The 144,179-nt window shown below is 36.5% G+C and overlaps 8 protein-coding genes across 9 annotated transcripts; 6 read left to right on the forward strand and 2 right to left on the reverse strand.

Annotated features, from left to right (window-relative positions):
• The first annotated feature begins 7,430 nt into the window (after window positions 1-7,430).
• LOC110704306 (F-box protein PP2-A15-like) lies at window positions 7,431-15,440 on the forward strand. Its single transcript, XM_021882093.1, has 3 exons — window positions 7,431-8,114; window positions 8,629-8,747; window positions 14,622-15,440. The coding sequence occupies exons 1-3, from the start codon at window positions 7,797-7,799 to the stop codon at window positions 15,082-15,084; spliced, it is 900 nt and encodes a 299-aa protein (XP_021737785.1). The 5' UTR covers window positions 7,431-7,796; the 3' UTR covers window positions 15,085-15,440.
• Window positions 15,441-18,998: 3,558 nt separating this feature from the next.
• Window positions 18,999-21,196, forward strand: LOC110704297 (homeobox-leucine zipper protein ATHB-22-like). Its single transcript, XM_021882086.1, has 3 exons — window positions 18,999-19,132; window positions 19,871-20,226; window positions 20,819-21,196. The coding sequence occupies exons 1-3, from the start codon at window positions 19,039-19,041 to the stop codon at window positions 21,041-21,043; spliced, it is 675 nt and encodes a 224-aa protein (XP_021737778.1). The 5' UTR covers window positions 18,999-19,038; the 3' UTR covers window positions 21,044-21,196.
• A 2,936-nt stretch (window positions 21,197-24,132) lies between these two features.
• On the forward strand, window positions 24,133-36,407 carry LOC110704307 (serine/threonine-protein kinase SRPK-like). Its single transcript, XM_021882094.1, has 6 exons — window positions 24,133-24,608; window positions 25,360-25,942; window positions 26,034-26,344; window positions 35,311-35,358; window positions 35,456-35,886; window positions 36,034-36,407. The coding sequence occupies exons 1-6, from the start codon at window positions 24,333-24,335 to the stop codon at window positions 36,086-36,088; spliced, it is 1,704 nt and encodes a 567-aa protein (XP_021737786.1). The 5' UTR covers window positions 24,133-24,332; the 3' UTR covers window positions 36,089-36,407.
• Window positions 36,408-37,278: 871 nt separating this feature from the next.
• LOC110704308 (probable 6-phosphogluconolactonase 4, chloroplastic) lies at window positions 37,279-39,110 on the reverse strand. The gene is made up of 3 exons (XM_021882095.1): window positions 38,689-39,110; window positions 38,468-38,603; window positions 37,279-37,928 (listed from the first exon to the last, which is right to left on the reverse strand). The coding sequence occupies exons 1-3, from the start codon at window positions 38,850-38,852 to the stop codon at window positions 37,464-37,466; spliced, it is 765 nt and encodes a 254-aa protein (XP_021737787.1). The 5' UTR covers window positions 38,853-39,110; the 3' UTR covers window positions 37,279-37,463.
• A 954-nt stretch (window positions 39,111-40,064) lies between these two features.
• On the reverse strand, window positions 40,065-43,505 carry LOC110704309 (serine/threonine-protein phosphatase 7 long form homolog). The gene is made up of 7 exons (XM_021882096.1): window positions 43,231-43,505; window positions 42,538-42,635; window positions 41,803-42,459; window positions 41,573-41,712; window positions 41,410-41,497; window positions 40,878-41,312; window positions 40,065-40,796 (listed from the first exon to the last, which is right to left on the reverse strand). Exons 2-7 carry the CDS (start codon window positions 42,628-42,630, stop codon window positions 40,392-40,394), a joined length of 1,818 nt encoding a protein of 605 aa, XP_021737788.1. The 5' UTR covers window positions 42,631-42,635; window positions 43,231-43,505; the 3' UTR covers window positions 40,065-40,391.
• Window positions 43,506-43,870: 365 nt separating this feature from the next.
• Window positions 43,871-65,540, forward strand: LOC110704310 (urease accessory protein D-like). 2 transcript variants are annotated; one of them, XM_021882097.1, is made up of 8 exons: window positions 43,871-44,470; window positions 44,554-44,631; window positions 44,749-44,823; window positions 45,626-45,670; window positions 46,956-47,189; window positions 49,521-49,603; window positions 62,273-62,441; window positions 65,160-65,540. In XM_021882097.1, exons 1-8 carry the CDS (start codon window positions 44,372-44,374, stop codon window positions 65,271-65,273), a joined length of 897 nt encoding a protein of 298 aa, XP_021737789.1. In that variant the 5' UTR covers window positions 43,871-44,371; the 3' UTR covers window positions 65,274-65,540. The 2 variants fall into 2 exon arrangements, with proteins under 2 accessions (XP_021737789.1, XP_021737790.1); XM_021882098.1 differs by having other exon boundaries at window positions 44,566-44,631.
• A 2,804-nt stretch (window positions 65,541-68,344) lies between these two features.
• LOC110704311 (CDP-diacylglycerol--inositol 3-phosphatidyltransferase 1-like) lies at window positions 68,345-74,665 on the forward strand. The gene is made up of 11 exons (XM_021882099.1): window positions 68,345-68,696; window positions 68,853-68,932; window positions 69,027-69,111; window positions 69,221-69,270; window positions 69,504-69,543; window positions 70,772-70,816; window positions 70,899-70,964; window positions 71,052-71,166; window positions 71,249-71,305; window positions 71,455-71,553; window positions 74,231-74,665. The coding sequence occupies exons 2-11, from the start codon at window positions 68,872-68,874 to the stop codon at window positions 74,288-74,290; spliced, it is 678 nt and encodes a 225-aa protein (XP_021737791.1). The 5' UTR covers window positions 68,345-68,696; window positions 68,853-68,871; the 3' UTR covers window positions 74,291-74,665.
• A 24,719-nt stretch (window positions 74,666-99,384) lies between these two features.
• On the forward strand, window positions 99,385-102,175 carry LOC110704312. The gene is made up of 4 exons (XM_021882100.1): window positions 99,385-100,391; window positions 100,496-100,675; window positions 100,752-101,167; window positions 101,247-102,175. Exons 1-4 carry the CDS (start codon window positions 100,172-100,174, stop codon window positions 101,607-101,609), a joined length of 1,179 nt encoding a protein of 392 aa, XP_021737792.1. The 5' UTR covers window positions 99,385-100,171; the 3' UTR covers window positions 101,610-102,175.
• Window positions 102,176-144,179: the final 42,004 nt, after the last annotated feature.

Here is a 144,179-nt window from a genome sequence, read left to right on the forward strand (position 1 = left end):
GCTGAATCTAGGCTGAACAACGCTTGGATTTGCTCGATTTTGGCCTTTACTTGCTCGATTTTACTGGGGGGTTAGGGTCCAAACTTCCTAGGGTTTTTGTTCGTGTTTTTTGCTCGAAAATGCTTGGATTTGGCTCGAATTTGCTGGAGAATTTATTTGTTGCTCGGTGTTGCTATGGTCAGTGATAGGCTTGAGAGAGGAGAGGAATAATGGTGTGTAGAGGGCAAAGCGAGGCGGCGACGTGGTGGGGGCAGCGACGTCCGGCGGAGTGACGGATGCTGAGAGAGAAGAGAAAAGGAGGAGGAGGAGGAGGAGGAGGAGGAGGAGGAGGAGGAGGAGGAGAAAAGGAACGAGGCTAGAGGCGAGAGGAGAAGAGAAAGGAGAAGAAAAATGAGGAGAGAGAAAGAGAGGAGGGAGATGAGAAGAGCTGGAGGCGGAGAGAAGAGGAGAGGAGAGAGAAAAGAGAAATAAAAGGGGGTGGGGAACCGGTTTTTTTTAGGGTTAGTTTTTTTTTATCTAATTATTTTCCGACGGAATATTCCGTCGGAAATTTCCAACGGAATTTATTTCCGCCGGAAATTAAATGTTTCGACGGAATAATCCGTAGGAAATTTCCGACGGATTTTATTTCCGTCGAAACATTATATTTCCGACGGAATATTCCGCCGGAAATCCCATAAATTCCAGCGGATTTTTATTCCGTAGGAAATCCGTCGTAAATGTTCGACGGAATAAAATTCCGTCGGAATTTACTGGATTTCCAACGGAAAAACATGTCCGTCGGAAATGGTCCGTCGGAATTTGGCCTATTTCTAGTAGTGTACCATAATTCTTGCATGAACTAGCCTATAAATACCCCTTGATTCATGGCTAAACACTCACACCAAAATTCTCTAATTCTCTCTTAATTATCTTCTCTTTTTCTCACCTTTTCTTGCGCCAACCACCACCGGTCACCACCCTCGCCCCTTTTTCAGTCGTCCTTATGGCCCAGAGAACGTGTGGTAGTTCGTCTGCTCGTAGGTCGCCTGCTCGTTCAATCTTCTTTTTGATACCGTCTAAGATGATTTTATTGAAAGCTTCCACTTGGTCGTTTGCTTGTGGTCGGCCGACTGATGCAAAGAAATGGGAGATACCTTGGTCTCCCAACCAGTTTTTGAGAACAGGCGTCTCAAACTAGGGACCATTATCAAAAACCATAGACATGGGTACCCCAAATTGAGTGATGACATTCTTCCATATGAAGGAGATGACGTCCTTGGTCTTGATACCCTTAACTGTTTTTGCCTCCACCCACTTAGTGAAGTAGTCGACTGCTACCAAAATGTACCTCCTACCGCCTGTTGCAGGCGTATAGGGCCCTAGGATATCCATGCCCCACTTAGAAAACGGTATAGGACTATGGATGACCGTGAGGTCGGTGGCCGGACGATGGATTAACTTGCCAAACCTTTGGCACTTGTCACATTTTTTAACCATTTGCATGGCGTTAGCTTCCAACGTAGGCCAGAAGTAACCTTGCCGCCTTGCTCTTTGAGCAAGCGACCTGCCGCCTACGTGAGAAGCGTAGTACCTTGAATGTAGATCTTCTAAAACCTCTCGTCCTCTTTCTAGGGTGACACGTTTTAGGAGAGGTTGAAGATAGCCCTTTTTAAAGAGTTCTCCCTTGCACATTTCAAAACTGGATGCCCGTTTTTTTAGTTGGGCCGCCTGGGAGTGATCACTCGGCAGGGTGCCGGTTGTTAAATAGGCCCTGATAGGGTCTATCCAGGTTGAGCTTCTATCAAGGATTCCAACAGGTTCTTCCTCAATGCTTCGCTTCTCCATAACTTCCTAGAAAACGGTCCTTGGAGTGTCACAGGAGGCCGAGGATGCCAGTTTAGAGAGGGCGTCTGCCTGGTTGTTCTCGAACCTGGGTACTTGAGTTAAATGAAATTCCTCAAGAGACTCGACCGCCTGTCTTACCGCCTGTAAATATTTAATCATGGTCGGGTGGATGGCTTCATAATCACCATTGTATTGACTTACTATCAATTGCAAGTCTGAACAGGCGGCTATCTTCCTTGCCCCGGCCGCCTTGCACATGCGGATGCCGGCCAGCAAAGCTTCATACTCCACCTCGTTGTTCGAGGCTTGGAAGTTGAATCGTAGAGCATACTCATACCTGTCGCCTTCGGGTGACTGACATATGATGCCTGCTCCATAACCATTCACAGTGGAGCTTCAGTCCACCCTGCCCTCCTTTGCCGCTACTTCTTCTTCCTCTTTTCCTTGGTTTTCTACCTCTTCTTCTTCTCTTCTCTTATTTAATTAATTATTATTATTATGAGGGATTTATAAAAATTATTATGAGTAGTTTTAATTAAATAAAATCAGATTTTTATTCAAGTTTATGAAAAATAATTGATAAGGTTCATGTACATATAATTGGGGTTTTTATTTTAATTGTTGTGATTATTTGTTACCTTATATTAATTAAGGTTATATTTGTTTGTAGGGTGTGTTTGATCAAAGTTCTTGAAGTCCCTTTTTGTGTTGCTAGCAAGGATCAAAGGTACGTTTAGGTGGCTAGATACCTTTGAAATTGATTGGATTGAATAAGCATGTTTTGTATAATTTTTATGGTGATTGAATTAAATTGAATTGAATTATGATTTATGAAATAAAACCATGTTTAAAGAATTGATTTTGATAAATAAATTGAGGATTGATTTTTATATCATGTTTTGAATGATTAAATTATTAACATGTTTAAAAAAATAAGGTTTGATTTTGAAAGCATGTGAAATTAAATAAAAAGAAGTTTGAATTGTTATTATAAAGATTGGAATTATTAAATTAAAAAGGATTTATTGATTTATTCTTATTAACTCTTTACAAGCATGTTGATAGTAATCCCAATATGCGGATTTGGTTGATAAGACTTTGGACTTTGTATGACTGAGCCTTTCCTCAAGAATAGCCTTGCAATATAAGGAGACTAGCTTGGGGGGTGTGCACACTTGGGCGAGGTATTTGATTTAAAAAGAGGAATTGGATTTAAAAAGAGGAAATGGTTTTATTAATTAAGTATTTGAAATATTAGATTATGTGAATTGGTTTTGGAATAATGAGTTTTGAATTATTGGATTAATTATTGGAATTGGTTTTGAAAGCATGTTTGCAAATAAATTGAGTTTACTTATCTTGGACTTATCGTACTTAGCATATTTTGCTAATCCGTATTTCCTATTTGTTTTGGTTTGCCCTGTTTACCTTAATGGTAAGTAGTGTTGACTATTTTCAGGTGGAGTCAATAATTGAGCATTTGGGAGTCCCGGGATGTTCTTCACCTAGTTTAGGAATGTTGGTATTTGTCTCTATTTTTTAGTACTCATAACATTGGTTACTATTTTTATTAAGTATTAATAAAGAAAGAGTTTGAATTTTCCGCAGCGAAGTTGTAGTTTTAATTAGAAGTTTGAGCAGCCTTGCGTAATCACGCAGTGGTAATACGCCTAAGTCTATCTCTATGGTATAACTATACGTATTATACTGGTAATTTCTTAGAGGGAGATTTGGGGGTGTTACATTTATTGTAAAGCAATCTGCACAAACGGTAAAATGGACAAGAAAAAGTAGAGAGAGAGAGAGACGGTTACCTCAAGAATTTTTTTTGAAAAAGGAAGATTTGTGACAGGCGTTGAACGGTTGTATCAGGCGGTAATATTAGACGGAAATGTCAGACAGTGATCCAAGTTTATCTCTCTAAAATTCTCTCAGCTTTCTCTCTAAACGTTTTGGAAAATGTCGAAAATGAGGAGGGTAAAACCACTATTATAGTTGGGTAAATTCAGAGGCATCCCTGTAATTTCCCCATAAGGTGAACAGTAAAAACAGTTAATCGCTACCTAAGTGACAAGTGTCACAGGCACCACGTGGCACACCACGTCACCCTTTGTGAGGGGCAAATGATTTGGGTAAAAATACCCAAGGCCCGTAGCCTAATCAGAAGGCGACACGTGGCACCTTAGGAGAGGTCCCAAAGGGACCAACTAGTGGACGACACGTGGTATCTCCTAGCATCAGGGAAATGGCGGCCTTCAAAGGCCCAAATCCCGAGGCGCCGTATAAACGGCGCAGTCTAATAACCTAGGTTGATAACCTAGGACAAGGGCGCTGATTCCCAGTGCCCTATAAATAGGGACATTTACCCCATTTTGGGGGTATGTTCATTTATTACAACCAATACAATTCTCTTACAACAGAAAAATCACCTGATCTCGAGATCCAAGAAGATCTACGTTACTTTCTGCACATTTTACTCACCTACGACTCATACTAACTTGATCGTCAGAGGCGGAACTCCGCACAACCGGAGCTTTCATTTGTTTGCAGGTACATGCGAAGAGGATCCAGTCTTGGTGACGTAACTCTCCTGTAGGACACGTAAGAAACCACCGAAACACTACGCATAAGAGTATATAACAAAAGTATCATTCGACAATGTTTGTTTATTTTTCATACATTTTATCAATCTCTTTTTTTCCCAATGAACTCAAGCTTAAGTAATAATAATACACTAATAAAAACACAATAAGTTTTTTACAAAAGAAAAAAAAATAACTATACAGGATTGCAAAAGTAAATTCCTATAAATGGAAGGAAAAAAAAAGGATAAATTAGGTAAAGGGAGCAAGGTAGACACAACGGTGATGGTGATTGTTGTATGCACCGTGGTGATAGGTGATAGTGTTTTTCGGCATGGTGTTTCTCGATGATCATGGAGGAAAGTAGGTTTGATATTGTAAATTAAAGAAACCAACTTAAATACATTTTGTATCCATCTAGTGAGTAAAACTATAATAGTAGAATAGTGATTTTGTTTTATAGGTTGATTGATTTGTTAAAGTCATTGATTGAAGGATTGATGGAATTATTAAATAACTTAAGAAGTTAGTTAATTATAATAAAAAATGATGGAGTAAATTATGGCATAATCTTAATAAAAAATGGAGTAAATTACGGTATAATCTTATGAGGTCATCAATTGATTAAAGATTAAAATTTAATTGATTGAATTAATTAAATACATAATTAATTGATGATTAATAAATGAATGATTATTTTTTAAATTATAAAAATTTAACCTCTTTTTAGTACGAGTCAAAGAAGTATCATAGTCTTTTTAGGGGACATCACAGCCTCCCTCTTGGCTTATATGATAGAGATTAGTTTAGTAATGTATGGTGCATTACATGATTTAAATAGCAATTTTTTTTTAAAAAAAAAAAAATCATTATTCTTTATTTAAAAATGTATAGCTACAAATCTCACAATTCAATCTGGAACACCTAAGGTTAACATGACTAGTAAAATTTGTCCTCTCTAGGCCTAACCTACAAGGATTTATTTTTGGTGTAGGACATAAATCCTAACCAAAAGGTCTTTACTAGGCTGAGGTATCAACCACTATACAAGGATGACTTCGTTCTCCTCAACTTACGATAATGTAAGAGCGCCATAAGGATAGTGTGAACTGCAAAGGATATTTTCAAACAGATGAGAAACTATATATCCGATTTTTGAGGTTGTTGTATGGGCAAAAGGTGTTTCCTGACTGCTTGGATTAATGTTAGTGAAAGCATCTTACAAAACGAATCGGGGTGGTCGGTCATATCGATAGGTGACTTGCATGCGGTCGTGGTAAAAAGAGCAAAATAAGAGATATGTAGAATGTGATATGCAAGGACATGAGAAACAAGGCAAATTTAAACAACTTCCCTTTCCAACTCAAGGTTGAGTACTTGAGTATGAGAGAGTAATAGATGGTTGGAAGATCGCTTGTACAGATGACACTCATAACTGTTCCTTGGTTGTCTTAGTCATGTTGTGAATTAGGTGGTGCATGATATGACGCAGACATAGGTGCTCCCTCTTCATATCATGAGAACTCTTGTAAAAAAGTTTCCTGAAGATCATTCAAACATCAGGCATGTCTAAAACAACAACAATGACATCCGAATGGAGTTCTTTGAGGGAAGAGAGGTAGTTTAGCAGGTGCTTCATTTGGCTATACAGACCAAATACCTCACATGGGTTATGTCTATTGGCTAATACAAATAATGTGATACAACATGCGTTCTTGGCACACCCGATCATGACAAATTTGTTACGCACAATCCGTACATGATTGGTATGGATTCCATGTATAAAACGAATTGGTACAATATGCCTTCCTTTGAGATGGTTGGGGTTACACTGACCAATCGAAACTCTCTCGTAGCTTATGCGTTTATAAGGTTGGAGTTGGAAGAGAGTTATCGGTGGGTGGTTGAGTGCTTAAGGTTGTTGATCGGTCGAAATATAGAGCCATCGGTACTCTTTACAGATGACGAGCTTGACCTTTGTTCAACGTTGAGGAGTGTGTTTTCGAACACAAGACACATGTTGTGTTTGTGGCACATTAACAAAGATGTTGAGGCTACGATGACTTAACTTCTATGTTTGATAGAAAGAAAGAGATGGGTGCCAAGTTTAAAAATGGAAGGTGGAGGCATGTGATCAATGTTACATTTGAAGAGGCGTATTGCAAAGCCTGAGAAGATATGATAACCAAGTAGGGTAGATAGCCGAAAGTGATTGAGTACGTTAAGAAAACTTGGCTCAAACAAAAGGAGAAGTGTGTGATGTTTTAGACGAACCAAACTACACTTCAGCAATGTTAACAACTATAGGATTGAGAGCCAACATTTGACATTCAAGAGTTGGATTGAGTGTTTGACAGGGTCTTTAGACACGGTTTGGGCTCAGGTGCACTACTCGAGTGGACCCTACCTAGATCCTGCTAAATCCTTAGAGTTCGGGTAAGGGTCTTAAAGTTTTAGACTCTAAGGGTGCGAGTAGGTTATGAGCATATATGATGTATATATGATAAATTTAGGGTCAGAGTTCGAGTATTACTAGACCTTATCCATTATTATCTCTAATGGGAGGTGAATCCCTTACCTCAACCCGTAAGAGTTGAAGATTAATTAGAATCATTCTGTTTTCCTTAAAAAAAAAAAGTAAAATGGAATATTCTTACTATTTCCTTAGTTTTTATTAGGGCATCACTTATTAAAATTTTAAGTTTTAATTTATATGCATCACTTTTCTTTTTAGTTAATAAAATCTCTATATCTCTTTTATATCACATGAGACATCTTTATTTTTTCTCTTCTATCTCTATTTCAAAAACTGTTAGGAGTCCGTAAATTCAAAAGTAATGCATACAAAAAAAAAAAAAACAGAGAAATACCCTATTTTTTTTGAGCTTATAGATAGAGCAGAGCAGAGCAAATTAAGTCAGGAAAGTAAAGTAGATCAGATTTCTAATGAATAGGGCTGAAGTATATTATCCATCAAGGATACGTAGATTTATAGAACAAAACGTGGTATTCTCCCTAAAAAGCATTCTCTATTGCCATTTGACAGGCACTTCGTACAAAGAAGATATATTTTACTTTTCTTCTTTCCCAAATTCGAAGATCCCAAAAAAACCCAAAACCAACAAACAAAACAATGCAATCACCACCACCAAAATCCTCTCTCCCCTTTTCATATTCCTCTCACTCTTCTTCTTCCTCTTCTCCTCTCTCTTTTTCCTAAACCCATTTCCCCAATTTCCTCATTAATCTCCATTTTCAATCCTCCCCTTTTCCTTCAATTTCTCTCCCCTCCCCTCCCCTTCAATGGTGACCCATCAAACCTAAAACAACCCATTTCAAATCAAAAACCCATTTCCTTTGTTCTTTTGATTTATATCTTGTAATCAAATGGGAGCGTCGCTCTCGAATTCAGCCGAGGGCGGCGCTAATGTCGGAGAATATGTCCCTGGCCTTGGTGACATACCCGAGGCCTGTATAGCTTGTGTATTCATGTATCTTACTCCGCCGGAAATTTGTAACCTTGCTCGCCTTAATCGTGCCTTTCGTGGGGCTGCTTCGTCTGATAATGTTTGGGAATCGAAGCTTCCCCCTAATTATCAAGATCTGCTTGCTCTTCTTCTACCTCTTGATCGTTTCCAGGATCTCTCTAAAAAGGACATTTTTGCCCTTTTTGCAAGATCTATCCCTTTTGATGAAAACACCAAGGTAATCTGATTGTGAATTTTTTTGTTGAATTATGTCAATTTGTGGAATTTCTAGATTAGGGTTGATCAGAGTTTTCATTTGTTTTTGGTAAATTGGGTTTAATTGAGGAATTGAAAGTTTTATTTTATTTTATTTAATTCTTGAGATTCTGGGTTTTCATTTTTTTTTTCTCATTTTGAGGTTGGGAGAATTGATTTTTTTAATCATGGATTGGAATATTGTGTTTGATTATATGGGTTTATTGGGAATCGTAGCTTCTGTGATTCTGAGGATTTTGTGATCTTTGTTTAACACTTATCTGTTGGGATTTTCATGTAATTGGGGAATTTTATAAATTATAATTATGTGTGTTAATTCTATAGGTTTAAGGAATTATGGGTTTTTTATTATTATTATTATTATTATTATTATTATTTTTTATTGATAATGTTACCGTGGTGAAGAGTTGGGTTTATTTTTGAATTTGTCTGTTTTTCAATTGGATTAATTTTGTTGTTTTGTCTTCATTGAGCAGCAAACGTGGGTGGATAAAGTGACAGGGAGGGTGTGCTTATCCGTATCGGCGAGAGCAATGTCGATAACTGGGATTGAAGATAGGAGGTATTGGAGTTGGATTCCTACTGAAGAATCCAGGTAAACTAATGTAATTTGTATATCTACTGTTTTTATCTTTTTTGAACTTCTTTTGGGATTGTAAATGAACCCTTTTGGTGGAATTCTCTTGTGGAATTTTTGGTCGAAACTCTTAATAGTTAAGAACTTGGAAGAAAAACTTGTGGGAGTGGGATGAGCAATTGACATTGTTAGATGGTAGTATTGGGTTACTAGACACCATTTTATGGAAATTTGATTTTGAGGTCAGGCCTTGATTGTTTTCTGTTAAATCCGTGAGAAGGTGTTGGCTGTGCTTAGGTATTTGTGGTATGGTGAAGTTTGGTAGACTTTGTAGTGGTGACTGGTGAACAGTATATTGATTGTCTTTTGAATTAAGTAAATGATGACTTTGACTCTTTGAGTGTATAGTGCTAAGAGGGTAGTTCGATAACTGTTTTCTTGTGGAGTTTGAAGGCAAAATATGATATGGATCTCGATGATCCAAAGACGGACAGCTATGAAATAAAGGCCTTAGTGACAGATATGGATTAGAGCAATTGAATTTTGGAAGAAGGCCTGAGGAAAACCTAAATCTGGTCTGTGATATGGACTAATTTTAAGTGGATTCTAGATGAAAAATCTCTACTCCAAATCTTTAATTAATGAGAAACTAAACTCAACTCTAAATCTGATATTAATGAGAAATTAAATTCAACTATGAATTCACTTGAATTCGAAACCCAAAACTTAGTCCCCTAATATGCAACCCTAGGTCTATGTTGATAAGTGGTCTTGCTCTTTACTCCAACTACCCTAACGAATTAATTAATGAAAACATTCCAGCCTAGAATGGAAGGTTTTTTTTTTCTCCGGGAACTATATGTGCCTACAGTTCATGATTTTACTGCAATAAACCCCATTGCAGCAAAATACAGCTTTACAAGTTTTAAATTTTTTTTGAAGCTGTATTTTGATGAAATATAAAGTTGATTGATTCACATTTTGTGCTGTATTCTATAACAATTTTTTTTTTTTTTTTTCTGTAATAAATTTATTTATGATTATCAAAGTGTAAAGGAATGGAAGGAAAGGGAAAGGAGGGGGGGGGGGAATTAAAAATAACATCTAACAATTAGAAAAATAGGGAAGTAAAGCTAAAGCTCCAACAAAGCCTAATTCGGTTGACGATTTTTGTGAGGAAAGGAAAGTGATATTTTTGGGTATTGATTGGGGTAGAATCTAGAGAGTGGTAGTACTAGGTAATAGACTCATGGTGGTAATATTGAGCTAAAAGATTAGAGTCCCGAGAGAGGGGGCGGGGGGGGGGGCGGCGAAGTTTTTTTTCAATAATTTGTTTTGGAACTTTAAAACAAAGAGGGGGGGGGGGGAAGGGAAATATTTTTGTTTTTATCCGAAGATCCATCATTGAAAAGGGGGATTTTAATTAACTTTTCCTTTCTCGATTCCCCCACCCTCCCCAACCTAATTATTATTATATGAAGTATATGGATTTGCATGAGAATGAGGCATTGGATCGTAAGGGATGGAAGAGAAAAATTCTTGTTAATGACTACATTTGGTTCATGTAGCCAACCCACTTATAGGATTAAGGCTTTGATTGATTGATTGATTCTCTTCCTTAGTATGTATGTCACTTGTTTAGCTTCAAATTATTGAAGTGATAATGAATAATATCAGTATAGTTCAAGTGCTTGTTTGGTCGATACAAATAAACATAGGAAGTAGGAGTTCCTAAGATGTTGAAGAATGGAGAGTTGTTGGTTGGCAGAACATAGGAAGTTTTTCATTACAGAATTGGAGGAGTTTATTTAGGACCCTTATGTAAGTGGAGGTTTCTATGGTTAACCTAACTACATTTTGCTCTTTTTTAAAAAAAAAAAATTAAAGAAAACTTCTGGCGATATATTACTTCCTATATTCAACTTAAAGAAAACTTCTGGCGATATATTACTTCCTTAGTATGTATGTCACTTGTTTAGCTTCAAATTATTGAAGTGATAATGAATAATATCAGTATAGTTCAAGTGCTTGTTTGGTCGATACAAATAAACATAGGAAGTAGGAGTTCCTAAGATGTTGAAGAATGGAGAGTTGTTGGTTGGCAGAACATAGGAAGTTTTTCATTACAGAATTGGAGGAGTTTATTTAGGACCCTTATGTAAGTGGAGGTTTCTATGGTTAACCTAACTACATTTTGCTCTTTTTTTAAAAAAAAAAAATTAAAGAAAACTTCTGGCGATATATTACTTCCTATATTCAACCAAGGGACCACCGGACCACTAATAGTTTTAAGGGTCTCTTTATAGAATACAACTTACAATGATAGTTAATAAACTTTTAATATTTGTATGTTTGATTTCTCTGAAAAATTTAATTGTTGCAATTTCCTTTTACTCAAAATTTTTTCTGCAGTTTCCTTGGTCTACTATGTCCTCCAATTTCATCATGCAAACTGGGTTTCTCTGTTTTGTTTGGTGTTGAATTCTGTAATTATTCATTACCTTATCTTTTAGAATTCATATAGATATACTGATAAGACTTTACTATGAAATTACGCACAGGTCTTGTTCCATGAATCTTTTATTTTTATTTCTTTATCTTCTATTTTACTAACTTTTTTTTTTTTTAAAAGTAAATGGATTATAGTTCTACTTTCTATTCATTTTATGTTTAGTTAATGACTACTAATATATACTTAAGTGAGGTGCATAGTGATTTCATCAACCATATGGATAGCCTTTTCTGCTCAATGGACTGCTAGTCACTATTTAGTAAAGATTGTACTTTGGGAGCGAGTTTTTGTTATCTTTGTTGATTATACCAGCCATTGATTTTTCTGGGTAGGGCCATTTGTTCTCCCTCCGTTCTTTTTCGTTCTCACTTTCCATTTTAGTCCTTTTTTTATTTTTGTTATACTCACATTTCTTTATTCTATTTTAGGCCTACTCTCTTTACCATCTTACACTTGTTACCTACAATAATTACACCTTTCCACACACCCTCTCTTACTTTATTCATCTTTTTTCTTACATCCACCCACCTTTTCCCTTCTCTCTCTTACTTTATTTTACGCCCACTCACCCTTTTCCTCATTTTCTAAATTGCATATCTACATTAACTGAGTAGAACATAAAACAACAGAGGAAGTACCTCTTAGTATATAAAACATGTCACCCCCATCCTTACTATAACCTTGTTAAGTTGTTATTTTATCTATGCTAGTATTTTTGTTATTTTGTTAATAATTTCTTTTTCATCCATCATTCTTTTGTTCTATGAATCAATCCTATATTAATGACTTCGGCAAAATTTGGATCCATGTCATAATTATATCTTTTTGGCTTACTCTTCAGTCATTGTGTGTGTGTGTGTGTGTTGGTTTGCAAAGTTCTGATGATTCAGATTTTTGAGATTTCTTGAAACCTTGGGAACCTTTTAGTCAGTTACTTGCTAATAACAATGAAAATCTATTATATGTGGCTCCCTTCCACCATAGTGGGTCATGGGGACTGGGGAGTGTTAGATATGGATGGAGGCGTATGATATGTTTGCAATTGTAAAGGCATGCTTTCCATGAGGATTTGATTGGTAAATTGTCTCTAATGTTTATGATTTTCTCGAAATCATACCTTAATAGTGTAATAATGTCATCTCTTTATGCTGTAAAATCCTTTTCCTTCCAAGTGATCTGCAGCTGATTGAATGGGGTTTCTGCAAATCCTGTGGGAATTCCAACACTTGAGAACATGAAAAATGAGGTATGGGAACATAACAAGTGTAGTGTTCTCGTTTTATGTCTTTCTTGGGGACTTGGGATCTAATTTTTTAGTCCAATAAGGGCAGGTGTCAACATTTTGGGGGAACCAGAACTCTTGCAACATGTGGAATGCCGCTCTTGAGAACATAAAATATAAGGTATTGTAACATATGTAGCAGTTGCCCTGTTCTGTGTCTTTGTTGGGGACTTGGGGAGCTAATTTTTTAGCTGCAGGAAGGGCAGATGTCTATCATCCTGGACATCCATGAATGAATGCCAGAGAAATATTGGACATGCCCTGTCAATTCAAACGGGCTTCTATTTTCCTCAAGAAGAAACAGAGGTTAAATGATTTGCAATGTTTATGGGATGTCAGAATTTATTGTTAGCATTTTGAGATGGTGGTCTTCTGTGTACACAAAAGTCTTTTGTCTTTTAATAGGAATGCAATTGGATGTTTGAGGTAAACAGGAGTGAGACTGTGAATATAAAGGCAAATTCCATTGTTTTTGGTTAGCCAAACAATGGCTAGGATGAATATTCTGTTTGGGTTACCCAAACAATGGCTAGGATGAATATTCTGTTTTGGTTTGTTGTAGGTATACAGGGTTGGATACTTGATTGTAGGATTAATCACAAACTAAAAGATCTATGTATTCACAATTGCTTAGTAATGACTAATGAAACACCATTGTTTGTAGAATTTCTTGCAAGTGAAGTAAACAAATACTAAAACTCGCTTTTTAGTTCCCATACTGTAATTGGAGAAACCCCTAGTATTCTTTAGCTAATGAAATTCTACATCCTTAGTATTATTTAGCTATTGAAAATTCTACTTCTTACTCAGTTCAAACTCTGTTTTTCACGTCTCTTTTTTTCTGCCTACCTGACTTTAGAATGCAATCTAAGTATTTGACTCAAACAGTTTCCTTTGTTTTTCACTATGGAGTATTTTCCTATTGGTTTAAAAATCAGGAGCCATTATTGTGCTCCTGGCACCTGGGTTTGTACCTCTTTTATCATCATCTCTTCACACCATTTTTAAGCTTGACTGAACACTGAAATTATTATTAAAAAAATCAAAATGAAAAGATGTGATAGGTTTAGAAAATTTCAATACTCATCTAGATGTTTGAGACAGATGCTTTAGCTTAAAAGCTAAAGCTACTTGTTCATGAGTTGTGTTGAGTGTACAAAATCTTATCAAGGCAATAAAATATGCTGTTGCATAAAATACTTATTTTTATGGCGGGTAAGCAAATTGTAATCTCAAAGAAGAGTAAAACCTCCTGCCTTAAGTACATACTAAGTATCTAGTATCCATCAGCATCAATATTTTCATTTAGGCATTTCATTTCTTTTGATTATAGATTGGGTTTATTTGTTTCTCTGCTATCCTTTGGTTCTGGATTGCATAGGGCAAGCTATATGGTATGCATTCTACATTTCTCTATTTTACTGGTCTTAATAACGAGACTAAGGGGTCGTTTGGTTGGATCATTTGGAATGGATCAGAATGGAGTTAGAATCCATTCCATCTATTTTTTTGTTTGGTTGAATTTTTTAGTATTGGAATCTCATACCCAAGGGGTTCCAACTCTACCCCATACCTATGGAATCCATACCCACCTCTCTCCCTAAGGTTCACAATCAATTCTATTAATGAAATATATAATCCATTCCAACAAACAATTTTAGACTAGTATGGGTTTTACAATTTCTCTAGTATGAGATTCCATACCAATCCATTCTAATGTAATGAACCAAACACGGAGTATGTGTGATACTTCTTCCATTACGATAGTATTGCAATGGTTGCCTTTTAATAAGGTTTCACAAATATTGTCACACTTTTGTATAAGGTAACCTATGTGCAATGTCCTCCCCCCACCAAAACACACACACACACACACAAACACTTTGTATTATATTCCAAAAATATATCCTTTTCACTCTTCCTTGCAAAAATTGATACTGAACTTCTGATGGGGTTTTAATCAGCTCATTTTCATTTTGCCTCTTACAAACTGTCTAATGTTAATACTTTAATTAGTATTTTCTCTGTGGTCTTAAAGCAGTGACTTCTTTCTTGTCAGTAGCTTCTTTATATTAATCATCTATGGTTTCCTTTCCAGGTTCCAGGTGATAGCTTATCTACAGCAAATATGGTGGTTTGAGGTTGATGGTGTTGTACAATTCCCTTTACCTCCTGATATCTACACTCTATCCTTCAGGTTACATTTGGGGAAGTTTTCAAAGAGATTAGGACGTCGCACATCTAACTTTGAACACACCCATGGGTGGGATATAAAGCCAGTCCGGTTTGAGCTTACCACTTCGGATAATCAGCATGCTATTTCTGAGTGCTATTTGGATGATCCAGAATCGGATGAGATGAAGGAAAACCTTAAGCGTGGGTGTTGGATAGATTATAAAGTTGGTGAATTTATTGTCACAGATACAGATCCTGTACCTGAAATCAGGTTCTCCATGAAGCAGATTGATTGCACGCATTCCAAAGGTGGGCTTTGTGTAGATTCCGTATCAATCATTCCTAGTGATTTAAGAGAGAGAAGAAGAAGATTGCTTTCAAATTAGCTATATCAAACAAATCACCATGCCTATTATATAGTTAGCTGTCTGGAACTTTGCATACTGGTATCTATCATGCTCTGCTTACCTTATAATAATTTTTTTGCATGAGGAATATCGTATCTATATGGTTCTGTAATCTGCACTGAAGTAGTTCGCCTTATTTTGCTTTATTTTACACACAAAATTACAGAGGAAGAATGTAGGGAATATATACTGTTTTTGTTTGCTCATATGCTTGATGAGCTTGTGATTACCTGGGGTTTGCTCTGTTGTGCATATTGAGCATGTAAATTTTTTGTTGCATTTTTTATCACTGCATTCATTATACCGAAGTCTTGAAAGGATTGTGACTTTGGAAAGTATCTTAGCTGACCATCATTTATTTGGTTTACTTCTATAAGCTCGCCTTTCTGCACATTATTGCCAAAGTACTGGTGTGTTAATGTTATCTTGATTATCAAAACCTTGAACTCTAATTTTTACAAAGAGTTGACAGATAGGTTTCGTAGGGATGTACATTCAAGTCCAGGTTAGTGGGTAAAATGGCAACGCCCACTTTTTAGTCTGGCATGTTGGTGAACGAATGTACTTATCAAGGATGTGCCGGTAATAGTTATGGGTGCTCGACGTTCTTAGTATGTTTAAGTTTCTGCAGCATTGGTAAGCATGATTCCCTTTATTCTTGCACTAGTTTCCTGGCCTTGCATTTTAGAACCTAGAAAAAGATGGCAGTGAGCCATAATGGATTGGATTGCTGCTAGCATGAGCCCATTGGATGCAAAACCCGGCATGACGCCTCATGGTTGGCTGTGGGCTGTGCATATAGGCGGTTTTCTTTCTTACGGATCACTCTTGTATGGTAAGATTTAAAACTGTAGACAGTAACTTTTCAAGGGGAGAATGCAAGTATGTAACTAGCTGTTATCTCATTTGGTTCAAAGCAAAATTACAAGAGGGTGGCCTATCAGGATATCAGCTATCACATAGAGCAACTTCCCCCCACTACAACTGTGCTAGCGCCATCACTAGCTGCTAGCCTACTACTGATGTCATTTCCTAGTTGATATGATGCCAACAATTTGTTCGTAGTTATGTAAACTTGGCTATTTATCATAATTGAATAGTCAAAGTCCTGGAATTGTTATCTTAAAGAGAGGTGTCATCATTTAATTTCGACCCTTTGTAAGCTTTTTTTTTTTTTTATTAGACTTACTTTGAACAAATTAATTTATTATATTCAAACTAGAAGAGCGTTTTATTAATTTTATTTTTCAAACAAAATTTGCATATTTCATACATTAATTGTAGTTATAGATGAATTTAGATAAAATAAGCTGAAAAAGTTCCTTACAGAACAAATTGTCAAAGTTATACCGTACATTCGTAATTCCTCAAGGCAACCAATCAACAAATTCTCTAATGAAAGAGACTAATCTCATATAAAGAGCCCAAGCTAAGAGTTACCATAGATAGACAAATTTTTGAAACCCACAAAGAAAAAGGTTGAGGTTGAGGCAGTGGAATAGCGACATCATTCCTCAACTTATATCTTTGAGGCTTGAAGTCTAGGGATCAAATTTCATGGGATTCATTTGAGGGATTTTCCTTATCTCCTCTCAAGTGAGCCCTTTAACTTGTCATTGTATTCAAGATTAGTGTTGTAACAATTTTTCAATGTATCACGATTCACAAATAAATGGCAGTAAATTTATAGTTTCTTTAGAAATGATTTTCCTATTTTTGATTTCAACAAAAAAAAGGGAAAAAAAGAAATGATTTTCCTTTAAGAAAAGTCGTTGTAAAAATTTATTTATTTTTCTTTAGATCAATGAGTTTTTATGGGAGTCTCCTTAAACTTTATTAGTCTCCTAAAACCTTATTAGTTAAAGTATGTAAACCTGATATTCACTCACATGTCCATGAAAAATTAACTTAGAGAGAGAGAGTTAGTACAATGGTCCAATTCATATGAGTTGATGAGTAAGAAAACATCTCAATATAAGTGACACAAAGATATTTGTTATCTTAAATAGGAATACTCATACAAGAAGATTATTTGTGGACGAGAGAAAGTATAATGTATAATCAAGTCCACAGATAACACTATGACATATCACAATCACTCAAAATTATATTTATATACTACATTCTTAGTAAATACACAAGGCAGTTCTACAGCAATCTTGACTCCCTAGAAGAGTAGCAGTTATCACTCATCTGAGTGGAAAACTCAGATACCCAAGCAGATCAGAATTTCTGACACTTTTTTCATTGATTGCAATTAGCCCCAAAACTAATACCCAAATATAACCAATTCAGCAATGAAAGATTAAGAGACAATATATGTTACCCATATTTAAACTCTTCTTTTCACCTCAAGTATTTGTATCGGATTCTCAACACTCGCGCATAAAATAGAATCATCATTTTTTTTTAAATGCAAAATAGCCGAGTCTGCCACTTGGACCATACAAGTATGGCATGAATACCCGAGTCCGTGTAACATACTAGTAGAAGTCTAGGAGACAACTTTCTGTTAACACTGCAAGTGAATTAAGGGTTTACACTGTATCTAAGCAGCAAATGACTCGGGATTGATGATAACACAGAGTACAGTACTCTGCATTCTTCAACTATCTCTTTCTCAACTTTGTTTTTTCTATTAACAGTTATGAAGAAATAAATAAATTTGCAGGTAACATCTACTCATTATATGCTTCACATACTAGCAACCTTCTATTAAATTGTCTTATGCTATGTTTTTATTTCTCATTTTCTCTGTTAACTGCTAGAGCTCTGTTTGGTTGTGAAGGCGTGAGAAGAGGAATTCATAAGCTGTCTGTTTTAATTAAGACCAGAATTTGGGGACCTGATGGTGACTTTTGATGCCATCCAAACAGGTTCTCTATTTTGTAGTAATGCCCTTTCAAAATTTATCCCTCTTTCAGTTTAGTTTATGTTATGAAAAGATGACGCAACTAAAACTTTATAATTTATTTTTTAAATTTCACTAGGTTATTAATTAATTTCACAAAGATGAGAGTGATTGAAAAGATATCTTTAAAATCAAAGTAAAGCTACTGTGTATTGTTCGGACTTAGGTGTTATGGCGTTCAAGCGTTCAGCTCGGCTATTTTGGTTTTTTTTTTAATGATTTATGTCAAAAATAAATCAAAGGTTTGTAGTTTTTTTATACCTATGTTCGAGTGTCGATAATCCAACAGAAATTATTGAGAGCTATGCTATTACAAAAGTAAACTCTAGCAAAATTAAATAAAGGGTCTAATACTTAATTAAATACTTTGTAGTGGCTTTAACATTGTTTAAATAGGTGATGTAGAGAAGATCAACAATCTCTTCTATTTCAAAGAATCGTTTGTGATTAAATACATACTAATATACCATACATGATAAAACCATTCTTACTTAGCCTTGTTAAATCATCTATGCAAAGTTGCTGCTAACAGTCTCACACTATCACGCAACTTAAAAGAGACAATGCAAAAGAATAAGCCAATAGGAGAGGCATGCGCAAAAACAATCGGTAATTAAACAACATCTTACCAAAAATATGATGCATGTCATGCTTCACAAAATCACAAGCTGTAACAAAATTAATAACGTGACAATTAATTTTGAACAGCATCAATATGAGGAGAGTGCATCTAGAAAATTCTAGCACATAAAACAAAAACATGCAGAGGCATCAATCCCTAGCTAGCTAAAAGTATTAATTATTACAGTGGCAATTTTAGCCTACCACCCTCAGAGAAAGTCCTTTTTGAAAAGATAAAATTTTCACATTCTAAACTTTAAGCCAACATTTCTTGAGCTTATTAGAGTGAAGTCCCTTTCGTTATATTGTGTCCTTTTTTTTGTCAAACGATTTAAATAAACAATTGAATGATAAGTTACCCAAATGTTTTGGGATAGTTTTTAAGTCGAAAGTAACCAAATATGGATTGGAATACTAAAATCTTAAGGGGCACTCCCGAGATCTCTTCCACCAACTCACTTTACAATTCTTGTAATCAATATGATCGTTTTTCTGGTGAGTTTTCACTGTTACATTTATGTATATATTCTCATTTTGTAACATTTCTGTAGATCATATAACCTTAAGATTATTGAATAAGTCATACGTTATTTTTGCGAGTTTTTTAAGTTTTCATGTGTTTTTTTTTTTTCATCATCAAATTTAATAACACAAGTATTAGAAGTCGGTTGGTTATTATGTTAATATTCTATCGTTATCTTTGGTAATATCTTTTACGAGTTTTAAATTACCTTAGTTTGTACTACATATATGAAGTATATGTTTGTGAATATCACTACAAGATAAGCCGTTTTATTCTTCTGTTATTTAACAAGAAGTTAGATTTGAATCGGGCTTCTAATAGTCAGTTTATGAGTTATCATGTGGCCTGGAATATCTTATTATTATGAAGTACGAAGTATTAGGTTTAGAGGAGCTTGATTGCTTGCTTAAACAAACTCCTTTTGCCTTGGGTGTTATAAACATGTAATAGGTTGATTAAGCATGCATATGTCAAAAAAAAATAATATTATTATATATGAGTTTATCCAATAATATTAAGTTCGCATTACTATTTTTATTATACTCATTTAACTTTTGCAATCTTTATAACAATAAAAATAGTGACACCAAACAAACCCCAGCTTAGGTGTTCATAATCTTGTATATATACTACGAGTATAAATATTTTCATACGCTAAACATGCACCATTATAAAGCTTATAAGCTTGCTCGTTATTTATATTCCCCAAGGTTTGGAGGTGATGAAGCATCATGGTGCAGTTGAGATGATGGCAGCAAATGTTATTCCATCAAATATGGAAAGAGACATGGTTATGATGAGCTTTAGCAATCAAGAAAAGATGAAAAGGCGGCTAACGACAAATCAACTAGAGTCATTGGAGAGTAGTTTCCATGAAGAGAGGAAGCTAGACCCTGATAGAAAGATGAGGCTTGCTAGAGAGCTCGTCCTTCAACCTCGGCAAGTCGCGGTTTGGTTTCAGAATAGGAGAGCAAGGTGGAAGGCTAAGAAGCTTGAGCATTTGTATGATGCTCTTAAGCTTGAGTTTGAAGTTGTGACCAAAGAGAAGCAGAAGCTCCAAGAAGAGGTTAGCATCTATCCATCTTTCTATTAGAGACTTAGAGTTTATATCTATGTGTTATTTTAGTTTTGCATGATTTTATTTTCAAATGATAAGGATTATAAAATACCATAAACATATAACATCATTTTACTGTTAATTGTCATGTTTATAATAAGTGTCACATTGTTAATAACTAAAATAAGTTTTGGACATTGTTAATTTAATTTGAAATCACATTGTGACTTGTGACAAATTATTTGAGACAAAGGTAGCAATGATCATGATGATGAAAAATGGTACAAGTACATCAATTATCAACTGGCTAAGAGATTGGATAAGTTGATAAGGGTGTTATTCCAATTTAGGTTGGGAGAGCTTATTCCACCAATGGGGGCTTGATCCGCTCGAATTCGAATTAGTTGGAGTCTAGTTAGCTTTAGATAACCTGGTATACTTATACGAATTGGTATGCAAATTCAATTGCACGTAAAAGGTTACTTCTAAAGTCTCACGGCCGTCAATTAAATGGGGTTTTCGACATGTATATGCTATGCTATACTTGGTACAAGTTTTATAAGCCAATCAATTATTAGTTAAAAATAAAATGAATGAACAGGTACAAAAATTGAAGTCTATGCTAAAGGAACAAGCTACAAAGAAGCAAATCTACAGCAGCTATACAGAAGCCTCATGTGAAGAGACCGTTGAGAGTACGTCAGCTGCAGCTGCAAACCAAAACAAAAGTATTGGTCGTGAGCACAACAAAGAGGGTCACTTTCTCTTCAATGTTGACAATTACAACGCAATTTCATCACCTTCTTATTGGGGTTCTCTTGCATGATTGATCAACTTATGTTTTTAATTTTAATTTTTTATACCCTAACTTTTATTAGAAAAATTATTTAGCAAGATATGTTGATTAGTGGTACAACTAGTATTTTGTGTGCTTTTGTATGTATGTGCTACTGCCTACTAGTAATTGAGAGCTTCACTACTATAACATGATGATGTTTTACAATATCTACTTTGGATATTTTGCTCAATCTAAAGTATTATGAGTTAGGATTGCCTGTGTTAAATGCAAGTGTGTGAGTACTATATGTCCCATGTTGAAAAATAAAATAAAGAGTTTTTACTTTAGACCCGAGTGGGCTAATCCTCTGTTGTCAATTGGTTTTAGTATGACACCTCATTTGACTTTGTTAAACAAGATTGCAGGTGGCCTGGGTGGAACTTAAATGATCTATCAGACTATTAGTGTTGAACTAGCAAGGTTGTCATTCGTAAGTTATTTCGAGTGGTGACCATAAAACATGAGAAATTGGAGATATTAAGATGGCTTCACTAATCTTGTTATGTTAGGAATAATATGGATATTGTCTATCGCTTTTAGCAAGTCTATTAAAGAAGTTATTAGTGAGAGTTACATACACTTGAGACCGATTAGAGATTTCTTGAAATTCCTCACTATATATTTCCCTCGTTCTTCTTTAATAGCTACATTTAGAATTTAACATTATTTATACATATTTCTTTGACCATCTTTATTTTATTTATGCATAAGGAAAAATATAGTCAGGTGCAATTTTACTAATTACTTTTATCCATTACTTTTATAATATCAATTTTATATTTTTTATTAAAAAAATAAAAATATCAATGATAAAAGATGTGCATTGACAACTTCAGTGTTGCAATTCAAAAAGAATAGATTAAGCATAAGCTATGCTCTCTTTTGCCGGTGAAACATATTGACAATTTTTTATTTGTTTAATTTTTTTTTTTTTTTTTGTTTATTTGTTATATGCTAGAGTAGTTAAATATTAATTTGACTATCAGTAGAAATTTTATGGTGTAAAATTTTTTGAAATTTATGTTACCATGTCCCAAAAAACAAAAATGAAGAGTCATTTATAGTCAGCACATCATGACATACAAGACATTGGGTATCAATATATATTACTATACTAAAGTAATCACCGGTATTATCCCCTAATACACGTGTCACTTTCTCAGCAAAAATTTTCCCACCCAAACTTTGGTTTTTTTTTCACATTTTTTTTGTTATCTTCTAAAAAAAAATTTGTTACAGTATGATTGGATATTGCTTTAAATTGGTAATTATCTCTTAAATTATTAAAAAAAATAAAACACTTTTGATAATTATAAATGAAATAAAAGGTTTGTTACTATGAACTTTCGATAAGTACACGTGTCGCATTAACAACAACAAAATTTCTGGCAAATTTTTATTTTTTCTTTTTTTTCCCCTTAAAAAATAACATTATGATAAAAAGTTACAATAATTTATAAAAAAAATATATATATTTAAGAGTTTTAAGGTAGACATTAAATGAATTCAATTTTCAAAAAAAAAAAAAAAATGTTATATAACTCATTCCATTTTAACTAACTTTATTTTAATTGACTTTAATTTTATGATTTACAAGTTTTACTATTATGTAACCGTGCATGGCACGGGGCAAAAGCTAGTAGTTCACTATAGATGAACTGCCTAAAAATGATGATAAAATCTAAGTAGAATAAATAAAGAATTTCAATATAATTATTAATTTGCTTCTAATGATTATGGCAAATTCTTCTATCCAATCAATCCAATATGCATGTATAGAAACTACAATATGATATTCAAAGTAAAAATTCAGAGCATTGCTCGAGACATGCGGATTATGCTAGAGACAAAATCAATTATTAAGTAGACAATTACCTAAACCTACACAATCACTCTTCGTTTAGGCATGTACTTTATATTAGAGAATCAAGGTTGGCTTATTGGGTGGAGACCCTCTTCTCAATTTTTGATTGCGACTATAACCATAATCTAAATAAGTTTTTCCATACTCTCTCTGTGGGAAGGAACAAGGATAGACTGTAATGTTATAAGTTGTGTCACTTTTAAGCTTTATTATATTTGATTTTTTTTTTTTTTTTTATTTGGGCTTCTCATAATTTAATTGAACTACTCTTACTTTATTAGCTCAAATTAGTTTTTTTTTTTTTAAAAAAAACTTTTTTATTTTATTTTAGTGAAGAAAGCTCAAATTAGTTTAGACAAATTAACTTTATTTCAAATACAAGTTGACAAAATAATTTTTGTTTTTTAAAGCCAAATTCATAGACAAAAAGTTTTACTTCAAACCAGCCGCACACAAGATACTGAAAATTAAATAAGTTCAAATAAGATAATTTTTAACAAAAACAAGTTGAATTGAACAGAGTCTTATATTATTGGAGCAACATATGTTAAAATTATATGTAATCATTTTAGAATGTATTTTCGTACAATAGAATTTTTTTTCCTAAACTATTTGCAACTAATTTTGTCTTTGTCTAAAATAATATTACAAAAATTTCATGCCTTTTTCTCTAATAAAAATAAATTTAACGACTTTTGCTTTCTTTTTATTGAAAGATTGTTGTCCTTTATACTCTATCTATTATTATATTATTGTCATTTTTATATCTACCCGATTTTCAATGCAATATTGTAATTAAAATATCTCAAGCTACACATTATAAAAAGAAAAAAAATTTAAATTGCATTTAGAAACAAAATTATCAAGATGAATATAAAAAGATCACATGTGAGTATGTCACTGCGTTTTAAAGTATACATTCCATTAAATTACTAGATTCCAATTCTATTGATATCTCTCAAGATTACAAACGAGACAAACAAAAGAAACGAAAGAAGTATTATCAATCAATTATCATCAACAACTTATCTATTTACAAACACAAAGTTTCATATGTGGCTTTACCGTGTGATCGGGGTTATTTATTCAAGGGTTACTCGGTCGATCAAAGGATTGGCCAGGGGTTAATCGGTCGGTTAGAGGTTACCCACTCAGTATTATGATATGTGTCAACCGGCCACACGGTGTGGCCAGCCATACAAAAAACGCAACGTTTACCGTATTATATTTTTCATAAATAAATTAAATAAAATCATATGATACGATAAACAAATAAACCCGAAAGAACAAAAAAAAAACCCAATCATCAAAAGGGTCAAAAGGTTCAACAACTAATTCATTCTTTTTCCCATCCTTTCTGACATACAAAGACTATATACCTTACCTCCCTTCAGATCGGAAAACTCACCGGAAATGGACAGCCGGCGAAAATCCACGGTGGCGGTCACGGCGGAGAAAGCGGAGCTGAGAGAAAAAGAACCGGCGGTTGAAGAAGAGGAAGAAGACGAAGTGAGCGAAAGTGGAAGCGATTATACGTCGGAAGACGAAGGAAAAGATGATTATAGAAGAGGAGGTTATCATGCTGTTCGAATCGGCGATTCCTTCAAAAATGGAGCTTATGTTGTACAGAGTAAGCTTGGTTGGGGCCATTTCTCCACCGTTTGGCTTGCTTGGGATACCAAACACTCGGTATTTCTCCAATTTTTATTGTGTTGATTAATTTCTATTTTTTTATAGGAAAATTAATTTAGGTTTTTTGATCTGGATTTTTTTTGTTTGATTTTGAGTTTTTGACTTTGTTTTTGGTTTTTGATGATTAATTTTGTTTATAGAAGCTTGCATTATGTTATTGATAATGTTATGGGAGTGAGTATGTTGTATGCGTTCATTTTCTGTGAAATTTTTATTGTTTGGGAAATTATTCTAGTGAGGAGGTTTGTAATTATCCGTTTTTGGCTATCTAATCAGTAATTTCGATTTTTAATTTTTTTTTTTGTTGATTTTGAAATTGTGTAATCGTTCTAGCAAAAACTGTTGATAAATGTAATGAGGATGGAGGTTTTGCACCTGTATACAATTTTATCGATGCGGTTTGTTTGTGTAAGCTTCTGTACTTCGTGTTGTCTGTTTTGTTGTGTAGTTCATGAATGGACTATCGGTATAGGAAGGTGAGTTTGAAAAGAAGTGTGGAATATGTGCTGTCTTGATTGTTGTTGGCGGAACATTAGGCTGTGGATGTTACCATTAGGTTTTTTTTTATGAAATGTTGTCTGTAAGTTTGTTGGGATGTTTGTTATGTACTGTTTTCAATTCCTCCTGTGTACGTGATTCTTGTATGGTAACACTCAAATTTTATTGAAAATGCTGGGTAGGAGGTTTATGTTATTCTATTTTCTTCTTTACTTTGTATTCATTTTTTTTTGTTTGTCTTATGAATTAGCGATATGTAGCATTGAAAGTGCAAAAGAGTGCGCAACATTACACCGAAGCGGCAATGGATGAGATAACGATATTGAAACAGATTGCTGATGGTGATCCAGAAGATAATAAGTGTGTTGTGAAGCTTCTGGATCACTTCAAACATTCAGGTCCAAATGGACAACATGTGTGTATGGTGTTTGAGTATTTGGGGGACAATCTTTTGACACTAATTAAGTATTCGGACTATCGTGGGATGCCTCTAGCTAAGGTGAAAGAGATATGTTATCATATTCTAGTTGGTTTGGATTATTTGCATAAGCAGCTGTCTATCATACACACTGATTTAAAGCCAGAAAACATTTTGCTGTTGTCGGTGATAGACTCATCTAAGGACCCTAGAAAAACTGGTGCTCCTCTTATTCTTCCTAATACCAAGGACAAAACCATTTATGAGTCTAGTAGCACGAAGGATAGTAAGTTGTCGAATGGAGATTTGACAAAGAATCAAAAGAAAAAGATTCGGAGAAAGGCGAAACGTGCAGCTCAAGGGTGTGCTGGGAAGGAAGCTGCTGCTGAATCCGAGCAAGATCCTGATGCATCAGGTGGAGTATAGTTCTAATCATTGTAAAAGTTTCAAATAGGGATTGCATGGAAGTTCAATTGAATATTCTAACACTGTGGTTAGATCATCAGATGTCGATGGTGTGAAGAGGACAAGTGGAGGAAGTTCAGTCCATAAGAGAGGGAGCCGATCAACGAGGCGGAAACTTTTGGAGTCTGTGGACCTCAAATGCAAATTGGTCGACTTTGGAAATGCTTGCTGGACTTACAAACAGTTTACGAATGATATTCAGACCAGGCAGTACAGGTGTCCTGAAGTGATCCTTGGATCAAAATATTCTACCTTTGCTGACATGTGGTCCTTTGCTTGCATTTGTTTTGAGCTCGCAACTGGTGATGTTCTGTTTGATCCTCATAGCGGTGACAATTACGACAGAGACGAGGTATGTTTTATTTCCTAGTTTTATCATTATATCTTTGCTGCTTTATCAATTATGGCTACTAGAGAAATAATTATTTGAACTATTGAGAAATGTATTCTTAATATTATTCAGAAAATATTTAGTAACATCTAATTGTATTTGTATTTTTTAAACTCTTTCTGCATTTCCTACATTAAAGAGTGGTCGTTTCATGATTCCATTTTTGTATTGTTTAGGTCAGTAGTCTTAACAACCAATATTTACTCTGCATTCCAATCTCCGGCAGATTGATACTAGATTAAAATCATAAAGTTGATTATGTACACATGTGTTTGGTCTAGTTAATCTGATGATAATTTGTAAAAGGAAATAAGAAGGTTTGTTATCCTAAGCCATATAGCCTGTCTATCATATAGTTCCTGGCTTGTAAATACGTATTGTATGTATTATTTGGGATTGAGTTATCTCTGTATTATGCTGTCCTAATCTACCACAGTTCTCGTTTTCTAGCATCTGACTTGCACCCACCTGTAATTGCTTATGGCTAGGTCTCCCTTATATAACTTTGTTTCTGATTTCTTGTCTATCTTCTATGCCCAATTTTTGAATCTGTTCTTTGTAATTATGATTTCTAGTCATCTTTTCCTTATCCGCTTTCTTTTGCCACAAGTTCTGCCCCATGCCACATTGCTAGTAGACCACTATTCACTTCGCTTATGAAGTCTCTGGATTTTATCTTCAACTTCTTACTTGATACTGCAAGAGATAATCTGACTCTTGTTAAAACATAGGAGAGTTGTGAGAGCTTCAATGATGGTATCCTTATGTTAGTGTCATCAATCTCATCATGGTTGATCAGAGGCCTGTGAGGCTGTGAATATGTTTGAAGTGCACTTTATGTTCATTCTGTGAATGTTATCCATGGATGTTGTACTAACTCAGTAACTATGACAATAGAAAACATCTCATTTCTTTGTTTTCTATATGGTTTCCACCATAAAGATACTGCTCCCCCCCACCCCTGCCCCTGCAGTTCTTCCTTCTTTTTGAGGTAAGGTAGTTGATGGCTTCATGTAGGAACACTAGAAACACCAAAAACACAATATCTAAAATTCAATTCTGTTTTACCCACATGCTCAACAACGTTTAGAACCGTATCCAGAATCTACTAACTACACACTCTATGGGATGATTTTCTTGCACCTCTTCGAAAGAAACTTACCTTATGTTGTGTATGCAATTTCTTCTTCTCACCTCTTACACTGGGATAGCTATACATTGTAGGTTCTCTTTATTTTTTAGTTTTAATAATTAAGGTGTTTTTGCATTCTTTTGGGGCAGTTATTAGACTTGTAACATTTTAGGAAATGTGTACCCATAGTACACTATGCAGTGAGCGGGCCGAACTCTAGGAGAAGATTAGGGAAGGCAAAGAATATAGTGAAATAGAAGGCATAAAATTATTAATTTTAGTGAAGTTAAGGGATGTGAATTTAGCAAAGAATATAGTGATATAGAGGGCAGATAATTATTAGTTTTAGTGAAGTTAAGGAATGTGAATTTAAGTATATCATGTACTTCCTCCGTTTTTTTTTTCACTTGACCTATATGGCATGCAATTTAAGGAAGAAATTGGAGAAAAGATAAACAATTTTTCTAATACAAAAATGAAAATATAACCACCAATAAAAGGGATAAATTGGGGTTTATGGTATTAATTTATATCTATTTAGTGTATGTTTATTTCTTCAATCCCTTCCTTTAGCCACGCTACGTGCCAAAAGGCTATAGGTCAATTAAATAAAAACGGAGGAAGTATAAAGGAAATGTGTCGTGTTAGCATTGTTATTAAAATCTCGATTTAAATCTTAAAATCTTACGATTTTACGATTCATGTAAGTCACACGATTTGATTTACGATTCTACCCGATCTTACATTTTTCTCTTAACTAGCGAAATCCTTATAAGTTTAAAACATGCCTATATAGTTATTTATAATATATATTGTCAATTATTGGTTGCTTAATAGGTAAACAACTATTTTCTATCAATAATTAGGTTTCAAACTCATAATTTAAATAAATGTAATTAAATTTAGATATGATGTCTTTATTATGCATGTTGGTTAGATTCTACGATTTGATTATGAGAGCCCCTTCCGATTCAAAGTAGAATCCCGATTTTAATAACTTTGCATGTTAGGAAATCAGTATTCTTAAAAAGAAGACAGGAAATGCAGTTTCGATTAATTTATTGAAGTTGAATGTTGCTTAGTTAGTATTTCCGAGGCTTCTAGTTCCTATGCCTATAATACATGGGAACAATAATTTTTGAAATTTGGTTCTTGCTTGACATCTAGTATTCTAGGATCATTATGAGGCTGCATCATAGCCATATTTTGATAAGATTATAGAGTTTAACTTACCTAAGAAATCTTTTGGATATGGGGAAAGGGTAGTTTTTTTTTTTTTTCCCTAGAAACTTACTGTGAAAATTTTCTAGAAGATTCTCTATGGGTAGTGTATAAAAAAGCATGCCTGAGGTGTTAGCACCTTTTTTTTTTTTTCCCTAGGCAAGGTGCATTCAAAGAGGTGCACTGTGCACCTAAGGTGCATGAGGCGCACATAAGCAGTTTTCATTCATTGTTTTATATTGTGTGCCTCATTTCAAAGAGGCGCACTGAAGCACGCCCAAGGCGTGCCTAGGCACAGTAGGAGTGTAGGACCTTTATCGCCTCATTGTGCCTAGAGCCTTTTAATACATTGGATAAGCCAAAATTATTCACATGTGGTTGTAGTGCTTCATTAACTCCCAGTTTAGATATCTTCAATTTGTGGGTTTTTTATTTTTTATTATTATTGTTATTTTTTTTTTATTCTTTTTATTTTTTTTTTATGATTATGACAAATTTGGGGATGTTTGCTTTTTTGTTGAGAATAAGGAACAATGCAAAATCAGGTTGCTCGGTAGAGTTATGCCTTTAAATTTTGGACAGGTTTATGTTTGCTGTCAATCAGGAAGTTCTGCTTTCTTCAAGCTTTTTGTTTGTGCGTCAATTTGGGATAATTAATTTTCTTTTGGAAAAATTGTCATTATAATATCTATGTTTGGGCTGTCTTCCTATATTAATCCCTAGTTTGTATTATATCTTATGCACCAGACTACTGAAAAAGAGAATTGAACTATTATCCTTAACATTATAGTTTGTCTTCTTTTCTTGATTTTCATATTACTCTATGTAGTAATAGAAGCACACATTATATGAAATTTGCAATTCAATTATGTGTTGGATTCTGATTTTATTCAACATCCGAGGTTCAACAGATGGCAAGGGGACTTTTTAAGTGCTTCATTTTGCTAATCTCTTTGTGTTACTTATGCTAAAATATCTCTATTCGAAATCTTTCTAGTTTGGCATATTAGTCTCTCATTAGATGAAGGCTCCTATTTGAATTTCTGTACAGGGATAGTTAATACCTCATGATAGATTTAAGGTTTGATTGCCAAATAATGTTATTGACTTAAGTCATTTAACTATGCAACCTATCTGTAAGCTGCAATGTACTATTCAAGAAAACTTGATTTATTTTTATTTTTTTTAAAAAAATGAATTTCAATGTGAAGCATCCTGAATATATTGGTTCAAGGAAGGATAGGGAGTATGGAGCTTGTATGAGATAATAATTTTGGGCGATTTTATGGTGTGTTTTGATGGGTACAAATGATTATTTTTCGAAATTTTAATTATTAGAATTTTTTTTCCCTGTTCAAGTGTCCCACCCAGCAGGGATCAATGCTTCATTCCAAGGAGGGAATTGAAAGGACTCACTCTTGATTCTTGCCTAACATCTGTTTGCGAGCAGTAGTTTTCTTTGGAATAAGGGGGAATTTGAGACTTTATTATGGTTTTTTTAACCTAATATTTTCCAAAGTCTTTTGTTAAAAAAAATTTCTAGGAAAATTCTACATGGTGGCCTCCTAGAATCAAAAATTCTATATGGAAGACACTTTTTTCCAATTCTATCAAGTGGCACCCTAGTTTTGAAAAATTAAGTATGGTGACCTTTTTTAGGTTTTATGGCAAACCTTTATAATTAAAATGGTTATCCTTAGGTTTTTTAAATTAAAAAATTATTTTATAAACAATAAAAAAAAAAAATTTAAAAAAAATACCCCCAATCACCAACCCAGCCACCACCACCACCCTTATCCCAACCAACTGGCCAGCCACCCCTTCACAACCACCACTCGTCCCCCACCAGGAGCCGACGCCTACCGCCCAACCATCCCCTACGCCGGCTGTTACCCCTCCCTTTCCCGGCCCCCAACCACAACACTCCCTTCCCTTTCCTAGTCCCGATACCCGCACTCCATTTCCCAGCCCGACACCCCCACATCCCTTCCCCCCATCCTGATACGTCCCCCTCGTCTCCCATCCCGCCGGCAACCCCCCCGCTCCCCTTCCCCCACCCAAGATTGCTGCCGAAACCACCCCAAACGAATTTAGGGTTTTGTTTAGGGTGATTTCGGGGCTAGGGTTTCGGGGTAGCGTTTTTGGGTGGGAGAAGGGGAAAGGGCGGTCGCGGGGGGGGGGGGTGGGTGAGAGACAGGGGAAGGGGTCGTATCAGGGTGGGAGGAAGGGAGTTGGGGGTGTTGGGGATGGGAAATGGAGGGGGTGGGGGTGTCAAGGATGAGAAATGGAGGGGGTGGGGGTGTCGTGGGTGGAGGAAAGGGATGGGTTTGGGCCGGCGTGGGGGATTGTGTGGCGGTAGGCGTCGGCTGCTGGTGAGGGAGGGGGTGGTTGTGAAGGGGTGGTGGCAATGGTGGCTGTGAAGGGGTGGTGGGGTTGTGGTTTGGTTGTAGAGGGATGTGTTAGTCATTTAACATAAATAATAAAAGTCAGCCATCTAATTGTAAAGGTTAGCCATATATTATAAAAAAAGGCCACTATACTTAATTATGTAAATCTATATTCTTGAGTGCCACTGTAGAGAACTCTAAAAAAGTTTGTCTTCCATGTAGAATTTTCCTTTTTTTTTTTTTTTTTAAATTTATATTTATTATAAACATATACAACAATAACAATATTAGAGCCTTAATCTCAATTATGGGGTTAGCTACATGAACCAAGAATTTGTCTCTTGCTATTTGTCAACCAAGATCCTCTCCTTCCATGACCTTTATCAACTGCTTTATGCTTATAGTCCAATTTTTTCATCTTACTCCTTCGAAGTCATCTTTTTTCTCCCTGGATTTATTTTCAATCCTACTCCAACTTTCTTAAGAATACTTTTATTCCTAATTTTATCCCTTTAGGTGTCCCTGTGCATTCATCTCAACATACGTATTTCTGCCACTCCCATGAGTCCCATCTTTTTAATATGATCCCTCCTAGATGACACATACTGATCTATTGAGCATTATTTCTCCCTAAAGGTATATTACAGTTACTCAATACCTTCTCCATTTGTGCCATCTAGACCATTGTGAGTCACATCTTAGTCAATACCTCCATTCCTCCATAGAATTTAACTTGGAACATTCACTCTTGACAATTCCTTACCATCCAATGTTACTACATCCTTACATGACTTGATGTAAAATGACATTCCACATACTCAGCTTTGCTCCTACTTAATCTAAATTCTTAAGATTCCAACTTATGCCTCCATAGCTCTCATTTAGCATTAATCCCAATTCTATTCTCCTCCACTAATACATTTCATCCGCAACCAACATACACCATGGTTGTTAATTCATCTATTTCTTCTATCCTAGATTAGTTTTGACACTTATCACGACACAAAGTTGTAGGTGATAATTTTTTTGGTTATCAATTGTTGTTTATTGGAAAGGTAGACGTGAAGGAAGCTAACAGGGTATTATTTTATTGAAAATTAGATTTTATAGTAGATAGTATTTTTTTTTTTTTTTTTAATTGAATGTGAGCGAGAGTGAGGCCCTAAATTTCTTTAAGTGGAAAGAGATGTATTAAAATGATAGTGGAGCATTTTTCAAAATAAAAATGTAAAAAACTATAATTTGGAGTGAATGAAAAAGAAAGTGTAAATCTATTTTTGGAGAGAGGGAGGATACTAATATTGCTGTAAAGAAGAAGGGGCTTGTGTAGATTCTTTGATGTAGTTCAATGGTGATAGGAAACTCTTTCATAACTCCAGCTAAAGCCCTTGAATTTGTTTTCACTTCTCCAAAATTATTTACAAGAATAAGGCTTCTTAATCATTGCCCACCAGATCACGTCTCTCAGCACCTTATCATAAGCCCTCTCCTGGTCAATGAGAATCTTCTATAATTTTACATCTTCTCAATATATGCTCTATCAATCTCTCCCACAACTTCTTGGTATGGTCCATAAGCTTAATTGCTTCAATAGATTGAGTAGACCTAATCATCCCCTTTGGTTTTATAAATTGGTATTATGGTGCTCTTTCTCTAATCTTGCCTCCAGATCTTGTTGAATAAATCTGTTAGCCAATTAATTCCAACCTTCCCCAGACATCCCTCAACCTTAATAGGAATTTCATCTGGGCCAACTGCTTTCTAAAACAGTAAAAATGTGACGGACTCAACAACCCGCATCACAAACACACAAATATAAAAGAGAACAAAGAGATTCAGCCAGCAAAAGATTGTAGTTTGATTGAATGATTGAGTAACTTTAGGTTACAACTCTCCAAAGAAGTATCTTGAGGGTATAATCTCAAATACACAAGTCTAACACATGTCTCTCCTACTATCAAAACATTCCTTATATATACAAAGCAAGGCTACAAATATTAACTGACATTTAATTGTTTTTGTCTCATTCCACATTGCAATGCTGCTCCACTACTTGTGTGCACCCTTCTCTTCAGAAAATCAGAACATTAATTTGATTTGTCCTCTTGTGTCTCCACCTGTGGTGTGGCTGGTTGTTTGGCTTGCTTCCCCTTTCTTTGATATTGAAAACATATTGGTGGCTTGGGTGGTCCGATCATTGGCTCTATTACAAAAAGTTAATGTAGTTTGCTTCCTTGTGGCTGAAGTACAGGAACTTTCCATAATGTGACTAAGGATTGATTCAGGTTCCACTGTATCATTGTACTGGTGTTTCATTTTCTTTTTCACTAAAAAATGCTGGGACAAATGGTTAAGGTATAATTATATTCTCATAGTGGCCTGGAGCATAGACTTTCTGTTGTCAAGGGTGGTTTTTCAATTCTAACAAGTCATTGGGAATCCTGCTTTACTAATGTATCAGGGTCACTTCCAACCTTTGTTATTCAGAGTCTCAGACTTGGGTACCTAATGTGGGGGTTTGTCTAATTTGTACAAATGTCAGAAAAAAAGTTACATGCATTGCTCCTAAATTATGGGCAATTGAAGTGAAACGAAATGTTTGATCAACATAGGTTCCTATAGGACCCTCTTGTAAGAACAATTAAGGCTAAAGATTAGCTTTTTGTACATGGTCAACTTTCTGTTAATCTAGTTTTTGTCTTTAATAGCCTTCTTCTAGATTTTCTTCTTTTGAGGTGGATGGTTATAGAGAAATGGATGAGCTTTCTTGTTTGCGCGTAACTTTGGGCTGATAACCTTGTGGGTTTGATTTATTCACTTCGATTTGATTGAGTCGTGCGAAGTTGCAACAATTGCGCTATGAGAGTTGTCAAATGGATTCCTTTAGTTGCTTATTGACAAAATGATATTTTAAGCTGAACTATGTTGTGGGTTAAAACCTTGGCCTTAATGCCTATGCGTGCTGCGGTGCTGGTGTAGATGTCAATTACTCTTGCTACTTTTGAGTTATTGCAAAGTGGTTCGCCATTGTCCGTGTTAAGTAGTAGCATTTAACTGTTTGCTCTCTTTTATTGGCTCTTTTTCAGAATGTGTTCTCTTTAGATGTGAATCATTATTTTTCCGTGGATAGTGTTCACAGATAATTCTAAGACTAAATTTGGGTAAGATTTTTGTTTTGAAATCACCACTGTGCCTTCGTGCCATGAGTTGCCCCTGTAGTAATTTAAAAATAATTTTTAACAAGTTATTGGTTAGATGAACTTCTAGGAAGTTTTATCTCAATTGCTTTAGTTGTCTAACTGGTTAAGGTCCTTGCATATCCCCAAAGGCCCAAACCCCATTTCTCATCTTAGCTGGTTATTGTTGGACCTTAGGCTTTATTCTTCTCCGCTTATTATAGATTAGTGACACATATATGTTAAGTTGCAGGCTTTCTGTTCTTATGAATTAATCTACACACAATATATTACTACCTGTCTCTTTGTTGGTACAGATTTGTTTCACTGCTTTTACTTGATATTGTTGTGTGGTAATAGTACTCACTAACCACTGCAGTTTTTGTAGTGATAGGTTTTGATATTTTGCTGAGCATGTTCGAAAATAATAGAAAAGAGTGAGAAAGAAAATCTAGAATAATCTACCTAAGGAGCAAATAAGCTGCTCACCTCCATAAGCCTTGAAAAAGTATAGAAAGAGTCCACATTCATCTTATTGTCATCAGGTTGGCTTGTGGCTAGCTGTAGAAAAATCTAGATAGCATGTGTACAATAGGTAGACGTGTTTTTGATTAGTTGTTGGGTGTCACTACAAAGCCTTAGCTGACTTTAGCAGATTAGCACTGTGTAAGTACAGCTAAGCAAGTGTTAGTAGTTGTGATATATATGAGTGTCACTTAAGTGTAAGCTAGCAAGTGTGAGTGTGCTAGTGCGTGAGTGTTGTTTAGCACACTTGTAATTAAGAGTGTCCACAAATATCAGTGAGGTACCCCAATATTATTAGAGTGTGCATTCCCTTGTAAAATCTTGTCAACCTTATAAAATATATTTGTTGTTATTGTAAAATAATTTTTATTTATTCGTGCGCACATCTTTAACACTGGTGATGCCTGTAGTTTTTACTCTTCATATGTCTAATGAGTTGTTACATAAGTATGAGCTAGTCTTGAGTCTTGACTCATTTTTCTTCAGGATCACTTAGCTTTAATGATGGAGCTCTTGGGAATGATGCCCCGCAAGGTTAGAATATATATTAGTGTTATCAGGGAAAGTTTTAAAGTAAATTTTGCAAGGCATTTGCTTCTAAGCTGTGAATTTTATCATCAATCATTTCCAGATTGCATTAGGGGGACGTTATTCTCGGGACTTCTTCAACAGATATGGAGACTTGCGACACATACGTCGGCTTCGATTTTGGCCATTAAACAAGGTCCTTGTTGAGAAGTATGAGTTCAATGAACAAGATGCAAATGACCTTGCAGAATTTCTAGTTCCCATTCTTGATTTTGTCCCTGGCAAGCGTCCTTCTGCTGGTCAATGCCTTTCTCATCCATGGATTGCTGGAGGCATTCCTCGTATAGAGCCTTCGCCACCTGAAAGTCAGGCAGTGGATTCTACTGCTCTAGATAAAACGAAGAAAGAAAAGGATGATAGAGAAGCGATGGAGAAAGGCATGGGGAGTATTGCTATCAGTACAGACTTAAAACCGAGCAAACAACCTTTATCCTCTCCTAAACCTTCAAAAGCGGCTGTAATTGGTTCATCCAGGTAGGAAACTACTCTGTGCTGGAGCAAAACTTTCTTCCAAACCTAACCATTCTAAATTTCTTATTATACTCTACAAAATCTTGTCTGTTGCTCGATCTGATGTTGGGTGGGATGGTGTGGGATACGATGCATTCTTTTATTGTGCAGGGAAAACCTTGACCGGAACTGTAGCTCCAAAGGAAAGGCCCTCGAACGATTCTGAACTTCATTGTGAATCTTGAGGTAGATGTTGATGGGGTTCTGTTTTGTACGATCAAGTCTAACCTCTGCTACTGCTGTCCTGTTGATACCTTGTCGATTATGAAAAGAATCAATGTACCATATTGCAACCAACCTTATTGATTTGTTAATGACATTGATCTAAATTTTGTCTACTATTACTTTGCTTTTCTTTAAAAGGAATGGTTTTGGCTTAAGAGTACACACATCTCTGTTATACATTGTCAACTGTATTATTCACGATTCTGTTAGTCTAGGTCTTTTCCCTTATTGGGGTTGATATCATCCTCAGAATTTGGATTCTTCTCGAGAGAATTACTGAACAGTTTAATCGTCTCCGTTCCCCTATTTAGTGACTATAATGTCTTTTTCCCCTAATTTGTGAAAAAGTATCGAAGGCTTTTGAGTTTCATGAGAATCTACACTTTGATCCGAGTTGGTTGAACATTATTTTAACCAGTAAGAAAATCAATGACTTTACTCATCGAATCATTCAAAACACGGTGAAGAAAGTAAGTTGATGAGCAATCTATTTAGAATAGAGAGCTCAAAGTTGATTATTTATTGCAATATAATATCACATGCCAAATCTTGCTAACTTGTGGAGATTTGACATGTCTTGCCTTGGTATTTTATATAGTAACGCCAAGTTTTACGGAGTAGATACATTTGTTTTAGCTGCTTTTTACTAGAATCAAATTTAGAATTCCTTCCACTATTTACAGCTTTCACATGTTAAAATTACTCCTTTCGTCCCTAAAAGATTGCTATGTGTAAAGTCTTTACAAAATTTACTCTACACTTTAATTGGTAAGCTTTTCCACTTACATCTCGACTTGCTCTCTTGTTCTATCCCTCTCCTCATCAATAATTGTATCCTCCCATATGGCCATATGCATAGAGTTGCATTTGTTTCTTAGAGAAGTTGAGGCATAAGGCAATCTTTTAGAGACAAAGGAAAAATTATATACTAGTAAAAAAAATAACCACATGATACTTGGACTTCCTTTCAAAAAATGTCTCTATATTCTTCAAAAAAAAAAATGTCTCCATATAAACACCATAAGGCTTAAGGCTTATTTAATAAATTAGGATAGATATACATACCATTAAACACATAATAAAACATAAGATGTGCTGTTAAATGTACCTGATTAGCAAAACAATTATGTTATAGAGCTAACCCAATTACTGCTGGCCTGCTGGGTAACTTCACTTCTTATTCCATTATATAAGTCATAGTTCATTAAGTTCATGACATACATCAATTTTATTCAGTAGTAATCATACAATCAAAGTCATACAAGTCCTCACAATAGGAGGTACATATTGATGCATCTAGAAGCATGAGATCTTATCTACAACAACGAGGCTGCTTCTTTGTCTAGAAACCAAGTCATCTCATCTTCCGGCGAAACCATTTGAGCTGGCAGAACATCAGTAGTACTCTTGTCACCGAGCACCGTCTTCACTGCATTGACCTCGCCACATCCACAAACCACAAGAGCAATGTAAGCAGAAGAGTTGATTACAGGAAAGGTGAAAGTGATTCGCTCTGGAGGTGGTTTTGGCGAGTCCTTAATAAAGGTAACCCATTTCTTATGCTCCTTAAGGAGCGGATGACCAGGAAACAAAGACGCGACATGTCCATCTGGACCCATGCCCAAAAGCATAAGGTCGAATTTTGGGAAGCCTGTAGCTTGTGATGTTGCTATCACATTGCTTTCGACGAGTTTTCTGATACGGGTTTCGTAATCTTCAGCTGCCCCTTCTGGGGAGAGTGCATCATTGATGGCATAAACTTGCCCAATTAGGATAGGTACCTGGTAGAATTAGGAGGTGTTGCATGTGATTTGTAGCCATATGAAAAATATGCATCCAATTCATATATCACTCTGATTCTCCTCTAGATTTTTCAGTTACAATTTTTAGAGTCAGTATTATTGAAAGGATATTAACAATAATGTTAAACTAATTTCACAAACAGATTTTTATAGTCAGAAACTCAACCATCTCATCATTTGTACTCGATACATAGATTGATTGACCTTGAAATTTGGCTAACACTAAACCGTACTCATCTATGTAATCAACTTTGAATATCCATTTTACTTAATCAAATTGTCTAAAACTATGAGCCGGTCAAAGTATAACACTTAAATTTAGGGACGAAAGAATATCCATTTGTCATAAATTATTACATATTAAAAGTTATTTCATGTGATCTATGTAATCGACTCCCTAACAAAAGCTCAGTAACTATCACGATCAACCAAACATTATCCAAGTTATTCGAATTGTTGATCATTAACAGTAAAGAGATAAATGAAAGTATAATCAATGTAATTAGAAAAAAATATACCTTAGACAAGAAACCATCAAAGGCAAGCTTATAATTACTGTCAGGATGATCTCTGGGAACAACTCTTTCATCAAGCCAGAACACATGCCATTTTGACCAATCAATTGAATTTGAATAGGGTGGTTCCACCAATTTCCTAAATTATTTCCAATAATTATTTAAAAATAAAAAACCCAATTACTTAAATTTAAAAATACATGAAAATAAAAAAAGATTCATACCTGAGATTTTGTATAAGGTATCCCCCAGAAAGAACAACAGTAAAAACGCCCCTTTCTCTGACAAACTTATCAGACAAATCAGCGACGTATTTTGACAATTCTGAAGCTACAACTTCTTCAGAATCTAAGATATTTACATTAACAGGAGATTTAACCTCTGACATTGACGCTTTCTGATCTATATATTTATTGTATTTGAAAGATTGCTGTTCTGGATTTTGATGGTTTTAGTGACAAAATAAATGTGAGTCTTTAAACGTAGTAGAATACTAGAATAGAATAAAAGGGTGATTTGATTGTTTGGTTCAATAATCAGCACGAATAAGTGGAGTTCTCGTGTAAGATGTAGTATGTGATAGTGTTATTTTTCCTAAAGTAGTACCACACTTTATTGCACAACTCGAAATTGTTCCGATCATACAAAGACTATATTTGGTTCACCTTATTTTATGTTCTTATTATGTAGTATATTGAAAAATGTTACTCGTATCTCAAATATATAAAGGTATATAACAAAAAAATAAAACAATTTGTAGGTTAACTACAAGAGTATGTAGCAAGGGACAAGTACGAACACGACTTGTATGGTTTTACATGTTACATGCTACTCCGTATTAGTAGAATTGTTAGAATCATATTTTAGCACTTGAATAGGATTGTAAGAATTGTATTACCTAGCGGATAGTTATATATCTCAAATGGGCAACTTTGGTGCATCTATTTTGACTTCTAAAGGCAAAATTGTTCTCACAACACCAAGTGTCAGGACGGAAAAATGTTAAGCTTGCCTTTTGAAGTTCCATAAACAAGATTTGTTATACTTCAAAACTCATCACTTATATAAAAAATATAAGTTACGTGGAAAATTATGATAATATGTATTATACTGCATAACATAACTGTTGAAGATGAACGAGAAGGTTACATTTATAACGAGAAATATGGAGCTTTTATATAGTTTGATTGAGCAAGAGATGTTGATGACTTACCAACTAATTATGTACGTTGGTATGCTAATACACATTGGTCATTTGCAACTTTCATTTTAAATCTTTGTGTACTTTTACCAAATTGAGCTTTAAACGGAAACTATTTACGAAAATGGTTGCGTGGCAAAACTATTTACCAAACTAAGCTTCCAGCATAAAACGCTGTCTCGGACAGCGTTTTACCCCTGGTTTTTTTTTTTAAAAAAAAATTCAACTACAACTATTTTATATGTTCAACATAAAGCGCTGTCTCAGACAGCGCTTTATGCTTGAACATAAAGCGCTGTCTCAGACAGCGCTTTATGCTTGAACATAAACGTGTCTCAGACAGCGCTTTATGCTTGAACATAAAGCGCTGTCTCAGACAGCGCTTTTCTGTTGGAAACAGCAACCAGCATCCAGGCAGAAAACAAGCTTCAGCAAACAGCTTGCATGCTGCAGTCCTCCAACAGCCACCACAACAGCCAGCTCCACAACCCTACCCCACCACCGTCGACCACCAACTCCGCCACTCTCCACCACGTACCACCACCATATTCTGGGAGTTCCGTCAACTTTAAGCACTGCAGAAAACTCGAAACAGCCCAACAACAGTCCAACCACCAAATTAACTTCAAAGCACACACGGAGTCATTCAAAAAAGATTTATTATATTAATTTCATAAGTGTTATGTACATCATTACACAAAATAACAGGGAATACAACAGATAATACTAGCCCGACTCATTTATTCGGGGTAAAGGTCCTGCCTCCTGAGTGTCGGCCCTCCGTCTGACACGTCGCCGCCTGTAATGAGTGACGGTGGTGAATGGGTCTCGGGGCGGTGGGGGAGTCAGCTGACTGGACGAGGGGTCCTCCTGGGTACCAGAGGGCGCAGTACTGTGGATGTTGTAATCCTCTGCGTGTCTGGGTGACGTAGGATCACATCCACCGCTGCTCTGGTCGAGATCGAACTGTGAGTTGCCATCATGACCGTCCCGCCGGTGGGCGAGATGAGCGTGACCATATCTCCGTAAGGTAGCGACGCCCATATCTCGCACCTGCTCGACCTGGGCTCTAGTGGGTCCGCACTCAAGGGAGACTGATAGCGCATCAACCATCGCCACCATATCCGCCGCCTGCAGTAATCATCGATCAGTCAGATCTATGGCATACAAATATGGAAATTGTTGAAAAGGAGTAGAAAAATAATAACTCACATATCCGCTAATGATGTCATATGCTGGATGGTAATGTGTGGATGGTGGTGCGTAGCTGGGGTTGATGAAGCGTCGTGTGATACGCCTGTACCACACCATGTACGGATCGTCGGGATCCATAGCCCCCTGCATTAGATCACCTCCAACGATGAACTCCAACCGTTGCTCCCATAGCTGAAGGAAACGCCAATGCTCCAGCGCCCAGCTGGTCTCCCCCTTTCCCCGACGATCAATGCCGTGAAGCTGTACACTAGTGTCACACCCCTGTGGGATAGTCTGGCGTAGTCCAAACTGCCTCATGACTCGGTCGGGCAGGTGACTCTCCACAACCTCGAAACAGATCAGGGGGACCCTAGCACGCCACTCCGCCTGATGGTCTAGCAGATGTGGAGGCATGGCATCTACCAAGTCAGGTACATACGGGTCCCATGTCACCTGTAAATACACATCAACAGTAATATTATGAATATGTTAGTTCGCAACAAGTACAATGTTAAAACAAAAAAGCTAAAACTGTATTTTAAATTGTTACCTGGTCCTCGGTGAGTCGGTCTAGGGCGTCTCGGTAATACGGAAGACCCCTCGCCGCATGAGCATGTGTCAGCCTGGGTACCACCCACCTAATATCGAACAATGTTTCAGTTAACAACCCCGCGCATTAAATAAAGCCTAACTCAATGAAAGTTGTATCGAACCTGCAACCATATGCCTCATCCGGTGTAGGGAGCGGGGGAGCATCGTACGCCTGGTACTGGTCGTCCTGGTCCTGCTCCCCCCGACGGTGTATCGCAGGTCTGCCTGGTCTGCCTACATGGATATGCTCCCAAGCCCAGAACTGGCACACAGAGACACAAAACTAGCTTCAGTATGAAATATGTAAGTGCGTGGTGAAATAGTTTTTTTGGTACAGAAATAAGTGAGGTACCTGGAGGACAATCAGGGGACCTCCAATCTCGTTAGCACCTACGTGGGATGCTCTGCACAGCTGGCGATACAACGTCGCCAGACAGGCACTACCCCAGCTGTAGCCTCGGATATGATCCCAGTCGTGGTCCAACAGCTGCACGTAAATGAGCTGGAGATGGCTCCCGCTCTTATTCCCGAACAACACGCCCGAGATGAGGAAGAACAAGTACGCCCGGGCGTATCTCTGAACCTGGGCGTCATCAGCCCCTGGTGGTAGCTCACGGAAAGTCTCACGGACCCAGCCGGTCCTCAACCCGGATCCCCTAATATCGGCGGGACCTGGCTGGACACCAAGTACCCGACCAACCAAACCGACGGGATCGACTAACGCGTGTCCTGTCACCGCAGACCCATGTACTGGAAGGCGCGTAAGAATCGCCACGTCCCGTAACGTAACGGTCGTCTCACCAACAGGTAGGTGGAAGGAGTGCGTCTCCTGTCTCCACCTCTCCGCGAGCGCAGTGACAAGCGCTCGATCGATCTCCCTATACGCCATACGGTGAAAACCACCTAAACCGACAAACTCGACGTACGCCAAAACGCGAGGATCGATTCCCCACCCCACCATGAACCTGGTGGTGTAATGCCTGCAAACGAGCTGCTTTGCCGGATCAACCTGTTAGAAAGAAATTAAGATCATATACCATATAAACTCAACAAGCTGTAGTCCATGAACAAACAAATGCAATATTACCGTCTGATCCCATACGGCAACGCTGCGGTGTGTGCCCTGTAGTGTAAGCACAGAAGGGTCAACGGGTCCAGGCGTACGATCTTCACCGTCCATCGTATCTGTTCACATGCAATTTAACAAATCCCAACAGAGTTAACGCATTAGCAATTAACCAAAATGTTAACGATCAAATGTTCCAAATGTTATTAAATCAAAATGTTCCAAATGTTATTAAATCAAAATTACATTTTGTGACGCCATATTCTACATAACCAAAACACATTTTAGGATTATCGAAATCTAGAGCGAGGTAAATTATCAACACTGAAATAAGACTCTTCTCACCTATAACAACTTCACTTTCAACAACTTCACCAATTTCAACAATTTCATGAACAATTTGAATTATTTCAACAATTTCAACCTAAACTATTTCAATAATTTCAACAATTTCATCTCTTCTCACCAATTTCAACCATTAACAACTTCAACATTTTCACCATCATCAACTTCACCAATGTCATGAACAATTTCAATAACAATGTACCACATCACCATCAATAATTATCAACAATGTACCACATTTTCATTAATAATTAGCAACAATTACATGCAATTGACATGAATTAACAACAAGTAAGAGCAATTACATACAATTCACAATAATTAACCACAATAACTATGCAATTACACTAAATTCAGTTTAGGGCTAACCACGAAATTGAGTGAGTGAGTGTGAGAGGGAGGAGGGCAGCAGCAAGGTGGCGGCAGCAGCGGTGGCGCAAGGGTGGGCGGCGGCGGCAATGCGGGTGTTTGAGTACGGTCGTGGTTTAGTGTGAGAGGGAGGAGGGAAAGCGTTGAGGTTGAGGTTGAGTTCTTGCGCATTCTGCTGAAGTGAACATGCTGATATATGGCCATGAAACGCTGTCCCGGACAGCGTTTCATTTAAAAAAAAAAACAGGGCATAAAACGCTGTCTCGGACAGCGTTTTACCCATTGAATTTTTTTAAAAAAAAACCCAAGGATAAAACGCTGTCTGAGACAGCGTTTTATGCCCTACTGAATTTAAAAAAATACAGAAGGTAAAACGTTGTCTGGGACAGCGTTTACCAGTTGAATTTTTTTTAAAAAAAAAACCAGGGGTAAAACGCTGTCCGAGACAGCGATTTACCCTGGAAGCTTAGTTTGGTAAATAGTTTTGCCACGCAACCATTTTTGTCAATAGTTTACGTTTAGAGCTCAAATTGGAAAAACGTTCTAGGTTTTGTTGCAAAAATTCGTCGTTTAAGTCAACATCAATTGCACAATCAACGTTTGAAATTGGAGATTGAATATGTTTTTGAGATTGTAATAATTTGTGAATTAGAGAATTAATGGCTGTTTTGCAGAGAATTGCAGCAAATTAGAGATGTTTTGTTGCGGCTGCGAAATTGTGAAATGAAGTTTGAAGAAGGAGGTTGAAGAAGAAGGTTGAAGAAGAAGAAGAAGGTTGAAAATTACGCTGCTTTGTGAGAATCCGGTTTTACATTAGCGTTAATGTAAGCCGGTTGTACGCAATACTTTCCTAAGTATTTATATATAATTTGAATTAATAGAGCATGAATTAATTCTAGTTAAGATGGTAATAGACGTGGTTTCCATTCAATGAGCTTTGTGTGTTGTTTTGTTGAAATAGGGGAAGTGAAACTTTCTACAAATTTTGAGTTCCTACAAAATATAAAAACTTACTTATTTAACCCCTATATAAGTAGCAAAGCTCCTAAAAAGTTACTTTCATGGAAAGTTCTAATTCCCAAGTGAACCAAACAAAAAGCAGTATAGATTTTGATCAGAGCCAACGGCTGAACAAGAGTCAATGGACACAGGGTCAATTGAAGTTGCAAAAGTCGGTGGCAAATCCACAGTAACCCGCTGTTTCTCCAAGTATCCCCTCAAATTCATTGTACCCAATAAGGTTTTCAACACATTCTCAAGTTTTAATATTCTGGGTTATGATTTTTCAAGCATTTTTGTTTGATTTTGATAATCTTGTAAAAGACCCTTTTTCAGGTGGGTAATCGAAATGCTGATTGCGTCTGGATTTACTCGCTAAGCTATGGAGGTGGAATTGTTTCGGTATGTTTTTTTTTTTTTTTTTTTTTTTTTTTTTTTTTTTTTTTCTCAATTTCTCCTTAATTTTGCATTTAATTAACTTATATTTGGTCTGAATTTGTGGAAATTGTTGGGATTTAGGGTGATTCAATAAAATGTAATTTCACCATTGGAGATGGGTGTACTACTGTGTTGACTACACAGGCTTCAACTAAGGTACTTTCTATAATGTAGGACTTATGGTTATTTTAATGTGGTCTGTCGTTTGATGTTAACGGTCGGTTTGGTAGGCGATAATGATAATAAATTTATATGGAGTATGCAACTATGTAATACAATACCCAAGTAATGCTCGTTTTATGCTTTACTTTGTACTCTCTCCGTCCCTTATTTACCTGCCTACTTGATTCCTTAAAAGCCATTATTGGGAAGTACAAATATGCATATGGGGTTAGAGAGAGATAAAGAGAAGGAAAAGGTGGTTGATAATTATTAAAGAGATGGAGAGAGAGAGTGTTGGAAAATGATGTCAAAAGTACAAAAAAAATAAAAGAAAAATAATGACAACTCATCAAAAAAAAGAATATTGTCAAAAAGTATTCTTTAAATAGAAATAGACATGTAGTTTTGAAACCCCAAAAAGAAAAGTAGGCATGTAGATAAGGGATGGAGGGAGTAGTATTTATGTATGGAAAAAAAATTGTTGGGTATTAGTCAATGAGTGTGGAGTGAGAAAAACACATGTTTTGACATTAGCATGTGATATTCCTTGCAAAATTACATAATAAAATCATTACTATTACCTACCGTACAATAGTGTACCGACTTTATGGTTTAAATCCAAAATAGAAAATGTGTTCACAGGCTGATTTGGTATCAGATATGAGGAAAGGGGAGGGAAAAATGATGTGTTTGGTTTAGAGTAAATAAGTCAATCTGAATTTTATTTTTTAATTTTCTGTGGTAAATATGTTGTAATGGAAATCAGACATTAAAGTTTATATTTCTATTTGTGAAGGTATACAAATCTGTTGCATCGAAGGGCTCAGAGCAAATTTTGGAGGTATATTCCCATTTGAGTAATTAATACTGTTATTCCTAGCATACTGTTTAGGATCTATACTTTGATGTAAGGGAGACAATTGGTTCAGCAGAAATGTTCACTTCAGTGAAATGTTACTTCGAAATTGTTTTGGCTTTTTTGTCAAAGATTTCCTTGTATAGATTGATTGGTGATGGCAATGATGTATGCCACTTTGTTTATTAGTGCTAAATTATGAAGCTTCTTTTGTTTATGTATGACTTAAGGCACTATATTATGAGTCATTTTGAGTTTAGTTAATGATTGCAACTCAAGACTTGAAAGTTGAAGCCAAATAACACACATAGAGAATTATTATACGAAGATTTTAAATTTCATATGAAACTTTTTCACTCATTGTGGGTTTAGCATTCTAGCTTCCGTCAAACTTATCTTCCGCGAGTTAAAATTTTGAGAAAGTGGATCTTGATCATTATTTAGATACTTGTCCAGTTTCTTATCAAGGTTATGAGGAATTATCGTGATGTCTCTAGTACCAATGACCGGTAAAAGAGCATAGTACTTCTTTGTTAATGTATCTTTTGAATGCACATATTTGTATAGCTTTTGATAGCCTATCCATCTCATTGTTTCTGTAAGAAGCCTCATGTGGTCCAAGGTCATTATAAATCTTTTGTGTTTTTACTTGTGATGATTCTTGGTTATTCAAGTGCCTCGGAAGCCAGTCAAGCTTACTTCCTGAATTTAATCACATTGAGTTTCTCTTTCTAGTTAATGGACCTGACAAGCCTGTATGCACTTTATGACTTGAAATTGTAAGGGTTCCAATCAGCGATCATTAAGATGTTAAATAAAAAATAAAGAAAGGATATGATGTAGATGAAGATATTTTGACTAGATGCTTTAGTTTTTTGGCAGTGCACTAGAGTGTGGGTTTAAGCTTATCCTGTTTTGGATAGTATCTTGTTCTACTTAATTTTTTGTAGCTTACTTCAACAATTTTTCCGATTGGTAGTTAGATGATCCCGTCCGCTAAGTCATGCTCTCTGCTAGTCCTGATCAAGTGTAATCAAGGACCAATTCCCGTCCATTGGACTATGTTATCTTGACATTGGAGATTGCTTTTTGCTGGTAATCATTCTCTTAAGCGTATTTGAACATTAAAACAATGTAGCTTTGGTGGTTTAGTCGGTGGTTAGGTGTTGCTTAGTGTTTTATAATGGCAGTGTCCCTGTGTCATCTGCCTGGGGGGTTATGTATACACCAATTATTGCTAGTAACAATACCCAAGTTTCTTGTGCAGTAGGCACGAGTTGGACATGAAGCGTTGCTGGCTATCATTCCAGATCCAGTGACATGTTTCACCACCGCAAGGTATACTCAAAAGCAAGTATTCAGGGTGCTATCAGACTCAAACTTATTGGTTGTTGATTGGTTTACAAGTGGACGCTATGACAGCGGAGAAAGATGGAATTTTGAATCATACAAGAGTACCAACAATATTTTCTGTGAAGATGGCCAACCTTTGTTTCTTGATACGGTTTGCTCTTTCTTTTCATGAGCAACTTCTATATCTTGACTTAGTGATACTCCCTTGCTTGAATTCCTTATAAATCATTATGTCTGTGGTCCCTGCTTTTTCTGGGTTGGTTTGTCTACATATGATCTCATGTCCACCAAAGGCGAAACCCTTTGTGTACATAGTCTTTGTGTTTTACATAAAAATGATATGTCATGAATCTCTTCTCTGATTATGATTATTTATGTGTTGATCATAATATAATGCAATATATTTATGCATATTGATTTGTATAATCATCTGCCATCTAGCTTTCTATCTGAGGATGGAAATGTTATATTATTACAGAAGTTCTGATTTCTTCCCAGCATTTAGTTGCAGAAATTCATCTATTACTAATAAGTAATAAGTACCAGGATTGGCTGTTGATACCTTTGTATATTGTCCCTATGCATCTGTTAGTCTTTTGCAGTATATAATTATATGTATGGACTAATAAAGCGTCTAATTTTCTTGGTATTCTTTACCAGAATTTTTAGGGGGTGGAAGACAGGCTTGCTTGATATAATGCCTTCTTGTAGTTTTCTTTTACATTTCTGTTACTTATCTGGTAATCCCATGGCACGGATTGTACCTTTTCTTCTGTAGTCTTACTAACCAATCTAGCAAAATCCAGCTGAGACTATTTGCTTGGTTATCAAGCATGAGTCACAGTCAGACTTCTTGACCATAAATTATCCAAGAGGCTTTTTTTTTATACATATATATTTTGTCATACAATTAAACCTACTTTGATTTCTTGTTTGGTCAAAGCAGCAATTCATACTATATACCATAGTTTGCATATTCTCATTGTTTGAACAATATACCCTATTTTTATATGACTTTATGGGGCTAAAAAAAAAATGAATTTATGGAGAATGTAGTATGAACAATATACCCTATTTTTATATGACTTTATGGGGCTATTTAAAAAAAAGGATTTTCTGTAAATTACCACCCACAAAATAGACCAATTTTGATATAACCACCCAAAAGATATTTTATATTAAATTACCACCTATGAAATTAAAAAAAACGCGCAGATTACCACCCATTTGGAATTTCCGGTGGAATTTCCGTCAGTGGGCCCCACTTTTTTCCTTTTTTTTTCTTCTATTTTCTAGCTTTCTCACTCTCTCTCCCCGATTTTTTCACTCTTCTTCTTCCTACCTTCTTTCTTTCTTCTTCCCAACCACCACCACCACCATTCCATCATCATCATCAACAACAACAACAATAACCATACTACAGTACTACTACTCCCTTCTTTTTTTCTGCGTTTACCAAACGCCCCCTTATTTTATACGGAGTACTAATCATTTTGAGGCTGTGATGATTTTGTTCTTTCCATTGTTATCAATTTCAATTTGGTATTGTGTAGGATAATAGTTTTTGAGTTGGGTAATTTACCCATTTGGCTTGGCAGCAATTTAATTGAGATGGCTTGGCTGCAATTATGAACCATTACCAACATCATCATCTGCAATTATGAACCCCACCAACATTCCCATCTGCAACATCTTCCACCCCAGCCAAATTTCCCACTCCATCGACATTCCCATCCGCAATTAATCGAGGAGATTGGGGGTTTTCTGAAATTAGGGTTCATGCTTCAATTGATTGGGTGTTTCTTAAATTAGGGTTCTTATTTTAATTGAATTGGGGGTTTTCTGAAATTTCGAGCAAAAGTTGTTAATTTTATACAGCTGATATGTGGAGGGAATTGCTGCTGTTTTTGCGCTTCTTGCGGTGGCTGGTGCGGCTGTGCGAGGTGGAGGAGATGGGTGGGTTGGTGTTGTTTGCGTGAGGATGGATGTTGCGAGATGAAGCAGGGGGCTGTTTTGGGCAGCGATTTTCGGTGGTGGTGCTGGGGTTAAGGGTTGCCAGAGGTGGTGTGAAAGGTGGAGCCATGGTGGTGGTGGTGGTGGTTGGGAAGAAGAAAGGAAGAAGGTAGGAAGAAGGAAAGTGAAAAAATCGGGGAGAGAGAGTGAGAATAAACGGAAAAAAAGGAAAAAAATAAAAAATGGGGCCCACTGACGGAAATTCCACCGGAAATTCCAAATGGGTGGTAATCTGCGCGTTTTTTTAATTTAATGGGTGGTAATTTAACATTAATTATTTTTTGGGTGGTTATATCAATATTGGTCTATTTTGTGGGTGGTAATTTACAAAAAATCCTAAAAAAAATTGACTTTATGGGGACATGTAGTATGAGAAGGTGTCGCACATGCAAATCATATCATGCTGAAGCTGTAGATGTTTAGCTCATGCTCTACCCTGTTCAAGAATGACTGGATCTTGCTGCTGCAGATACTGTTGGAGAAAGGAGCCATTAGCAGTATTTCAGAGTGCATGCAGGATTATCAAGTTACAGCAATGATCGTAGTATTGGGGTAAGATCATTTCTTTATGCTGGATCTTTGAGCTTCGTTTTATCATGCTATAATCCTGCTCTTTACTTTCTTAGACTGTTTCAATGAACTGTATGAGGTTGAGTGAAATTGTTTGTTGTTCCCATTGTAATTCTACGGCATGCTCATATTTAGATTTCAGCCTTTAGATTTCTACTAAGATAGTTTTGTTTATAATACAACGGTGCCAGAAAAATAAGAAGTACAACACATTTGGTTCCAAGAGCATCAAACTGCAATGTTTTGGACACTGAAGACCAAAAGAAAAAAAAAAAAAAATGATTCCATTAAAAAAAATGTTATAGACAAGTCTATAGTATGGAAAACTAGTAAGGATACCTAATCTAAATTTAAGCTGAGAAATTTAAAGCTTTTATGGACAGATTGCTCAACATAAAACAGCTTACAATTGTGTCAAAAAAAAAAAAAAAAAAAAAAAACAGCTTACAATTGAATTAAAGGGTTCACACCTTAGACAGATTGCCAACCAAGGATATTGACCATACTAAATGCCACAAACACTATGACCTCCTAAAACCCTGAATTCTGTTAACCATAAATTTTAAACAAGAATCACTTCCAAGTATTATTTTTTTAATTTCATTTTTCATTCAATCATCTAATCCTACTCATTTTACACATTATGAGATCATTACTCTATTCATAGAAGCTACTGTACAAAATTTACCAAATGGAAAAAAGAAATGAAAATACTAAAGAAATGAAAAATCTGCCTTATTCATAGCCTGTAAAACTTCAATCATTCTTACATATTGCATCATAAGTCTCAAATAGTTGCAAGGCAATCAGTGGCGTAATCAGAAATTTTACATTAAGGGGGCCAAGATCAAATATACGAAATATTTATTTATTTCATCTAGAAATAATTTTTAATGTTTCATTGCACAACTTAAAAAATTTTGAATACTAAGCTATAATTAATTCCTAACATATATAATCGCTACGTTTTTAAAAAATAATACAAAAATTTTAAAAAAAAACTTTTTAAAAAACTATAAAATACTACCGGACATGCTAAGGGGACTTTGTTCTTTAAGAGGACATATTAGGATACCAATATGGAGCAAGCCCACTAGCTATTATAAAGCCTAATGCTAAAAAAAAAAAATGGTTCATCAAGAGTCGAACTCTAGTCTCATGGAAGAAATTCCCTTCAATTTCGTCAAGGTAAACCAACTTAGCTGCAATGCATAGGCTATAAATATATGCATAATTAATTTTTAAGTGAATCATAGGGGAAGCCATGGCCTACCCAGCCCCCCTTGATTCCGCCACTGGACTGAATAAGACATGTTAGTCAAATATGGCTCTAAAATCTCACAAAGGTACTCAAGCTATTCACATTAGTCGAGTAAGGAGACCATTCTGGCCACCTATGTTACTTGGACTCGGGGACGTGTGTCGGACACGGACACGTGTCCAAGTATCCGGTCTGGCAATTTTCAAAATTTTGGAACATGGGGACACTGTCCAAAATTTGGACACGGGTGCGGGGACACATCATTTTTTTTTCTTTTTTACAAATAAATCGTATATTACAAAATTATAAATTATCAGAATTTCATAAATATCAAAGTAATTTATGTTAATAAGTAATAACAAGTCCTTAAATAAAACAATAACAAAGTGGAGAATGAGGTGTGGGTTGGCCCAAAGAAGTAGATATGAATAAAGGAGAATATTTCTCCTATCCCTCACGTGATATGATAATTTTTTGTAAAAAAAATAAATATCTGACTTAGAGTTACCGCTGTAACCCACCCACCCACCCACTATTTGTCCTTTCTCCTTCCTTTTTCTTTCACTTCCTTCGTAAAACATAGCTATGCCCGCCATTTGTAGTTTCTACTCATAATTCTCTAAAATCATGGCATAGAACTTCAAATTTCAAGTCCAATTATGAGGGGTTTTCCATGGTATGGTCTTTTCTTGTATTTTTTTTATAAAAAAAATTCAGATTTGTATCTTCTCTTTCACTCTCTTCTCTAAGTTGAAGTGTTCGAGTGCAAAGTGGAGGATACGACACGGATTTCGTGTCGGTGTCGATGTCGTGTCGTGTTGTGTCGACACGGACACTCCGCGATATTGGCCGTGTCCGATTAACATAGTGGGCCACCAACAAGCTAAATTCCAAGCAGTGGAGGAGCCAGGATTTTCCACCTAGGGGGACGGACTAAAGGTGGCGTTCTATAAATGGACAAAACCTTTTAAACATACATAAATTGTATGGACTATGCTTAATACTTATAAATAAGTTTTACAACCCGGAAACCCAAAAATTCTTAATTATACAGTCCAAAAAATAGAAAAAAAAGAATCATATTAATTACAACTTCATCTTCACCTTCAAGTCTTCATTTTTTTTTTGAAAGCGATCAATAATTAATTTGAAAATTGTGAATCAATTATTAAATAATATACAATTAAAATTATCAAATAATTCATAAATAGGATTTCTAATTAATGATAATCCTAACATATAAACAATTTCTCATTCCAATTTGGGCAATGGCAGATCCAAGAATTTTATGTTATAGGTTCAAAGTTTTCAAACCCGGGACAATTTAATATATATTGAGATATATAATAAAATCAAACACCTTTGTTGAAATTTCTACTATAACCAATAATTTGGGGTTGTAATTTATGCAATTATCAAAAAAATTATGTAAATTGTACTAAGGTTTTTTAGAAGTTAGAACATGATGCCATTAAATTGTACTCCGTATTATTTCTAATTAAATGTGTGAATTAAAGAAACAAGCAAGGAAAGGGGAAAACTTTAAAATAAAAATAAGAAGAAAATGTTGGACAAAGGGATCGAATCCTTGACCGTAGAGAATACTGGTAAACCCTTAAACCATTGAACCAACTCCTTTTTCTTATTCATTATGCTGCACATAATTTTCTTTAATTATAGTAATTTTTTTTTTAAAGTGGGGGCATAGCTGTCCCCTTTTGTATCCACTTGGCTCCGCCAGTGATTCCAAGCCAATCGGTAAATGGGTTTTTAAAAAAAAAGTTTTTCAATTTCAAAAGTCGCACATGCGTTAACATCATTGTTAGGGCATTAGTTGTATAAAGACACTAAAAGATGCTAAAACACTCAAAAATAAAGAAAACTAACATAACTAATATCTACAAAGAAAAAAGTATTCCTTCATCCAAGCTAAATTTCACATTACTATCCTCAATGTGTACATATAAAGATAAAAGCATGCAAAGGGGAAAGTAAGGACTGGCCCTATTGGCGGAGTTAGGACCGCCCTCAAAATAGTGTCGCATCATGTCACTAAGACCATAAATTTCCGACTGCATCAAAGTATATTGGCCCCTCAATTCCTAATCTTATCGAAAGCTTTGGCCATGCTATCATGGGATTGCACCTAGTTTGCTCCAAGGTGGTCGAGCCCATTTAAGGTAACAAAGGTGTTCGCTAAAAATTCTTAGCCACATTAAAATAGAACTCTTTAGGGGGCAGGTGTTTACCTAAGGGTTAGCGACCGACTAAAGGTGGCTTTATGACTATGAGTCATAGGCGTAGTCTTGGACATAAGAAAGCTTGTGTGAACTATAGCACATGTGACATGGCTAAGGTGAACATTGACTACGACCACCCGACTAGGTGGTCTCAACTAAGGCGGCTGGGATTGACCCACCTAATAGTTTGGTATGACACACACCACTCATATGGCTCGTGGGTTGGTTAAGTTGCATGTTTGAAGTTTTAGATAGGTTAGTCATCGGGGTCACTACAAAGGAACGTTTCATGTTTCACGTAGTCAAATGAAACATTTTAGCCAAACAATACTTATAACCTAAAACAAATCTAAGGCAAGTAGAGGATCGTATCCACAAGGAATGGCTAATAAGAGCATTGAACATGCGAAACAACTATAAGCTAACTTGGTCATAAGATTGATTTTGATTAACTAACTACTTTACGACTTTATTAAGCTAAGGGAGATACTATGGGAGACAAACCCGGGGGGGACGGGATTCAATACCAACCAAACCAATGAATCGATAAATAGAATAGAACATGAACATGCTTGGGTGATGGAATGGGAACTCAATATTGTCTTCTTTTACAGCCACGACACTAAGTGTTTCTTAAACCAAACAACTAACATGATAAGTTATAGTCTTAGGAAGTGGATTTCTAGCTCTTGTTTGTCTTTAATCGTTACGAGATAACATGAAGCACAAATAATTGAGATTTCTTACCTAATTATCACACTAAAGCACCCTAATCAATAAAGCAGGACACTCATAATCATAAAAGAGATGTAGTCTAATTGCACATAGAGAAGACCTACTACCAAACTCCATCTTTCAATCCGAGTATAAGAGTGAACAAATGAGCATAAAGTTTGCCACCAAAGTACACATGCAATCGATCAACTCAAGAGCAAATAACATCAACCCGTATGGAACTTGAAAATATCGTAGATTAATCAACCCATTCACCCAAACCCTAGTTAAAAGACTACTCACAATTCATGGTGGAAGACAACATGCTAACACCAAAATCTAAAGCTATCATGAGATTAACAAGTTGTGTAGAGGGATAAAATAGAGATAGATTGAACATGCAAGAACAATTAACAAGGATTGTGAGAGAATAGCATTCACAAAGCATATAAAATCAGAAAAATAACAAAAGAGAAAGAGGAAAGAGATTACTATAATTGGAGCTTCAAAGTTGAAGAAATGAATTTAGGAGGACAAACTTCAATTAATCTTCTACAAATGATTGAATTGTTGATAATCTAAACTAATTAAGAAGTGTTTTATACACTAACGAAAAGAATAAGGGTCTAAGAGAGTCTAAGGGATAAAGATTTGTACAATTGAAACTAGTGGGGGTATTTATACTCCCCCAAAAGCTACATAGAGAAATTCGTCAAAATTGCGCTAGCAGGAAAGTACGCATGCTCATTGTAGGAGCGTCCGCTCCTGTTTTTCATGTACGCTCGCTCCACTTGTTGCAGGGTGAGGTAGAATGCAAGGGTCAGTGGAGGAGCGCCCACTCCAATATAGGTGCACACCTGTTCCGCTGTAAATCAACATGGGCAGTATATAAGGAAGGGGCTAGGAGCACCTGTACATACGGAGGTGCATGCCTGCCTGGTGGCTTCTTTTAGTTCTTCTAGCCATGCTCAAGCCTTATTTCATCCTTTGCACCTACAAACACGAGTGAACACACAAAAGAGAGGGAGAATGCCAAAAAGACTACAATTATATAAAAATATGGTAAGAAGGAGATTAAAATAGAGGAAGAAACTACTGAAAACACCATATAAAGTGGATTAAATTTGCACTTATCAAATTCCCCTAAGCTAGCTAATTCTTGACCCCAAGCAATTTACCTTAGACAAAAGAAACAACTAATAGATTAGTCCACTCCGAGAAAAGCACATGCATAGATCAAGCACAGGCATGACTAGCTATGAGTCTATGACCAAGCTAACCTCCTCGAATAGTATCCGACTTTGGTCTATTCAACTAATCATACCGCATTACCAAAACAAAGTTCATATTTCCCCTATTGGTAGCATCTTATGACTTCTCAAAGGAGCTGGAATGAAAATATTAGAAAGGCTTATTTCCTCAACATCTCATGAAGTACTCTCTCCATATGCTTGTGAACCAAGTCTTGCCACCGACAATGGTTTCGACCACTCTCATAATTACCATACAAAACTTGAAAATCCGTTATAAAGTTAAGGCATTGAAGAAATAAGAGTGCTTGCATTTGATGCCAAGCTTGGATGTAACAATGAAAACTAACCTAAGAAAAGTTGTTACCTTGACTCAAATTACAAACAAGACTTAAACTTGAAACAAAAACTCACCCCCTTATTAATTTGCTAGGGTGGTGATCATTCATTATTCTTTTTATTTTATTTTATTTTATTTTATTTTTTTATTTCATTAACTTCTTTTTTCATTTTTTTTCTCCTTTTTTTTTGTTGTGTTTTTGAAAGAGATTAGCTTTAAACACATGACAAACTCATAATTACAATGATCAAGTAATAAAACTACTAAAACTAGGAACTGAATGGCTTAACTTTCAATCTTGAATATGCCTCATACAAAGTAATCTTCATCACCAACTATGAGTGTTTTATGCCGTGATCTTGAGTAAGAGACTCAAGTTCTTGATCTTGGTACTTGATCAAAGAGGATCCTTGCCACTCATTCAATATGTAGTCGACTTGAAAATAATAAAATCTCACTCATGGAAAACATTGTAGGATCAATTACTACCTTTTCGGGTTCAAATTCCTTTTAGATGGGCGACACCTTCTTACCACAAACCTACACTTTGGGTCTTATACATTCAAGAAATTTGTTCTCACATTAGCCTAAATTGGATAATTATATGTTCTCAACTAAAGGCATCTATCATCCATGCTTGAAATTTATTACCAAAAGAAAGCAAAGATCCATCAACATGCAAATCAATATCATCGGGACTACTTTAAAACAAATGAGTTTTCGTTTTTCTAAATTTTCTATTATTTATATATTTATTTATTTATTTTTGATTGGGGGTAGAAAGAAAAACAAGCTAAGAGAATTTGGATTAAAAAGGTCTGGATTTTTAAAGGAGCAAATTTGGATTTTCGGGTTTTGGATAAAGGGAGCAAGAATCATCATCAAAATCATAAATAAAATCAACGCAAAAATAAGCCAGGTCAATCAATAAGGCGCGATCATTCGACTAATTTTTAACCAACAAAACTAAGCGCAACATCATTACTAGGCCGTTGTCGAGCCTACCAAAGATAATAAACCTATCTTGGTCTCACTAAAATAATAGCAAGGGTAAAAAAGGGTTGAACCCAAGAGAGGCATTGGATCATCCATCGAATGTTAACGTTTAAATAAGCTAAATTAAGTCAAGTTAGGTTTGGGTTTTTGATTAACTTCTACTAGTTCAAATCAACTAAAGGCTAGGAGGAGATTAACAACATTAAGAGAGGTCTAGGGTTCGGGCTACACCACAACTTAATCACAAACCGCAATTAGCATGCATAATAAGGTATAATTGGGGATAAGTTAGGGGAAATCATTTATGGCACCCAACTACTCTTGGAGCTAGAGGGATTATTTGATTTAAGGTCATAACCTACTCTCGTGATTACAAGCATGAAACAAGTGTTAAAACATTAGCACGATGACATGAACATTCCCTTGACTAGAAATTCCTATTCTCATGGCATTTTAAGTCAATTAAGCACAAGGGAGCTAACTCAATTTCATCTCTTGACCCTTCATTTAGAAAGCTTGGATAAATAGTTTTAGCAACGACCATATACAAGAATTAACAATGAAACCACTTAAGCTCAACTAAGTAACACCCCACAATAACCAAATTAATACATGCAACAAGTAATTTGTGACTACATTGAGGGTTTTACCCAAACCCTAGAAATTAGACTACTCATCATCCATGGAAGAGAAAGTAAATAACAATTTCAAACTAAATATTAAAGTAATTAACAATCTAAGCATGCAAGAACTAAACAAACAATGAACAATTAAGTAAAGAGAAGATAGAAGAAAAGAGTGAGAAATAGTTACTAAGAAGCTTCAAATTGATTAACAATGATGAAATTTGTCTTCTACAATGATTTGGATTGAAATTTCCAAGACTAAGAACTAAGATTGCTTAATAATTTGAGAGTTTTTTATGAACTACAATTGCTAACTAGGAGAAAAGCTATGGAAAATTGAATATCCGTACAAAAGAAGCCAAAGAAATATTTATTTTCCCCCCCGTGGACTCCGCTAGAAAAATCACAGGAAAAGACAGGCTGTCGCGCCCCTATGTTGGAGAGACCACGCTTCCACTTTCTTCCGATACTGTCAAAGGAGGGCAGAACAACAACAGCTGGTTGGAAAGGCCTTTCCATTGACCTAGAGAGGTCGCGCCATGTGGAGCGACCACACACCAAGGTTAGTGAGGCTGCGCCACACCAAACTCCTCAAAACTGCCAAGGGAGGCAAGAATGTTCAGCATTGGAGAGACCTCTCCACGGAAAGCTTGGATGATGAAGACGAAGAAGCTAAGGGGTACAAGTTGTTGCTTGACCAACCTCTACAACACAAGGAATGGTAATTTTATTTGCTTAATGTGGAGGTAAAGGAGGATAAGACTACGCCTCCTCCTAAGGTTGAACTTAAACCCCTTCCCCCTCTACTTAAATATACTTTTCTTGATGATAGTGAGTATTATCCCGTTATTGTCAATGTTAAGCATAATGAGACTTCTCTTGAGAAACTCTTAGTTGTTCTAAGGGAGTATAGAAGTGTCATTAGGTATAAAATTGATGACATGGGAGAAGTCTCGCCATTTGCATGCATAAGATCTTACTTGATGATGATCATGCTTTCTCAATTGAGCACCAAAGAAGGCTCAATCCTAACATGAAGGAAGTTGTGAAAAAAGAGGTTTTAAAACTTATTGAAGCGGGCATAATCTAACCTATCTCCGAGAGTGAGTAAGTTAGCCTAGTTTAAGTTGTGCCTACGAAAGGAGGCATGGCTGTCATCAAGAATGATAAGGGTGAGACCATTTCTATAAGGTCTGTCACCGAGTGGAGAATGTGTATTGATTACCGAAAATTGAGGAAATCCTCCTAGAAAGACCACTTTCCACTCGCCCTTTATAGATCAAATTTTGGAAAGTTTGGCATCACATAGTCACTATTGTTTCTTGGATGGATATTAGGGATTCTTCCAAATCCCAATCCAACCCAAGCATCAAGTAAAAAGACTACCTTTACATGCCCATTTGACACCTTTGCCTATTGAAGGATGTTATTTGGACTTTGTAATACACCTTCTACTTTACAAAAGTGTATGATGTTCGTTTTTTCCGTTTTTATGGATGACTTTTCGGTTGTGGTTCATCCTTTGACACTTGCCTTAAAAATTTGGTCAAAGTGTTAAAAAGGTGTCTTGAGTTGAACCTAGTTCTAAATTGGGAAAAATGTCATTTCATGGTGGAGGAAGGAATTGTTCTAGATCATGTAGTTTCTAGTAGGGGCATCGAAGTTGATCGTGCCAAAATAGAGGTGATTGAGCGCCTTCCAACCCCCCCCCCCCACTAATGTGAAAGGGGTAAGGAGCTTTCTTGGACATGCGGGTTTCTACCGCCGGTTCATTAAGGATTTTTCCAAAATCGCAAAGCCAAGCCACTCACTCAATTATTGGTAAACCAATGCCCCCTTTAGGTTTACTAATGAGTGCTTGCTAGCTTTTGATAGGTTGAAGAAGGCTTTGATTTTGGCTCCCATCATTCAACCACCAAATTGGGAGCTTCCATTTGAGCTCATGTGCGATGTTTCGGATTTTACCGTTGTTCTAGGGCAAAGTAAGGACAAGAAGCTCAATGTCATCTACTATACTAACAAGACATTAGATGAAGCACAAAGGAACTACACCACCACAAAAAAAGAGCTTCTACGCCATTGTCCATGCTATTAAGAAGTTTATATCCTATTTGGTGGGTTCCAAAGTCATTGTCTTCACCGATCATTCGGCTTTGAATCAATCTCGGTTTATCTTCCTTCTTGGCTAATAAGTACTTCAAAGCCGAATGGTCGGTGAAGATAATGACTTTGGAACCCACCAAGCGGGATAAAAACTTCTCACTAGAAGCTCTTTTTTCGTGGTGGTGTAGTTCCTCTGTGTTTCATCTAATGCCTTGCTGGTATAATCGATAGCATGGAACTTCTTGTCCTTTCTTTGCCCTAGAATGGATCTAATGACAAAATTCGAAGCATCGCATATGAGCTCAAAAGGAATCAAAATGATTGATATGAGCCGAAATCAAAGCCTTGTTCAACCTATCAAAAGCTAGCAAGCACTCATTAGTAAACCCAAAGGGGGCATCATGTAGGACTTTAGGTATTATAAGCAGAATTTCATGAATCATATTCATACGCACCTAAAACAGGATCACAAGCATAACACACAAGAATCACATAATTATACCTTTGAAGCGTGAATTCCACGTAGCTATTCGATTGACAAATCAGGGAGAGAATAGAGCCCCAAGCGTGACTCCTCTACTTAGTCCACGGGATTAGAATAAGCGTCCACCAATACTAGATTGGTTGAGTGAAAGGGAAAACCGCGATCACCACCTTTCTTGGACACCAGCACCACACGAACAACACCACCTGAGCGTGCCGTGTGAGAGAGGGGGGTTTGAGAGGGTTAGGTCTCATGTTTGCTAATTAGGGTTTTAACTTGACAATAAAACTGTTATGTGGAAAAACCTAGGCACCAAGTCTAATTATAATCCTATTATAATTAGACTAGGTTAGGAAGCCCAAAAACCCTCCAAATCCCTCCATATGGCCGGTCACCTAGGGAGAAGGCTCATCATGGGCCTTTTCCTCTTATGCTTGATCTAGTCCCTTTGTGTGACCTTATAGGATCCGTCTAATTGGGCTTTGGCCTATTTTACTAGCCCAAAGATCGTTAATACCTCTAGCTATGATATAACGACGACCCAAATGGACGAACTTAATTATCTCCATAATTTGATCCATTATATATCTAGTAATTGCACTTGACAAAGACATAAATCCTTCACATCATTTACTTATAATTAAGTGAGCGGCTTTACGATTTTGGAGAAACCCTTAATAAATCGGCGGTAGAAACCCGCATGTCCAAGAAAACTCCTTACTCCTTTCACATTAGTGGGGGGTGGGAGGCACTCAATTACCTTAATTTTGGCATGATCAACTTCGATGCCCCTATTAGAAACTACATGACCTAGAACAATTCCTTCCTCCACCATGAAATGACATTTTTTCCAATTTACAATTAAGTTCACCTCATGACACCTTTTTAACACTTTGACCAAATTTTTAAGGTAATTGTCAAAGGATGAACCGCAAAACGAAAAGTCATTCATGAACTCCTCAATTAATGATTCAAGCATGTTCGAAAAAAATGGACATTATACACTTTTTATAAGCAAAGGTGCCAAATGAGCATGTAAAGTTAGTCTTTTCTTGATTATCGGGTCCAAATCCCGAATATCCATCCAAGAAACAATAATGACTATGTGATGCCAATCTTTTCACAATTTGATCTATATAAAGGGGGAGTTCCAGGTGAATTTATTTAATTTCTGGTAATCAATACACATTCTCCACCCGGTGACTGACCTTGTAGAAATGATCTCACCCTTATCATTCTTGATGATGGTCATGCCTCCTTTCTTAGGCACGACTTAACCCTTACCCACTTACTATCGGAGTTAGGGTAGATTATGCCCACTTCAATATGTTTTAAAACCTCTTTTTTCACAACTTCTTTCAGGTTTGAGCCTTCTTTGGTGCTTACTTGAGGAAGCATGATCATCATCAAGTAAGATCTTGTGCATGCAAATGGTGGGATTTATCCCCTTAATGTCATCAATTGTATACCCAATAACTCTTCTATACTCCCTCAGAGCAACTAGGAGTTTCTCAAAAGATGTGTCATCAAGCTTAGCATTGACAATAATGGTATAATTCTCACTATCATCAAGAAAAGCATATTTAAGTAGAAGGGGAAGGGGTTTAAGTTCAACCTTAGGAGGAGGCGTAGTCCTATCATCTTTTACCTCCACATTAAGCAAATCAAATCCCTTTTCCTTGTGTTGTAGAGTTTGGTCAAGAAACAACTTGTACCCCTTAGCTTCTTCTTCTTCATCATCCAAGCTTTCCGTGAGGATAGCTTGCAAAGAATCCTTATCATCGTTTATTTTCATCAACTCCAAATCTTTCACAAGTGTGTTGATTCTATGGTTTAACAGAAAAGAAGAGGAGAAGGATATAATTTATTGGGATATGTGAAGGAAAGAGGAAGAGAGATGATGGGTCACAGTGTTTTACTAGATTACCTTTTTTTTTTTTGTTAGCAGTACCTTTTTAATTACCTTTATTTTTTAATTTTTTTTGGTTGTACCTTTTTATTTATTACGGAGTACTTATGCATGTATCAAGGAATATGCATGTACCTTTTTTTTTTTTATTCTTTTTTTATTATATACAAATATAAACGTTGGAAATATAAATTTTTTATCAAAATAACTAGTAAACGTACTATGGATTATTACTAGCGTATTGTGTATTCGTACTGCGTATGGAGCGTACTGTATTAGGTAACTCTACCAAAAAGTGCCTATTTTCCCCATATCTAAAATTTGGACTAAAATGTGGCTTGGGTCCTTATCATATATTTTTCGGTACCCTATTCACCTAGGCTTGCTTTTTTATATACCTGTGTGGGATCCTAACTTTTAGCAGTAGGAAGAGAGAGGTAATATAAAAAAATATATATATATTAAAAGCTAGTAAATCTATGACACGTTGCGGATTTTAAAAATAGCCTAACTTAAATGAAAGGATGAAAAAGGAAATTAGATAAACTTATGTTGGGAAGGAACAATTGTTTTAATTGTATTATGCAGTAATGTGTTGCCTTATATGGGATTCTATGATGTAGGAACCATGTCAACATCCTTGTTTAATTTGACGGTACTTATTTACATAGGCCTTTATTTTGTTTTACGGAATTACCATGCTTGATTGAGTGTTTTACTGGCTGTAGACCAAAGATGAAGCAATTACAGAACCAGGTTCTAGAAAATGTGGAAAATATGATGTCTGGATATTTTCAAGTCAAAACTAACATTCCAAGGCTTAGCATGAGAACAAATTCTGAGTTTTGCTTCACGAAACCAAGCTTTATTGCATCGTGTAGTACCTTTGGCCCCAAGGTATGATCTTCTTGTCTTGTTCATTTCATAGTTAGTTGATGTTAAATGTTAGTTATGCTCCCTATATTTTTAAAGAACTTAATCATGTACTGAATGCTTTAGAGATGGGAACCTTGTTTTTGTTACTGCTGTGCTACTTTCGATAAAGCAAAGCATCCCTTGCCATTGCAAGGTTTGTCATTCAATTGCTTCTTATAGATATTGTAACTTGTAAGCACACAATACTCCCATAGCTAGGAAACACTATAGCAAGGATAAAATACAACAATAGTACCCTCCCTCCACATTCAAGTGCGCCAATTTTTCTGAAACATAGTTGGGATCGTCATGGCCGTGCCAGGACTGCCAGAATATTTTTTTTCCATTAATGATGCAAGTCCTCCACCTTGATATTTTTTATACAGATGGGAACTGTTATTTTTTTTAGCAGCTTAGTGTTGTGCTACTTTTGGTTAATCCCGTTGTCTACTGCCTTTGCCTCGCACAGGCTATATTCACTTGGTTTTCATAGATTTTGTAACTTGTAAGCACACTATGTCCTTCAACAATGAACATTATGATTTATGACAATGTTCAAACAAGAGTACTCACCCTTTCTTTCAAGTGAGCCACTTTTTCCAAAATGTAGTTTGGGATAACCATGATTTCCAGTGGATTTCTTTTCATAGCAAAATTTGAACTGGTGGGAATTGTTGATTGATATTAGTTTATTATTCTCTTCTAAATTAGAAAAAGAGAAAGGATGTAAGTAGGCAATCATCCCCTTTGTTAAGGCCAGGGGAAGATTTTAATATTATTATATAATCTTGAGAATACAACTCTGTCTTGCTGCAGAAAAAAAACTGACATTTAACCAGCTGCGACAAACTATTAGATAGAGAAAATTTACACCCCAAATGTAGCTTTATAAAACTGTGAATAAAACTCAATTGTGAACTCCATTCTTGGTTTTTATTATGATTTTGACTCCCTTAGCTTACTCAATCAACAATAGATTTTTTTCACTACACTCCTAAAGCTTGAGCTGGATGACTTGGATTAGTCAATTGTTAAAACACTTCCCTTTTTCTCATTTGTTAGAAATTAGTAATTACAGAGTAATGTAAACACTTTAGGGGTCACCCATGTACAAAAGGAGGGCTTGAGCCAAAACTATCATGCTACCACAGTTACCTTGACTATGTTGAACATGGATACCCTTAGTACGTGTGCATGGCCGATGAGGAATCTTATCATGTATGACCATATGAGCCTAAATCTGCAAGCAAGTTTTTTGGGATAGCTTGAGGCCTTTGAGCCATAACTTCAATTAGGGTCTTGATTGTATGTAATGAACTGAAATTCGAACTAAGCAACTGTAACTAATTGAACAAAAAAATAGGTGGAAAGCTTGATGATTGATTGATTGCAACAAAAGGTTTACAAGGATAAGTTGATAACTTTAGGCTATCCGCTATCACTCTCATGGGCAACAAAAATTTATGATTGGTCTGCAGAATGGAGATGCATGTTGAGAGGAGAGGCAGTGATAGAGGGAGAGGACTAGGCATTTCCTACGGTGTTTTAGGTAATCAACATTGAGAGGGGATGGGGATGGAAGAGAAAGTAGGTGCTTTTGTGTGTGTATGTGTGCGAAACCAAAGCCAACTTGACCAGACTTGAAGTTTTATGTTGCTAATGTCGATTAATTAATCTATCCCTAGTAGAATACAATAAACCCGACTATTATGTACCTTATAGCTACTAATGCACATGACTAGAGTACTAGACGCAACATACCTGCTGAATTTAATGGCTCATCACTTGAATATGATCTGATCGGAATTGATCTGAATGACCCATTTGACACCTTTGGGAGCCGCCTCTAATTGGGAATGACAAATTTCCTCATTATCCTGGTCCTTTTTCTCCGTTATGTCTTTATGTCTTTGTATTGACATGTCTAATATTGTCACATATATACATCATTCAAATAAATGTTGACACTGACTGTTATTCTATAGAGCCAATGCACATTGAACCTAGGGCTAAAGAGTAATTTTCTTTTTTTTTATTTATTTTTTGTTTTTATTAATTTTACAAGTATAAAGTGAATAATTTTAACCAAACCAGAAAGCTCAAGACTACCTCTGGTGGAGTAAGATAGCTAGTTAAAAGGGCTGCTTCCAGTTTTAGGCATCTTTACTTCATAGGATCTTCTACTTCACTCCTATTTGTGCCTCTTAAGTCAATATCTACACTAAATTCCATACTTCATGTGATTTGCAGTCATTTGGTCATTGTAAACTAGAAGAATTCCGTATTTGTTAAAATTCTGCCTATTTTTCCATACCAAACATGCAACCATGAACAATCAAACAAGCATCAATTTCAACTACTTCCAGCCCTTTTTTTTTTTTTTTTTTTTTTTTTTTCTTTTTCTGCTTATCATCGTGGTTAGGTTCAGAGTTCTTTTCTAGGTGGGCATTAATTCGGGTTGAGGTTAAATTTTTCATTTGTCTATAATTAATCTTTAACATTCAAAGATACATTGAGTCTCTTGGATTTCACATCATTGTTGCATGTTGATTTATGACATGATGGAGACATACAATGTATGTGTCCTATATGAAAAGGAATAGGGACCATGTAGAGTTTGAACCTAATTGTCAATGATTTATTCGACTTACCAACTACCAGGTTACTACTGTCTAAATCATCTGTGTTATGCCTTGGCAGGGTGTTGGTCTTATCGTCCGCATAGCAGCTCTAACAACTGAACCTGTGTATCAATTTCTACGCCATCAGCTGGCTTGCTTAGAGCCATATCTTGGGGCCTTGCCATATACCTGAATGCTGAGGGAAGATGGTGAAATTGGGTTCTGCATCGGTAATAATTGGCAATAAACTGCCATTCATGTTAATGCTGCAATTTATGTGTTGAATTTCAGTGAAGTTGAATGATTTGTTTACATACAACTTTCAATGGTTTTTGAACTGCCCTTCTGTGTAGGATTTGAAATTGTTTAGGGAAAATTGATTGGATAATTATACCACAACTAGACAACAATATTGTATTTACTCTTCTCTTTTACAAAAACCAATATGACTATATTTTGAAGGCTTTATTAGAGTTTAACTTGATTTTCCTTTCACGACTTAAAGATAAGTTAACGTTTTTTACAGGGGAGTGCCGCAAATGAGGTAATAGTTGTATAGGATAACGTTTTTTAAAGGGGAGTGTCGCAAATGAGGTAATAGTTGTATTACTTGTATCGGATTTAGTAAGGTGAGCATAAATAGTTTGGCTACAAATTATTATTGATGAGCTTATACACGAGTAGCAAATGAATATTCTTAACTGGTAAGAGTTAAAAAATCCCATCCAATTTCATATGTTTGGCTAAAGCCTACATACCTCAAGTTCATAACCAGGACTTTTTTGTGCAAGACTATTCTTGCAAAGTTTTCCTTGTCGCAAATTCACCAAGTAACAAATCAAATCTCTAAATTAAGTTAAAGAGATGTGGACTTTTTATACTACTGTAATTTGTTATTTTCCACTCCCACTAACCCCAATTGTAGTACTTAGAGCACCGGAATCAATAAGGTTTGTCCATCCTTTTAACTCACTTATTGGATATCTTGAGGATTCTCATGAATGTGCAAGAGGATGAGAGGATCCGAGGAAATGACTCTTGCTGAGGAGGATGCTCTTACTCGACTCTTGTGCAATACGTGGAGATTTTGTATTTAAAAAATGTAAGACATTGTTGTGTCAGCTATTGTGATTGAAAAGCTCCGCACAATTTGGAAGGCAATATCAACGGTTTTATTACTTGTTACTCCCTCTGTTTTCAATTGTTTTCCTCATAGAAATATTTCATTTTATTAAGTTTTAGTTGATTGGAATTGATGAGAGAGAAATATGGTGTGACCTAACGTATTTTGTGAGAGTAAAATAGTGGTCCCTATGTACATTAATAGTATTGAATAATTTTTGAGGGATGACTTAAAAAGGAAATTGGGGCAAACAAAAAGGAATAGAGGGAGTATGATTTTTGTCTATATACTTTATGTATTCACATCCTCAAATCGCATGCCATAAACTTAAGTTGCAAGTTAAAGAAAATAGAGAAAGTAGAAACTATGTGATTAGTATAGTCATTAAACTTGTGATGATGCTCAACGAGAATAATCCTTTCTTGTCATAGTCGTTTGCTTTCAATTTAGACTATTATTATCCTTATTATTTACTTAATAACGAATCAATGCTTAACTATAAAGGGCATAGTGTTTTGTGTCATTATTCAAATTACCAATAGATTTACAGTTCATGTCTTTCTTTTCTCTTTTGCCAAATTCCAAATAAAAAAAAGGTGAAAAATCTCTTTATTTGATTCTCTCTTTGTTGATGCAAAAGCTAAAGTCCCGTCAGACTTTCTAGTTGCTTTACATTCTTATTCGCCCATTCCAAAATAATTACTCCATTCAATTTCCTTATTCGGTAACGTTTACCACCCTCATAAAACACTCTATATGCATTCGATGTGTTCGATACATTTTTGCAATATGTTTTTAAAATTATATTACTGGTAGAGAAAAAAGAGAATAAAATAAAATAAAGTTTGATTTGATAAATATTTACACTAATAAAAAATAAAAATCAATATAAAGCTAAAATAAGGTAACTTTTAATTGTAAATCATTATTTTTTTTATTGAATATCTATACTTCTTTAGAAAAATAGATGAAGGGGTAGCAAAAAAAATTAAAGTTCATATATTGAACACCAAGCTATTCATGAACTGACTTGTGTATAAATAATAGTTAGGGGATCACTAATGTGTTGTTCAAGCCAGATTGCAAACTTCTTATAGATCGCCTCAATAAAGGAGCAGTGTACCTCTCGGACCTTGATGCGGTACTTGGTGACATGTTTGATGGGAGTGCTTGTTTTGAGTCTGTCAATTGGCGTCATGTCTGTAGAGAAGGCAATTTTGTCGCTCACCACTTAGCTAAGCTAGTTCCGTTTGGTATTAAACAAGTATGGGAAAATCATTGTCCAAATGAGATTTCCCCGTATGTACTTATGGATACTTTATCATTTGATTAATAATATCTAGCTCGGTTTCCCTCAAAAAAAAAATGCGTGCTTAAACTTTTGTATAAATATTTATATTTCAGTAAAATACCAATATTTTTAGTAGAGATTTACACCTTTAATCAAATCGACCGATGTTAAATTAAATAATTTACCCTAAGGTTAACAAGATTTACACCTCATCTAATTAATAAAATAATTGAATGGGGAATATTTTTTAGTTCAAGTCAAGTTGACTTCTGGTCGGATCAAATCGGTTCGGTTTAAGTTCAAATCGGGTCAAATTGGTTTCGGGTTGAGTTCAAGTCGAGTCAAATTATTGTTGGGTTAAGTACAAATTTGGTCAAATTAGGATTTGATCGAGTACAAGTCGGTTATAGGTCGGGTTTGGGTTTTGAATTTTTAGGGTCAAATCAAGTAGGTTACAGTTTGAAACATATGGTTTTTTTCAAGTGCATCCAAGTGTTTTTTTTTTGTTCATTTGAATTTTTTGTTTTTTCACATTTTAAAATATTAATATGAGCAAAATAAATAAAATGAGCAAATACCATTTTTGGGAGTACCTACCTCTATGTGCACCCAGGTGTATATGAAGTATGTGGTTGGTCACACTGTATGATCATCCATCACAATTAGTGTTACAGGGATTATATTGTCAGTGTTATAAGGTTACTCATTCAGTAATATAGGGGTTACTCGGTGTCATAAGAATTACTTTATTCATTTATCAGCGATCGCATGGTGTATCCAGCCGCATACAAAACAGGATAGTAAGTATCAATCCGTTTAAAAAAACGAAGGGAGTAATTGCTCAAGTTTTTTTAAAAAAAAATGTGACAAAATTCGCCAACGAGAACACCCGGCAAATCCCTAATTTATCCCTACCTCCTTAATAACTCCTCTGCATTTTTGCCTTAGCACCTTCTCAGCTTACACACACTCACCCCCACGTCCTCCTAACGCCGGCGATTCTCCGCCTCTCCGTCGACGGCGTCTCTCTCCTCGGCGGCGGCGTTCGTCCAATCTCCGCCGTATTCACCAGCGTCTCCGTCTCTCTCCGGTGTCTCCATCTTCCTCTCTCTCCGAAGAAATCAAAAATTGTCCACCAGATCTAAACGCTTCATCTTCGAATTTTCCGACGAACATTTAATTCTGCTGTCTTTCGAATTTTTGTTAGATCCAAAACCCATTTTACTTGTTCAATATCGCGTTTTTTTTTTATCAATTTGGGGAATAAGATAAAATTATAGTTGACCTAGGTTACTGAATGTATGTATGTGAATTCATTATATTCAGGTATTAAAATTGATAGTTGTAATCTTTTGTAGATCATACAGTATTACCAGAATGGCCGACAAATCGAAGCCGACGATGTCGACGATATACCTTTATGTACCTAATATAATTGGTGAGTTTTGCTATAAATAATTGAATTGAATTTTTTGTGTTTATTGGTGGAAATGAATTGCATTATTGATTTGATTCTATGTATGTAAATGCAGGGTACATTAGAGTTATAATGAATTGTGTTGCATTTGCAATATGTTTTTCTCATAAAGGCCTTTTTTCAATTCTGTATTTTGTAAGGTAATTTTAACTTACTATTTACATTATTTCATCTATATTTGCTCTTACCGATAATGAGTATGTCAGTTGGTTTTTGAGTGGTTGCTGAAGTTTGAATCTTTGGTTGTAGCTTTGTATGTGATGGTATAGATGGATGGTTTGCTCGTAAACTCAATCAAGGTACCACTGTTTTACTCTTTTTATACGTTTTATGTATTTTGAGAGAATGTCTTGTTTATTTATGATAAATTTAATGTTAGATAATAGCAAAAGAGTTGCTTGCGGATAAGATTATGAGGGTTGTGGCGGTTTTCGATGATTTCTTATTGATAATAGAATTTTCTAGTATTAGGTATGTTATGTTGACTTGGACCACATTATTTGCTCTGACTTCATGCTCATGGTCTCTACAGTATCAACATTTGGTGCCGTTTTGGATATGGTGACAGACAGGTCTGTCCCTTATTTCCGTCCCTCCATTGCTATTTTTCCCTTCAGTTCTGCTCCAAATTAATTATCCCTGCTTTTTTGCTATTGTAATAATGCCCTGTTAACTTTTTATACTTCGTAGAAAAGTTGTGAGCTGAATAGCTGATTACCCCTTTCAAGTCCCATCTCAAAATGTGTATACTACAATTTATTTATTAAAGAGTATGCTGCTGAGAAGTGAAGCATTTAGTTTAGGAAAAATTCATACAAATAATCCAAACTATGGCCATTCTTCCAATATTAATCCCAATTAAAGGTTATTATATAAAAATCCAAACTATATAGTGCATTTTCCCATATTGATCCCTGACTTGATGAAACCAGTTCAATAAGTCATTTGAGGCATGTGTCTTATAATTATTGGCTCCCATTTTTTTATTTTCAAAGGATATAATTTTTAAAAGGCTTTTTTTTAAAAAATAAATAAAAGAAAAATCAGAATACTCTCTCACTCCTTTCCTTTCCCACTCCAGCCATTGCAAACTCATCAGTCACCAACTCACCACCATAGCCAGAGGATGATCTAGTGCCTTAATTCATTGCATCTATTAGTTTCGATTGCTGAATAAACTGTACTTAGTAGAATGTTGGCAATTTGTTGGTGATTTTGTTTAGTTCTTGTGTTTGCATTTGAGGAAATGAGAAAAAAAAAATTATATCTTCATGTTGCTCAAAAATATCAAGCTCAAACCCTCAAAAAAAAAAAAAAAAAAAAATCAAGCTCAAGTATATGGAAAAAATTACATTAAAGAAACTTCTTTATGGTCAAATCAGAGGAAGATGTTTTTACAGACCAAAAATATTTAAGAATATTTTGGATTAATGACAACTTTAGTGGTGGGGGTTGTTTATGGTCGTGGCTGGTGATGGCAAAGCGAAGGTATCGCCCATGATGGCAGTGGTGGGATGGAAGGAGCTAGGCTTGAGAAGAAGAAATGATTGGAACAAATAAATAAACAAAAGCAAAAATAACCGTTCTAATAGGTTACTGGTCATCTGGATTATTTTGAGAAGGTATCCCATATAGTTTAGATTATACTATAATAATAATCTATAGTTGAGATTAATATGGGAAGAATGGCCATAGTTTGGATTATTCGTTTGAATTTTTCCTTTATTGTATTATTAATTGATGGAATTATATATTTTCTTGCTATACCTGCACTTACATTTAGTAATGTGACTATTTCAGGATTAGTACTGCTTGCTTGCTAGTAATACTGTCTCAAATATATCGGTAAATACTAAATCTCTGATTAATTCAGGTTCATTTGTGCTTGTTACATAAATATGCATCTAACTTTTGTGGATTTTTGCAGGCCTAGTTTGGTTTTCTTATCACTGCTTGCCTTGGATATAGCGAGTCATTGGTTCCAAATGTACAGGTATTCTGAATTTCTGATCCATCTGCCCATCATCATTTCTGAAGTATTCTTCTATATTTGGTGATTTCATCTATTTCCTTACTGCAGTACGTTCTTGACGGGCAAGACTAGCCATAAAGATGTAAAAGACAGTTCTAGCTGGCTGTTCCGATTATATTATGGAAACAGAATGTTTATGGCATTTTGTTGTGTTTCATGTGAGGTAATGAGTCTTTGTTTTGTATGCCAGATGCAGAAGTTGATACAGTTCCAATGTTTATGCCACTAATGTCATAAATCCACAGGTTCTGTACATAATCCTCTTTCTCCTTGCAAAGAACCAAACTGAAGATGTGATTGATGTGAGCAATCTTTTATCCTATATATTTTTCCTTTTCAAGACAAAGGGGAAATTTATTAGAATTTTTGGAAACTGCAGCGCTCTTTTTTTTTTTTTTTTTTTTCCTTTGAGGTATCTGCTTAAGTGTTCGCTTGTGCATTCTCATTGCAGGTGTTACTTTCGTCCAGAAAACATAGTGTGGCTCTCTTTCTCCTGGAAATTCTAGTTCTTTTTGGATGGGCGGTCAAGCAAACAATCAATATAATTCAGGTAATTCTGGATTTTATCCTCAGATTGTGCGAATTATTTTCTTCACTCTTGTATTTAAGACTTTAGAGCTATCTTCTTTATTTTGTTGGTGAACTTTCAACATTATATTGATTATCCAAATGTATGATATTTTTTCTTGACATACACAAAACGTTAAGTAGTTATAAGGATTCCATATTTTCTATTATTAAAACTTCTTGGTGGGGTCTCTTTATAAACTCTCTTGGAAATAATGAAATACTCCCTCCGTCCTTAAAGTAACTCCTCACTGCTGTTGGCACATTGTTTTAAGAGAGGAGTATTGGGGTATTGTTGATTAAAGTTGAATACTAAAGGAAGGTAGTGAAAATTTTACATCTCCCTCCGTCCTTAAATTAACAACTCATTTCTCTTGGCACACTGTTTTAAGAGAGGAGTATTGGGGTATTGTTGATTAAAGTTGAATACTAAAGTAGGTATTGAAAATTATAATATAGAGGGTTAGAGGGGTTTTGTTGATTAGAAGTAATTAAAATAAGAAGTTATTAGTGGATAATTAACCCCACCCAAATGAGAAATGTGGCTTTTAATTATGGACTTGAGTTTTGGGGGTAAAGGGTTTATATTTAGGATGGAGTAAGAAGGTAGTTTAAATTATTTACTTGGATATCCTGCATGATGGATTTAGGGTCATCAGTTGTTTTTGTGGTATCAGCTAGGAATTGGATGAATTCTCAGTGCTCAACCTTAATGTCCCCAATATTTGTATGCTGGAGGACGGATTTCATCATCTGAGAATCAACAAAGGGGGACTGGGATCAATATCAATCTTCCTTTTCTTTTTGTTCACGGACCATTCTTTTTAACTAAATCCTTCTAGATCTTTACTAGTTTGGAGGATCTTTTCTTTTTTTGTTACGGATGAATTGGATCTAGCTTTTTAGGCTGGGATATCTGTTTCCTTTCAATACCTTTGATGGTGTGACTGAACAAAAGATGAACTTTTCATGAGAGGGGGAAGCTTGATGATGTGAATACTTCTTGCTCCAGTCATTCTCCCTTCTTTCTTTTGACTACTAGGATACATGATTCAGCACTTCCTAACATTGGTTGTGTAAGAGTATACATGATTCAGCACTTCCTAACATTGGTTGTGTAAGAGTATTAGATTCCTCGTGCATCATCTTCTATAACCAATCCTTTGGTTCCTTAACTGTTTCTTGATTCTCATGGATCTTTGAAACCTCTGCTTCCCTCAAACAAGAGTTGTCAGGGACTTCTTTACATGGTAGAATATTTTGAAATTGGCTCTTAAGGCCATACCTTTGGCCACATACATAGAGTAACAATGGTAAAAATGCTCCCCCCCTCTCCCTCTCTTTATAGCTTTTAAAAGTTGAAAGAGGACATGCTGTAGGATAAGTGAGGAAACTTACGATCAATGAGTACCAACTTTTAGGAACCTGAATTATTTGTTGGTGAACAAGTTGTATCTTTGTGTCTTTGTTGCCCTTTGTAGGACTGTAGAAATTTCATGTGGATTTTTTTTTTCTGTCTTGAAGCCTTCTGTTACAGTAACAAAACAAGGAGTCTTTTGTTGTTTCCATTGTGAGACAGCTAGAATGCACACTTCCTCTTTAAAACCCTTAAGGGCTTTCCCTTTCAACTTAAATGGTTTTGTCTGACTGATCTAAAACCTTGCTGACTTTCAGTCTGCAATTTATCCTTTCTAATGTTGTTTGAGATAATGAGGCTTTCAGTATTTACTACGACTTTAGCACATTCTGGTTCTTAGGATCTAGGAGCTCAATCTTGAATTCACTTGCGCCTCCTGAATTTTTCTAAACAGACCTTTGAAATTACCCTCGTTAAATTCTAACAGGAGAAAAAAATTTCCAAGTTCAGTTTAACAAGCTGCTAGATTTATGTTCAAAGTAATATAGATATTGCAAAATCCCAAAGTGAGAATTCTCCCTGACTACTAGAAAGCTTTACAAGCAGAAAACTTTTATTGGTTAATATGCTTGTCAAAGGCACAGCTGGTGTTACTTTGCCTGTAAAGGAGTCTTCTTGACTTTAAAGCTCTAATATGATTATTCATTCCTCCGGATCACTCTAACTTTATATGAATCCCTCTACATTTTCATCTATTCATCATCGTTGTCACTTAGGTATAAGGCCATGAGAAGCAAGATAAGTTAATAATTTATGATGCTCTGTACAAAACCTTTATACAACCAACAATGAATCTCAATTTAGTGGTACCCTCTAACAGCAATAACAGGATACGGACAAACAACTCTTTATACACCAGGAACACAATTATGAAATTGAAACCATACAGAAGAATCTGGTGCAGCCTAGAAATAGTAGTGGTTTACTCACCTGCTTTCACGAAGAGTCTTAACTTCCGCTGGCTGCTGGTGAGATTTGAACAGCTGAATCTTGGAAGGATCCCCCTGCAAATTTTGGGGGGACTTTATTTTATATATATATATATTTTTTTTTTTTTTTAAGCTGCTGGGCTGCTGCTAATCATCCATCCGAGTAGGAATGTTATGCCTTTATTTTCTTTGTATAGTAGATGAGCTTTCTTCAATCTTGAACTAACTTGCCGTTTTTTCTTTCTGCACAACTGCTGTTAAAAGCTTTTTCACATCCCTGTATTTAAACCCTTGTTTCATTCCATGATTTCCAGCTTAAAACTGCCGCAGATGCATGTGTTCTGCACGACATTAACAGAAAGCAGAAGGCATAATTTGGTCACCTTTCGATTTCTTATGCTCCACTCTCTTGAATTCTAATTTGAGCGTGATGACGCTAGTGGCATTCCTCACCACATTGAAACTGGTGATTTGCTGCTATTCAGGAATGCACAGATGAATTTGTGTCTCAGCTAAATTGAATTCTCCCCAGCATGGCCAGCAGGTCTTTTGGATTAACCCTGAGGAGTTCTTGTGGATAATGATCTGATCAGTTTTTAGTTTTGAGGCTAATGTCATTCTCATTTTACTTTGATCAGTTGATGCTTTTCTTGTACTTTGATTGATGGGGTGCACATAAAAACATTTAATATTAGTAGAATAGTAGATTATAAATTTGATTAAAGTATGGTGGTTGTGTTTTGTGACTACTTGTCTCATTTGCTTGCTATGCTTTTAGCCTCCATTATATTTTCTTGCTTTGTATTAATTGAATGCAAATCGTTACTGAAGTCAAATCTCGATGGCTTATCCATCTGGGTCATGTTACTCAAGACTGATTTTCAGAGGAAAGAATTATGCTAAATTATAACTGTACGGTCTGTACCTGACTAATCCGCTAAATAGGATATCTGGGGTGTTGCTAAGTAATTGCCTGCAGATCTGATCTGAAACCTTTAGATACCAATGGGAGCTCACTGATACAGCAATAGTCAGTTGAAGGTGGCCGTATTCTAAAATCATTACTGCTAATACTACTATCTAGAGAAACATTATTATCTTTCAATGCCTTGTACACGATCTGTGGTGAAGTTTGTGAAACCATTCTTCTTACTAACGATAAGGACATCCGACTCTAAAGGGCTAATTTCTGTGTACATTGTGCATGATACAAGCAACTAAAGATATTTTTGTACATGTGCATCTCGCCTTAATTGTACAACCGGTTTTAAGGTGAACGTCATTCTAAAGACACCAACATTGTACTCTACATTTTCTAAGGTGACACAATGGGTAGCTTAGGAGATAATTACATAAAAAGTATGTATGTATAATGAAAATGGTTAAAAAATTAATAGAAACATAACCATTAGAAAAAAGCCTCTAAAACGACAAACGTAACAAAAAAGAAAAAAAAAAAGAACTTCTTGAGTTATCTTGTCACTTAATTACTCTCTCCTTATTTTATTACTTGTTTTTACTTTCTTTTTACGATTGTATTTTCTTACTAGCTTCCATTCCTATTTTGAAATCTATTAACATTATTTTATTATTTTTCTTCTCACTAGTGGTAACGTCATATCATATTTTCTCTCCACCCCACTTATACCAATGGTTGTTCATTGGTCCAAGACCGCACCAAAAATTTGAATTTTAATAATCGAAGACCAGACCGATGAAGCTGGGACCGAATCCGGACTGGACCGCTTTGGACCCTTTTTAGAATTTTTTTATAATAATGTTTAATAATTTTTTGGAAAACAAAAAAAAATAATAAAGAAAAAACAATATTTTAATGTCTTTTTTTTGTATGTTTAGAACAAAAAAAGCTCATACAATTAAAGTTTTCTAAGCTTATTAAGGATAATATTAATCATTACTAGATGGAAGCCCGTGCGATGCACGGTTTTTTCATCTAAGATTTTTAATTATTTGATTTATTGTATTTAATAATTTTAGACAAAATTACAAAAGTTTAATATATTTTTTTTACTATAATTTATAATGAATTTATTAAATATAAATAAATTGTAAATATGATATTTTTTCCGTTATATAAAATCTTTAATGTGAAATGATAATTTTTTAATAGTAATTTAAATCCTAAATCATTATTCATTATTTTACCATATCTTTTATTTCGATAGAATCACCAACCTCGTCCACAACCAACCTACTACATCAATGGATAAATTAAACCGTGAAATGTTAGCCAAACTAAAATTGATATAAATTAAATCTTTACATTTATATAAAATAATCAATATATTTACCAATAATTGAAAAATTGTTGTGATATAAAATCAAATCTATGCATTGAAATTTTTTCATCATCTCCAAAAATAACCAAAGCCATCCATATATTAAGTGTACAACATCTAATCGTATGTCATTACATAAACAAATAATCGTTAAGTATCCTAAATAAATACAATGTAACTAATAATTACAAATATAAATTTAAACATAAGATTTTAAAAATTACCCGGACATTGATGACCTAAAACTAACACAAAATTACTAACACAAAATTCGCTTGATGGGGTTTTATATTGATACGAAATTTTATTTGTGTCGTATGATGTGTTAGATCTGCATGTAAAAAAACATTTAGTAAATAAAACATAAACATATAATCGTTGAGTATCCCAAATTAATACAATGTAAGTAATAATTAGAAGGAAAAATTCATGGCAATAATCCGACCTTTAGCCCATTCTTTTTTAATAATCTGACCTTTCGATTATTATTTAATAATCCGACCTTTGGGGGTCTTTAATTTTTATTGGTCCCATTTGACCAGAAACCGGTTAAAGAGGTAATTTTTTTTATTTATTTTTTTGGTTTAAAATACACGTGTCATTACATAATTGGTAAAAAAAAAAATAAATTAAAAAACACAAATAATTCAGCCACCAGCCCACCACCATCCCCACCACCACCCCCACCACCAACCAGCCACCTACTCCCTTTTCCCCTCCCCTGGCAGCAACCCCCACCACCGACTAAGCCACCAAAATCGTTGCCCCCATCCAGGTCAACCACGAAAACCACCCCAGCCATCTCCCATCGTCAACCACCACCACGAAAATCGCCTTACTCCCACTGTCAGCCCACCACGAAAACACCCGGCCCAGAAATATCAAATCGACCACGAATTCTCGTGTTCCAAAGAAGGTTGATCAGAACAATAATCCTAATCGGAGTTTGCACAATTGGGGGTCAAGAACAACAATCGCGGTGGACACGGCGGTGGAAGGAGGAGAGAGAAATTTGAGGTGAAATTGAAGTCTTCGATTGATAAAAGAGGGTTTTTGTGAGATAATTTAGGGAAATTGAAAAGGGAAGCCATTGATAACCAAGATTGAGGTAGGAGAGAGAAAGATGAAATTAGGAATTTTTGGAGGAAATTGATGAAGAAGAAAAGAGGGAGTAAGGGGAAAATAAAGGGAGGGGGGTCGGCCGGTGGTGGAGATGGGTCGCCGGCGGTATAGGGTTCAAGGCGGCGACAATTGTGGGAGGGGGCTGCTGCCAGGGGAGGGGAAAAGGGAGAGGGGTGGCTGGCTGGTGGTGGCCTGGTGGGGGTGGTGGTTTAATTTTTTTTTTTGTTTTTTTGAATTTTTTTCAACCAATCACAGGCTGCCACGTGTCATGTAACCTGTTATAACAGGTTACATGACCGGTTGGGACCAATAAAAATTAAAGACCCCCAAAGGTCGGATTATTAAATAATAATCGAAAGGTCGAATTATTAAAAAAGAATGGGCTAAAGGTCGGATTATTGCCATGAATTTTTCCTAATTAGAAATACTAATTTAAACATAGGATTTTAAAAATTAAGCTAAAAATTACCCAGCCATTGTTGACCAAAAATTAACACAAAATTACTAACACAAAATTTGCTTGATGGGATTTTTTATTGATACAAAATTTTGTTTGTGTCATATGATGTATTAATTTATAATGGTAGGTATCACAAATTTTAATTTAATTATAATTAACGAACAATTTGTATTTCTTATCATAAATACTATCAATATTTATCTTATAATGATAGGTATCATGCTTTATTATAAGCGTTTATCATTTAAATATTTCTTAGTATATTTTTTTTTGGATTTCTTATACTTGTAGTATTGAATTAATAAATTTATCTTTTCCTATACTTTACTTTATTTTTTTTCATTAAAATAATTTAATTTTTGGATTATAATCTACGTGGCATTAAAATTTTAGATATATCAAATCTAATTCGTTACTTTTATCTAGGTGGCGACATAATTTTTTACTTCAAAAATAAAATACAAATCTTTCTTCTTATTGGTCGAAATAAGTATTTCTTACGTGGCGCTCCGAATGCTCTTGTAAGAATGCCTACTTCATTATATATATTAGATTTGAGGTTTTATACATAATTTTAAGCAAAAATCAATCCGATCCAAGATCGATTTTTATAGGATTTTGGACTGGGCCGGAAAATAATTTTCTCGATTTGGAGATCGGACCGGTTAAATCAGTCCAATTCGAACCAATTTTTTAACAACCTTAATTCAATAGCTATTATGTGCACCATGGTGCTCCTAGAAATAGGTGCACCACATCTATAATATGAACATTTAGTAAAAAAATATGAACACTTTACAAAAAAAATGAACATTTAGTAAATAAATATGAACACGTCACAAAAAATGAACATAAACATCCAATTTTATATGGGAAAAATTAGAAATAATAATCTCAACTTTTACAGATTTTGTTTCAATTATCCCAACTTTGGATTATTCTGAGATAATCTGAACTTTGGGGGCTGTTGATTTTCTTCAATCCCAAAAATCGGTGGCCGGTTGAATGAGTTAATTTTTTTTAAGTGACACGTGTCACAAGTTAATTGGTTAATTTTTTTAAAAAAAAAAAAAAACAAAACAAAATAAAAAAAAAAAAAACAACCAACCAAACCACAAATTCCGGCCACTAGCCAAATTCCAAATTCCGACCACCAGCCAAATTCCAAAAACCACCGGCCTAACCCCAAAAACCACCAGCCTAACCCCAAACTTTCAATTTGCCCTTGATGCCGGCGGTTGTTGCCATTCCCCCTCCCCCCTGCGCCGCTAATTCCCCTCCCCTGCTCCTGTTTCCTCCTCCCCACTCGTCGGTCCTCCTTTTCCGGCTAGCTTTCTCGATTGGAAACCCCCAACCTTATCTCATTTTCCTGTTTTCCGGCTACCGTTCTCAATCGAAAAACCCCAACCTCCCTTGAAACTCCCTCCACTCAAAAAATGCTTAAAACTACCTCCCCCCACTCCCAAAAAATCCCCCCCACCATAAAAAACCCTAGCCTCTTAGGGTTTCGAGGTGGTGAGAGGAACAATTTGGGGTTTTTGGCAGTGGGGAGGGGTTTCATTGGTGGTTTCGTGGGGAATAGGGGGTGTTTCGAGGAGGGAGGAAGATGGCGATGCGGCGAAGGGTGTTTAGCGCGGCTGGACGGCGAGAAAGGGGTGGCAGGCTGGGCAGTGGGGTGGAGGTTAAGGTGGGCCGATAGGGGAGGGAGGTTGACCGGTGGTTTGGTGATTTTTGTTTTTTTTTTTAATTTTTAAATTTTTTTGGACCAATCAGGACTTAACACGTGTCAAATGACCTGATATAATAGGTCATTGACTTTTGTTGACCGGCTAGGGATTGAAGAAAATCAACTATCCCCAAAGTTCGGATTATTCCAAAATAATCCAAAGTTGAGATTATTGAAACAAACGGCAAAGTTGGGATTATTATTTACAATTTTTTCTTTTATATGTTCATATTCTATAGTGAAATGTTCATATTATATGCACTAAATGTTCAATTTATATCACAAAACTATTGATTTATCTCGAGTCAAACAAACTTCTTTCACAAAATTGATGTTCATTAGAATATAGTGTTGTGTTCATATTCAAAATTTCAATGTTCATTTTCAAATAATAAATGTTCTAATTCTAGTAGTGTCATTGTCATATTTATTGATGCTCATTATAAAATAGTATACTGATTATATTTAAAAATTCACAAATTTTTATATGTGGCTGGCTACACTGTGTGGCCGGGGTTACTTAAGTTACTCGGCCAGGGGTTACTTGAGTTACTCAGTTAGGGGTTACTCGAGTTACTTGGTCAGGTGTTACTTAAGGGGTTCGGTCAGGGGTAACTCGAGTTACTCGGTCAGGGGTTACTTAAGGGGTTCGGTCAGGGGTTACTCGAGTTACTCGGTCAAGGGTTACTTAAGGGGTTCGATTAGTTATTCGGTCAGGGGTTACTTTAGGGGTTTGGTCAGGGATTACTCGGTCAGGGGTTACTTGAGGTTTCGGTCAAGGTTTACTTGAGGGATATCGATCAGGGGTTACTCGGACATGGGTTACTTAAGGGGTTCTGTTAGGGATAACTCGAGGGGTTAGTCGGTTAGGGGTTACTTGAGGGGTTACTCGGTCAGGAGTAACTCGAGTAACCCCTGACCGAGTAACTTGAGTAACCCCGTCAATTCAAGTAATCCCTGACCGAGTAACTCGAGTAAACTCGACAACTTGAGTAACCCCTGACCGAGTAACTCGAGTAACCCCGACAACTCGAGTAACCCCTGACCGAGTAACTCGAGTAACCCCGGCCACATGGTGTGGCCAGCTGCACAGAAAGATTTCCCTTAAGAATTTCAATGTTTTTTTTCAAAAAGAAAAATTTAACATGAATAATCCAACCTGAATTTCAGGTAATTTTATCTGTACTTTAGGTAATTTTTTTTTTAAAATTTCCTTAATTTTCCCCTCCTTCCTTCTCCCTTCTTCAATACCATTTCAAACTTCCTGCCCTTCCTCACCTACCTCAACCTTCCTGCCACCGTGCACCACCTCACCTCACCGTCAGCCTAACCCATATTTTCCCATCAACCAGCCCGCCCCACTACCCCCTCCTCTCCCTGTCTACAAGCCAGCCACGTGCCATACTCTCACAAAGTCGCAATCAGCCCGCAACTTAGCCACCACCATGGCACCACCTCTGCCACCACTTACCCAATCCTCACCCAAACCCAGGCTCAAAACCTTTCCCCCACTCCTACCCAGACTCGAAACCACTAACCCCACCTAGCCGAAACCACCTAAACCCTCAACCCACTCCCCCTCATACCCGAAACCCCAACCCCACCTACCTAAAACCCGAAACCACTAACCTCACCTAGCCGAAACCACCCAAACCCCCAACCCCCCCAATACCTGAAACCCCAACCCCACCAACCTAGAACCTGAAACCACCCAAAAAAAATCAACAGTTCCTGCCACACTACATCAAACAAACCCTGAAAAGAAAAAAATCACCCCATCAAATCAAATAACAATTAATCACACACACCAAATTTTATTCTTTTCAATCCCATCAAATCAACAATAGAAAACCCAAAGTTGATAAATAATACTCCCTCCGTCCCATATTATAGTTCCTGTTTCCTAGTTGGGAGATCCAAAATGTTGTTTTTATTTTTATTTTTGGATAGTATGTAAAGACTATTATACCTTCAATTTTTGTAACTTTATTAATTTAACTTCCTACTTTACCCTTAAATTATCCACTTGCCTTGTATTTTTTTCCACTTTCTCTCTCTAACTTTTGTCTATAATTGTACTTTTCACTTTTCCCCCCTTAAATCATCCGATTGCCTTGTACTTTTGTCTAGGTTTTTCCCACTTTTAATGTACTTCATCCACTTTCTCCTCCCATTTCTTAAATACCGTGAAAAAACACAAATACTAACTATATATTGGGACGGATGGAGTAGAATTAGAAATAAAAAAGAATCCAAACAAAATCAATAATAATAATAATACTGATCGAGCTATCCAAAAAGCTCTGAGGTGAATATTGAGCTATCCAAAAAGCTCATACATTTGTCCCAAATCAAAAGCATGAGTGGTGTTGGTGAGTGATAATGGAGGAAGGGAGAGGAGAGAGAAACAAACGGGTAGGGGAAGTTAATAAAAGTTTTTTATTTATTTATTTTTATTTTCAGAATTAATCTTTTTTTAATTAAAAATAAAAAAATTGACAAATCAGGAAGTGCCACGTGGATGGTAGTTGGTTGTAAAGGGTAAGGTAACCTGCTAGGAGAAAATAAATAATAGTAAACTTAGGATTATTCACGGTTAATCAAAAGGTTGGATTATTTTGAGAGAATAGGGCAAAGGTTGAATTATTCTTGTTAAATTTTCCTTTCAAAAATTATATATTCAAATTCTAATAGTTTAATGTTCATATTTTATATATTCATGTTTAGAAACTATAGTTCAAACTTTATACATAGCTAGATAATTATTAATGGAAAACAGATCATATTGATTCATTATAAGTTCTTTTATATATGTTCATTATAATGTACTAAATGTTCATTTTAAATATACTAAATGTTCATTTTATATGTCAAATCCCAATTGATCGAGGTTCATAATTCCTTAATCCAAATTAACTTATGTTCATATATCGATCTAACTCCAATGTTCATAAAAAACATATTCATGTTCAGATATCTAACATAATATGTTCATAATTACAAAACTTAAAAAGGTTTTAAAAATACATAAATCGAAAACAAAATAAATTTTCATATGCAAAGAATCAAATGTTCAGATATATAAACTATAAAGTACAAAATGTCAATTTTTGTAAAATGATTCAAAATACATAGATCTAAAAAAAAGTTCATAAGTAATGTATCACATGTTCAGAATTATAATTTAGAGGTTCATAATTCAAAAAATATGTGTCAGTAAAAATATTTATCTATAGGAAACGTATCGTATGTTCATATTTTTAACTTAAAATATTCAGAATACAAAAATATAACTAAAAACAGAACTGTTCATAATAAAATACACAAATATCACTAACAAAAAAAATCAAAAAGAATATGAAAGCTACATATTCCGAAACTCAAACCTAGCCATGGTGATTTAGATTGAATCTCATCAAAATAATCATCTCCGACGTCTTAACCACCTTCTCCTCGTTGAAGCCGCCATTTTCAACTTCACTTCATTGCAAAAACTCCATTAACAAAGCTTCAGATTGAAGGTTGAAGAAAAAGAAATTTGAATTTAATATATGGTGATCAACAATGGTAATGAACGAATTCAATCTATGGTGATCAACAATGGTGATGGAGGAATTAAATAAAAAAACAAAATAATGAATGAATTTAAGAGAGAGAAAAATAGAGGAGAGAGAAATAAAAAAATATGAAATAAAGTGTAAGAGGAAGAGGAGAGAAGAGAGAGAATATATTTAAAGAAGGAAGCTATTGCTGGTCTGCTGCTACACGCAATGAAACACACCATTTAATAGGTGGAGCACACAGATTTATATGCACCATGGTGCATGTTAAAATTTGCGCCCTTACTTATACCTAACGGTTTTTTCACCATATACCCATGAGTTTTTTGTTTATTTACCATATACCCCTGAAAATTTTCAAATTCACCATATACCCCTAAGTTGTTATAAAAATTCACCATATACCCTTAATGACAACAAGATGAGTGGAATTTGGTTAATTATGCATCAAAACCACCTTTGATCTCTTTCCCCCATCCCAAAACCGCTCCTCTCTTTTCTCCAACCCCCGAAACCAATCCAAATCTCAATAACCATATCCATATGATTGATTTTAAGGATGAGAAAAGGAAATTTAGAGTGGTTTTGGGGGTGAGAAAAAGGAATGTGGGTGGTTTCAGGGGTAGGGGAATGTATTTAGGGTGATTTTGGGATATAACTAACCATAATGACCGACGAAAATAACAATCATTAGTCATCAAGGGTATACGGTGTATTATTGTGAAAACACAGGGGTATATGATGAATTTAAAAAAATTTCAGGGGTATATGGTGAATAAGCAAAAGAACTTTGGGGTATATGGTGAAAAAAACGTCTACCTAATTTTGTTTTCTTTTTAAGATTTTTTTTTTAATTTTTCAATCAACCCACCTCCATCATAAAATAATACTTTTTACTATTTCTCCTAAGATTTTGTGTCCGGAGAAATGGAACAAGTAATAAACTACGGAGGGAGTAAAATTTGTGTGCTCACGAGAAAGAAGATACGTGGTATAGGTCTCGTCACTTTGGCCCACAACCCGAGTCCTCATGTCTTGAAAACTAGACGTGTTCAATGGGTTGGGGGCCCATTTAAAGCCTTGACCCAGCCCTTTTATAAAAGGGTTTTATACATCCAATACTTAAATGAGACGACTTTTAAAGGATTATTAAATAATTGGCGTTGGGTCAAGGCTTTAAATGGGCCCCTAACCCAAAACTCAAAAAAAAAAATCTCCAGCACTCCACCATTTTCATCGTCTATTACAGATTTTTGCTGCTAAATGATGCATAATTTCACATCTAATTAGAGTTCAAATTCGTCGCCATTGAAGCTAAGCATGGGAATTCCAACAACTTTGCGTTGCAATTCATCGTCACTCTCGCAGTGTACTCATTGCTCCGTTCTTCGTTTCCAGCCTTTAATTGTTCCTTCTTCCTCTCTGGATTTTCCTCGTAAATTTCGCCGTTGCCTTTAATTTATCATGAATTGTCGTTTCCTAATGATGATAACGACGGGGTTATAATATTAGAGTTGGCTGATTTAAGGGGTTGCTTGCATTTGGTAAAATATTGTATATTGCAAAGAATGGAGATATGGATTATGAAAGAGTATGGTGTGAAACAAACATGGTCTAAATTGGTTAGTGTTGTAAACTGAACTGCAGAAATAAAACAGTAAGAACAATGTTACCGGAAATGAGACTGAATCGCAGACTATGTCGCTTTCTTTAGAACATTCACGGTACTGCCTCGAAGATGTGCAAGCAGCTCGTACGTAACCGGATGTCCCCAAGGATAAAACAACCTCTCAAAACAAGAAAGTACCGGTGGATTTGCACAGAACCACCGGGCAACTAAACACCCAAAAAAAAATAGAGAATACAGCTCGAATTTTTTGAAGAGAAAGAGAGATTAGAAAATTTTGTGATTTTTGTTGTGTAAAAACAGTGAACATAACATGGTGTTTTTATAGGCAAAGCAATGATATAACGGTGGCACAAAACCGTTCCAAAACCAGCGTGATTAACGCCAAAAACGGTCAATTAAAACGGTAATTTACCCAGTCAAAACAGCTAATCAAAACGGCCAAATTTTAATTAACACAAAAATCTGAAAATAAACGTTACAGAGATAATCAGTCAAAACCGTTTAGAAAAAATCAAGGCACTAATTACGTGATTAAGCCTTGTTCAAAAACTGAGCAAAAATTAAGTTTACTTAATAAACCCGACCCGATCCAGCCCAGCCTGGCCCGGTTTGGTTTGGTTCGGCGCACGTGTGTGATAAGTGGGCTTGGTAGGTAAGTCCTCCCTCTCCACAAAATGTGGGTAGCCCAAGGGCCATACCCAAATTCTCCACATTCTCCAATATAAGGGAGGACAAACTTCCATTTCCCACCAATGTGGGACTTTTTGTTTTCCACAAAATTCACACACCAAAACACACTTGTTCCAACAGTTAGCATCAAACTCGACAACATTATTGCTAATAAATTTGGACGCCAAGTCCTCCCTAGCCAACCTTTTACGTTGTTGCTTCTTGCTTATTCAGAGGACGGACAAGAAATCCTAGTGGTTTTAGTGCAATATGGTATGATTTTTGTTCAATGTGATACGCGTAGTGGAGGTTTTAAGAGGCTCGAAATAGAAGCATGTGATGATTTGGATAATAAGTCCATGGATGGATATGTAGTGGTGCCATGGGTTGGCTCCCTTGTTCTCCCCTACTTTTAATTCAGCCGAATGACTGGATCGGGTTCTAGTACCTATCTCTGTATATGTCGTAATATGGTAATTAAGTCTTGTTTCTAGATTTTGTCATAGCTTTAACAGTCAAATGAATTCATACAGGTTACAAATTGAAATCGTTTAAACTGTTAATGTTCGAAATAAATGTATCCATTTTTTTTTTAATGTTTTCATCTCCTTTATATTTCGTAGTTCTCTATCTATATTTTGATTATGATCAAGTTTAGGTTATATTAATGTTTATGCTAAATTTCGTCAAGTGGGATTGAATAGCAAAATTCAGGTTACGAATCAACTAAATAAAACCTTAAATGAAAGCAATAACGAAATAAGTAAATGACACGAGGAATTGGCGACGCGGAAAACCCAAAGATGGTAAAAACCGCGGGTAGAATGTGGATCTACCAAACTTTCACTATATAAAAGATCGAACGAAGTTGATTACAATGTATGATCAGTGGAATTTAATAGCTAGGTTGCAGTGTATCTAATGTCGATGGTTCCTCCTCCTTATATAGATGATGCCTAGGGTTTAATGTAGCCGTTATAGAATGATAAGATGCTTCCCTTGATTTCCGGAGCTAACTCCTTGACTCATGGTGTTTCGGGGTTTTCTGATGTCCTGCGGGAGAGTTACAATTCCGAGACTGGAACCGGACGCCTGTACCTGCAAAATAACGGAGACTCCTGTGAGCTCCGCCTCCAACGGTCAAGTTAGTAACTGATTAAGGAGTAATTAATACGGAAATTAAAGTGATTAGGTCTCTCTAGGTGAGAGTGATTAGCGTAGGTAATCTTCTTTGTTGGCGAGATCAGCCGGTTATTACTGTGTGTAATTAATGTGTTTGTTCCGTAATGTTTTTCGTAAACTTCTTCTCCTTCCCCTTAATGAGGATTAAGGGAGGTATTTATAACCTTGGGAAACGTGCCCATCCTAGGTTTAGGTAAACCTAGGGCCGATTGGGCTTCCCTCGGAAATTGGGCCTGGGTGGCCGGTTTCTCCATTAGGCATGGAGTATGCCACATGTCGTGACATAACAGGTCCAAGGTGGACGAATAAGCGCGTGCCACGTGGCAAGCCCTGACAGTTCCAACTAGGGGACACTTGGCAGGACCTGATTGGTCCACGTGGCGCATTCCGATTGGGAGGAGCAAAATCCCCTAATCATTTGCCCCTCACAGGTGGCACGTGACTGGTCACGTGTTACCTGTGACAAGTGTCGCACAGTAACGGGCGACGGCCTGCTACAGGTGTCAGTCGGCGAAAGGGCGAGAGATTTTCCCGCCCAAATTTTGAATTCTGGAAGTGACCCTTCGCCTTCTCACTTCGCCTATATAAGGGAGAGTTGCCTTGAGTCATTTTCACACTTTGAGAACTATTTGAGAACATTCGGACCCCTGAACTTGCTATGACATTTTGGACTTTTTCTGCCTACCGCCTGTTCTGACAAGCCGACTGCACAGGATTTTCAGAACTTCATCAACCGTCACTCGTTCAGGTAACTCAGTTCTCTTACTCTTAATTTTCTTTTTATTTTCTGAAATGGCACCACGGAAGCACACGACACGACCTAGGTTAGTGATCAGCCGGTCACCGGGGACGGCTGAATCTAGGACTAGGAGTGCCGCCTGCCCTTTTCCGGACCCATCTTTGCCCTTTATACAAAGTCCGACTGTATCTGTGTCTATGCAGAGCAGGATGGCCAGAACGAAAAAGACAGCTAGGATCTCAAATTCAGACGGCTCCTCTCACAGGGTGCCGATTAGTGAAACATCTGACCAAGCGCCAGATGTGGAAGTGAGACAAGGCGGCCTGGATGCCGGCAATTCTGTGGGGGGAGTCATAGTGACCCCTTCCAATTTAACAGTTAACAAATCTACTCCTTTTCAAAGAGAGGAGGCGGGCCCCTCCGGGAGAGGGGAGGAGTCGTCCTCTTCAGACTCGTCGGAGGACGAGTCCGAGTCAAGCTCTTCTGGCCAGGCTTCTTTGGGTACAGAAGAGAAAAACAGCCGCCTGCAAGAGGCGAGACTTTCTCACGCAGTTGAGAAGGGGGACAATTGGGCGGAACCATCCGCCTCTTACCGAGAGCTAAACACCCCCTACTACTGCACGGTACCTCGGGGCCGAATCACAGCCATGCAAGAGAAAGTGGAGAGCTTTATTGCAAACCACACCATGGGCCCCGACTTTCTAGTGTTTGTGCCGGATCCAGAAGACACAGTCGTCTGGCCGGCTGGTTCCAGTTATGAAAGCTCCTGCTTTGGCTGCTACGAGGCGGCCATCAAGGCAGGGCTTCGCTTCCCATTACATCCGGCTGTTCAGCGGATTTTGGATGGGTATGAGTTGGGGTTATGGCAGTTAGCCCCAAACTCTTGGGTCAACGTACTCGGCTATGTGGCCGGGTGCGAACTGCACGGGGTGGAGCCGAGCTTCGAGGCTTTCGCCCATATGAACTATCTCAGCCGGACCCCTAAGACAGGCGGTACCGGCTGGTATCAATTGACAAGCCACAGGGGCTACCTCATGACGAGAGGTAAAGCAAACAAGTGGAAGGACTGGCGGAGCACCTTCCTCATCATTGAGAGTTCTGAAATTGAGCAGAACAAGCGCTTCAATAGGTGGAACAGGAATCCGCCCCTTCTTGCAGGCGGCCGTAGCATGCCGCCTGTTCCCCCCAAGGCTAAGAAAGAGATCCTTGATAAAGGACTCTTTAAAGTAGAGTCGAGGGTCGACTCTACTTCAGGGGTACGAGAGCAAGTACCCCTGCACTGCGTCCCGAGCTTCAAGTGGCTCTATGACGAGTACTTTTTGGCCGCCTGCGGCCTCAGCAGTCGGTGCTCAAGAGGTAGTCGGCCTGTCGAATACTCTGTTGTTTCATACATTTGTTGTTTATCTTTTATTAACTTTGCTGTTTGTTTTTGCAGCTGACGCCATGAGCAAAATCACCGCCTCCAAGACTGCGGCGGCCATGTTGCGGGCCTCTATTATGCAACAAGCTTCAACAGACTCCCCCAAGAAGGGGGCACCCTTGGTGAGCTCCGAACCTTTCACCCTCTTTTTGGAGTGTTTATGCCTATACTGACTTTTTTTTTTTTCTTTTTTAGACGGGTGCTCCAAGAGCTTCATCTTCCCAACAGCCGGACCCCAAGGCCCGGAAGACGACTGTTGGGAGCTCTCCTGGTTCTGCCAGGAAACAGGTGGCGGCTGAGAAACAGCCGGCCACTTCTTCTAAAGCTCCAACTGGGCCGCCTAGAGGTATGAAGTTGTCCTTGTAAATTTTAGACTTGCTCCTTTTTTACTAAGTCTAATCCGTTTGTTTATGCTTGATGCAGCCGGCCCCCAGGAGCCTGACTTGGTAGAGATGGCCAAGTCTATGATCAGGGCAGTTCCTCCAGCTGAAAGGGAGGCGGTCAGGGGTGTCGGCACCCTTGACCTTGACGGGATTGCAGGGGTCCTTGCTGAGGTATACTTAGCAAATTTTTGAGTATTTGAATTTCTGGACGCCTGTTTTCTTTTTTGTTTGGAAACTGACGCCTGTTTTTTTTGTACTTAGGCCCTGCTCCGAGTTTACGGCCTTCGCAAGCCGCTTGATCGGAAAAACAAAGAGGTAAAGGCTGCAAAAGCTATGGCCGCCTCTGACTGTGATAAGGCAATGTTTCAAATTGCCCAAAATGAAGTATTGACCATTGATATTCTTTATTATCAGGCGCAGGCTACCGCCGCTGTTCGGGCTCAGTTAGAGGCGGCCCAGAAGAAGAATGACGAGCTGGAGGCGACCATCACAAATCTCAAGGCCGAGCTGAAACCTCTTCGCCTGAAAATGTACTCTTACGAAGCCATGGAGAAATCCTTGGCCAACGTAAAGGAACGCCTGGTGACCCAGGAGAAGAGTCTTACCCAAGAGCTCTCGGAAAAGGCCGAGCAAGAGAAGAAAGAGCTGGTCCGGGAGATTATGGAAGACTCCGCTCAAATCCAGCGCATGACCTGGGGCCGCCTCTTCCCCAGTGTCGACTTTGCCTCTTGGGAAAGAACGTACCGCCAGTGCTCGGATGCATATAATCAACAGATCCTGGCGACTGCTGAAGAAGAGGCGTTGGGGGAAGAGTTGGAGGAGGAGGAGGAGCCGGTAGTGGCGCTTGTGCCGCTTGGGGGTAAGGCATCAAAAAAGGATGCAGATGAAGCCGAGTCCAGCAAGAAGAGTGCTGACCAGGCGGCAGCTGCTAATACTGAACTGCCCCCTTCTTAAGCTTTATGTATTCTTTCCACGGCCTGCGTGCCGTTTGCTTTGTATTTACCCGGCCAGGGGGCCGGGGCTTTGAATATTTTGCTGGTCTTTAATGACCGGCGTATTTTTAATGAATTTTTGTTTTGCTTCAAATTTGTCTAAGTATTCCATATCTAATATCCAATTGTTTACTAGACCGACTGTTTTACATGGCCGAACGTTGCAGACAGGTACGGATAGTTAGTACGCCGCCTATGCCCCTGGACGACTGGTTGTCTGTTTCCAGGATAGACGATCAGTCGGCCATTTATCCAATCGGTATTCGAACTATTTTGTCTTTTGTAAATTTAACCAAGTAGGAAAGTGGTCTGACCAAGTAGATAGAGTATTACCTAGTCGCCAAGGAATTGAGTAGTAGAGAAAACAAGCGGCGGGTACCGGTTGTTTCCCTTTATTGCCAATGTTGTTGGCTTTTAACTCATAATTTTTTAACCTAGCAAGAGTAGCGATTGAGGGCCCCTGTTTGTTAAAAACAGGCGGACGACTCATACCTTTTAGGCTCCATACTAAATTTGAGTGACTATTAAGTTAACATAGGAGTTACTTAGTCTTCCTCACAATCTAGATTGAGTAGTAGAGGTACCAGGCGGCGGAGGCCGGCTAATCCCCTTGATTTGCCAATGTTTGTTGGCTATTAACTCAATAGGTTACCTAGTAGGAATAGGGGTTTGAGTGCCCCTGTTTGTTAAACAGGCGGACGACTCAAACCTTTTAGGTTCCATACCAAATTTGAGGGAGTGACTTATGAGTTAACGTTGGAGTTACTCAGTCGCCGTCACTTTTGTTTGAGAAGTAGAGGTACCAGGCGGCGAAGGCCGGCTAGACCCCTTGATTCGCCAATGTTTGTTGGCTATTAACTCAAGAGGTACCCCCTGCATTTATCCCAAGTAATACAGGCGGTCATCTAACTTGGCGCCTGGTCTGATCATTCGGCCTGTGGCCTTGGTAAGTTCTTGGTGAACGTAGGTGCTAAGTAAAAGGAGGGTAGCCGCCTGTTAGGCACAGGGTCGGCCAGGCCCTAATCTTTTTAGCTAAGTATTGTGAGTAAAATACTCAATGGAGAGTAGCCGACTGTAAAGGTACAGACGGCATGCCCCTCTGAAGATAGAGTGAAAAACTCAATGGAGAGTAGCCGACTGTTTGTTAGTAAGCGTGCCCCTCTTAGTACAAATTGAATAGCAAGTGCACTTTTATTAAGTAGCTCTTGACTATTTACATCATTCAAAAGAAATATTTCTTAAGATTATCTACATTCCAAGTTCGAGGCAACGGTTGTCCGTCTGGTGTTTCCAGACGGTAGGTACCGTCCCTGACTTCCTCATAGATTCGGTAGGGTCCTTCCCAGTTGGGAGTTAGTTTTCCAGACTCATTAGCCCTACCAACTGCTTCCATTTTTCTAAGTACAAAGTCCCCTATTTTGAGTGGACGCCTGTGTACTTTTTTGTTGTATGATCTAGTCATTCTCAGGCGATAGATTTCATGGCGCAAGACAGCATTGCCCCTCTTTTCAGGAAGTGAGTCTAATGCCAGGCGCATGGCTTCCCAGTTTGCCTCTTCGTCATATAGCATTACTCGAAGAGTCGGCTCGTAGTGTTCTATTGGAAGAACAGCTTCCGCACCATAAGTTAGGAGGAATGGAGTTTCTCCAGTCGCCCCTTTTTCAGTCGTCCTAATGGCCCAGAGAACATGTGGTAGTTCATCCGCCCATAGGCCGCCTGCTCGTTCAATCTTTTTCTTGAGACCGTCTGAGATGATTTTATTAAAGGTTTCTACCTGGCCGTTTGCTTGTGGACGGCCGACAGATGCAAAGTAGTTTGCAATTCCTTGGTCACCCAACCAACTTTTGAGAACAGGCGTCTCAAATTGGGGACCATTATCAAAAACCATAGACATGGGAACCCCGAACCGAGTGATGACATTTTTCCAAATGAATGAAATTACATCTTTCGTCTTGATTCCCTTTACAACCTCCGCCTCTACCCATTTAGTGAAATAGTCGACGGCAACAAGTATGTACCTCCTGCCGCCTGTAGCAGGCGTATATGGACCCAGAATGTCCATGCCCCACTTAGCAAACGGTAGTGGGCTGTGAATGGTAGTGAGGTCAGTAGCCGGACGGTGAATTAGTTTGCCAAACCTTTGGCACTTGTCACATTTTTTCACTATCTCCATTGCATCTGCTTCCAAAGTAGGCCAAAAGTAGCCCTGTCGCCTTGCCCTTTGAGCAAGCATCCTACCACCTATATGAAAAGCACAGTAACCAGAGTGAAGATCATCTAGTATCTCTCGTCCCTTTTCTGGAGTAACACACTTTAAGAAGGGTTGAAGGTACCCCCTCTTGTGAAGTTCTCCCTTTATCATTTCAAAACAGGTGGCTCGTTTTTTCAGTGTTGCCGCCTGTTGAGGATCATCCGGCAGTGTACCGTTTGTCAGATATGCCCTGATTGAATCCATCCAGGTTGAGCTTCTGTCTAGGATTCCAATAGGGTTTTCCTCGATGCTTCTCTTCTCCATTACTTCCCAAAAAACAGTTCGAGGAGTATCGGAGGAGGCGGATGATGCTAATTTTGACAGTGCATCCACCTGGTTGTTTTCTGATCTCGGCACTTGGATCAGATGGAAATCCTCAAGGGAGCCGACTGCTTGTCGGACCGCCTGTAAATACTTGATCATGGCCGGATGGGTTGCTTCGTATTCGCCATTGTACTGACTCACTATCAATTGTGAATCGGAACAGGCGTCTATTTTTCTTGCCCCTGTCGCCTTGCACATGCGGATCCCGGCTAGTAAAGCTTCATATTTTGCCTCATTGTTTGAAGCCTGAAAACTGAAGCGTAGAGCATACTCGTACCTGTCGCCTTCTGGCGACTGACATATGACGCGTGCTCCACAACCATTTGAAGTAGAGCTTCCGTCCACATATACCTTCCATACTTGGTCTGGAACTTGAGAGTAAGGAGGACGAGTCATCTCTACAATAAAATCAGCAAAGGCTTGCCCCTTCACTGCTTTTCTAGGCTCGAAAGTAACTTCGAGGCTCTGTATTTCTATGGCCCATTTGATCATTCGGCCTGACGACTCCATGATGGTCAGTGGCCGCTTGATAGGTTGGTCTGTATACACGACGACTGCATGTGCCAAAAAGTAGGGCTTAATTTTTTAACAGCCATGAAGAGTGCAAGACCGAATTTCTCCACTAGGGGATACCTCAACTCGGCATTTTTCAGTACGTGACTGACAAAGTAGACCGGGAGCTGACAGCCGTCCCTTTCAGCAAGGAGAACAGCGCTTAACGCATGATCAGAGACGGCCAGGTACATGTAGAGAACCTCTTTGGGCAAAGGGCTGACCAGCCTCGGCAAGGAATGCAAGTGAACTTTTAATTTCTGGAAGGCGGCCTCAGCATCTGGCCCCCATTCAAACCTTGCCTTTTTCTTAATTGCCTGGAAAAAGTATAGGCATTTTTCGCCTGATCGGCTTAGAAATCTTCCCAAGGCCGCCAGACAACCTGTTAACTTCTGAACCTCTCGAATGGTACGAGGCGACTGCATTTCAATGACCGCCTGCACCTTCTCAGGGTTCGCCTCTATTCCTCTCTGATTGATAAGGAATCCGAGAAATTTCCCAGACTCAACTCCAAAGACACATTTCTTGGGATTGAGCATGACATGGTGCCGCCTGAGTGTGGCGAAAGTTTCTCGGAGGTCCGACAGATGATCTTTCTGAAGTTTAGCCTTGACAATCATATCATCAATATATGCCTCGACGTTTCTCCCAATCTGATCAAAGAACACAGTGTTTATCATTCGTTGGAAGGTAGCCGGGGCATTCTTAAGACCAAACGGCATGACCGTGTAACAGTATAACCCCTGATCAGTGACAAAGGCCGTCTTCTCCTGATCTTTCTTCCATAAAGAAATTTGATGGAAACCAGAATAGGCGTCCATAAAACTCATCAAGGCATGGCCGGCTGTTGAGTCGACCAGGTTATCAATTTTAGGCAGAGGGTAACTGTCTTTGGGGCACGCCTTGTTTAAGTCTGTGTAGTCTACACACATTCGCCAGGTGCCATTCAGCTTTTTAACAAGCACCACATTTGCAACCCAGTCTGGGAAGTAACATTGCCGAATGAACCCTGCATCAAGTAATTTTTTAACTTCGGCGGCTGCCGCCTGACTTCTTTCTTCGCCATGGTTCCGCTTCTTTTGCCGTACCGGCTTCTTTTTCGGATCCACGGCGAGTTTATGTACCGCCAGATCAGGACTAATGCCTGGCATTTCATGGACTTCGAATGCAAAGATGTCCTTGTATTCTTTCAATAGGTTGTGAAAGTCGTCACCAAGGTTTCTCAGAGCAGTCGTCCCAACTTTGACTGTTCGGTCAGGACGTGAGTCGTCAAAGATCAGGTCCGCATGCTCACCAGCCGGCTGAGGGCGGAACTCATCCGGCCGCTCCTCTGCCAATGATTGCTATTTTCTTGCTTTTCTTGCGGCCTCTGTCTGGGACGCCTTTCTCTTTTTGCCGCCTGCCTCTTGAACAGGCGCACCCTCCTTGACATTGTCAAGGTTTGTTTTTTCACCACTTGACCCAGTGGCCATAACAGTGGGCTTGACATCCGAGAGATAGCACTCTCGGGCCATCCTCTGATCTCCCCTTAGGGAGCCGACTGTTCCATTATCCCTCTCAAACTTGAGCAACATAAGAGACGGGATTATAACAGCCTTGGAATTATTCAGGGTTGGTCGACCCAGAATCATGTTGTAGGCCGAGAGTTCCTCTACTACTAGGAACCGGACTACCATGTGTCGTCCTTCCCCTTTTTCGCCCAGGCGAATGGGTAAATCCACTCGTCCCAGTGGGTGGACGACTCCTCCTCCAAACCCTACTAAAGGGTGGGAGGCCGGATGTATGCAATCAGTCTGATATTTCAGTTTCGACAGACATTTGCTACTGATGAGATCTGAGGAGCTCCCGGTATCTATGAGGATTCGGCCAACTCTCTGGTTGGCCACTTTACATTCAATAACGAGAGGGTCGTCATGCGGCCCCCTTACCCCTCCTAGATCTTCTTCAGTGATGACAATCTCAGGAAATGTATATTTGGACGGCCGTTCTTGGTGAACGGAATTTACATCTAACCGCCTTATATTATCTTTGTTGCCCCTAATAGTGGGGCCGCCTCCTGAGAAGCCGCCTGCAATGGTGTAGACGACTGCATCATCTGTATCGGAGCTGTCAGCCTGTTGATTCTTTTTGGCCGACTGCTTTTTTGAGGAAGTGTTCCCCGTAGATTTCTTGACATAAGTGTCAAGATCACCTTGCTCAGCCAGGAAGTCTAGGTACCGCATAAGACTGATGCAGTCATTGGTGTGATGACCAACGTCATCATGATAAGCACAGATTTTATCTTGGTTCCGGTTGTTTGCAGAACCCTTCATGGGGACCGACTTCTCAATTGAGATCCGTCCCTTGATTTCTTTTAGGATAAACTGGTTATCCTTGTTAAACGCATACTTTGGGGAGTATGGTTTGAATTCTTTTTTCTTTTTCTGGGCCGGCTGTTTAGAGGAATCAGCCGCCCAGACCTCATTTCTTTTCTCATCTTTGTTAGACGACTGTTTCTGTCGTCCTTCTCTTTTGTCGAACCTTTTCCCGTCCGACTGTTTTATCGTACAAAGATCAGTCGCCTGTATATAGGCTTCTGCTTCAATCAAGGCCTCTTGAAGAGTCGCCACCCTTTTTCGAACCAAATCAAATTTGAAGGTAGACCCGTCTTTGAGACCTCTGAAAAAGTCGGTATAAGCTAGCTCATCCGGTAACCCTTGAATCTGTATTCTCATCAGGTTAAACCGCCTAATGTAAGAACGAAGCCCCTCCTTCTCGCCCTGCTGAATTGTTCCCAAATCAAGGGTCGTTTTCTTCGCAGGGATGTTCATGGCGAAGTTGGAGGCAAATAAGTAAGCAAGCGTCCTGAAGCTATTTACACAACCAGTCGGCAGGTTGCCGAACCATTGCTGTGCGATTCCTTTGAGAGTCGCTGGGAAACACTTGCACCAGATGGGATCATCCAACCCTTGAAGGTACATCAGGTTGGTGAATGCCATCAGATGGTCTTCTGGGTTAGTAGTGCCGTCATAGGCGCCTACTAGTACATTTTTCACTTTGGCCGGCTGAGCGGCTTCAGTAATTTCCTTGGAGAAGGCCGACGGCTGTTCACCAAGTCTAAGCAACCGTAGCTGCCAGTCCATAGGTTGGACGTTTTTTGCTGCAGGTCCACCAAATGGAGGTGGCTGCAAAAAATACTGTTGTTGCGGCACAAATGATAAGTTTGGTACCGCCTGGGCACTATGAAAGCCGGACTGACGGGAGGTGCCGCCTGACTGACTCTCATGGTACGACTGAGTATGCCTCATCGAGGCATTTCGCAAACTGTCTTGAAAGTTTGAAGTAGAGGCCGACTCTGACAATCGGTCACTCTTCTTCTGCTCTAGCAGTAGCCGAGCATCTGTGAATGTTTGCTTCGACCCGTCCGCCTGAATATGACGAACCAGTTTCCTATTTCCTGTAGGATAACGGAATTTTGTGAAATCAAGGGCAGGTGGCTCCCGCTTCCTAGATTTAGGATGAGGAGTCGCCTCTCGCCCTTGAACTGGCTTCCTCTTTAGTGAAGTGGAGGGTTTCTTGGCCGACTGCTCCACTCCTTGACTGGAGCAGTCGACTTCTTGTTGATCAACTCTTGAATCTCTCCCTTGAAGTCCCTCATGAAGGTCATGAGTTCGTTCCTTGTGATGGGAGCAGACCCATCAGTCGGCTGTTGCCGAACAGGCGGTGCGCCTGCTGGCTCGCTTCCTGTTTGAAGATGCTCCCGTTCCCTCCTTTCGGTATGACGGGTACGTCGGGCCCTTAGGGTCCCGTCTGAAGCTGTATGAGTTTCAACTTCAAATTCACTTTCGGTGTCATGGTCCGACTGAACTTGAGGGTCGTCTAGGGGACGCCTCTCTTCAGGAGTCGGTACAGACTTGGATGCCATCTCTGAAGTACTCTCCCCACAGACGGCGCCAAATGTTTCGGGGTTTTCTGATGTCCTGCGGGAGAGTTACAATTCCGAGACTGGAACCGGACGCCTGTACCTGCAAAATAACGGAGACTCCTGTGAGCTCCGCCTCCAACGGTCAAGTTAGTAACTGATTAAGGAGTAATTAATACGGAAATTAAAGTGATTAGGTCTCTCTAGGTGAGAGTGATTAGCGTAGGTAATCTTCTTTGTTGGCGAGATCAGCCGGTTATTACTGTGTGTAATTAATGTGTTTGTTCCGTAATGTTTTTCGTAAACTTCTTCTCCTTCCCCTTAATGAGGACTAAGGGAGGTATTTATAACCTTGGGAAACGTGCCCATCCTAGGTTTAGGTAAACCTAGGGCCGATTGGGCTTCCCTCGGAAATTGGGCCTGGGTGGCCGGTTTCTCCATTAGGCATGGAGTATGCCACATGTCGTGACATAACAGGTCCAAGGTGGACGAATAAGCGCGTGCCACGTGGCAAGCCCTGACAGTTCCAACTAGGGGACACTTGGCAGGACCTGATTGGTCCACGTGGCGCATTCCGATTGGGAGGAGCAAAATCCCCTAATCACATGGCATTTCTCTTAGCCTAATAACGGTTTGATTCTACTGGTGGGAAACCTAATACTTCAAGCTTATCTCTTCCTAGAAAATAGGGGAGTTGTTATCTCCGCTTCGTCCGTCGAGTCTGGGCTAGTTGTCGATGTTCACTCTTCGTCGTAGATCCTTGTTGACTTCCGTTGATTTTGACTTACTAAAATTTACCTGGTAGGCGTGTCGCGTACCTAACAAAAATAACCTAACTAACCACTAATATGTAGACCGGAAAGTAAGGGTCGAGTCCCAAGAGACTAAGGTTCAAAAATAATTAAATAGACTCAAATTCCTACTAAGCAAGAATCAATAATGATCGATTAACTAAGGAACTAATATATGGAAAATACGAAAATAAACTAAAGAATATGAAGAAATCAAGTAATTAAAACATCCAAGATCAAGTATCACCACAATTATGAATGATGCAATTATATTTCTACCCCTAACATACAATTCCAATTTAACGGGGAAAAGTAAACCCAAATAAATACCAAAGACCTCTCTCGAGTATCAATGGCTTCCCTAACATACAATCAAGCCTATTCTCATGGTATCATGCATATTAGAGACATTGAACACATTACTCTAACTTCCCAATTATCAAACCCAACTACTCTCGTGTTGAATATCAAACCCTAAATTGATTTACTCAAATCCGTTTAAACCCAACTCTCGTTGTGATAGAAACAATGGAATAATCGCAATACTAAAATTACGTCTAATCTAGCATTGACATAATCACAATCAATTTAGCATAAGCAATTGCAATAATTATTAGAGGATTTAAAGATTTAATTCATGCATCAATTATAATTGGGCTACCCTAGATCTTGGAATAGGAAATCTACTCACTCATAATGAAATAAACAATAACAAAAATAATTAAAGAAAACATAATTAAGAAACAAGAGATTAAAAAAGAAAATACCGAATCTTGAATTAAATTGAAGGTGGAAAGTATAAATCTTGAATCTTGAATTACAAAAGTAAAGAAAATAAAATAGAGAGAACTAGTTTTTAATAATGTGAATTAGAGAATAAAATAAAACTTAATTCATAATAAAACACTACTTAATGTATATATAGGCCTAGGAAGATAAAAAGATAAACATCTTTTCTTGGCGCACAAGAACTCCAAGAGCACGGACGTGCCTCTATGTGTGCATAAACTGCAGTGGCTACTGACTTCCAGGCACGGACGTGCCTACTCTGCTGCGCGTATCACTCATCTTAAATCAGTCATAACTTCATATCCGGAGCTTCGTTTGAGGCGTGTAATATATCGTTGGAAAGGTCTTCAAGTCTACTTTCCAATTCAATTTGAATCACGCCATTATTATTTGTATATACAAAGTTATGAGCATAATAGTGAACAGGTGTCATATTTGTCAAGTATTTCATCAACGTTTTGCTTCATTCTCACTCAAGTTCGTCTCGAACACATGTTTTGATATTATTAAGCAATATGTTTTCATACTCCATGATTATTATACTCAAGATTAGCCAACCATACTCCATTTGCATATAAATCACCTGAAATTCATCAAAACACACAAACGAAGAGTAGTAGAGCACAACTTAAGCAAATAATGCAAATATGCACCAAAGATCTCTAATTTTGTAATCAAATGAGCTTAGATACCCACCTAAAACATGTGCAAAATAAGACCTATCATTACCCATAACAATTTTCCCCTAATTGCTTCATATGGGTAGCTATGTACATGTTCAACAATTAAAACAACAGAAATAAAATAAATTGAAAAGAAAAACAAAAAAATTAAAAACTGATTATTCGAGGGCATAATCGTCCTTCAACTTGGCGCACTAGTTAAAGAAGTTACTCCAACTTCCCAGTAATTTAATAACCGTCACTTCGCATCTTTATTACTGCTACACGCTTCTCGCTTCCCAAAATTACTGCTTTCTCCTCTTTCCCCTTTCTCTCTTTTTTTTTCTCTCTCTTGCGCAGGAAATTTTCAGGAGAATTTAAAGCGGCAGAGAGCGGCGATTCTTTATTCAAGCTTTTAATAACTTCAATCGACATGTAATTACTTCAATTATCTGTTTACTTAGTTAATTTCGGCGAATGTCAAGTAGAATTTTTGAAGCTAGGTCTAGGTTTTCAATTCGAGTTGTTGAGAAGAGAGGAACGGTTGTTTCAAAAAAGAAAACAATGACTAAGGCGGAGTCGTTGATGACACCATGCATGATGGCGGGTTTTATGAAAATGGCGGGGTTTCCTGAGACCGCTTTCGCCCTTGTTCCGGGCAAAGGTTAGAAGGTGGAGAATTGTCCTAAAGGGTTTTGTTGTATTCTTTAGATACCCGTTCTTGGAGACAGGGGTTGAATTTCCCTTCAAGCCTCTAACCAAATCTTTCTTCGATGTGCTGGGGTTAAGCCCTGGGCAATTAATGCCGTCTGGTTGGAGGATTTTGTCAGTTTTGGAGGAAATTACTAAAGATTGGGAATATCCCTTTACTTACGAGGATTTAATTGAAGCTTATGATATAAAGATGAAGAAGGATCGTTTTGTGAGTGTACATAAGGAGGAGGAACAATTGGTTTTGAACACTGAGTGTAATGACAGGGGTTGGGCTCAGTACTTCGTTTTCGTCGAGAAGACGTCACTAGGTACTGACGGAAGGGTGGCCTGAAAAGGGTAAGCATTTTTTCTTTGTGTTTAATATTTAGAACTATTGTTTTCTGAATGTTTGATCTTTGTTCTGATTGCGCAGATCTTAATCTCGACTTTCTCAAGCCAACGGAGAGATCGTCGTCGAAGATAAAGAGGATACTAGAAGCAGGGCACGCGAAGAGGACGAGACACACTCTAGGTGAATTGTCAGGTCAAAGGATAAGAGAATTACCAAGAACCCCCCAAAGAGTCGAGGATTTAGAGGAAACTATGTCTACATGTAAGTCATTTGTCATTTCGTCGTTTTGATTGTCGATGTCGTTATCCATTGTTCATGTGTTACTTGGTGTATTCAGATCCGTCGGAGTCTGCAGCGCAGGGTGGTTGTCGAGGACGAAACGTACCCCAGGCCGAGAAAGATGCACGAATGAGGAGGAAGCACGGGTTAGCTCCACAGGAGGCGACACTGTCGTCGGCGGTGGACAGGACGGAGCAGCTTCATACTTTGCTGTCGCCGGAGAAAGTTGGCGATGCATCTGTCCTGGTCCATGTGTCGTCGTCTCCTCCCCATAAACAACAGAAAACGGACGACGCTCCAGTGCCTCAAGACTTAGAGATGCATTTTCCTACCGATTTCCTAAGTCTTACTAAGGAGACTCGCCAACCTTTGTTCCCACATCTGAATCAGCTGTTATTTCCTAGCTCTCGAGAAGGATTGGTTGGGACTTCCACCTTGGATATTGCGCCAAAGTCTTCTTTCGTTCATCTCTATGTAAGTTTCTTTCTCTTAATTGCATTTTCGCTGGCGATGTATATTTAGTTGTGATTTGGGACTTGTGTGATTTGGACAGTGTTTGCAAAACTCTTTGGTTTTGAGGGAGAGGGTGATTCAGTTGGCTAAAGAGATGAGGAGGCTGGATGATGTTGCAAAGAATAGTGAGGCCAAGGTGTCGACTGCGATGAGGCAGTTTGTGACTGTGAAGAAGCAATTTGACTATGCGGCTAAGAAGGTGGACGAACTGGAAAGTCAACTAGAGGAGCAAACAAAAAAAATGGAGGAACAAGCCCAACAGCTGAAGGATCAGGCCAAGCAATTGAAGGAACAAGCCCAGCAATTGGAGGATAAGGCTGTGGTTATACAGGATCAAGAGGAAGCTTTGTTGAAGGTGAAGGAACAACTATCGACAGTTCAAAAGGACTTGGATGACGCTTAAGATGTGAGTGTTGAACTGGAGATCAAGCTTAGGGCTCAGCTAATGAAGGACTACCTGGATGGGAAGGCTACAGAGTGGCGTCCGCAAGAAGATATTGATCGTTTCTTGGCCAATGAAGGGACTCTTGCCGAGCTGGGAGAAGATAGATGCTGCAATTATTTCGACTGCAGAGTCGAAACCTCACCCCGTCGAACGTTGCTCCTCTTATCGTTGACGAGGCTGTGCCGCAACTGGCCGTTGGTGAAGGCGTCGGAGACAATGCTCCTGTTGACGAGATCATGAAGGACGTCGTCGAAGAGTGAATGTTGATGGCGATGCTGATGCTTAAGGGCCATCACTTGTGATGGTTTTGATTTCTTTTGCTGTGTTTTTCCGCATTCGTCTCGTACTTTGGTACTTTGGTTCATTTTTTTTTATTTTTTTTACTTGGATGATTTTGTCGTAGTTTTTCAAATACTTTTGTTCATATATTGTTGCCTTTTGTTCCACTTGATGGCAAGTGGTTCTTTTGAATATTGTCATGACCTTTGTCGTAGCTTTACAAATGATGTTTTCTCTTTGTTTCATATGTTGTTATCGTTTGTATACTTTATAGCTTTGATCTGCGAGTAGTATGCAATATAAGGCATAAGATCAATTTGAACAAAACTTTTAAGGAAGAGAAAAACGAAAAGAACACTTATGCGAAATTTAGTTGAATGAGAAAAATTGAGTAAAAATTAGGATGCTGAAAAGAGCGAACATTTGATAAAGTATTTGATAGAATTCTTAAAGTAAAAGTAAATTAACCAATGTAAAGAACAAGAAGTATAAAACTTGGTAATTTTTTATTCAGTAATTTGTCATTGTACAATGTATTCGTCGAAGGCTCTCTATGTAGCATATGTATACTCGAGTTTGGCCTTCATTGTTTGCCAATGCCCCTTTTGCCCTAGCGTCGACGCTGAACACTGAAGGCTAAGTTCGTAGTTCAGGTTTCGGGTGTTTGGCGTCGGATGCTAAGGTCAGATTTGCCCGGGCTTTATTTCATCACAATGTTTTCCTTTGATCAGCGACTTTCCTAATCCCTTTGAAGGATGTTAGTGTAGCCGACGTCCATTGTCTTTTCATTGTTCGTCGTTGGCTCACGGTATTTGTGTTTCGTCGATCGCTGTACTGCAAAACCAACATGGTTAGAATACTGTTGGCCGTTAGCTCGGCCAACAGCCCTCCGATGCTTAAGTCAGAACTTGTAGTGAAAATAAATAATCCAATGTAAGTAAATCAAATGTGAGATCGGAGGTGTTACCTTGTCGTCGACGAACACTTTTTGATACTCTAAAGGTAATAATTTCGGAGATGAGTTGCGTTCCAACTTCTTGGAACAAGTTTACCTTCCTTGTTGAATAATCGATAAGCGCCATTGCCAATGACTTGGGTGATCTGCTACGGGCCTTCCCATGGAAAGGCCAGCTTTCCATCGGCAGGGTCTTTTGTATTCTGAAACGCTTTCCTTAGCACCTATTCGCCTAGCTAGAACATCTTCGCTTTGACATTTTTGTTGAAGCTTCAGGCGCCGATTTGCTGTTGTGCTGCCATCCTGATTAGGGCTGCTTCACGCATCTCTATGACTGCGCCTAAGTTGTTTTCCATTTTTTCTTGATTTGTTTCTTCCATCATCAAGCCAAATCGGGACATTGGGAAATCGACTTTTACTTGGAGGACGGCTTCGCATCCGTAGACAAGGGAGAAAGGCGTTTGTCCTGTCACAGACCTTGGAGTTGTCCTATTAGCCCATAGAACGGCTGGGAGCTCGTCGGCCCACCTGCCCTTTGCTGCTTTTAACCTTTTCTTAATGGCGTTGATGACGACCTTGTTGCTGGATTCTACCTGTCCGTTAGCTTGAGGATATCATGGTGTCGATGTCCTTAGCTATATTCGGAATTTCCTGCAAAATGAACGAGTTTTGTCACTAATAAACTGTGACCCGTTGTCACAGAGTATCACCAACGGAATGCCAAACCTGCAAATAATGTTAGTCCATAAGAACGAAATAACTTCTCTGTCCATCACCCGCTTCAAGGCAATTGCCTCGATCCACTTAGAGAAATAATCTGTTAGTGCTAGCATGTAAACTCTTTGTCCTAGTGCGGCAGGTAGCTTTCCGACGATGTCCATTCCCCTTCTCATGAAAGGCCATGGAGACAAGGTTTGGTGCAAGGATTCCGACGGTTTGTGAACCATATTGGCGAATCGTTGACAGCTATCACATTTTGGCAACGTACTGGATGGTGTCTTCATGGAGTGTTGGCAAAAAATATCCTTGTCTTTTAGCGGGTGTGGCTAGTCCTCTGCCCCCGACATGACAGCTGCACATGCCGTTGTGCAAATGGTTGAGGATAAATTGTTGCTCATGGCTTTGGATGCATCTTTGTGATAGTCCCGACGCGAACTTATGGAATAGGACTCCGTCAGTGACGTGATATCAGGAAGCTTTGTATCTCAGTTTTCGGGCTTTTGTTTTGTCGCCGGGAAGGGTATTGTTGGTGAGGTAATTTATAAGGCGGTTTTTTCACCATATACCCATGAGTTTTTTGTTTATTCAATATATACCCCTGAAAATTTTCAAATTCACCATATACCCCTAAGTTATTACAAAAATTCACCATATACCCTTAATGACAACAAGATGAGTGGAATTTGGTTAGTTATGCATCAAAACCACCTTAGATCTCTCCCCCCCATCTCCAAAACCACTCCTCTCTTTTTTTCAACCCCGAAACCATTCCAACTCTCCATAACCATATCTGTATGATTGATTTTGAGGATGAGAAAAGGAAATTTGTGGTGGTTTTGGGGGTGGGAAAAAGGAATGTGGGTGGTTTCGAGGGTAGGGGAATGTATTTAGGGTGGTTTTGGGTCATAATTAACCCTAATGACTGACGAGGTTAACAATCATTAGTCATCAAGGGTATATGATGTATTTTTGTGAAAACTCGGGGGTACGATGAATTTAAAAAAGTTCACGGGTATATGGTGAATAACAAAAAACTCAGAGGTATATGTTGAAAAAAACCATTATAAGGGGTTTGGTCCAGTTGTTGTCTTCGTCGACATCGTCAACGGGCAGGATTGCTTTTGTGGATACGGATGGTTTTTGTAAGTGGACTAAGGGAATTGATGTGAAGGTAGTCTTTTTGAGTGTGGAGGCGAAGTTTGCAAGTGTGTCGGCTTGGGAATTTTGGTCTCTTAGGATTTGTAGGATTGTGAAAGGGTTAAAGTGTTTAGCTTTTTCTTTGGCTACTTTGAGGTAGGTTGTCATTTTGGAGTCTTTTGCTATAAAGTCTCCTGTCATCTGGCTGACGATGAGGAGGGAGTCACTGTATACGTCTAAGGTTGTTGCCCCCAGATCTTTGGTGACGATCATTCCTGCAATTAGTGCTTCGTATTTGCTTCGTTGCTCGTTGCTTTGAAATCGCAAGATATAGATCGCACTATCATGTCCCCTTGTGGCGACTTTAGCACCATTCCTAGGCCATCTCCACGTTGATTAGATGATCTGTCGACGAACAGGATCCATTTACTTTCTTTGTCAACGTTGTTTATGTCTTACACTTCCTTGTCAGTTGTGGCTTGCAGATCGGGGCTAAAGTCAGCCACAAAATCAGCCAATGATTGTGACTTTATTGTTCTTTGAGGTTGGTACTCAATGTCGAATGTGCTCAGCGAGATGCTCCATTTGCCCATTTGTCCTATTAACTCTGGTTTGCTCAAAACAGAATTGATAGGGTAATTAGTCATCACCGCTATGTGGTGGGTTTCAAAGTAATGCCTTAATTTCTTAACAGAAGTAACTAAAGCAAGAACAAGTTTTTCAAGAGATGAACACCTTACCTCGGCTGGGAATAATTTTTTACTTACATAGTAAACAGGTAATTGCCCGGCATCGTCGTCTTCCCTTGTCAGGACAGCACTGACGGCAATATATAGCTGCAAAGATTCGTTAGGCTTTGGTTTCGACAGGAGTGGTGGCGTCATTAAATATGCTTTTAGATCCTGCAATGCTTTCTCGTGATCGTTGGTCCACTCAAAGCCTTTATTTTTTCGTAAAACATTATAAAAAAGATGGCATTTTTTCGACGATCGAGAGATAAAGCGATTTAACGCTGCCACTCTTCCTGTCAATTTCTGAGTCTCTTTAACGTTTCGGGGGGATTGGATATTTATTAAGGCCCTGACTTGGCCAGGACTAGATTCAATTCCCCTTTGCATTGCGACATAACCAAGAAATTTACCAGCAGATACTCCAAAAGAACATTTAGTAGGGTTAAGTTTCATACCATACTTTCGCAAAACCTCAAATGACTGGCGAAGGTGATCGACATGATCTTCGAATTTCTTGGATTTTACCAACATGTCGTCAATGTACCCCTCCATTGTGTTGCCCAACTGATCTTTGAACATTTTGTTGACAATTCTCTGATAAGTCGAACTTACATTCTTTAGACCAAAAGGCATAACTATAACAATATATATACCTCTATATGTCATGAAGACTGTTTTTTCTTGATCGTCGGGATGCATGAGAATTTGATTGTATCTAGAGTAGGCTTCCATGAACGTCAGGAGCTCGTGACCTACTGTTGCGTCTACCATGGCGTCGATGTGCGGAAACGGGAACGGATCTTTGGGGCATGCTTTATTGAGATTGGTGAAGTCGATGCATACTCTCCATTTGCGATTCTTCTTGCTGACGACGACGACATTTACGAGCCAATCTGGATATTTCACTTCTCTTATTTTCCCCGTGTCGATCAGCTGCTGCACTTCATCGTTGATAATTTTATTTCTTTTTGGGGCGAACTTTCGACGCTTCTACTTCGAGCTTGTGATTTGGATCAACATTTAACTTGAGCGAGATGACGCTTGGATCTATGCCCGTCATATCTTCATACGACTAGGCGAAACAATCTTTATTCTCTCGGAGAAAGGCTCGGATGGTATTTTTGAGTTCGGGTGTTTGGTTGGCTCCGACACGAACAGTTTGATCTTGTTTTTCAGGGTCCAGGGGTACTTCGTCGATATCTAGGTCGTTGGGATTATCTGGTGTCGGGCCTTGCTGTAATTGCTAAGTGGATCTCATGCATGGTTTCAAGGTTGTTTTGTAGCAGTTTTTGGCTTCGTGGGGTTCTCCTTTGATCTCTTGGATTCCCTAGGGGGTTGGAAATTTGAGAGTTTGATGATAGGTGGAGGGAATGGCTTTTAGTTTGTGAATCTAGGGTCTGCCTATGATGGCATTATAGGCTGAGGGGCAGTCTACGACGACGTTAAATTTGGTTTGAGGGTTCAGGCCGCCAGCATAGGTGGGTAGGGTTATGTCTCCGAGAGTTGACATCGTCTCGCCACTAAAATCGAACAACATTATTGACCTTTTAGTGATGTTGCTATCTTTTAGCCCCATTTCTTCCATGGTCTTCCAAAATAGAACATTTGCGGAGCTTCCTCCATCGACCATCACCCTTTTAAGCAGACAATTCCCAACCATCAATGAAATGACCAGGGAGTCTTCATGCTCTTTGTTGATGTTATTGATATCATCATCGTCGAAAGTGATGGCCATTGCTTCGAGCTTAGCTTTTTTTTCCAAAGGATCTCTTGCTTATTTCTGGACGGCAGGATCACTTGACGACGTGTTTGCAATTCTTCTAGCTGCAGAATAGGTTAGTCCACAAATATCTGAACCACCAGAAATGACATAAACTACTACCGTAGGTGCAGGTAGTTTGGGCGGCTTGCTTGCTGAATCGGCTTTGGCGTCACTGCCTTTCTTTTTGCCCATCAGGTGCTTGAGGTTGCCTCTCTTCAGCTAGAAGGCCACTTCCTTTCTTAAAGCATAGTAGTCTTTTGTCTTGTGCCCATGGTCGCTGTGGAACTCACACCATTTGCTCATATCTTTCTTTGAATCTGGCTTATTGCTCTTCATTGGCCAACGAACCTTGCTTCCTAATGGCTCCAGTGTGTTCACCACTGCTACCACGTCGACGTTGAGTCCAAACTCTGATATTTCAGGGTACTCTGGTGCATCGGCAACCTGTCCTTCCTACACACTATTAACAAACCGTGATCTACCTGAGGTTTCGTAGGGCTGATGGTGCCATGACCCACGTTGACTGCTCTGAGCCTTTCGATTAGTTGAACTTCTGACACTATGGCTGGAGCTGCGGTTGACGACGTCCTCGTCGAAGCGCATTTGGGCCACCACTCTCTTCCGGACTTCTTCAAATGTTGAGTAGGGGTATTTGACCATATCTTTGTATAGATCAGAATCGGTATGCAATCCTCGACAGAAGGCTTCAATGGCAGTCCTATTATCGACATTTTTTATTGAGACTTTCTTTTTGTTGAATCTAGTCCAATAGGTCATGATGCTCTCCTTTGGTCCTTTGACAATCCGGCACAGGTCGCTTGTTTGCTTGTTGAACTACTTGCTGCTTTCAAAATGGGAATAAATTAAAACTTATTAATTAACATAGAAAAACTAGTGATACTATCTGGTTCGAGTTTGCCGAGCCATTTGAGGGCAGGACCAGTAGGCGTCGCGCCAAAGGACTTGCACATGCATGCTTCCCAACACTCGAACGGAATTGATGCTTACCACATTCGCTGCTTGTAGTACTCGACATGCTGCTCTGGACAGGTAGTGCCATCATAGAGCAAAGTAAACGTCGGCAGGGGAAATCTTATAGGGATGCGAGCTCTTGACAATTCATCACTGAATGACGTCGCTGCGAATCTGTCAGGAGCTTCTCTGCTTCTCTAGAGCGGCTAGCCTTCGGAGCAAGAGTTCAGTTTGGTTCGGTTGACGATCATTAGGTTGTCGCTTATTCTTCGGGGTCTAGAAGCTTCCTTGCTGCCCGCTGTTCAGGATTTGGGCATCAGCATCCATTTTGTCGTCGCTGGTCTCTGTATTGGTATCATGCGGGGAGTCCAGCACTTCCAAGGGACGCATACGCGGTATGATTACTTGCTGCCTTGGGCGTCGACGACGATTGCTCTTGGCGGACTCTAGCTGATGTCAGAGGGTAGCTGCATCAAATGCTGACGCTTCTTTTTCACGGCTGAGGCGTTCGTTAGATTCTTGGGCTGCAAGGAGATTGGCCTTGGTTTTCTCATAGGCCTCTCTCATCTGCTCAAGGGTCATATCACCAGATTCCATTACGAAGGTTGGGTTTGAATTTGAAGGGTTTTGAGGGCTTTACCTAGTTGTATCCCCACAGACGGCTCCAAATTGTTTATGCTAAATTTCGTCAAGTTGGATTGAATAGCAAAATCTAGGTTACGAATCAACTAAATAAAACCTTAAATGAAAGCAATAACGAAATAATTAAATGACACGAGGAATCGGTGACGCGAAAAACCCAAAGAAGGTAAAAACTGCGTGTCGAATGAGGATCTACCAAACTTTCACTATGTAAAAGATCGAACGAAAGTGATTACAATGTATGATCAGTGGAATTTAGTAGCTAGGTTGCAGTGATCTAATGTCGATGGTTCCTCCTCCTTATATAAATGATTCCTAGGGTTTAATTAGTCGTTGTAGATTGATAAGATGCTTCCCTTGATTTCTGGAGCTAACTCCTTGACTCATGAAATTTCTCTTAGCCTAATAACGGTTTGATTCTACTGGTGGGAGACCTAGTCCTTCAAGCTTATCTATTCCTAGAAAGTAGGGGAGTTGTTATCTCCGCTTCGTTCGTCGAGTCTGGGCTAGTTGTCGATCTTCACTCTTTGTCGTTGACCCTTGTTGACTTCTGTTAACTTTAACTTACTAAAATTTACCCATAACAGTTAATTTATCAAAAAAATTATTGAGTGCAATTACTGACATTATTGTTATTATTACTCCTCCTTTTTTTGTTCCTTGCTTATTAAATTACGAAGTTGTCTCTTCGCTTGATAAGTTATAAAGTTCTTAATTTAAAGGGGGTATTTTATGAATTAGCATAATAACTAATCATAATCAGCCCAAGTTAATAGAAGAAGATGATAACTGTGATTCATAATCTGGAAATTAAATCAGAACAATTATGTTATTGCTTGATCACTTGATGGATATATATACTAAGCACAAGCTTTCAACTTTCGAGTAGCTTGTTTCAAACCCAAGGCTAAACAAATCTAAGATTTCTATCTCTCTAATGTTTCCCTCATTATTGTTCTCTTTCTATGTTTTAATTTGATAAAGTCAAATATTAACTGGCTATAAATGCAACTGGAACTCTGATATGAAATTACGTTACTGTTAAACAAAGTAATTAAAATGAAGCAGTGTCAAGTGTGAAGACTGAAGATAGGCAATCAAATTTTGGGAAAAGGACTAGTGTGTTTAGGATAAAATGTTAGGGCTCAATCTTTTATTTATTTATTTATTTTTTTTGAGGAAAATCTCTGTTTATGTTTACATAGATATTCATAGAGAAATGAAGTACTACGTATATTTAGAGAAAAGAGGCCGGGAGTAAAATATTGAGTATTAGAATGATTCCCACTAAAGCTCATAGAATATCTAACATTCAGCCTTAGTTCTTTGATAAAACAAATTAAATTTAATTGTTCTATCAAAGAATTGAAGAAAGCTCTTTTTTCTATGTTCGAACATAAAATTGGAAGAAAACTCGTACGTAAAACCTATAGCTATTGTTATTATAAATATGTAACCCAAATATATATATATAAATATATATATATATATATATATATATATATATATATATATATTGAGATTCGGTGAGAACCACCCTTTATGTGAGAACATATCATTTATGTGAGGGTAAATCTCAGCCATTGGATTGTAATAAATCCAATAGCTGAGATTAATGATATAAACATTCTCTAACAAACCTTCTCTAACAACCATGCTTAACTGTTTCTAAGCTTTTGCTTTGCTCTCTCTCCATCACAAAACTCCAATCTCTGTTCTGCTCTCTCTCCACCACGAAGCTTCAAGAATTTATCAATGGTGTCTTTTTAAACTCGACAATTTCTCTCTCCTCTTCTTGTTCATGGGTATCAATTTCCATAAATTATTGAGGTTTGTAATTCTTTTAGTTTTGTAAATTTTGTAAATTCAATGATCTTAGTTTAATCTTAGCATCAAAATTTACAAAAAGTTTTTCAAAAATTGCATGTTAATCTTAGTGTTTGAGAATTTCAAATTGTTCGTGTTTGAGAATTTCAAATTGTTCGTTAAATTTCTTGATAATTTTTGTTAAAAAATTCGATTATATTCGTTAAAATTCAATGAGAAATTTTCGATTTGAGTATTTAAGAACTAATAAATTGTCTGTTAATGTTATTATGTCCAGTTGAATGAGCTCAATTTTCTCTCTCCTCTTGTTCACTGCTGCATAATTTCAATTAGTACTTTTCAGATTTTTCTTAATTTAATTTTAATTTTGATAATTTCAATTGAATTCCCAATCTTCTTGTTCTGATTTTTGTAATTTTGATAATTTCAAATCATCTCGTTCGAATTTTGATGCATTTTTATGATACTTATGAATATCCTGATTAAAGCTGGGCACGGGCCAAGGTGGCCCGCGTGCCGCCCGGCACGACCCGCCCATCAACGGAGCAGGACACGGCCCGACCCCCAGCCCGGCACGGCACGCCCACCGGAGTTCATGCCACGGACAACCCCTTTATTTTCCAAGCACGACCTGGCACGAGCACGACTGAAGCACGGCGGGCTGGCACGTCGTTCCGGCACGATGGCCCAGCACGTGGCACGAGGTGAAGCATGGCCCGCCATGGCACGAACTTCGTGCCGGCCCGGCACGGCCCGCGTGCTGCCCGTTTACGAACGGTAATATGACCGTTTCTTCCAACGGCCATAATTAGCCATTAACGGCTAGTTTTTGGCCCAATTTTCACAAAAATCCCTCCCCAAACTCCCTATAAATACCCACTTACATTCACTTCCCAAATCACAAAATCACAATCTCTTCTTCTTATCTCTTATATTCTCTAAATCTCTAATAATCCTTATTCTCTTAAATTCTCTAATTATTCTCTTAAATTCTCTAATTATTTTCCTAATATCGGAAAAAATCAAAAAGTTCGTAATCGTAATTAGTGGAGCGTTGAAGCACGGTTGTAAGATCTAAACTAATCTTTAATTTATTATTATTTTATTGTTATTATTAGAATAATCTTGTTTAATTATTATTGTTGTTAATTGTTATTGTTGTTGTTATAATTGTTGTTATTAATTATTATTATTGTTACAATTATTGTTATTATTTATTATTGTTGTTATTTTTATTTTTATAATTGTTGTTATTAATTATTACTATTTTTATTTTTATTGTTAAACTTGTTGTTATTAATTATTATTATTGTTAATCAGTTTTTATTAAAAACCTAATTGTTAATTATGGCATCGAACAACCCATCATCTAGGGGGGGGGGGGAGGGAAGGCCGACTTGGCCGTAGTAGTAGTTCTAGGGAACCACCTAATACAACGAGCCCCCAAATTCCGAGTCCAACCAATGACCCCAGTTACTTCCCCCCGGGCTATGAGCCATTTAGGCACGATGGTAGTTCCGTTTTTCAACCCTATAATATGTCGGGATTTCCACCACCACCACCAAACCAATTTCCACCACCACCACCAAACCAATTTTCACCATCAAACCAATTTCAAAATCCACAACAATTCCCACAATTCGGTCAATTCCCACCTAATTATTTTCGTGATCAACAAAACTATTATTCTAGCCAAAGTAGCCAAGAAAGTACCCAAATTCCCTCCGGTTCTACCCCTTCTACTACTACTAACTAAAGCACACATCATGAATGGTTAACCGAAACTGAGATGCTACTTTTGAAAAACCGAAAGAGTGATGTATGGCGTTGTTTCCTCCTAAATAAAGCCCAAACACATGCAAAATGTAAAACATGTAATGGTGTATTCTCGGCAATATCCAAATCCGGGACGGGACACTTAAGTAGACACATGAAATCTTGTGCACAACCAGCTAGTGATCCAACCCAGCCAAAAATTTCCCAATTCCATCCATACGGCTTTACCTACAACTATGAGAGGGATAGGAATGAACTAGGAAAAATGATAGTACACGCTGAACAACCTTTTCTTTTCTCGGAAAGTGACCCATTTAACACTTACATTAACAAAGCACTACAACCCCAACATAAAAGAATCTCTAGGAAAACCGTTCGTTCCGCCGCCATGAAAAACTTCCTAGAGTACAAATTGCGGTTACAAGCCGAATTGAGGGACCTTAACTGTTGAGTGTCTTTGATAGCCGATGCTTGGGATAGTGGTTATAAATATCACTATTTACGTGTGACTTGCCATTGGGTAGATGATCAATGGTTGTTACAAAAAAGAATAATACATTTCAAAATGCTGGAATATCCACACACCGGCATTAACATTGCTCACCATTTATTGCAAGCAATAGACGAATACAACCTTCGAGATAAAATGATGTCTATGACTTTTGACAATGTAACCTCTATGACATACACAGCTAATCTTGTCAAACAAAACTTAACCGATTTAATATTAGACGGTGATGCTCTTCATACTAGATGTGTTTGCCATGTACTTAACTTATGTGTACAGGATGGAGTTCGGGCAATTGGCCTATACTACAACAAAATCAGAGATGCTATTATGTCTATTAATAGCTCAAACATGAGGTACCAAGAATGGAAGATATTTCTAAGACAACAAAAGATAAGGGCAATAAAAATCAAAACCGATTGCCCAACTAGATGGAATTCCACCTATGACATTTTAACCAAGGCAATTGGGTACAAGGGCCCGTTAGCAATATTTTACAACCAAAAATTTCCACAAACTTCTTTATATGATGATGATTGGTATAACTGTGAAAGATATATGCAATTTTTACAGTTATTATATAACATGACGTATTGTTTTTCTTCTGTTTACAATCCTTGTGCTCAAAACTTTCTTTCTAATGCATGTTTACTCGCCCAACTTTTCGCTGATCATCGCAACCAAAGTGATTATGATCATTATCTTCCAGCAATGGAAACAAAGTGGCGTAAATATTATAGTGAAATTCCTTTGATTTATATTTTTTCTTCCATATTAGATCTTAGGCAAAAGTATGATAACACATTTATGTTAGTTGACATTTACTTTCAATGCATGCTTCTTGACGATGATGTAGAAAACTATAAGACTAATGTGAAGGATCAGTTTTTTGCTTTATATAGAGTCTATGAAGCCAAATATTGCACCGTTCCTCGCTCAGGGCCTTCCCAACCATCCAAAAACGTAAGTAAGAAGGCCAAACATTTATTTTCACAAGCTACTAACTTGATTTCAAGGTTTTCAGGTGATTCATCAATCAGGAGAACGCAAAGCGACGTCTCGGAGTTGCAGATGTACCTGAGTTACGACTTCACCAAAGGCATGGACGACGATGAGATAAACAACCTCAACCTCCTTGCATGGTGGAAACAACAAAGCGGGAAGCATCCAACTTTGGCGGCAATGGCACGAGACATTCTTGGTATCCAAGTCTCCTCTGTTGCCTCCGAATGAGCTTTCAGCGCATCCGGAAGGGTTCAGGACGATAGAAGAACAAGTCTAAAACCCGAAACACTAGAAATGTGCGTGTGTTTCAAAGATTGGTTGGATGCGGAAAATCGCTCACAAGACCGTTCTTACGAGGACAACGACAACGATGAAGGAACCTCCGCTTCAGACCGTTCGGGTTCGGCTAGTTCCTAATCTATCCAACTAGCCGATGAAGCCGAAGCCGAAGCCGACGACGAAGACGAGCAAGAAGAAGAAGGATAGACAATTTTTGTATATTGTACGATTTTAATCATTATCAATATTATCATTTTCCAATTTTTGTTTAACACCATCATTGTGCGATTTTTATCATTGTTATCATTGTACAATTTTCTCAACTCAAGCAATAATAATATGAAGCACGCATTATTCACATCTAAAGTCCAATTTGCCTTTTTTCCCCATTTTGTTATAATATGTAAATTCATATTAAAAAAAAATAAAATTATACCAATTACTAATACAAAATTATATTTAATAAATCAGAAACATTAAATTTGAAAGTAATAGACTAACAGTATAAAGTAAATATATAAATATAAATATTGAATATACAAAATTATAAAACATAAATGTTCAACTTAATTTATTTTATACCTTATAATTTTATAACTTATAACTTCTAAAACTTATAATTATAATTTTATAACTAATAAGTTATAATTATAATTTTATAACTTATAAGTTATAAATTTTTATAACTTATAACTTATAATTATAATTTTATATTTTTATAAATTATATACATTATAATATAAGTTATAATATTTAAAAGGGATATTATCAATGGTACACCCAAGGTTCGGGCCTTTATCAATGGTACATTTGCTAAATTATAGTTTATCAATGGTACACCCAGAGTTTTATACCATTATCAGACGTACACCTACCGTTATCCAAACGTTAAGAAAACGTTAGTTTTCAGATTAGTTACGATTTTTTAACTTTAATAGCTCCCTCCTTTTTTTCCCTCTTTGATTTCCCTCCTTTTTTCCCTCCTTTTCCCCCCTCTTTTATTTCCCCTCTTTCTATTTAAACGAACCCACCCCCTCGTTTGCAACATTTCTTGTTCTTAAATTTCTCTTTTCTCTTTTTTTAATTTTTGCTTCTCAATGTCTTTTCCTAGCATGAGTTCTTCAAGCAACAGGAATGGAACTAGTTTTTGGTTTAAATCAGTTAATTAAAACTAAGAGCTGCTGATATACGATTCTCAAGCTCTGTTTCAAACCCAAGGAGGCCGTACTACAAGTGCAGGTTCTGCGAATTTTTCATGTGGGTTAAGGAGGAGAAGATGGTGTGTGACACAATAGGTAGGGTGGGTAATACACCTGAAGCTACAAGTGTTCAACTTCTGAGGAGAGAATTCAATGAGTTTATGCACAAAACAGATGAATCAACACTAACCTTTTACGATCAACAATGTAGTGCAGAATTTCCACAAATTTTGCTCCAAACGTGCTTGAATTAGGGTCCCTCACAGTAGCAGAAACAGGGGAGAGCGTGAGAAGGAAGAAGAAGATGAACGATCTTCTGTCTAGGGTAAATTTTTAATTTAATTTAAGTAGTTTTTTTTTCCTTTTTTTTACGGGTATTTAATGTAGGTAGTTGGAGTTTGGAGGGAGAGAGTTAATGTAGGAGGGGCAATATAGCCAATTCATTGTAATTAATCTGAAAATTAACATGGCAGGAGGGGCAATTTAGCCAATTCATTGTTATTAATCTTAAAACTAACGTTTTCTGAACGTTTGGCTAACGGTAGATGTACGTCTGATAATGGTATAAAACCCTGGGTGTACCATTGATAAACTATAATTTAGCAAGTGTACCATTGATAAAGGCTCGAACCTTGGGTGTACCATTGATAATTTCCCTATTTAAAATTTAAAAAAATCTGGAAACTGCCCAGCTCGCCAGGCCAGCACGCAGGCCGGCACGTGGCAGGCACGACACGAGCCTGCCAGGCACGAGGGTTGTGCCAGGCCGTGGGCTGGCCTGTGAAAATGGCCGGCACGACACGACACAAGGTTTTGGGCACGGCGGCACGCCGTTGACCGTGGCCCGCCAGGCACGGCACGACACGATGCCCACCTTTAATCCTGATAGTGCATACAAGGTGTTTGATAAAATGCTTGTTAGAAATCTTGTGACTTGGTACTCTATTATCCATGAGTTTGTTTTGAATATCCTGATAGTGCATACAAGGTGTTTGATAAAATGCTTGTTAGAAATCTTGTGACTTGGTACTCTATTATCAATGAGTTTGTTTTGAATGAGTTCGTAGGTAATACTTCGGATACTTTTAATGCGGAAAATGAATTGCCCTTTGTTATTAAGGGTAGTCAGATTGGTGTGGCAGTCGGGGGTAGTTGGGTTAATGTCTTAGTTGGTGATATTCGAACAAATGATAATCTTGGTATTTATCATATGAACAAACAATTATTTGCTCATTTTTCAAAAGAGCAAATTATTCTTTGCTCATTTTGTCAAATGAGCAAATTATTCTTTGCTCATTTGTCAAATGAGCAAGCAATTATTTGCTCATTTATCATGATATCAACATATGCAAGATTTAACTCATCTTGCAGCACCTGCCACCTGTGTACAATTTCTTTGGGTATAACATGAAGTCTTATATGGCCGTTAATATTCTGATCACCGTTGCATTATTCTGTTTAAATTTGTTGTAAGACCACTATTTATGTGCTATGTGTCATTTGTGGCTGCTTTATATTAAAAGTATGCTCTTGAAATCTGAAAGATTTAAGTAGATTTTTAACAAATACACACACGTGCAAGATTTAACTCATTTTGTTGCAACATCGACAAGTTTTGCGAGTTATGAATCTTATGATGTTAAATTGATATGATACAATTCTCAAATTTGAGCTAAACATTGTCTTTATTCAGGTTTATACTTGAATCATATAATTGTGATCAATATGGCAAGAAGAGTTGCTGCAAGATATGTATCTAAGAGGTTTTCAAGTGGTGGCAAGGTTCTAGGTGAGGAGGAAAAGGCTGCAGAGAATGTCTACATCAAGGTGATGCATTTAATTTTAACTTATAAGTTATATTTATGTAGTTAAGTTGACGGTCATGCTGATTATTTCTAAGAATAATGGAAATTAGGACTTTTAGGAGAGAGAACTTGTTATCATCTATCAGTGTTTCTCTGAATTCTCCATGTATCTTCATCTGATGTGTAGATTGAATGTGCTATGACGTGCATTTTTTTTCTATTGCATAAACATGGTCTGTTGTCATTTATAACCAGTCACATATTTTGACCTTTATGAACTGTCCTAATGGTTGTTTATTTGAGATCAGAGCTCTAGAATGAATGTGGTTGTTTAATTTATGAGTTTATTTTTTTTCTTGCCCTTATTTACCTAGAGAGCTGATATGCTAGATTCTAATACCTATTTATCGTTATCTGCAGAAAATGGAAAAGGAAAAGCTGGAAAAGGCTGCTCGTCAGGTTTGCATATTGCGCCCTTTATCTGTTTAATTTCATCTCTAATGTGGGTATTATGAATGCCCAGTCTAAGTAATTGGGATTGAGACAGCAGGGTTGGTGACAGTGTCTCTTTTTTATGTGATAACCTACTTTTACTTCTAGTCCCTCTTCTCTCTGTATGATTCCCCCATTATAATTCTTAAATGGAACTAAAATAAACGGTGGTTATGTTGGGCTTGTAGTATTTCTTTTAATATGAGCAATCTGCACAAGATTTATTTTGTTTCTTGCTACTGTTATGTTCATCTGCCATCCTGATATCAGTAAAGTTGATGACTTTTGCAATATACACATTTCTCTCTGCTAACGCACTAAGTAAGACTGAGATGATGTACATAAACTACATTACTCTTGATATATAATCTATTAATCTATTGTGGTGGCTGAAAGCTCTAATAATGTAGGTGGCCTTGGGTTTGGTGCTCAATCATTATTCTCCCCCTTTTTTCAGGTTTTGGCAATCTCTTCTAGCTGTCACATGCTGCAGATCCTTGGTCATTGTCTATGAGGAGAGTTGTATCTGTCAAATTGGTGTGGCTGCTGAATCATTGATCAGTGGTGAAGCAGCAAATGTTGATTGGTGTTTTGATTGTGTTTCCTACCATTTCTGTTCTGATAGAATTCAATAACATCTCTGGTTAGATTGATTATAAAACCTATTAACTCAATTGGTAGAGCACTATGCAAATGCATAAGGGATGTAGGTTCAATTCCTACATAGGTTATCTTTATAAACAAAATTAATTAAAAAAAAAAAACAAATTCCTACTAATTATATGAGCAAAAAAATGGTTTGAAATGATTTATAACTATATAAACTTTGTTACAATTAAACTCTCATACAAACTTGTGTCTCCACATTACATAAATGAACCTACGTGGGATTCGAACCCACATCTTTTGTGCATTTGCACAATGCTCTACCCTTGAGATAGTAGGCTAACATATTTAAAACATTCAAACACACTCACTCATGAGCATTAATTTGACAAAATGAGCAAGAATCATTTGCTCATTTGACAAAGCATTGAATTTTTTGGCTCATTTGAAAAATGTGCAAAAAATAATTGCTCATTTGACAAATGAACAAAAAAATTAATTGCTCATTTAGCAAATGAGCAAATAATTAATTGCTCATTTGACAATGAGCATTAAATAGTTTGCTCATTTGACAAAGGAGCATTGAATTTTTTTTGCTCATTTGACAAATGAGCAAAAAATAATTGCTCATTTGACAAATGAGCAACTAATTATTTGCTCATTTGACAAATGAGCAAATAATTAGTTGCTCATTTGTCAAATGAACAAATACTTAGTTGCTAATTTAAAATTTGAGCAAAAACTTAGTTGCTCATTTGTCAAATGACTTAAGAAAAAAACATGACTTAAGAAAAAAGAAGAGCATAACCCCAAAAAGAAAGGACACCAAAGATCCATTCCCAAACGACACATATATCATCCACCATACAATTCAGTCCTAAAATATACTAAACACTATCAGACAACTCCTATCTGAATGCACTTGCACTTTTGCAACAAAACAAAACCCAAACTCGAACAAACCGCAAATAAGTAAGATGTTCACACGATGCTAGCAGGATTAACTGTGAACATTGACCTTATATACAACAGTGATCTATCGTATTGTATCAACTATCAGCATTGACCTAATATCCTGCTAGCATTCAGTATTAACCCACACAAAAAGAAACACTAATGAGAGAACAATGTAGCAGATAAAACAAAGTATGCAGAAAAGTGCAAACAACGATAAGAACAAAGGGTAAATCTACATTACTGAAATTTAGCAACGGTTAAAAAAAAGCATGAGGTAGATATCTCTTTGAAGACTAACAGAGCATTGTAGTCAAAAGCTATACCTTTTAAAGGCTCAGCAAACAGTCACAAAGGCAGATTAGCAACAACACAGTAGCCTGAAAAAAACCAAGCACAATTAATAACACGAAAATAAACCAAGAGCATGTATAAGGTAACCAAATGAACTCAATTGTTGTTCATGGTACTACAACCACAACCCTGATCAGAACTGAGCATAGCCAAAGCTGGTAAGGCCAGAACACCTCACAAATAGAACTAACAAAGAACAACTTGTTTTCACCTCCCTAACTTAAAGCAAAGAAGAAACTATGACACACGTACATAACCACTAAAATGACCTCCATTATTGATGGTAGTTTGACATCCACCACATAATCTAGTAAAAAATTTTCCTGGAATCTTTTCTACCACACAACGATGTTAAAAGTTTAGTTTCCAAGGAACAACAAATAATATATTTATTTTTTCACACAAGAACAACAAACAAATGAGCCACAATATTGACATTATTCGAAAGAAGTAAATTATCATTTCAGCCATTTTTATCACTAATGAAACACAAATATGCATAGAGCAGCATTACCAAATCATGCTAGAGAACTCAACATACAACTCCACACCTATACAACTCCACACCTATACTTAGCATTACTAAATGATATGTATTTAGTTAATTAGAACTTAAACATATGTAACATCATATCAGAGACTTTTATCAAACACTTGGTGTGCACATTACATTCCCTAAATTAGAACTCAATTAGTATTACCTTAAAACACAAAACATTTACACTGTATTATTTATTAAGTAACTAGCAAACATCAAAACATTACATGGCCAAAAAATAAACACATTTACATGAAATAATTGAGCAAAAACGGACTTAAATGTCCACAAAAACACAAAATCAGAAAAATATCATCAAAATTATCGACACAAACACAAAAATCATAAAATTTGATGATGGAATTGAAAAAATCGAACACAAAGTGATAAACTAAGCCAAAAAAAATCGAACACAAATTGAACAAAGCCAAAAAAACCGAACACAAATTGAAAAATTAATCCAAGAAAATCAAACACATTAGAACATAAGCGAAACTCACCTTGACGAAGAATTGATGAAGTTTGAAGAAGAATTGATGAAGAATTATAGTAAATAGCAAAGAGAAAGAGAGTAGAGAGAACTGAGAACTGAGAAATTGAAGGAGGAAAGAGAAAATAACTTGCAAAATGGAGGAGAGAGAAAACACTGATTTTTTTTTTCTGAAATTATGTTTGACCAGGATAAATGGTAGCCATTGGATGCAATTGATCCAACGATTGTAATATGTCCTCACATACCAGGTTCTCACATATGGGATGTGGTCTCATATGATCCCATATATATATATATACATATACATATATATATATATACATATATATATATATATCATATATAAATATATATATATATATGTATATTATATATGTATATATATATATATATTTATATATGTATATATATATATATGTATATATATATGTATATATATACATATATATATACATATATATATACATATATATATATATATATATATAGGGGAGGGATCCGGTAAGAACCCTCCTCTATCTAAGAACTCAATCTTATATAAGAACAAATATCAACCATAGGATTAGATTATGATTAGCGGTCACGATTAAAACAAATTAAAAATCAAATTTTAATCTTCCTACAGTAAAAAAAAATAAAAAAAATAAAAAAAAAAGAACGACCCTAACTTTCTCTCTCTTCGTTATACATTCATGACTTTCTCTCTCTTTAAACTCCCAAAAATCTCCATAGAAGTTGCAATTTGAAGGATTTTCAAATCAGGTATGTTTTTTTCGATTTTGTTCAAATTTTCATGAAATTCGCATGATGTTCAAGTAGATTTTGCGATTTTTCGATTTTATTTTTGCGATTTTATTTTTTGCGATTTTTGTGATTTGATTTTGCGATTTGATTTATGCGGTTTTCGGATTTGATTTCATGAATTTCGCATGAATTTTAATGTAAATTGTTTATAAACTTGACTAAAAACAAGTCAAATTGAGAGATTTGAGTATAAATTTGGAAAATACAAAACCTAGATTTATTAAGAACAAATGGAAGAAAAATATCCTCCAAATTCACGCTCAATTCTCCGACCTCAATCGCAGTAAATAATTGCCAATGAAGTCTTCATCGCAATGCTTGAAGTTCTTTTTTTCAATCATCCTCTCTCTAATAACTTATTTCAAATAGTATTCTTGAGCTTTTCTGTAATAAATATTTTGCTAAATTTTTTTTATTAGAATGTTTATTAATAATATCAATGAAGCACTGGAATTGTATATATGAATCGTGTAAGCCACTTGATTGATACAATTCGAAGATTATTTTTAGGTTTTTGTTGATATTTTGTCCTGAATTTTGAACATTAATTGATGTTGATTGTAATGTTAGATTTGTGTAAGTAGCTTGATTAATAATTGTGTAAGAAACATCTTAGCTATTATATTATAATTATTTCTGCATATGTTCTAATGATTCCATCTTATGTTCTAATTATCTGATTAGTTATCCTTATGTTCTAATCATTCCTACATACATTCTAATTAGTTCTCCTTATGTTCTTATTATCTCTAAGGGGTTGTTTGGTTGGGGGTATTCATCAAAGAGAATGGGAATCAACTGGCCCGATTCCCTTTATAGTTGTTTGTTAGACACTTTATTTCATTTCCTTTACCCTCTCCATTACCCCAAATCCTTCCACCTTGATTCCCCCCCCCCCCCTTGGTATTTTCATTCCCTTTCCTTCGCCACCACAACAACACCATACCCAGACCAGCCACCACCATCCTACCCTACCATCGCCGGACCTCCACCATCCCTCGTCGGAGCTCCCCCATCCATTGGAGGAGGTCCCCTCCCCCTGAAAAACTCGCCCATCCCTAAGGAATGAACACGGTAAAAGTCATCAACAACCGCCTTAATCGCCGATGAATAAGTAGAAACCGCCTGAAAATTCCGACAAGTTCCAGCGATTCTTCGGCGATGAGAACTCTTCTTAGAAAGACCGACGAAATCAGCGTAAACGAGACGACATTCTTTAGTGGAGAATATCGACAAAGATGGTGATAAAACAACATCTTCGGCATCGATTGTAGCGCCATTGTTGACGATTAATCAACTCCCTCAACAAGCAAATCTCAATCAGAAAAAAAAATAGAAAGTAGAAATCACAAATTCAAAAACTAGAAATCAAATTCAGAATTAGATTTAGGGTTTCTGCAGGAATGGAAGAGTTTTTCGGGGGAGGGGGGGAGTTTTTCGTGGGGAAGGGAGGGGAGGGGAGGGGTGAGGGAGCTCCAGCGTAGGGCGGCGAGTGGTGGGGGAGGGGCAGCGAGTGGTGGGGTGGCTGGAAAGTGAAGGAAATAGGTATTGTGTGGTGGTGGTGTGGCGGTATGGTGGTGAGAGTGGTGGCTTGTTTCCCTTTGTTATTCAAAACAAACAACATAGTAAATTTGGGGGGTTTTCATTCCATTCCTCTTCTTTCCCTTTGTTTATTCCATTCCGATTACCCTATGCAAACCAAATGACCCCTGAATATGTTCTAACTATTTGTGCGTATGTTTTTAATATTTTTACCATATATGTTCAAATTACATGTGCAGAAAAGTTTAAAATGCTTATGTTTTTAATATTTTTTTTAGGAAATATTGACTTTTGGTACCACAAAAACACATGGTATTCATTTTTGGTACTGCTCAATTTTATTTTTATTATTTTTTACTACCGCACAAAAACACATTTGTTAAAATTTGCTACCACTTAATGGAATGGGTTAAGATTCCGTTAAGTTTATTAAAAAAAAAACAAAGTAAAATTTACAAAAAAAAAAAAAAAACAAACCAGCCAGCCACCCTCCCCCCTCCCTTTCCTCCACCTTTGCAGCCCCACCACCCTCAACTGCCCTCCAGCCCCCTCCCGTCAGCCAGCCTCCCCACTCACCCCTGTCGGCGGCCAAAGCTTGGGCCAACGGTGGTGACCCCACCCCAAACCCATCATCGCTGCCCCATCAACGCAACCCCCCAACCCAAACCCTTATCCCTTCCATCAACGCAACCCATCATTGCTGCCCCAACCCCCACCCCGAAACCGGAAACAACCCTCCCTCCCCATCCCCCCCTACCAGAATCGGCCGCCCTCCCCTTCCCCCACCCTGAATCGACCCCCCTCTCCCCTTCCCCTTTAAAATTTTCGCGAAGAACCCTAGAAAAATCGAATTGGGGGTTTTTGTTTAACAAATGTATTCGCGCAATTCTTGATCCCAAATGATAGTGTGTTGCATTGTGAACGTTTTGGTACTAATTTTGTGCGTTTTGGTGAAGAAATGAACATGTTACCCCTTTCCTTAAGCTTTGTGCGTGAGTATCAATGGAGTTAGGGGTGGCGTAGGTGGGGGAAAGGGTTTGGGGTGGGGTCGCCGGCGTTAGCCCAAGCTTTGGCCGCCGGCAGGGGGGAGGGGGGAGGCTAGTTGACGGGAGGGGGCTGGTGTGCAGTTGAGGGTGGTGGGGCTGCAAAGGTGGAGGAAAGGGAGGGGGGAGGGTGGCTGGCTAGTTTGTTTTTTTTTTTTTTTTGTAAATTTTACTTTTTTTTTTTAATAAACTTAACGGAATCTTAACCCATTCCGTTAAGTGGTAGCAAATTTTGACAAATGTGTTTTTATGTGGTAGTAAAATAAAAAAAAAATGAGCGGTAGCAAAAATGAATACCCTGTGTTTTTGTGGTACCAAAAGTCAAAATTTCCTTTTTTTAAGTTCAAATTACATGTGCATAAAAGTTTAGAACATATGTAGAATTAGAACATACATATCAACATATATTAAAGCATATACTACGATATAAATAAAAAAAATTCAGAGCATATGTATGAAAAAAAAAGAACAAATGTAGAAAACTTTAGAACAAATAATGTAGAAATATTTTTTTTTAACGTGGGCTAAAAAAAGTAAAACACATGTAGAAATTTTTAGAGCACATGCAAATAGCTTTAGAAAATATGGAAAAAAAAATTAGGACATAGAAAAAATTAAGAACATAAGGAAAAAAAAATAGAACATAGGAAAAAGAATCTAGAATATAAGAAAAGATTTTAAAATAGGCAAAAAAAATTTAGAACATAAGTTGAAAAAAAATATAGAACATACGAAGAAATTTAGAACATAGGCAACTGGGAAAAAAAAAAAGAATAGAACATAAGGAAAAAATTAGAACATAGGCAGAAAAATTTTGAACATGGGCAAAAAACATTAGAATATAGGCTTAAAAACTATAGAATATAGGGAAAAACTATAGAATATAGGGAAAAACTTTAGAACATATAGGGAAAAAAAAACTTTAGAACATATAGGAAAAAAGATTAGAACATAGGTAGAAAAATTTAGAACATGTGAAAAAAAATTTACAACATATGTAAAAAATCAGAACTTAGGCAAAAAAGTTTAGAGCATAAGAGAAAATTTAGAACACGGGCAAAAAAACAATTTAGAACATAGATAAAAAAAATATTTAGAATATATAAAAAAATCTAGAACACGTGTTTAGAAGGGAAAAAATTAGAACATAGGAAAAATAAACTAGAACATAGGCAGAGAACTTTAGAACATAGGAAAAAAATTTAGAATATGAGAAATAAAAAGAACATAAGAAAAAAAACACTAGAACATAGGATAAATAATTTAGAACATAGACAGAAAACTTTAGAACATTAGAGAACTAATTTCGAACATAAGCAGGTTACTTTAACTAATTTAGAAAGTAGGCAGAAAACTTTAGAACATTAGCAAAAAAAAATTAGAACATAGGAAAAATGATTTAGAACATAGGATTATTGTTAGATATGCTAATTGCTAAAACCTATTAGCTCAAGTGGTAGATCACTATGCAAATGCATAGGAGATGTAGGTTCGATTCCTACATAGGTTATCTCTCAAAATAACTTAAAATAACAAAAGTAGACCAAAATATTTTATAAATAAACTAGAATAACTCAAAGTAAATCAAACTAGTGTTAAGTTCTATAAACGAAAAATTGGCTTGAAATGATTAATGAAGGTCTGAAAACTTTGTTACAAACAAATCTAATATAATTCTCCTTTCAACATTACACAAATCACAAATGAACCTTCGTGGGATTCGAACCCGCATCTTTGTACTTTTGCACAATGCTCTACCATTTGAGCTAGTAGGCTAATGTTTATAAACCATCATTTAATTTGCTACTAAAACCATTGACCTCTACACAGACCAAAACTTATAACACATCACTTTATTGAGGTTTAATATCTATATAAAAAGATAAGTATGCCAATATGCCATTTAAGTCGAGCAACGCTATAATTAAATGTTAAGTCTATCAACAAAAGATCTTGTACTATCACATTGATGCTTAGACGAATCAAAATATGAAATGGGTACCTTTAACAACAAACAAATCTATCACAGAGACTTATAAGAGGAATATTGTGATGTTAGCTACCACCATCCATTTCAATTCCCTTGCTGGTAGAAAGGGGCTTGCAGGTCTTAGCCTTCTATGTACCCTAAGTTGTCGCTTTGTTCGATAATCATAAAATAAGGTATTGATCAATATACATGCATTGTAGCATTCAACTTTTGACAGCAAGTCAACCATTGGATATTACATCCCTTGCTTACCTATTATGCTTACCAATTTAGAGCAACCTAATGTCTATCTTTTTGGTAATTTTTTAAGTGATTCATATTGTTCAACAGTCATATTGTATTTTACAACATAAAATTGAATATGCATCGTTCTTCAATTGTGTCGGTGAGGATGGATAAGGTTGGGCTACAAGGATTGTTAATGCTGTGAATTGTCAGATATGCTTAAAAATGTAAAAAAATAGACATAGGTTTGCTCAAAAGAGGTACTCATAATAGGTAAGCAAGGGATGTAATATCCAATGGTTGACTTGCTGTCAAAAGTTGAATGCTACAATGCATGTATATTGATCAATACCTTATTTTATGATTATCGAACAAAGCGACAACTTAGGGTACATAGAAGGCTAAGACCTGCAAGCCCCTTTCTACCAGCAAGGGAATTGAAATGGATGGTGGTAGCTAACATCACAATATTCCTCTTATAAGTCTCTGTGATAGATTTGTTTGTTGTTAAAGGTACCCATTTCATATTTTGATTCGTCTAAGCATCAATGTGATAGTACAAGATCTTTTGTTGATAGACTTAACATTTAATTATAGCGTTGCTCGACTTAAATGGCATATTGGCATACTTATCTTTTTTATAGATATTAAACCTCAATAAAGTGATGTGTTATAAGTTTTGGTCTGTGTAGAGGTCAATGGTTTTAGTAGCAAATTAAATGATGTTTTATAAACATTAGCCTACTAGTTCAAATGGTAGAGCATTGTGCAAAAGTACAAAGATGCGGGTTCAAATCCCACGTAGGTTCATTTGTGATTTGTGTAATGTTGAAAAGAGAATTATATTAAATTTGTTCGTAACAAAGTTTTCAGACCTTCATTAATTATTTCAACTTTTGTTATTTTATTTTGAGAGATAACATATGTAGGAATCGAACCTGCATCCCCTATGCATTTACATAGTGCTCTACCACCTGAGCTAATAGGTTTTAGCAATTAGCATACCTAACAATAATCCTATGTTCTAAATTTTTTTTTGCCAATGTTCTTAAGTTTTCTGCCTACGTTCTAAATTAGTTAAAGTAACCTGCTTATGTTCGAAATTAGTTTTCTAATGTTCTAAAGTTTTCTGTCTATGTTCTAAATTATTTATCCTATGTTCTAATTTTTTTTCTTATGTTCTAAAATTTTTTCTTATGTTCTTTTTATTTCTCATATTCTAAATTTTTTCCCTATGTTCTAAAGTTCTCTGCCTATGTTCTAATTTATTTTTCCTATGTTTTAATTTTTTCCCTTCTAAACACGTGCTCTAAATTTTTTTATATGTTCTAAAGTTTTTTCCTGTGTTGTATATTTTTTAAGCCTATATTCTATCTATTTTTGCCCATGTTCTAAATTTTTCTGCCTATGTTCTAATTTTTGCCTTATGTTCTATTCTTTTTTTTTTTTTTCAGTTGCCTATGTTCTAAATTTCTTCCTACGTTCTAAATTTTTTTTCAACTTATGTTCTAAAATTTTCTGCCTAATTTAAAATCTTTTCTTATATTCTAGATTTTTTTTTCCTATGTTCTATTTTATTCCTTATGGTCTTAATTTTTTCTATGTTCTTTTTTTCATATTTTCTAAAGCTATTTGCATGTGCTCTAAAATTTTCTACATGTGTTCTACTTTTTTTAGCCAACGTTAAAAAAGTTATTTCTACATTATTTGTTCTAAAGTTTTCTATATTTGTTCTTATTTTTTTTCATACATATGCTCTGAATTTTTTTTATTTGTATCGTAGTATATGCGTTAATATATGTTGATATGTATGTTCTAATTCTACATATGTTCTAAACTTTTATGCACATGTAATTTGAGCTTAAAAAGAAATATTAGAAACATAAGCATTCTAAACTTTTCTGCACATGTAATTTAAACATATATGGTAAAAATATAAAAAACATACACACAAAAAGTTAGAACATATCCAGGGGTCGTTTGGTTTGCATAAGGTAATCGGAATAGAATGAATAAAGGGAAAGAAGAGGAATGGAATGAAAACCCCCCAAATTTACTATGTTGTTTGTTTTGAATAACAAAGGGAAACAAGCCACCACTCTCACCACCATACCACCACACCACCACCACACAATACCTATTTCCTTCACTTTCCAGCCACCCCCACCACTCGCTGCCCCTCCCTTACCACTCGCCGCCCCACACTGGAGCTTTCCCACCCCTTCCCTCCCCTCCCCTCCCCTCCCCGCGAAAAACTCCCCCTTCCCCCGGAAAACTCTCCCATTCCTGCAGAAACCCTAAATCTAATTCTGAATTTGATTTCTAGTTTTTGAAATTGTGATTTCTACTTTCGATTTTTTTTCTGATTGAGATTTGCTTGTTGAGTGAGTTGATTAATCGTAAACAATGGCGCTACAATCGACGCTGAAGTTGTTGTATTATCACCATCTTTGTCGATATTCTCCACCAATGAACAGCGTTTACGCTGATTTCGTCGGTCTTTTTAAGAAGCGTTCTCGTCGCTGGAGAATCGCTAGAACTTTTCGGAATTTTTTGGCAGTTACTACTTATTCGTCGGCGATTAAGGCGGTTGCTGATGACTTTTATCGTGTTCATTCCTCGGGGATGGGGGAGTTTTTCAGGGGGAGGGGACCTCCGGCGATGGATGGAGGAGCTCCAGTGAGGGATGTGGAGGTCCGACAATGGTAGGGTAGGATGGTGGTGGCTGGTCTGGGTATGGTGTTGTTGTGGTGGCGAAGGAAAGGGAATGATAATACCAGGGGGTGGGGAATCAAGTTGGAAGGATTTAAGGTAATGGAGAGGGTAAAGGGAATGAAAAAAAGTGCCTAACAAACAACTATAAAGGGAATCGGGCCAGTTGATTCCCATTCCCTTTGATGAATACCCTTAACCAAACGACCCCTCAGAGATAATAAGAACATAAGGAGAAATAATTAGAATATATGTAGAAATGATTAGAACATGAGGATAACTAATCAGATAATTAGAACATAAGAAGGAATCATTAGAACATATGCTAAAATAATTATAATATAATAGCTAAGATATTGCTTACACAATTATTAATCTAGTTACTTACACAAATCGAACATTACAATCAACATCAATTAATGTTCAAAATTCAGCACAAAATATCAACAAAAACCTAAATATAAGCTTCAAATTGAATCAATCAAGTGGCTTACACGATTCATATATACAGTTCTAGAACTTCATTGATATTAATAAACATTCTAATAAAAAAATTCGGCAAAATATCTATTACAGAAAAGCTCAAGAATATTATTTGAAATAAGTTATTAGAGAGAGGAAGATTGAGAGAAAGACCTTCAAGCATTGCGATGAAGACTTCATCGGCAATTATTTCTGGCGATTGAGGTCGGAGAATTGAGCGTGAATTTGAAGGATATTTTTCTTCGATTTGTTCTTGATCAATCTAGGTTTTGTATTTGCCAAATTTATACTCAAATTGCTCAATTTGACTTGTTTTTATTCAAGTTTATAAACAATTTACATTGAAAGTCATGCGAAATTCATGAAATCAAATCCGAAAACCGCAAAAATCAAATCACAAAAATCGCAAAAATAAAATCGAAAAATCGCAAAATCTACATGAACATCATACGAATTTCATGAAAATTTGAACAAAATCGGAAAAAATAAATATACCTGATTTGAAAATCCTTCAAATTGCAACTTCTATTGAGATTTATGGGAGTTTGAGGAGAGAGAAAGTCATGAATGTATAACGAAAAGAGAGAAAGTTATGGTTGCTCTTTATTATTATTATTATTATTATTATTATTATTATTTATAGTAGGAAGATTAAAATTTGATTTTTAATTTGTTTTAATCGTGACCGCTAATCTTAATCTAATCTTTCGGTTGATATTTATTCTTATATAATATTGAGTTCTTATATAGAGGAGGGTTCTTACCGGATTCCTAATATATATATATATATATATATATTTTTTTTTATTATATATATATATATATATATATATATATATATATATATATATATATATATATAGAGAGGAAGGCTCATGTAAGAACCCTCCTCTATATAAGAACCCAATCTTATATAAGAACCAATCTCAGCCCTTTATTAGTTTTGATCTAACCACCTAAAATGATCCTTTAGTAATGGCATTTCTGTAATTCTTCTTTTATGTTCTAAATTTTTTTGCCTACTCCTATGTTCTAAATTTAGTCTATTTATGTTCTAATTTTTTTTTTCCTATGTTCTAAATTTAGTTTACTTATGTTCTAAAGTTTTGTTTCCTATGTTCTAAATTTTTTCTACCTATGTTCTAAAGTTTTTTTTTCCTATGTTCTAAATATTCTTTTACCTTTTGCCTATGTTCTAAATTCAGTCTACTTATGTTCTAAAGTTTTTTTTTTCCTATGTTCTAAATTTTTACTACCTATGTTTAAAAGTTTTTTTTTTTTCCTATGTTCTAAATATTCTTTTACCTATGTTCTAATTTTTTTTTTCCTATGTTCTAAATTTAGTCTACTTATATTCTAAAGTTTTTTTTCCTATATTCTAAATTTAGTCTACTTATTTTCTGCTCATATAACTTAGTGCTAATTTAATTTGTTTTATTGGATTTTTTTTTTTAAAAAAAAAAACATTTGAAGTTTTTTTAGTTATTTATAAAGATAACCTATGTAGGAATTGAACCTACATCCTCTATGCATTTGCATAGTGCTCTTCCAATTGAGCTAATAGGTTTTATCATATGTTCTAAATATTATTTGCATATGTTCTATAATTTATTGCTTAAGCTCTAAATTTTTCAATCTAAGCTCTAAATATATATATGTTCTAAACTATTTTCCTATGTTCTACATTTTATTGTTTATGTTCTAAAGTTTTTTGTCCATGTTCTACATATATATCTTATATTCAAATTTTTTTGTCTATGTTCTAAATTTATTTCCTATGTTCTAAATTTTTTCCGTATGCTCTAAATTTTTTCCGTATGCTCTAAATTTTATCCTATGTTCAAAATCTTTTCTACCTATTTTCTAATTTTTTTTTTCTGTACGTTCTAAATTTTTTCTATCTATGTTCTAAATTTTTTCACCTTATGTTCTAAATTTATTCACACTATGTTCTAAATTTTTAGTATATGTTCTAAACTTATTTTCTATGCCCTTATTTTTTTTCCCCAATATTTTTTTCCCAATATTCTAAATTTCCAATTTTTTTTCCTATGATCTAATTTTTTTCCCAATGTTCTAAATTTTTACTATGTTGCAAATCATTTTCTCATGTCCCAAATTTTTCCTATGTTCTAAAGTTGTTCGTATATTCTACACCTATGTTCTAAAGTTTTTTCTACCTATGTTCTAAAGTTTTTTCTACCTATGTTCTAAAGTTTTTTTTTTCCTTTGTTCTAAATTTTTTCTACCTATGTTCTAAAGTTTTTTTTTTTCCCTATGTTCTAAATATTCTTTTACCTATGTTCTAAATTCTTTTGCCTATATTCTAAATTTAGTCTACTTATGTTCTAAAGTTTTTTTTTCTTTCCTATGTTCTAAAGTTTTTTCTACCTATGTTCTAAAGTTTTTTTTTTTTCCTATGTTCTAAATATTCTTTTACCTATGTTCTAAATTCTTTTGCCTATATTCTAAATTTAGTCTACTTATGTTCTAAAGTTGTTTTTCTTTTCTATGTTCTAAATTTTTACTAGCTATGTTCTAAAGTTTTATTAGTAACAATGTCAATAATTTGTGCAAAATTTGGGATAGTAGAATGTAACGAGTAAGTAACGGCACTCAATGTAGGAATTAGGTGTATTTGAATCAAAGGTTAGCTGTGAATTAACCTTTCCCTAATATGAGACAATGCTCCAATCGTGTCATTACCGTTACATAATCTAGGTTTAGTTAAGCATAATTAAACATGCCGCTCCTGAATGAGCATAATCCCTGCAACACACAACTGAAAGTTTAATTGACAGTTCATTGTGTTTACTGACCCAAGACGGGAAGTCATCACCTTAACCATTGGAATTCCAATAAGAGGCTCAGACTTTCGAATGCAGCAGCTTATTGTCCTACCAAAACAAGACAGTTGAATGCGAAGAATATCGACAACACAAAAATGAAGGCTAAAGCAGTCCCATAATATAGAATGAACTATACTCTTTATTATTGCCAGAAATGGGGAACAAAAGAAAAGGCCAAAGATAAAATAACAAATAGAAACCAAAACACCAACGCCTAGAAACTGCCAAAAAAAACCCGAACAAAAACAGGAAACAGCAATAACAGCAAGCAGAAACAGCAGCAGCAAGTGGAACCAGCAGCACCAAAAAATTTAGAATGTAAGCAAAAAAAATTTTAGAACATAAAAAAAAATTTAGAACATAAGCAAACAAAAATTTAGAACATAAGTTGAAAAAATAATTTGATTTATTTTTATGTTTTACTCTTGAGTTATTATGGTTTACTTTCGAAAGTTTTTTTTTTATTATTTTTTTAATTTTTTATAGAGATAACCTATATAGGAATCGAACCTACATCCTCTATGCATTTGCATAGTGCTCTACCAATTGAGCTAATAGGTTTTAGCATATATTTTTTTTTCCATATACCTACGCCTTTTTATATGTTCTAAATTATTTTCCTATTATCTTTTTCATCCATTACTTTAAATTTTTCCGTCTATGCTTTGAATTTTTTTTATATTATGAAAATTTTCACCCAATATTCTAAATTTTTTCTATCTATAATCTTAAAATTTCTCAATTCTATATTTTTTCACCCTATGTTCTAAACTTTTTTCCCTATGTTCTAAATTTTTTCACCCTGTATTCTAAACTTTTTTCCCTATGTTCTAAATTTTTTCACCCTATGTTCTAAATTTTTTTCCCTATATTCTAATTTTTTTCACCCTATGTTCTAAACTTTTTTTCCTATGTTCTAAATTTTTCACCCTATGTTCTAAACTTTTTTTCCTTTATACTAAATTTTTTCACCCAATGTTCTAAACTTTTTCTTGTGTTGTAAACTTTTTTCGCCTTATGTTCTAAACTTTTTCCCTATGTACTAAATTTTAGAACATAAGGGAAAACTTTAGAACATAAGGCGAAAAAATTTAGAACATAAGGGGAAAAGTTTAGAACATAAGGGAAAACTTTAGAACATAGGGAAAAAGTTTAGAAAATAAGGGAAAACTTTAGAACATGAGGGAAAAATAATACATAAACTTTAATTACCTTTTTCTTCCATAAGTAATTTTTTTATCTGGTATAATAGTAATTTCTTCATCTGATTTTTCTTCATTTTAGCCTTGCATTTTGCTGTAATTTTAAGAAATAAAAAATATTAGTAACATTCCAACATTAGTAATATATTTTAAACATAAGAATAGTTTAGAAAATGCTGAATATAGTTTAGAACATGCTGAAAATAGTTTAGAACATGATATCATAATTATATCACTAACAATTAAGAACACAACAAGAGGTATCACTAGCAAGAGGTAGATTTAATTTTTGTTCTCTTGTTGCACTAAATCTAGGTATACATTATCCAAATAGTACTTCATTAGTACTATTTGAATGGAAGCTTCATTAGTACTTCGTAATAAATGAATATACCTTTGCAATGGACATCATTTATCAAGGGCATCACAAAAACAAGTTGTTCAGGAATGTCACTAAGGATGAAAGTCTAACTGATCCGCACAAGAAGTACTACAAAAGTTGTCTTTGTAGACATTATATAGTTTTAACTATTTGAAAGATTCATTCAAGTCCAATGCATTTAAAGGTCTTTCAAGATTCAAGCAATTTCTAAACCAATAATCACCAACTTCCTCAAATTATTCCCAATTAAGGAAAGAGACTTTCTAAACCAATAATCACCAACTTCCTCAAATTATTCCCAATTAAGGGAAGAGACCTCATATAAAAATAAAAAAGGAAACGAGACTTGTTCCAATATGAACACAAAACCACCTTGAATAGAAAAGAGCTAGCATTTTTGCAAGATTCAAGCATTTATTCTGACAGTTGGGAATCAGATCTCAGTCAAGATCAGTAACTATTGGCACCAAAGCAACTTTAGCTATACACTGATATCAGATCACAAACCTCATTAGTGGAAAGTACATCAGTTCAGACTTCAGAGTAAGAGAATGAAGCTACAAGTCTCAAGCTGGCTAGATACTTGTCAGCATTTTGCAAATAGCATCTTTTCATAAACATATATAAAAGAATGGTGTATCATAAACAAGAGTTTCGAACATGCTGAGAAAGAGTTCCGAACATGCTGAGAAATAATTTGGAACATGCTAAGCTTATTTACAAATCAGAGAAGTATAATACATTTTGCACTAATAGTCTGATATACAATAATCAAGAGCAGCGGTGAAATAATTCGAACATAAATCGAACTAATTAATATGCAAAAAATCGAACAAAATAATTCGAACATAAATAAAAAATAAAAATCGAACAAAATAATTCACGTAAAACCACCATTTCACTATCAACCAGTAAAGCAGCATTTCATTTCATGATCATCACAAATCACACTACCGCTAATGGGAAATGCAACAGTTGATTATAAGACATATAATACTTGACAAGAAGACAAATAATAAACATAAAACCATTAACATTCATTAATAGACATTAAACTAATTGCACAAATACGAAAAAACCGCAATTGATAAATCAAACTGATGAAATCGAAAATAAAAGAAAATTGAAAACTGATATCGGGAAAAAAAAAAAAAAAGTCAAATTGATGAATCGCGAAAATCGAACAAAATCAACAATGAAAAATGATAAATCATAAAATTCGAACAAAATCAGGAAAATTCGAACAAAACGTATATAAATAGTAAAATCGAACATAAATCAAACATCAAACGAACAAAATCGAGTATAGAAATCGCAAAAATCGAACAAAATCAGTAATGAAAATCATGCGAAATTCATAAAATTAGAACAAAATCGAAGAAAATGTACCTGATTTGAGCAATTTAGGTTGTTTTAGCAGCAATTTGGGCTAGATTTTGGGATTTGTGGAGAGAGAAAGTAAAGAGGGTTGAAAGTTTGAGGAGAGAGAAAATATTGGACGGTTGGGGAGGGTTTAGGGGTAGGTTTTTTGTTTTAATCTTGACCGCTCATCCTAATCTAATCCTACGGATGTGATTGGTTCTTATATAACTAAGATTCTTATATAACTATGGGTTCTTACCGGATCCCTCCCCTATATATATATATATATATATATATATATATATATATATATATATATATATATACTATATTTTGATGTACAATAATAATTGGAAAAAGGAAAAATTCATGGGAATAATCCCACCTTTGGGCAGTTCGTTTTTAATAATCCCACCTTTAGATTATTTTTTAATAATCCGACCTTTACCCCCAATTCTTTTTTAATGGTCCCAACCGGTCATGTAACCTGTTACGTGGCGGCATGTAATTGGTTAAATTTTTTTTAAAAAAGTTAATTTATTTAAAGAAAAAATTAATTAAAAATCAGCCCAAGCCACCACCCTTCCCAGCCGGAAACTACCATCTCCTTCCCACCTTCCACCACAGCCCCACCCCCTTCATATAAAACCACCGCAACCCCACTCCCCCTTCACCTGAAAACACCCCTTCTACTCCCAAATCCGACCACCCCACCCCTTTTCCCTCTGAAATTCGAGCAATCCGAGTGGCCTGGGTTGCAGCGGGGACGATTTGTGGCGACTGCTTGCAATTTTTTCCGGAGGTGGGTAGTAGCGTGATAGGGGAGAGGGTTGCGCTAGTGTAAGGGGAGGGAATTTCGAACAGTGCCGGTGTGAGGGGAGAGGGTTTTGGTCGGTGTCGGTGTTTATGGTGAGGGTTTCAATGGTGGGGTTTTGGGGGTGTTTGGTTTCGAGGTGGGGTTGTGGCTGGTTTCAGGTGGGTTGTGGCCGTTTTCGTGTGGGGTTGTGGCCGGTTTCAGGTGGGTTGTGGCCGAAAAGGCAGGGTGGCTGGTAAGGGAGAGTGGCCGGGAAGAAGGCGGTGCCATGGTGGCCGAATGGAGGAAGGGAGCTGGGGACAACGGTGGGGCGGAGAGGTGGTCGGGGCTAGGGCTGGTGGCTCAGTGGCTGGGCAATTTTTTTAATTTTTTTTTTTAAACCAAATTGGATTTTAATTTTAATTATTTTTAGAAAAGTTAGTTTTAAACTAGTTAATTAAAATTAATTAGTAATACTATTTTCTTAAAAATAAATTAAAATTAAAAGATATTTTTTGACCAATTATGTTGTGACACATGTACTTTAAACCAAAAAATAAAATAAAAATTACCTACTCAACCGGTTACATGTAAAATGGGACCATTGAAAAAGAATTGGGCGTAAAGTTCGGATTATTAAAAAATAATCCAAAGGTGGGATTATTAAAAACGAATGACTCAAAGGTGGGATTATTCCCATGAATTTTTCCTTGGAAAAATATATTTAAGAAAAGACGCCCTTGTTTTACCAAGAAACGCTCACATTTAAATATAAATGGACAAACATACCCTCGCGTGTATTTCATGTTCTAACTCAATCTAACATTTTCTCCTCCCAACACCGACCGAGGGCAAGGTCATTGGACACATTGTCGGAATTTAAGTCGTTTTTTTTTTGGAGTGGAAGCCAAACTCCTAATTTTTTCAAAACTCTAGGGAGAAACGCCTAGAATTTTCAAAAGTCCCTAGGAGATTAGAAAATTCTATGTAATACCCCAAATTTTTGATTATATATAATCAACGATTTTTCTAGTAGAAAGTTTAAATTAATAATTATTTTCAATTTATAGAAAAAAAAAATTTAATAATTATTATTTTTATTTCCATTTTCGTATTTATTATAAAAAAAAAAAAAAAAAAAAAAAAAAAAAAAAAAAAAAACTGGTTTCCTATTTCGCAGAAACTGATTTTGAAAACAAAAAATTTTTAAAGCTTATCTTTTCAGAACTAGCAACAAACTCAATTTGAAATTGGGTCTTATCTTCTGAATATTCTAGAGCAATTAAACCTAAGATTTCTAAGTTATATATACTCTAAATCCCAATTGATCTGCCGTATACAAACACTCTCAAATAATACCCATCTCTTTCAACCTTTCACAAGTGTCATTCCCGACCGATCTTTCAACAGTAAGCCATGGTTCTTCTTCACCTTCATCTTTCTTGAAATAGTTGTCAGCCAACCCTCTACGAATTTCGTCTTCGTTCAGTAACCTTGATCTATATTTTCATATGGTTTTCTTTCCGATTCATAGAATATAATTTCAAAAAAAAATAGAAACAAAATTAAAAAGGGTTTTGTTGTTTTCTTTCGTAATTATAAGACAAATTCATAGTCTTATAGTGGATGAGTAGTATCAATGGTGTAAAAGACGAGAAGCTATTTTATAAGTGACAAAGAGTTTGCAGAAAAAAAAAATTTAACACCATTGAAATTATTTAGAGGAAGAAGGCTGTTGGATTTCGACTTTCAGTCGTGGAAATGTGGGATAGATAATAGACCCCTTATCTAACATCCAATACTTCTTTTTCTTATCACTGTTGACTTACAAAATATCTTTTTATTTCCTCCAATATTTTTTTCATTATGAAGATAGTATGCTACGAGTAGTCCTAACCCACATACTACTACTTTCTCGGTATTAAAAATACGAGTAGGACTGAATTAGTTTATTTTATCTGTTTGTTGTAGACGGAAGCTACAAGGTGAACGTTTTGGAGGTCATTTACCTTAAGTTTTAAGCGCGATTCAAGGTAATTTTCAATGTCCATCATCTTTAGAATCCCGTTACGAAATTGTTTTAAATTATTGTGTGCCAACTATGTGCTTACTTAATGATATGTGATGGATGTGTTACCGTATGATATTCTGGAATTATATTATATACTAGTTTTCTATGATTGTGTACTAATATAATATTTTCGAAAATTTGATTATTTGGTATAGTATGAGTTTTTATATAATTATAATCTTGGGAATTGGATGATTGATTATATGTGATTGATGGTCTTCAAGACCTATTGAGAAACGAGCTGTAACCAGTATGTCTTGTAAAATGACTATATTTTAATAGTGAAATTAAATTATTGCTACTTGGGATTAAATTGATTTTGTGCAATACTCGTGTGCAATGTGATCGGACAATTTAATCTATTAAGATGTACATTAAATTAAGAAGGGAAATGAAACCCGAAAGGGTGAAGAACAGGTTACCCACTAGTAGTTATGGTTGCTACTAGTTGGTTTAAATTAACGTATATTGTTGTTTAGTCTTCCTCCTAATCAATGGGTATTAGTGAGGGGTGTGCACACTAGGGACATTCTGTTTAATTTATGGCCATTTGGGGTTACGCGCGACCCTCTCTAAAGTAGGTGGTGACAGGGACTAGTCTCGGCTTACTGGCGTTCTCTTTCCCTTTCTTAACTAAAGTAATAAATTTTATGTGACAATTTGATTTTTGACTTATTATTATAATGTCGATAAAATTGTGTTGTGTACAATATTTTTCAAACTAAAATTATTATTTTACGGGATTGAGTTGGAATTACTTAGTTTATCTGATTTTGGGGAGTTTTCTCTCTTTTCTTGTTTCTGATTTATTTTGCAGGTTGGTAAAAGGGTACTCGGTTACGTGTGAGGAGACGTTAGAGTAATCACGTAGCTAAGACAATTAGTTTATTTCGGAACTCATTTATTTTCCTTTTTAAATTAATGTTCTTAAAGTGTTTTACAGCTTGGATGTAACGACTATTTTATTTTATTCTTGTCGCCACTTAGATCACTTAGTTATAAAATGGTATTTTGTTTTTGCTTTGCACTTGTTTTCTATGGAAAATAAGTGTAGCAGTAACACTCTCAAGGTTCGATGGTCGGTTTTGAAAGAAAAGGGTTATTCTTATCGTTTTACAAAGACCCGGATTTTGGGGGTGTTACATTCTAGGCGTTTCACCCCCTAGAATTTTCCAGTTTTTTTGCATTTTTTGTTTTTATTATAACTTTTAATCTCAAAATCTGATTAATACATTAATATATCGTTGGAAAGCTCTGAAAGTCTACTTTCCAACCAATTTGAATCAAGTCAATATCATTTCTAGATCTTAAGATATGGTGAAATAGTGGAAGGGTGTTGGTTTTGGACCAAGTTTAGTATTTTAGCCATATCTTAAGATCTAGAAATGATATTGACCTGATTCTAATTGAGTTAAAAAATAGACTTTCAGAGCTTTCCAACGATATATTATTTGTTCTAATCCGAGTTCAGGATCAAAAGTTATGATAAAAACAAAATACGCAAAAAAAAACTGGAAAATTCTAGGCGTTTCATCCCTAGAGTTTTGAAAAAATTAGACGTTTGGCCTACACCCCTAAAAAATTCGACTTAAACTCCGGCGATATGTCCGATAATCCTGCCCTCGGTCGGTGGTGGTTTGTTGGGAGGAGAGAATGTACGATTGAGTTAGAGGCCAGTGAAGAAAAAATATATATGGAATACCATGCGAGGGTATGTTTGTCCATTTATGTTTAAATGCGGGCGTAATCTGGTAAAATAAGGGCGTCGTTTAACAATCCCCAATCTATATTAATATTTCATCACATATACCAGTATATATATATAAAAGCTCATTTTTAATATATATATATGGCCCCTGGAATAAAAACTAGTTTTTCAATAAAAACGAAGAGAGTATAGTCAAACAATAAAAATTTTCCAATTAATTTCACTTGTTAGTTACATAGTACTTTATTTACCAATAATGATAGACTCAACTACTCAAGTGGTTAATCCCAAATCCCAATCTCCTAAAAAAAAGTGGTTAATCCCATTACCATCCTTAACCCCCCCCCCCCCCACCAAAAAAAATCTCACGCCATTCAAGAATAAACCCCCATATTTCCAACCTTCCTCTTAATCAATACATATCCCATTAGAAGATCTAGGGTTTGTCGAAAACCTTAAAATTCTTTTACAATGGAGAAGAGGAAGAACATTACTCATCCTACGTCAACTGCCGTTGGAATTGGAATCAAATATCCTTTTAAGACTTCCAATCAAAGACCTTATTCGTTGTCAATGATATCATCAACAACCTCAATTTCATCAGATTACACATTCGCTATCTTCTCGAGAATAACAAGACAAATACAAGTAACTCCATCATCCGATCATCTTGTTTATACTCCTTGGATTACCATTCCCCTCTGTTAAATCAACTTGTTGTTTCTTGTTACGGATTGCTGTGTTTTGGAAGGTTAGATTTTGAACCTCGAACACATAGAATGTTTTTTTTTGCTTTATAACCCGGTAATAGACACTTTTGTTAACATCTTACCGCCATTGTTTCCGAGGAATGAGGGTAGCCGTATGGTTGGGTTTGGATATGATAGCATGAGACATGATTATAAAATCTTATGTATAGTTTATAGCTATTGTATTCCGAATCAGGCTGAATCATATGTTTACAGTTTGAAGAGTAATTCCTGGAAATTCATCAAAACAAATACAGAGAAATGTTTTACAGAAAAAATCGTGTATGATTTACTCTAATAATGCCTTGTATTGGATAGCTTACGCTAATAGTCGTCCAAGTATAATTAGTTTCGACCTTGGAAGGGAGGAATATCAAGGGGTACCACACCCTGATCGCAGCTTTCGTGGTAGTTGGAATGTTGCTCATTTAAGGGGTTCCTTGCATTTGGTAAAATATAGCTCTCTCAATGTATGGGTTAGGAAGGAGTATCGTGTTAAACAAATCTGGGATAAACTAATTCGCATCCAATCACTTCGCCAATATGTTCAAGATGAATTTGAAAGCCAAGACTACGACTGGGATGTTGAATTTAGAAGACAATCTCAAGTCGGTTCATATTTTCCGCGGTTGCCTCTTGCTTATTCAGATGATGGAAAACAAATCCTTCTGGGTCTAGGTGAAAATGTTGCGGCTTTGATTCAATGTGATCTGCATAGTAAAAATTTTAAGCGGTTCGAAATCTATGGGTTGCCTGATGATTGGTAAGATGGATATGTAGCGATGCCATGGATTGGTTCCCTTGTCGCCCCTTCAATCTTTTAATTCTACTGGTCTACTGAATTACTAGCTTAGGTTTTTTCCTATGTATCTTTGTCTACAAACTTTGGTTATTGAATCTTGTTTCTAGATTTTATTGTGGTTTTACAGCCAAATGGCACTTTTACCATAGTTTTGCATTTGGCACCATGCACCAAGGTATGTCAGTAACAATGAAATGGTTGAGTTTGTTTATGATTGCATTATTAGTCACGATTTTAAAATCTTATGTTCAGTTTCGATACCGTGATTACCTAGAAAGTCAGCCAACCTCTTCTTGAAGTATCTTTTATTCAAAACGTTCATCTATAGTTTTTACTTATACTGCATTGCATTAAATAGTTTGTAAGTCAATTGATGTACAATCAAGAATCGATAATTAGTTTTAAAACTTGGAACGGAAAAGTATCATGAGGTTCCACACCCCGTACCCTGGAGTGATGGAGTGTTTGTTACTTTGTTGATGTTGCGAGTGGATGTTACCTAGTTAATCGAAGGTGTTGCTTGCTTTTGGTAAAAGATATGCAAACTCTTTCCAAATGGTGTGAAACAAATATGGGCTAGTTTGATTCACATTCCTCTTGAGCTGATTACTAGTTAAAACTGAAAAAAAGTTGGAACTTATCTTGTGTATTTTGCTGGCAAGTTTATTGGCAAGTTTATTGGCAAATAATCCTATCTGATTACTAGTTAAGATTACATTTTTAGGTTAATATGTCTTAAGTTTGCAAGAAAATTGAATAAGTTGGTGCACGTGTGATTTGCATTCGATCGTATGAACCCTGTCTTCCTTGATGCTCTTAGGTAGACTCTGTACAACCTTTCTTCTGATTGTTAGATTAATTTGGGTTAAAAATTTTACCATGTAGTATTGAGCAACTTTTTCCATGGCAAGATATCTAATGCATATGATTTGCAGCACATGGCTTGGTTTAGAATTAAATCAGGAAATATGTTTTTACAGAATCTGCAGCAGGCAGAGTAGTATCCATACATTCCTCGTGCTATTGGTAGTTGTTTTATGCTTGTATCTCATATATGAGTAGTAATTGTATAAATTTGTACTTCGTTTTTTTATAGCATTTATATTTAATTGATGCAGTTCTACAGGAAATCACTATTCTGTTAAGTTTCTAAAGGAGAGATGTGCAGCAAAGGATAAGGTAAATGGGCAAGTTATTTATAAAATTTGAAATAACTTATTACAGATAACAGGAAGGCTTAGGATTTATATCATTCTAATTAATTTGTCCATTTACCCCTTCAATTTTTTCATTAAATTACATGCTAATGTGGTGAGTTGCAAGTAATTAAATAAGACAGAGGAAGCTGTTGTGATTTAGCTGTGAACTGGTTTGCAACTATTACCAGTTCATTTCAAGTGTGGAAGACCTTGTTTGAGAACTTGCATTTGACAACTTTCAATAGGAATTTGACTAGAAGCTGCAATGCAGACAAAGACTTAGCTTCAAAACTTATGTGATGCACTATGCTGGACTTATTGGTGGCGAATCTACACTTTATATCTAGTAGATTCAAAAAATCAATATTCAAATTATTTTGGTACTCGAAAATGGAAATCATATGACATTGGGGTGGGGAATGGCCGGTTAGTATTTTCCGTGGACGGGAAAAGGGCGTGAAGGGGCTATGTTGTTTTCCGGCAGGGGGAAGGGGAGCGGTGGTTGTGTTTTCCGAGGTGGGAAGGAGGAAGGGCTGGTGGTGGTTACATGTTAACAATGATCACATTGTTATTGTGAAGTTCTTAATTTTTTTTTTTTTTTTTTCTACTTTGATAATTGTTGTCAATCAGGAAAGGTTTCGAAAAATAATAAAAAAAATTGTTTTATTCTACAGTATTAAACTTTCAAAGATCTCATCTTCTGTCATTAAAGTCTAAATATGAACGTGCATAATAGTTTCAGTACTTGTATATGACGTTATGACACCAATAGGTCTAAATATGAACGTGCATAATAGTTTCAGTACTTGTATATGATGTTATGACACCAATAGCAAGAAGGGTTGGGTGGACTAACCGTGATTTAACAAACTCATCAAATACTTATATTATCCTTAATAGCTCATTATGTGAGACATTCAGGGATTGTCTTGTGCGATCCTAGTTGTAAATATTTAGTATGATAGGTTGTATTTCCTCCCCTAATTTGTAAAGCTCTTATGGCTCATTAGCAAGCGCGCACACACAAATAAAAATAAAAACCATTATTGTTAGAAGACTAGCTTAAATCTGGGATCTTAATAAGCTCCTTCTGAAAAAATAAATAAATAAATCTCACTAGTATATACTTTATATGTAACATCTTTTTATATACTCCGTATTATTTTCTTCGTTTCTAAAAATTGGATTTAGTTTCTGTATATTTTTTAATGTAGGAAAGCTTGGAACATGTGAGCAAAGGAGGAAGGTGGATAATTAAGAGGCATGTGTCATATAGACAGGTAATTGTATGTAAGAAAAAAAATGGATAATTTAAGAGGGAGTGAGAAAAGTTGTTGTAATATGGTGTTTGGGGGATATTACACAGTTATACATAAAAGTCATCCGAAAATTTGAAAACATCCCAATACGAAAAGTGAGATGAACTTCAAAATTTGATAGAGTATCTTGTACAATCCAATTAAAAAATTTAAAATTATGTATTGAGATAAAAAAAAAAAAAAAAAAAAAAAAAAAAAAAAAAAAAAAACGTATTTGATCCTGACCCTTCTAATTTAAAGTTTTTGGTTTCGTCATATA

This window comes from Chenopodium quinoa, unplaced genomic scaffold, assembly GCF_001683475.1.
Source record: "Chenopodium quinoa cultivar QQ74 unplaced genomic scaffold, ASM168347v1, whole genome shotgun sequence".
Lineage (NCBI taxonomy): Eukaryota > Viridiplantae > Streptophyta > Magnoliopsida > Caryophyllales > Amaranthaceae > Chenopodium > Chenopodium quinoa.

Excerpts from the sequence above, each read along its gene's own strand:
- LOC110704309 (XM_021882096.1), bottom strand. The coding sequence starts at position 42,630 with ATGGACGGTGAAGATCGTACGCCTGGACCCGTTGACCCTTCTGTGCTT. Across the intron at positions 42,460-42,537 it reads TTGCCGTATGGGATCAGACG|GTTGATCCGGCAAAGCAGCT; the intron begins GTAATATTGCAT and ends TCTTTCTAACAG. Across the intron at positions 41,713-41,802 it reads GTCCCCTGATTGTCCTCCAG|TTCTGGGCTTGGGAGCATAT; the intron begins GTACCTCACTTA and ends TCTGTGTGCCAG.
- LOC110704297 (XM_021882086.1), top strand. The coding sequence starts at position 19,039 with ATGGATTGGAATACTAAAATCTTAAGGGGCACTCCCGAGATCTCTTCC. Across the intron at positions 19,133-19,870 it reads TCAATATGATCGTTTTTCTG|GTTTGGAGGTGATGAAGCAT; the intron begins GTGAGTTTTCAC and ends ATATTCCCCAAG. Across the intron at positions 20,227-20,818 it reads AGCAGAAGCTCCAAGAAGAG|GTACAAAAATTGAAGTCTAT; the intron begins GTTAGCATCTAT and ends ATGAATGAACAG.
- LOC110704307 (XM_021882094.1), top strand. The coding sequence starts at position 24,333 with ATGGACAGCCGGCGAAAATCCACGGTGGCGGTCACGGCGGAGAAAGCG. Across the intron at positions 24,609-25,359 it reads CTTGGGATACCAAACACTCG|CGATATGTAGCATTGAAAGT; the intron begins GTATTTCTCCAA and ends CTTATGAATTAG. Across the intron at positions 26,345-35,310 it reads ACAATTACGACAGAGACGAG|GATCACTTAGCTTTAATGAT; the intron begins GTATGTTTTATT and ends ATTTTTCTTCAG.
- LOC110704311 (XM_021882099.1), top strand. The coding sequence starts at position 68,872 with ATGGCCGACAAATCGAAGCCGACGATGTCGACGATATACCTTTATGTA. Across the intron at positions 69,271-69,503 it reads TGCTCGTAAACTCAATCAAG|TATCAACATTTGGTGCCGTT; the intron begins GTACCACTGTTT and ends TGGTCTCTACAG. Across the intron at positions 70,817-70,898 it reads ATACTGTCTCAAATATATCG|GCCTAGTTTGGTTTTCTTAT; the intron begins GTAAATACTAAA and ends GGATTTTTGCAG.
- LOC110704306 (XM_021882093.1), top strand. The coding sequence starts at position 7,797 with ATGGGAGCGTCGCTCTCGAATTCAGCCGAGGGCGGCGCTAATGTCGGA. Across the intron at positions 8,115-8,628 it reads CTTTTGATGAAAACACCAAG|CAAACGTGGGTGGATAAAGT; the intron begins GTAATCTGATTG and ends TTCATTGAGCAG. Across the intron at positions 8,748-14,621 it reads ATTCCTACTGAAGAATCCAG|GTTCCAGGTGATAGCTTATC; the intron begins GTAAACTAATGT and ends TTTCCTTTCCAG.
- LOC110704310 (XM_021882097.1), top strand. The coding sequence starts at position 44,372 with ATGGACACAGGGTCAATTGAAGTTGCAAAAGTCGGTGGCAAATCCACA. Across the intron at positions 44,471-44,553 it reads AATTCATTGTACCCAATAAG|ACCCTTTTTCAGGTGGGTAA; the intron begins GTTTTCAACACA and ends ATCTTGTAAAAG. Across the intron at positions 45,671-46,955 it reads GCTCAGAGCAAATTTTGGAG|GCACGAGTTGGACATGAAGC; the intron begins GTATATTCCCAT and ends CTTGTGCAGTAG.
- LOC110704312 (XM_021882100.1), top strand. The coding sequence starts at position 100,172 with ATGCCGTCTGGTTGGAGGATTTTGTCAGTTTTGGAGGAAATTACTAAA. Across the intron at positions 100,392-100,495 it reads CGTCGAGAAGACGTCACTAG|ATCTTAATCTCGACTTTCTC; the intron begins GTACTGACGGAA and ends CTGATTGCGCAG. Across the intron at positions 100,676-100,751 it reads AGAGGAAACTATGTCTACAT|ATCCGTCGGAGTCTGCAGCG; the intron begins GTAAGTCATTTG and ends TGGTGTATTCAG.
- LOC110704308 (XM_021882095.1), bottom strand. The coding sequence starts at position 38,852 with ATGTCAGAGGTTAAATCTCCTGTTAATGTAAATATCTTAGATTCTGAA. Across the intron at positions 38,604-38,688 it reads TACCTTATACAAAATCTCAG|GAAATTGGTGGAACCACCCT; the intron begins GTATGAATCTTT and ends GAAATAATTTAG. Across the intron at positions 37,929-38,467 it reads TTGATGGTTTCTTGTCTAAG|GTACCTATCCTAATTGGGCA; the intron begins GTATATTTTTTT and ends TAATTCTACCAG.